This window comes from Melozone crissalis, unplaced genomic scaffold (genome assembly GCF_028551555.1).
Source record: "Melozone crissalis strain CALT ecotype California unplaced genomic scaffold, PUWL_Pcris_2 ptg000068l_1, whole genome shotgun sequence".
Classification (NCBI taxonomy): Eukaryota; Metazoa; Chordata; class Aves; order Passeriformes; family Passerellidae; genus Melozone; species Melozone crissalis.
Genome location: NW_026535846.1, coordinates 22,898,969 through 23,042,804, shown reverse-complemented (window position 1 = coordinate 23,042,804; position 143,836 = coordinate 22,898,969). Strand labels below are relative to the sequence as shown.

The window sequence follows — 143,836 nt, the reverse complement described above, 5'->3', positions numbered from 1 at the left end:
CCCTAACCCTAACCCTAACCCTAACCCTAACCCTAACCCTAACCCTAACCCTAACCCTAACCCTAACCCTAACCCTAACCCTAACCCTAACCCTAACCCTAACCCTAACCCTAACCCTAACCCTAACCCTAACCCTAACCCTAACCCTAACCCTAACCCTAACCCTAACCCTAACCCTAACCCTAACCCTAACCCTAACCCTAACCCTAACCCTAACCCTAACCCTAACCCTAACCCTAACCCTAACCCTAACCCTAACCCTAACCCTAACCCTAACCCTAACCCTAACCCTAACCCTAACCCTAACCCTAACCCTAACCCTAACCCTAACCCTAACCCTAACCCTAACCCTAACCCTAACCCTAACCCTAACCCTAACCCTAACCCTAACCCTAACCCTAACCCTAACCCTAACCCTAACCCTAACCCTAACCCTAACCCTAACCCTAACCCTAACCCTAACCCTAACCCTAACCCTAACCCTAACCCTAACCCTAACCCTAACCCTAACCCTAACCCTAACCCTAACCCTAACCCTAACCCTAACCCTAACCCTAACCCTAACCCTAACCCTAACCCTAACCCTAACCCTAACCCTAACCCTAACCCTAACCCTAACCCTAACCCTAACCCTAACCCTAACCCTAACCCTAACCCTAACCCTAACCCTAACCCTAACCCTAACCCTAACCCTAACCCTAACCCTAACCCTAACCCTAACCCTAACCCTAACCCTAACCCTAACCCTAACCCTAACCCTAACCCTAACCCTAACCCTAACCCTAACCCTAACCCTAACCCTAACCCTAACCCTAACCCTAACCCTAACCCTAACCCTAACCCTAACCCTAACCCTAACCCTAACCCTAACCCTAACCCTAACCCTAACCCTAACCCTAACCCTAACCCTAACCCTAACCCTAACCCTAACCCTAACCCTAACCCTAACCCTAACCCTAACCCTAACCCTAACCCTAACCCTAACCCTAACCCTAACCCTAACCCTAACCCTAACCCTAACCCTAACCCTAACCCTAACCCTAACCCTAACCCTAACCCTAACCCTAACCCTAACCCTAACCCTAACCCTAACCCTAACCCTAACCCTAACCCTAACCCTAACCCTAACCCTAACCCTAACCCTAACCCTAACCCTAACCCTAACCCTAACCCTAACCCTAACCCTAACCCTAACCCTAACCCTAACCCTAACCCTAACCCTAACCCTAACCCTAACCCTAACCCTAACCCTAACCCTAACCCTAACCCTAACCCTAACCCTAACCCTAACCCTAACCCTAACCCTAACCCTAACCCTAACCCTAACCCTAACCCTAACCCTAACCCTAACCCTAACCCTAACCCTAACCCTAACCCTAACCCTAACCCTAACCCTAACCCTAACCCTAACCCTAACCCTAACCCTAACCCTAACCCTAACCCTAACCCTAACCCTAACCCTAACCCTAACCCTAACCCTAACCCTAACCCTAACCCTAACCCTAACCCTAACCCTAACCCTAACCCTAACCCTAACCCTAACCCTAACCCTAACCCTAACCCTAACCCTAACCCTAACCCTAACCCTAACCCTAACCCTAACCCTAACCCTAACCCTAACCCTAACCCTAACCCTAACCCTAACCCTAACCCTAACCCTAACCCTAACCCTAACCCTAACCCTAACCCTAACCCTAACCCTAACCCTAACCCTAACCCTAACCCTAACCCTAACCCTAACCCTAACCCTAACCCTAACCCTAACCCTAACCCTAACCCTAACCCTAACCCTAACCCTAACCCTAACCCTAACCCTAACCCTAACCCTAACCCTAACCCTAACCCTAACCCTAACCCTAACCCTAACCCTAACCCTAACCCTAACCCTAACCCTAACCCTAACCCTAACCCTAACCCTAACCCTAACCCTAACCCTAACCCTAACCCTAACCCTAACCCTAACCCTAACCCTAACCCTAACCCTAACCCTAACCCTAACCCTAACCCTAACCCTAACCCTAACCCTAACCCTAACCCTAACCCTAACCCTAACCCTAACCCTAACCCTAACCCTAACCCTAACCCTAACCCTAACCCTAACCCTAACCCTAACCCTAACCCTAACCCTAACCCTAACCCTAACCCTAACCCTAACCCTAACCCTAACCCTAACCCTAACCCTAACCCTAACCCTAACCCTAACCCTAACCCTAACCCTAACCCTAACCCTAACCCTAACCCTAACCCTAACCCTAACCCTAACCCTAACCCTAACCCTAACCCTAACCCTAACCCTAACCCTAACCCTAACCCTAACCCTAACCCTAACCCTAACCCTAACCCTAACCCTAACCCTAACCCTAACCCTAACCCTAACCCTAACCCTAACCCTAACCCTAACCCTAACCCTAACCCTAACCCTAACCCTAACCCTAACCCTAACCCTAACCCTAACCCTAACCCTAACCCTAACCCTAACCCTAACCCTAACCCTAACCCTAACCCTAACCCTAACCCTAACCCTAACCCTAACCCTAACCCTAACCCTAACCCTAACCCTAACCCTAACCCTAACCCTAACCCTAACCCTAACCCTAACCCTAACCCTAACCCTAACCCTAACCCTAACCCTAACCCTAACCCTAACCCTAACCCTAACCCTAACCCTAACCCTAACCCTAACCCTAACCCTAACCCTAACCCTAACCCTAACCCTAACCCTAACCCTAACCCTAACCCTAACCCTAACCCTAACCCTAACCCTAACCCTAACCCTAACCCTAACCCTAACCCTAACCCTAACCCTAACCCTAACCCTAACCCTAACCCTAACCCTAACCCTAACCCTAACCCTAACCCTAACCCTAACCCTAACCCTAACCCTAACCCTAACCCTAACCCTAACCCTAACCCTAACCCTAACCCTAACCCTAACCCTAACCCTAACCCTAACCCTAACCCTAACCCTAACCCTAACCCTAACCCTAACCCTAACCCTAACCCTAACCCTAACCCTAACCCTAACCCTAACCCTAACCCTAACCCTAACCCTAACCCTAACCCTAACCCTAACCCTAACCCTAACCCTAACCCTAACCCTAACCCTAACCCTAACCCTAACCCTAACCCTAACCCTAACCCTAACCCTAACCCTAACCCTAACCCTAACCCTAACCCTAACCCTAACCCTAACCCTAACCCTAACCCTAACCCTAACCCTAACCCTAACCCTAACCCTAACCCTAACCCTAACCCTAACCCTAACCCTAACCCTAACCCTAACCCTAACCCTAACCCTAACCCTAACCCTAACCCTAACCCTAACCCTAACCCTAACCCTAACCCTAACCCTAACCCTAACCCTAACCCTAACCCTAACCCTAACCCTAACCCTAACCCTAACCCTAACCCTAACCCTAACCCTAACCCTAACCCTAACCCTAACCCTAACCCTAACCCTAACCCTAACCCTAACCCTAACCCTAACCCTAACCCTAACCCTAACCCTAACCCTAACCCTAACCCTAACCCTAACCCTAACCCTAACCCTAACCCTAACCCTAACCCTAACCCTAACCCTAACCCTAACCCTAACCCTAACCCTAACCCTAACCCTAACCCTAACCCTAACCCTAACCCTAACCCTAACCCTAACCCTAACCCTAACCCTAACCCTAACCCTAACCCTAACCCTAACCCTAACCCTAACCCTAACCCTAACCCTAACCCTAACCCTAACCCTAACCCTAACCCTAACCCTAACCCTAACCCTAACCCTAACCCTAACCCTAACCCTAACCCTAACCCTAACCCTAACCCTAACCCTAACCCTAACCCTAACCCTAACCCTAACCCTAACCCTAACCCTAACCCTAACCCTAACCCTAACCCTAACCCTAACCCTAACCCTAACCCTAACCCTAACCCTAACCCTAACCCTAACCCTAACCCTAACCCTAACCCTAACCCTAACCCTAACCCTAACCCTAACCCTAACCCTAACCCTAACCCTAACCCTAACCCTAACCCTAACCCTAACCCTAACCCTAACCCTAACCCTAACCCTAACCCTAACCCTAACCCTAACCCTAACCCTAACCCTAACCCTAACCCTAACCCTAACCCTAACCCTAACCCTAACCCTAACCCTAACCCTAACCCTAACCCTAACCCTAACCCTAACCCTAACCCTAACCCTAACCCTAACCCTAACCCTAACCCTAACCCTAACCCTAACCCTAACCCTAACCCTAACCCTAACCCTAACCCTAACCCTAACCCTAACCCTAACCCTAACCCTAACCCTAACCCTAACCCTAACCCTAACCCTAACCCTAACCCTAACCCTAACCCTAACCCTAACCCTAACCCTAACCCTAACCCTAACCCTAACCCTAACCCTAACCCTAACCCTAACCCTAACCCTAACCCTAACCCTAACCCTAACCCTAACCCTAACCCTAACCCTAACCCTAACCCTAACCCTAACCCTAACCCTAACCCTAACCCTAACCCTAACCCTAACCCTAACCCTAACCCTAACCCTAACCCTAACCCTAACCCTAACCCTAACCCTAACCCTAACCCTAACCCTAACCCTAACCCTAACCCTAACCCTAACCCTAACCCTAACCCTAACCCTAACCCTAACCCTAACCCTAACCCTAACCCTAACCCTAACCCTAACCCTAACCCTAACCCTAACCCTAACCCTAACCCTAACCCTAACCCTAACCCTAACCCTAACCCTAACCCTAACCCTAACCCTAACCCTAACCCTAACCCTAACCCTAACCCTAACCCTAACCCTAACCCTAACCCTAACCCTAACCCTAACCCTAACCCTAACCCTAACCCTAACCCTAACCCTAACCCTAACCCTAACCCTAACCCTAACCCTAACCCTAACCCTAACCCTAACCCTAACCCTAACCCTAACCCTAACCCTAACCCTAACCCTAACCCTAACCCTAACCCTAACCCTAACCCTAACCCTAACCCTAACCCTAACCCTAACCCTAACCCTAACCCTAACCCTAACCCTAACCCTAACCCTAACCCTAACCCTAACCCTAACCCTAACCCTAACCCTAACCCTAACCCTAACCCTAACCCTAACCCTAACCCTAACCCTAACCCTAACCCTAACCCTAACCCTAACCCTAACCCTAACCCTAACCCTAACCCTAACCCTAACCCTAACCCTAACCCTAACCCTAACCCTAACCCTAACCCTAACCCTAACCCTAACCCTAACCCTAACCCTAACCCTAACCCTAACCCTAACCCTAACCCTAACCCTAACCCTAACCCTAACCCTAACCCTAACCCTAACCCTAACCCTAACCCTAACCCTAACCCTAACCCTAACCCTAACCCTAACCCTAACCCTAACCCTAACCCTAACCCTAACCCTAACCCTAACCCTAACCCTAACCCTAACCCTAACCCTAACCCTAACCCTAACCCTAACCCTAACCCTAACCCTAACCCTAACCCTAACCCTAACCCTAACCCTAACCCTAACCCTAACCCTAACCCTAACCCTAACCCTAACCCTAACCCTAACCCTAACCCTAACCCTAACCCTAACCCTAACCCTAACCCTAACCCTAACCCTAACCCTAACCCTAACCCTAACCCTAACCCTAACCCTAACCCTAACCCTAACCCTAACCCTAACCCTAACCCTAACCCTAACCCTAACCCTAACCCTAACCCTAACCCTAACCCTAACCCTAACCCTAACCCTAACCCTAACCCTAACCCTAACCCTAACCCTAACCCTAACCCTAACCCTAACCCTAACCCTAACCCTAACCCTAACCCTAACCCTAACCCTAACCCTAACCCTAACCCTAACCCTAACCCTAACCCTAACCCTAACCCTAACCCTAACCCTAACCCTAACCCTAACCCTAACCCTAACCCTAACCCTAACCCTAACCCTAACCCTAACCCTAACCCTAACCCTAACCCTAACCCTAACCCTAACCCTAACCCTAACCCTAACCCTAACCCTAACCCTAACCCTAACCCTAACCCTAACCCTAACCCTAACCCTAACCCTAACCCTAACCCTAACCCTAACCCTAACCCTAACCCTAACCCTAACCCTAACCCTAACCCTAACCCTAACCCTAACCCTAACCCTAACCCTAACCCTAACCCTAACCCTAACCCTAACCCTAACCCTAACCCTAACCCTAACCCTAACCCTAACCCTAACCCTAACCCTAACCCTAACCCTAACCCTAACCCTAACCCTAACCCTAACCCTAACCCTAACCCTAACCCTAACCCTAACCCTAACCCTAACCCTAACCCTAACCCTAACCCTAACCCTAACCCTAACCCTAACCCTAACCCTAACCCTAACCCTAACCCTAACCCTAACCCTAACCCTAACCCTAACCCTAACCCTAACCCTAACCCTAACCCTAACCCTAACCCTAACCCTAACCCTAACCCTAACCCTAACCCTAACCCTAACCCTAACCCTAACCCTAACCCTAACCCTAACCCTAACCCTAACCCTAACCCTAACCCTAACCCTAACCCTAACCCTAACCCTAACCCTAACCCTAACCCTAACCCTAACCCTAACCCTAACCCTAACCCTAACCCTAACCCTAACCCTAACCCTAACCCTAACCCTAACCCTAACCCTAACCCTAACCCTAACCCTAACCCTAACCCTAACCCTAACCCTAACCCTAACCCTAACCCTAACCCTAACCCTAACCCTAACCCTAACCCTAACCCTAACCCTAACCCTAACCCTAACCCTAACCCTAACCCTAACCCTAACCCTAACCCTAACCCTAACCCTAACCCTAACCCTAACCCTAACCCTAACCCTAACCCTAACCCTAACCCTAACCCTAACCCTAACCCTAACCCTAACCCTAACCCTAACCCTAACCCTAACCCTAACCCTAACCCTAACCCTAACCCTAACCCTAACCCTAACCCTAACCCTAACCCTAACCCTAACCCTAACCCTAACCCTAACCCTAACCCTAACCCTAACCCTAACCCTAACCCTAACCCTAACCCTAACCCTAACCCTAACCCTAACCCTAACCCTAACCCTAACCCTAACCCTAACCCTAACCCTAACCCTAACCCTAACCCTAACCCTAACCCTAACCCTAACCCTAACCCTAACCCTAACCCTAACCCTAACCCTAACCCTAACCCTAACCCTAACCCTAACCCTAACCCTAACCCTAACCCTAACCCTAACCCTAACCCTAACCCTAACCCTAACCCGGTACCCCAACCCTAACCTGGTAACCCAACCCTAACCTGGTACCCCAACCCTAACCTGGTAACCCAACCCTAACCTGGTAACCCAACCCTAACCTGGTAACCCAACCCTAACCCTAGTACTCCTGATAAAAGGAGTACTCCTGAAAAACTTAATACTCCCCAAAAAATTAATACTCTTGAAAAAAGCAGTACTCTGGGGAAAAAAAGTACTCCTGGAAAACTAGTACTCCTGAAAAAAAGGGTACTCCTGAGAAAAAGGTACTCCCGAAAAAAAGGTACTCTGGAGAAAATGGTACTCCTGGAAAAATGGTACTCAAGGAAAAGGGGTACTCTGCAAAAAATGGTACTCTTGAAAACCCTAGTACTCTAGGGTTAGGGTTGGGGTTATGGTTAGGGTTAGGGATTGGGGCTAGGGTTAGGGTAGGGGATTTTGGATGGGGTTAGGGTACTAATTAGGGTTAGGGTAGGGAAATGGGCAGGGGGGGTCGCATCAATTTCGGGTCCTAATTAGGGTTAGGATAGGGAATGGGGGATGGGGATAGCTACTCCGAGTACTAATTAGGGTTAGGTAAGGGAAATGGGGTTGGGGATGGAATTAACTAGGGGGTGGACCCCACCCCCTAATTAGTTAGGGGATGGGGTCCACCCCCTAATTAACTGGGGGGTGGGGTCCACCCCCTAGTTAAATGCAACCCTAGTTGTTAAATTTAATCGGTAAAAGTAACCCCGATCCAAGATGGCGGCCTCCATGTCGTCACGTGACGGTTTTCTAAGATGGCGGAGGTCACGTGAGAAGGAGCAACATGGCTGCGCCCATGTTGTCACGTGGGTTCCGGTTGCAAGATGGCCGCGCCCGGGTCTGGTTTCCGGCAACAACATGGCGGCGCCCAGGCGACCACGTGGTGGGGGGGACAAGATGGCGGCGCCCATGCTGTCACGTGGTTTCCGGTGGCAAGATGGCGGCGCCTTGGTGTTGCTTCCGGCAACAACATGGCCGCGCCCGGAAGGTTGCTTCCGGCAACAACAACATGGCGGCGCCCAGGGAATCACGTGGTTTCCGGGGACAAGATGGCGGCGCCCAGGATCAATTACGTCACTTCCGGTAACATGGCGGCCGGCCGGGACCGGGGGGTTTTTTTCGGGGTTTGGGGGATTTTTCGGGGTTTCGGGCGTGCGCGCGGGGCGCGGAACGCTGTTCCGGTTCGGACCCGGTCGGCGCCGTGGCGGGGAGGGCCTTCCGGGGCGCGGGGTGGGTTTCGGGGTTTCGGTCAGGCACTGGGAGGGACGGCTATTGCGCGGGGGGGTCCTTCCTGGGGGTGTGTCGCTCTCGTGACGTCACGGGGTACAGCTCGGGGTGTAGTGTGGCGATGTGGACGGCAGGGGGCGCTGTAATGGGGGGGGGCGCTGTAATTGCAGTACCTGAAGCAGAACAGCAGGGGGCGCTGTAATAATTGCACTACCGTGTGTGCAACAGCAGGGGGCGCTCAAACAGCGGGGCGGGGGGCAACGCGCGGCGGGGGCGGCTCAGCGACCGGGGGCACTGCTTCGGGGTGGGTGCTTGGGTATGGGGGGTGGCAACAGGGGGGTGGCAGCTAGGGGCGGGGGGACAACAGGGGGGCGGGGGGTGCAATACCCCAGGGGGGGATAGGGGCCTGGGTGCACAATGGGGAGGGGGTGCTTGGGTACTGGGGGTGGTGTGTAGGTGTGGCTGATGAGGCTTGAGTGGCAGCACCTGGGTGGGGGTAATAATTAGGAGAGGGTGGGGTTTCTATATACTGTATATAGTAAAAAGAAGAAAAACTATATGTCTGGTGCAGCAGTAGAAAATTTCAGGCTCCCGGGGAGTAAATGCTTTGTTTTATAATTTTTTTTTTTTTTGCTTTACTCCCAGGGAGCCTGAAAGTTTCTACTGCTGCTTTTTTAAACTAAAGCTAGAAAGGAAAACAAAGTTAGAAAAAGAGAGAAGAGAGAAAAGAGAGAGAGAAGAGGAGAGAGAGGGAGAAGACGAGAGAGGGAGAAGAGAGAAGAGAGAGAAGGAGAGAGAAAAGAAAGAGAGACAGAAAAGAAAAAGAGCGAAGAGAGAGAAGACAGGAAAAAAAAAGAGAAGAGACAGAAAATAAGACAGAGGAGAGAGAGACAGAAGAGAGAAAGGAAAGAGAGAGAGAGAGAAGAGGGAGAGAGAAAGAGAGAAGAGAGAGAAAAGAGAAGAGACAGAAAAAAAAGAGAGAAGAGAGACAGAAATGAGAGAGAAGACAGAAAAGAAAGAGAGAAAAGAAAAATAGATACAAGAGAGGGAAAAGAAAGAAAGAAAGGACAAAGAGAAAAGTAAGAGAGAGAAGAGAGACAGAAGAGTAGACAGAGAGAGAAAGAAAAAGAGAGACACAGAAGAGAAGACAGAGACAAAGGAGAAGAAAACACAGACAGAGAAACCAAGACAGAGACAGAAAAGAAAAAGAGTTACAGGGAAAAAAAGTGGTTAGGGTTAGAGTTAAAGTGAAAACTCAGGGGAGAGTGAAAAAGGAAAAGACTAAGAGCAAAAAAAGACAAACTGAGGCAAAGAACACAGAGAGAAAAAGAAGCAAGAAGAGCAAGGGTGAAAGTTTTAAAGGAAAAGAAATAAGGTGCAAAGCAATAGAGAGAAAAATAAAACAGAGTTACAGAAGCAGAAACAAAGGGTTAGAGACAGAGGGAAGTTAAGTGAGAAATAGAAAGCAAAGTGAGGAGCAAAAGGAAGAAATACAGCAGAAAGAAATTACAAAAAAACACAGGAGCCACGGGGGGGGGGGGAGGGGGGGAATAGGGAAGGGCAGGGGTATCTTTATTAGGGGTGATTCAACTTTATTACATGAATGTTCTTAGTTACACATCAGCAAAAGACATAGAAACAGTGTACACAAATGCAAGCACAAATACAATGCATAGACACACTGATAAAATCTACATACAAAGCAATACAAAGCAATACAAAGCAATACAAAGCAATACAAAGCAATACAAAGCAATACAAAGCAATACAAAGCAATACAAAGATTAACACAAACTGATAACCTTTTGCTATTTCCAGTACATTTTAAATTTATGGTTACAGGAAACCCAAAACAACAAAACCACAGAGAAAACAACACTCACCTACCACAGAACACTCCCTTCAAATAGCACACAAACCCACCAGCCCTCTCATCACAACTACTAAATTACACCCCAGCAAGCATTGGTCCTGGGGAACGTGGTTCCCGGGACCCTCCAGAAAAATCCTCCTGCCTGACGAAAACCCCGGTCCCTGGGCGGTCTGCGCCCAAACTTTGGCGATGAACGTCGCCTCGCAGACCGACCGGGACCGAGGAAAAAAAAACCCAGCCGGGGGGAAAAAAAAAAACCCCCCGGCTGGGGATTTTTTATTCTAAATTTAAAAATGAATTGAAAAACCTGAAAAGCAAAACTCATACAAGGATACAACCCTACAGCCCTTCAACACACACACACACACACACACACACACTTCATTCAGCTTACACACAAACCCACACCGATTCACACCTCAACCGCTCTGCTAACGCTCGGCACGCGTTCACGCCGCTCCTCGGGAACGTGGTTCCCGGGAGCCCTCAAAAAAATCCTCCTGCCTGACGAAAACCCCGGTCCCTGGACGGTCCGTGCCCAAACTTTGGCGATGAACGTCGCCTCGCAGACCGACCGGGACCGAGGAAAAAAAAACCCAGCCGGGGGGAAAAAAAAAAAAACCCCCCGGCTGGGGATTTTTTATTCTAAATTTAAAAATGAATTGAAAAACCTGAAAAGCAAAACTCATACAAGGTTACAACCCTACAGCCCTTCAACACACACACACACACACACACTTCATTCAGCTTACACACAAACCCACACCGATTCACACCTCATCCGCTCTGCTAACGCTCGGCACGCGTTCACGCCGCTCCTCGGGAACGTGGTTCCCGGGAGCCCTCAAAAAAATCCTCCTGCCTGACGAAAACCCCGGTCCCTGGACGGTCCGTGCCCAAACTTTGGCGATGAACGTCGCCTCGCGGACCGACCGGGACCGAGGAAAAAAAAACCCAGCCGGGGGGAAAAAAAAAAAAACCCCCCGGCTGGGGATTTTTTATTCTAAATTTAAAAATGAGTTGAAAAACCTGAAAAGCAAAAGCCACACACACAAGGTCAAATCCACTCACCATGTGCTCACACGGTCAGACACAAGCAGACACAGACAGACACAACCACAAGCTGTCACACATGCTCACGCACTCTTCCCGCTTACACGCTCGCTGCGGCCCTTACCTCAGACGCTGAAGATTGTGCTTCAAGACATCTTCTGGCTGCCCCTCTCTGACATCAAATGGTAGATTGGGGAAATCGGGAGCCTCGGGGACCTGTGAGACAACAGGAAGTAGTCAACAAGTGGCTTGCTGACCCAAAACTTGTCCCCACTCTGAATTGATAAATTTTCTACCCAAAATCCCACAAAAGACAGATGAACAGGAAAATTTCTATAACAGTTCTACCTAACTGTGACTACCTGCCAGGGCAGGGCAGCTCCGACCGTAAGTGGTACAACATAAGTACGCACACTATAAGCCACTGCATACGGTGCAAGTACAGACAATATAAGGCAATGCACTTACATACATTATAAGTACATACAGTATAAGGCAACACAGGTACATACAATATAAGCCAACACAGGTACATGCAAGGTAAGTACATACAGTATAAGCCAACATAGGTACATGCAACATAAGCACATACAGTATAAGCTGACGCAGGTACACACAATATAAGCCAAGACAGGTACATGCAACGTAAGTACATACAGTATAATCCGACACAGGTACATACAATATAAGACAACACAAGTACATGCCATGTAATAACATACAGTATACCCCAACATAGATACACACAACATAAGTACATACAGTATAAGCCAACACAGGTACATACAATATAAGCCAAGACAAGTACATGCAGTATAAGCCAACATGGGTACATGCAACATAAGTACATACAGTATAAGCCGACACGGGTACATAAAATATAAGCCAACACAGGTACATGCAACCTAAGTACATACAGTAAAAGCTGACACAAGTACATACAATATAAGCCAACACAGGTACATGCAATGTAACTACATACGGTATAACCCGACACAGGTACATGCAATATAAGCCAACACAGGTACATACAGTATAAGTACATACAATTTAAGCCAACACAGGTACATGCAATATAGGTAGATAGATACAATATAAAACGGGACTTAACATAACTCTGGAAGATGAATTCCTGAGACCTATACCCTTTCAGAAGATGGAACCTATAGAACTACTGCAGTCACGTGAGGAGGGTATAAGACACCGCTCTAGAAGTCCAAGAAAATGTCGTGGGAAAAAAGGCACTACCAAAGCTGGTAGTGAGAAGGAAGACAGATGAGAACATCTTCTGTAATCCTACCTGGCTCCAAGAGTAAAAATATAAAGAGGGCAGAATAAGGAAGATCCAGAAAGGCACATGAGTAGAATATAAGCGATATGGCACAGAATACTGCCGATAAAGCATCGAGATGTAAGAAAGGCCTACGACGTGAAAGACAATGGACACAGACTACGTAACACAGACACGGACAAGGTAACACAGACGCAGATGACCTAACACAAAGACAAGTGGGAACTTTCCCCTTCGAGATCTGAGATTGCTAGCACAAGATGAGCCAGAGGCTGACGATGCCAAAGGAAAGGAAGCCCTATGATGATGGCACGTGATGATGAAATGTAGCTCACGAAAAGAAGTTAGTGTCAAACTAGTTAGGAAGTTAGGAAGACGCTCGAGAGGCTCGGCAAGCCTAGAGAAGGAAGCGGACTGCGGGATGACTGCGGCGATAGATCCGGACCCGAAGGCGAGCCCCTCGGGGGAAAGAGCCGTGACGATGCCGAGTCGAGGAAGGCAGATGACGCAAAGTTCACAAGAATATGGAGATGGGTCGGAACTGCCCTGCCCGGCAAAGGCTCTGATGAGGCTGAGGACAGACCCTCTCTCTTTACTTGCAGAGGGCCTGTCCCGCTACAGACCTCTCCGCTAAGCTGACACGAAACTGCCCCCTGTGATAGTAAAGGCTTTTCCCCTTCTCCCAACCGCTGGCCCCGATACTTAGCTTTTGGAAGACGAGCGGACAAAATCCAGCCTCGGTTGGACGTGGACGTTGAGATGTTCCCAATGTGTGTCCTTCGGTGCTGCCGCTTCCAAGCTGTGGCTACGAGCCTCCTCAGAGTACCTAAGACACAACAGAAAATGTGACTATTGCCCTCAAAAACACTAATCGCCGGGACTCCTCCGCACCGCTGCCTCAGCTCACCTCAAAACTTGATTTGACTCCAGAGGCTGCCCAGAAGACACCTGCAAAAAGAAAATGTACACGCTTAGCATGCTGCTGCATAATGCTAGCCTATGAGTCAGCCTGCCTAAACACCGACTCACCTGCCCTCCTCTGTTCCTTGGTCACGCTTAGGGCAGCAATAGCACCTGCAAAGACACAAAGCAAAAAAGCATGCTGAGATACTATGAAAACACAAGCTCCCTACCATGACAAGTATGCCACACTGATACCTTAAGGTTGCACCAACCTGGCATGGGCATGCTCAGCCAAGATAGATCACAAGTGGACCACCTAAAATAATAATAAAAAAAAAAAAAAAACCACAAGAGGAGATAGTTAGACCTGCACCAGAAACTGAGACCTCAGCAATAAAACTGCTTCTGTACACTACCCAACACTCACCTTGCCCACTGGCCTGGACTGCTGCTCTCTGCCTTGACTTCCTAAAAGCAAAGGCAACAGAGCTGCGACAGCAATCATTTATGCTTCCTCTACCAAAGAAAACAGTGACTGACCTGCTTGTGGGAACCCCCTCATCCAGAATGAGCTACTCTGCCACGAATGCAATGCATCTGCACCTGAAAAAAAGTTACAACATACATCAAACACCTGCACGATAACTCAAAAGCTGTAAATGCCTTATGACAATCTAGGAATAGCATCTAGAGTTCAGCTACACCCCACATTACAAATTCCAAGTCCCTGGGACTTCTCCTACAGCAGCAGGCTATGGAGCAGGGCAGAGCAGCTCCGGCACAAATGTGTGCTGACACCCGTGACACAGGACAGACCAGACGTGACAAACAAAGGGCACAAGACACAGACAGAAATCTCTTAGCAAGGAAAATGGCTGCAAGGACTGAGAGAATGCAAAAGGAGATGACCAAGCTGAGATCGATGGTGAGCTGATGAGGCTCAGAGAACCCTGGAGGAAGAAGACACTAACTGAAAGATTTATTCGACGAACAGCAAAGATGGATGCCTAGGAACCCTACAATCAGAATCCTCTACCTAACCTCATATTATTACAAGTCCTAATCCACCATAATGGATCCAGGTGGGACATAGCAGTCCATACAGCTCAGAACAAGACCTGAAAAGACATCTGACTGGATGCTTCTAAAGAGAGAAGAGAGTCTGATGCCTGTCTGAGCTCCCGAATCAAAAGTTCTATGGCCTGGGTGCCAGGCCAAGGAATGCAGACATCACAGATGCTAACAATGATGCCAGGGTTCCGACAGGCCCCTCAAAGGGCTAAGGTAAAAAACATAACACATAAGGCACAATAGACAAGTGACACGATACACACCGGGACTGCTCTGCCCTGCTGCACACCTCAGCACTGTCATCAAAAGTGAGACTTTGCTTTCATGGGGCCTAAGGGGCCACGTCATGAACACCGGCCACCTCCAATGCGGACTCAAAAACCTCTCCCAGTAATTCCCAAACCAGCACCCTGCCTCCATCCCCTCTGTGGGTCATGGCCCTCAACTTATCTCTCAGACATCGGGGGATGCTGGTCCACGTCAGGTGCAAAAAAAGGCCGCCTCGTCAGCTGGGAAGGTGTCACCTCGTCACCATGCTGGTGTCTCTCAGACAGCTGTATTAAAGAGAAAACAAAACATCAGTGCCTGAGCTTGGCACCGCATCACCCAAAACCCCACCAGTCTGCTACTCACCGTCCTCCTATGAAGGCCCAGCACATCCTAACTCTGACCCTCTGCCACACATGCAATGCATCTGCACCTGAAAGAAAGTGAGAACATATGTCAAACACCACCAGGACAATTCACAAGCTGCAAACACCTTATGTCAACCTAGGAATAGCATCTAGAGCCCAAGTACACCCCACATTACTAATTCCAACTCCCCAGGCTTGTCCTATTGCAGCAGGCCATGCGGCAGGGCAGAGCAGCTCCGGCACAAACGTGTGCAGACACCCGTGACACAGAACGTGACAAACAGGGGGACGTGAAACACGACACACCGTGCTTGATGTGAGGGGTTGGAGGGGGGAAGGCAAAAGGGACCCCAAAGACACACCAGGGAACACGGCACACCGGACAACACCAGAAAGACCAGAGCTGTTCTGCACTGCCTGCCTGAAAGCTGCCATCAAAAGTAGAGCCTCTCCCTTTAGCTGTCCTAACAGGCCCTTGCAGAAGAACGCTTTTCCGTTTGCTAATTTTTAAGTCTGGCCCAAGAACTCCCAACTCCCTACCCTCCCATCATCCCAGCCCCAAGCCATGGCCCCCGACTTATCTTTTGCATGATTGGTGATGGGAATCCACGTTGCACCTGAAATGAGTCTGCCTCAGAGGGCCCCGTGATGGCCTGTGAGCCTCTCGTTCAGCTACAATAAAGAAAACCAAAACCAAAGTATGAGCACAGACTTATGTGGGCCAAATCCCACCAATGCAGCTACTTGCCCTCTCCTGACCTTGCCTGGCTCCTTCAGGCTCCAGCTTCATCCTGATTCCAAGGCTGTGGCCTTTATTAGGAGCGGCACCTGGGTTAGAGAAGGACAAAGCTAAATGGCATTGCTGTGAGTGCAGTGGATGACCTTGTGTGCTGTAAGACATGGCAATGCCTCTGCTAGGCTTCTGAACAGCCTTGTGTGGGGGGAGGTCCTCAAATAAACAAATAAACACCCTTTCTCACCCTGCTGCCTTCAAACCTCCCCCAACCCACAATAACTCCCAACTGGATACCTGCTCACCCTCCCACTCCCAGTCACAATCCTCAACTCACCTGAAGCCTCAACCTCAAACAGCATCCTTGACACTGGGCAGATCCCTCTTGTGACATGATGAACCTGCAGAAAAATTGTTCTGCTTGAGACGTGAGCAATAACAACCACTTCTCTCCACTGCTCACCTTGGCTGCTGGTATCCACATTTACTTCCTAAAAAGAAAGACAAAGAACAGAGCTGTAACACAGTTGCCATAACACTTCTGCCGCAGAGACAAATGGGGCCTCACCTGCTAGGGGCAATCCCCTCACCTGGGATGGGGCCCTCTGGCAGAAATTTAAGCCATCTGAATCTGAAAAGAAAGTTAGGACAACAGTCAAACGCTTGCAGGATAACTTAAGAGCTCCAGAGACCCTATGTCCATCTAAAAATCCCATCTAGATTCCAGCTACACCCCACATTACAAATTCCAAGTCCCTGGGACTTCTCCTATTGCAGCAGGCTATGCGGCAGGGCAGGGCAGAGCAGCTCCGGCACAAATGTGTGCTGACACCCGTGACACAGGACAGGACGTGACAAACAAAGGGCACAAGACACAGACAGAAATCTCTTAGCAAGGAAAACGGCTGCAAGGACTGAGAGGATGCAAAAGGAGATGACCGAGTTGAGACCGATGGTGAGCTGATGAGGCTCAGAGAACCCTGGAAGATGAAGATGCTAAACTGAATGATTCATTCCAAGAACTACAAAGATGGATAACCAGGAATCCTACAGTTAGAAGCCTCTACCTAACCTCACATTCTTACAAGTCCTAACCCGCCACAATGGATCCTGGTGGGCCATAGCGGTCCATACAGCTCAGAACAAGACCTGAAAAGACATCTGACTTGATGCTCCCAAAGAGAGAAGAGAGTCTGATACCTGACTGAGCTCCCGAGTCAAAAGTTCTATGGCCTGGGTGCCAGGCCAAGGAATGCAGACATCACAGATGCTAACAACGGTGCCAGGGTTTCTGACAGGACCCTCAAAGGGCTAAGGCAAAGAACAGGAGACACACAAACAACACATAACGCACAACAGACAAGTGACACGATACACACCGGGACTGCTCTGCCCTGTTGCACACCTCAGCACTGTCATCAAAAGTGAGACTTTGCTTTCATGGGGCCTAAGGGGCCACTTCTTGGACACCCTCCAAACTGGACTCAAAAACCCCTCCCAGTAATTCCCAAACCAGCACTCTGCTTTCATCCCCTCAGTGGGTGGTCATGGCCCACTACTTATCTCTCAGACATCAGGGGATGCTGGTCCACGTCAGGTGCAAAGAAAGGCCATCTCGTCACCTGGGAAGGTCCTGCTGGCACCCGGCTGGTGTCTCTCAGACAGCTGTATTAAAGACAACCAAACATCAGGGCCTGAGCTTGGCACCGCATCGGCCAAAACCCCACCACTCTGCTACTCACCGCGCTCCTAAGAAGGCCCGGCACCTCCTAACCCTGACCCTCTGCCACACATGCAATGCATCTGCACCTGAAAGAAAGTGAGAACATATGCCAAACACCACCAGGACAACTCACAAGCTGCAAACACCTGATGTCAATCTAGGAACAGCATCTAGAGCCCAAGTACAGCCCACATTACTAATTCCAACTCCCCAGGCCTGTCCCCATTGCAGCAGGCCATGCGGCAGGGCAGAACAGCTCCGGCACAAACGTGTGCAGACACCCGTGACACAGAACGTGACAAACAGGGGGACGTGAAACACGACACATCATGCTTGTGGTGAGGGCCTCGAGGGGAGAAGGCAAAAGGGACCCCAAAGACACACCAGGGAACACGGCACACTGGACAACAAGACACAGACCGGAGCTGTTCTGCACTGCCCGCCTGAAAGCTGCCATCAAAAGTAGAGCCTCTCCCTTTAGCTGTCCTAAGAAGCCCTCGGAGCAGATTGCTTTTCCCTCTGCTAAATTTTAAATCTGTCGCAAGAACTCCCAACCCTCTACTCTCCCATTATCCCATCTCCAGGCCGTGGCCCCCGACTTATCTTTTGGATGACTGGTGATGTGGATCCACGTTGCACCTGAAATGAGTCTGCCTCGGAGGGCCCCGTGATGGCCTGTGAGCCTCTGGGTCAGCTAAAATAAAGTAAACCAAAACCAAAGTGTGAGTCCAGAGTTATGGGGGCCAAATCCCAGCAAGGCAGCTACTTGCCCTCTCCTGAGTGTGCCTGGCTCCTTCAGCCTCCAGCTTCATCCTGATTCCAAGGCTGTGGCCTTTATTAGGAATGGCACCTGGGTTAGAGAAAGGCAAAGTTAAATGGCATTCCTGTGAGTGCAGTGGATGACCTTGTGTGCTGTAAGACATGGCAATGCCTCTGCTAGGCTTCTGAGAAGCCTTCATGTGGGGGGTCCTCAAATAAACACCCTTTCTCACCCTGCTGCCAGCACATCCCCTCCCAATAACTCCCAACTGGATACCTGCTCACCCTCCCTCCCCCAGTCACAATCCTCAACTCACCTGAAGCCTCAACCTCAAACATCATCCTTCACACTGGGCAGATGCCTCTTGTGACATGATGAACCTGCGGAAAAATTGTTCTGCTTGAGACCTGGGCAATAACAACCACTTCTCTCCACTGCTCACCTTGGCTGCTGGTATCCACATTTACTTCCTAAAAAGAAAGACAAAGAACAGAGCTGTAACACAGTCACCATATACACTTCTGTTGCAGAGACAAATGGGGCCTCACCTGCTCGGGGGAAACCCCTCAGCCGGGATGGGACCCTCTGGCAGAAATTTAAGCCATCTGAATCTGAAAAGAAAGTTAGGACAACAGTCAAACGCTTGCAGGATAACTTAAGAGCTCCAGAGATCCTATGTCCATCTAAAAATCCCATCTAGAGTCCAGCTACACCCCACATTACAAATTCCAAGTCCCTGGGACTTCTCCTATTGCAGCAGGCTATGCGGCAGGGCAGAGCAGCTCCGGCACAAATGTGTGCTGACACCCGTGACACAGGACAGACCGGACGTGACAAACAAAGGACACAAGACACAGACAGAAATCTCTTAGCAAGGAAAACGGCTGCAAGGACTGAGAGAATGCAAAAGGAAATGACCGAGCTGAGACCGATGGTGAGCTGATGAGGCTCAGAGAGCCCTGGAGGAAGAAGATGCTAAACTGAATGATTTTTTCCAAGAACTGCAAAGATGGATGCCTAGGAATCCTACAATCAGAAGCCTCTACCTAACCTCATAGTATTACAAGTCCTAATCCACCATAATGGATCCTAGTGGGGCATAGCTGTCCATACAGCTCAGAACAAGACCTGAAAAGACATCTGACTGGATGCTTCTAAAGAGAGAACTTTTGACTGGGGAGCTCAGACAGGTATCAGAATCGCATCTATGGCCTGGGTGCCAGGCCAAGGAATGCAGACATCACAGATGTTAACAATGGTGCCAAGGTTTCTGACAGGACCCTCAAAGGGCTAAGGAAAAAGACATGAGATACACAAACAACACATAATGCACAATAGACAAGAGACACGAGACACACCGGGACTGCTCTGCCCTGCTGCACACCTCAGCACTGTCATCAAAAGTGAGACTTGGCTTTTACGGGGCCTAAGGGGCCACTTCATGGACACCCCCATCTCCAAGGGGACTCCAAAACCCCTCCCAGTAATTCCCAAACCAGCACTCTGCTTTCATCCCCTCTCTGGGTCATGGCCCTCTACTTATCTCTCAGACATCAGGGGATGCTGGTCTCAGGTACAAAGAAAGGCCACCTCGTCAGCTGGGAAAGTCCTGCTGTCACCGCGCTGGTGTCTCTCAGACAGCTGTATTAAAGAGAAAACTAAACATCAGGGCCTGATCTTGGCACCACATCACCCAAAACCCCACCAGTCTGCTACTCACAGTGCTCCTAACAAGGCCCGGCACCTCCTACTCCTAACCCTGACCCTCTGCCAGGGATGCAAGGCATCTGCACCTGAAAGAAAGTGAGAACATATGTCAAACACCTGCAGGACAACTCACAAGCTGCAAACACCTTATACCAACCTAGGAATAGCATCTAGAGCCCAAGTACAGCCCACATTACTAATTCCAACTCCCCAGGCTTGTCCTATTGCAGCAGGCCATGCGGCAGAGAAGAACAGCTCCGGCACAAACGTGTGCAGACACCCGTGACACAGAACGTGACAAACAGGGGGACGTGAAACACGACACACCGTGCTTGATGTGAGGGGATGGAGGGGGGAAGGCAAAAGGGACCCCAAAGACACACTAGGTAACACGGTACACCGGACAACACGACACACACTGGAGCTGTTCTGCACTGCCCGCCTGAAAGCTGCCATCAAAAGTAGAGCCTCTCCCTTTAGCTGTTCTAAGAGGCCCTTGGAGAAGATTGCTTTTCCCTCTGCTCATTTTTAAATCTGGCCCAAGAACTCTGAACCTGCTACTCTCCCATCATCCCATCTCCAAGCTATAGTCCCCAACTTATCTTTTGGTTGATCGGTGATGTGGATCCGCGTTGCACCTGAAATGAGTCTGCCTCGGAGGGCCTCGTGGTGGCCTGTTAGCTTCTCGGTCAGCTAAAGTAAAGAAAACCAAAACCAAAGTATGAGTCCAGAGTTATGTGGGCCAAATCCCACCAAGGCAGCTACTTGCCCTCTCCTGAGTGTGCCTGGCGCCTTCAGGCTCCAGCTTCACCCTGATTACAAGGCTGTGGCCTTTATGAGGAATGGCACCTGGGTTAGAGAAAGGCAAAGTTGAATGGCATTCCTATGAGTGCAGTAGATAACCTTGTGTGCTGTAGGACATGGGAATACCTCTGCTAGGCTTCTGAGAAGCCTTAGGGGGGTCCTCAAATAAACATCCTTTTTCACCCTGCTGCCTTCAAACCTCCCCCCACCCACAATAATTCCCAACTGTATACCTGCTCACCCTCCCTCTCCTAATCACAATCCTCAAGTCACCTGAAACCTCAATCTCAAACATCATCCTTGACACTGGGCAGATCCCTCTTGTGACATGACGAATCTGCTGAAAAAAGCATTGTACTTGACACAGCCAGGAATCTCTGGAAGCTGCACTCCTTCTAAAAGAAAAAACACAAAACAAAACAAAACAATAACTAAACCAGAAATTACAAATGCACTTTACCACCCCTGAACACAAAACCCAAAATCATGAATCTAAATACTCCCTGTATTCCATGCTGGTTACTTCACAGAATCTTCAAAGCCTCTGTTCTTTAGATGCCCAGAAACACCCACTGAAAAGAAGCTGAGATAAGCTGAAAGTACCTCTTCACTGAAATGAGAGGAGAGCTCTTACCCCAGCACATCCCAGAGAGGGAATGAAGCCCCTCAGCCAAGGCTGGGGTTAATATACCCCTGATTGTGCCCGCCCCTCGTTCCCATGGCACCTGGGAAAAGGGAGGGGGCAACTCCCACCGGGTATAAAAGCCCTCAGAAGAGCTGCAGCTGCTTGGCCCCTCTGACTTGAATTCAAGGGGAGTGAAGGGCTTGTTATAGAAGAAAACTCTTCAGAAAAATAACAGCACTTTCTTTTTTGCAACAACAACTTGGAGCACAAGTGAAGAAAACTGGTAAGAAATAAAACTTTCTGTTTAGGCAGCATAACTAGATAAATTGGGGAATTTGCTGTTAACTTACATAGCTATTCCTTAGTGGCTACTAAGTAGTACTTCCCATGTGATTAAGCTGGGTGGAGAAAAATACTAATGCTATGAATAGTCTAAGTCTCCTTGGGACCTCTAATTTAGGCTATCTACATTATAAGTAAAAATAAGAAAAATAAAAGCCTCCCAGGCAGTGTAAGGGTTAAGTGCATGCCAGGCTCATCCTTCTCTGAGATACTTGGTCCTACGGCACAGAAAGAAGTGCCCTGAAATGGAGTTTTAAACCCTTAAAATGCTGAAAAAGGCACAGCTTCCTTCCAGTGAACTCCTTAAAAAGAGGAAACGGGGCAGTTACCTCTACTGAAGGTAATACAATGGCAAATAAATAGTTTCTGCTGTTCAATTTGCTCTCCTTAAATATTGGGAAAAGAGGGGCTTTCCTCACTTTAAATCTCTCCAGTGAGGAAAGAAGGATTTTTCCCTCAGTTCAAACCCTTAGGATGGAGGGATAGCAGGGCTTCTCCCTCAATTTGGGCCTCAGGACAACAAAAAGGGGGTGGCTACCCTTAATTCAAACCCATAAGAAACATTGTCAAGGTTTTTCCCTTCTATTTAAACTGGAAAATAATAGAAAATGGGCACTCCCTGTCAATTAACACCCCTAACAGCATAGAAAAGGCAGGGATTCTTTCAACTCAGACCATTAAAATTGCAGGGGAAGCAGAGTCCCCCCCCCCAGTTTGAACACAAAAAATAATGGAAAAGGAAGCTTTTTCCATTTATTCTAAGCCCTTTTTCTCCTAATAACCCTTCTCCTTTCTGGGAGTGCTCTGGAGGGTCTGGGGCTTTGGAGAGGGACTGACACAGTAAAAGGGAAAAGTTGAAAGGCCTCTCCTGGAACCCCACATGCTGCCTGGCCTGCTCAGATGCTGCCCCTTGGCAAAAGGGCTCTTCCCTTGGCGTTTTCTCAAAGTGATGCTCTGTGCCCGGGTGGGTCTGGCTGCTCCCTAGTCTGTGCTGGATGCTCCGACCATAGTTCCTGGAGGGACACTTGGGATACCCCTGTTAGCCCCTCTGGCCTAGCAGCTCCCTGTGCAGGTGTGCCCAGGTAACCCTCTGAAAGCAGCTGGTCACACGGGGTCTGCTAGACCTTGGAGTGGGTGTTGAGATGAAGAAAGGTCCTGTCAGGGGCTCCTTCCCCTACACAGCCCTTCATCTGCCCCTTAAACCATGGGGTGCCAGACTTGCCTTTCTAAGGAAATTAACAGCCTTTCCTCTCTGTGTGCCCATGGCAGAAACTGCGATTCGGCCTCCAAAACTGCAGAGAACAATTTCTCACAGTCCGCAGCTGCCAACACCAAGAACTCTGGCTGCCCTTGCAGGGCCACGTGCCTCCTGCGGATGGACGTCGACATGTAGCAGGGGTGAGTTTGGTTTTACAGGGAAGAGGGCCGCCACAGGATTTCTCCAGGAGCAAAGCTGCCCCCACCGAGAACTCGGGCTGCCCTGGCAGTGCCAAGCACCTCCTAGTGCAAACTGGCATCAGGAAACTCAGGGGGTGAGTTTTTCTATGCAGAAATTCTCCCAGACCAAACCTGAGAGCATCTAACCCTAACCACAACAACTTAACTGGGTCTAAAACTTACCACCTTTGGACTGGCAGTGTGGGACCCAACCCGCTGTGCCACCGCTGGCCCCTTTCTAAAGCATTCCACTGCAGTCCTAAAACTCTGCCTTTTCAGAGGGTGTTTCCTCTGATCCTGACCATAATCTTCCAAATATGCTAAAGAATCATAGAATGGCTTTGAAAAAGCCCCAACAATACCCTGAAAAGTCCCTTCCAAAATCTCCTAAATACCTTTAAAAGTCCTAGAAAAAAAACTCAAAAAGACGTGCTCCGTCTCCGAACTCCACCTCTTGCTGTCTAGCCCACAGTCGTCACCCCTACCTTTTTGCAGTGGGTCTGTTGTTCTCTGAGGGTTCTGTCATTGACCTGGTGTGTGAAGGTTGCTGTCTGGTCTCGCTGTTAGGGTTGCTGTGTTGTGCTGCTGCTGTTGGGGGAAAAGGCCGTTTTTAGGGGGGCTGGTTAGGCTGAGGTTAGGGCTGTCTTGGTCTGGCCGCCTGGCCCGCGGCTGCTCCGCTGGCCGTGCCGGGGGGGGGGGGGCGTTCCTGCCGTGTGCACCGTGGTCACCGCACGGAGCGGGGTCCCGTCTGTCCTCACTCTGCTCAGCTCCCTCCGCTGCAGCCGGGATCAGTCCCGGCTTTGTCTCTGCCGGATCAGCCGCCGTGAGCCAGGCGGGAGCCATGCACGCTCCACCTCGGTCTGCACCAGGACGGCCCCTCCGCCGATCCCGGCTGCAGATCCCGCGTCTGGAGGACCGAAACCTGAGCTGTGCCGATCCCCTCGGGCCATCCCGGCTGCAGATCCCGCCTTTGGAGGACCGAAACCTGAGCTGTGCCGAGTTCCCCCGTCCCGCCCTGAGCTCCGTTCCCTTGGTAACCACAGCTCCGGCTGCTCAGGGGAACTTTCTAAAGGAATCACCTTATCGAAACACTGCAAGTTCAGTTAAAAGAAAGCCCTCTCCTGCTTCTTCCTAAAAATACGGGAGAAAAGCTATAGAGGATAAAAATCAAAAAAGAATGGGATAAAGGAATTGGTCTATTTCCATTAAAAGAGCTTCCCATAGGAGGGGGCGGACCAGGTAAGCAACACTCAGCCCCCCATGTTCCTTGTTGCGATTTCTGGAGCCATTTGGGACCCTAAAACCAGGCTGACTTTACGGTGGTGGCAGCTTGGGTCAGCGAGGCATCCTGCACAATGGGGAATTTCTGCAGGCTGATGGCCACGAAGGGCCCCTGGGCCCTGACCGTGAACACCAGCCCTTTTCTAAGGTAAGCCTGACTCAGCAGTCCAGGTTCCTGATGGGAGATAGCAGGAGACACGTGCCGAGGCCAAAGCAGCTGGAGTTGGGATAGGTGGCAACTGGGTCTGGGAGGCAGATTGGGAAATGCAGAATTTCAGAAGGCAAACAACGGGCCACTGCCGGCCACAGGCCCCTGAACACTAGTGCTGACCCTTTTCCCAGGTAAAGAAAACTCAGCAACCCCGGTTCCTGATTTCAAATTGCTGGAGGCGCTTGGGAGTCTGAAACCAGCTCGACTCAGCACAAATGGCAACTTGGATGTGGGAGGCATCCTGAGCAATGGGGAATTTCAGGACCTAGCCGTCCACTAAGGGCCCCTGGCCCCTGAACATGGAGGCCAGCCCTTTTCTCAAGAAAGCGTAACTCGGACACCCTGGTTCCTGATGGCAGGTAGCAGGAGACACGTGGCGAGGCAAAAGCAGCTGGAGTGGGAGCTGGTGCCAGCTTGGGTCTGGGAGGCACATTTGGCAATGCAGAAATATCAGCAGGCTGCCAGCCAGTCCAGGCGAGGCCTCCTGAACACCAATGCCAGCCCTTTCCCAGAAGAAGAAAACTCAGGAGCCCCAAGTTCCTGATGGCAGATTGCTGGAGCCCTTTGGGACCCTCAAACCAGCCTGACTATGCAGTGGTGGCAGCTTGGGTCCGCGAGGCATCCTGCGCAATGGAGAACTCCAGCAGGCAGACGGCCGGCTGCTCGGGCCACAGGCCCCTGAACATTAGGGCTGACCTTTTTCCCAGGTAAGCAAAACTCAGCAGCCCAAGTTCCTGGTGGCATATTGCTCAAGGTGCTTGAGACTATCAAATGAGCTCAACTCAGCTGAGGTGGCAGCTTGGGTCTGGGAGGCATCCTGTGCAATGTGGAATTTCAGAAGGCACACAGACAGCCACTCCAGGCCACAGGCTCCTGAAAACTAATGCTGACCCATTCCCCAGGTGAGCAAAACCCAGCGCCGCAGGTTCCTTGTTGCAGATTGCTGGTGGCGCTAGGACTCTCAAACGAGCTCGACTCGGCTGAGGTGGCAGCTTGGATCCAGGAGGCATCCTGCGCAATGAAGAATTTCAGCAGGCAGCCGGCCACGAAGGGCCTCTGGACTCTGAACAGAAATGCTGCCCTTGACACAGGTAAGTGTAACTCACCAGCTCAGGTTCCTGATGGCAGGTTGCTGGACTGATTTGGAACCCTCAAGGCAGCCTGACTCTGCGGTGGTGGGAGCTTGGGTCCGGGAGGCAATGCATAATTTCAGCAGGCAGACAGCTGGCCACTCAGGGCCACAGGCTCCTGAACAATAGTGCTGACCCTTTCCCCAGTTAAGCAAAACTCAGCAGCCCAGGTTCCTGGTAGCATATTGCTTCAGGGGCTTGGGACTCTCAAACAAGCTCGACTCAGCACAGGCAGCAGCTTGGGGCTGGGAGGCATCCTGCACAGTGCAGAATTTCATGAGCCAGCCGTCCACTAAGGGCCCCTGGACACCAATGCCGCCCTTTACACAGGTAAGTGTAACTCACCTGCTCAGGTTCCTGATGGCAGATTGCTGGAGCCCTTTGGGACCCTCAAACCAGCCTGACTTTGCGGTGGTGGCAGCTTGGGTCCAGGAGACATCCTGCGCAATGGAGAATTTAGCAAGCAGCCGGCCACGAAGGGCCCCTGACCTCCGAACAGAAATGCTGCCCTTTACACAGGTAAGTGTAACTCACCAGCTCAGGTTCGTGATGGAATATTGCTGGGGCCATTTGGGACCCTGAAACCAGACAGATCCTGCGGTGGCGGCAGCTTGGGTCTGGGAGGCATCCTGCGCAATGCAGAATTTCAGCAGGCAGCCTGCCACTAAGGGCCCCTGATTCCCGGACAACAAGGCCGCCCTTTACACAGGGAAGTGTAACTCAGCAGCTCAGGTTCCTGATAGCAGATTGCTGGACACATTTGGGGCCCTCAAAGCAGCCTAACTGTGCAGTGCTGGCAGCTTGGGTCTGGGAGGCATCCTGCGCAATGCAGAATTTCAGCAGGCAGCCTGCCACTAAGGGCCCCTGATTCCTGGACACCAAGGCCGCCCTTTACACAGGGAAGTGTAACTCACCAACTCAGGGTCCTGATAGCAGATTGCTGGACACATTTGGGGCCCTCAAAGCAGCCTAACTGTGCAGTGCTGGCAGCTTGGGTCTGGGAGGCATCCTGCGCAATGCGGAATTTCAGCAGGCAGACGGCTGGCCACTCCGGGCCACGGGCTCCTTAACACTGGTGCTGTCCCTTTTCTCAGCTAAGCAAAACTCAGCCGCCCAAGTTCCTGCTGGCATATTGCTCGAGGTGCTTGGGACTCTCAAACGAGCTCGACTCGGCTGAGGTAGCAGCTGGGGTCTGGGAGGCATCCTGCGCAATGCGGAATGTTAGAAGGCAAACAGACAGCCACTCCGGGCCACGTGCTCCTGAAAACTAATGCTGACTCATTCCCCAGGTAAGCAAAACTCAGCCCTCCAGGTTCCTTGTTGCAGGTAGCTGGAGGCGCCTGGGACTCACAAACGAGCCAGACTCGGCAGAGGTAGCAGCTGGGGTCCGGGAGGCATCCTGTGCAATGCAGAATTTCAGATGACCGACAGCCGGCCCCTCTGGACCAGAGGCTCCTAAACACTGGTGCTGTCCCTTTTCCCAGGTAAGCAAAACTCAGCAGTCCAGGTTCCTCATTTCAGATTGCTGGAGGTGCTTGGGAGTCTCAAACAAGATCAACTAGGCACAGGTGGCAGCTTGGGGCTGGGAGGGATCATGAGCAATGCAGAATTTCAGCAGACAGCAGGCCACTACGGGCAACTAAGGGCCCTGGACACCAATGCTGCCCTTTACACAGGTAAGTGTAACTCACCAGCTCCAGTTCCTGATGGCAGATTAATGGGCCCATTTGGGACCCTCAAAGCAGCCTGACTCTGCGGTGGTGAGAGCTTGGGTCTGGGAGGCATCCTGCGCAATGCAGAATTTCAGCAGGCAGCCAGCCACAAAGGGCCCCTGGGCTCTGAACCGAAATGCTGCCCTTTACACATGTAAGTGTAACTCACCAGCTCAGATTCCTGATGGCAGGTGGCTGGAGCCACTTGGGACTCTCAAACCTGCCTGACTTTACAGAGGTGGCAGCTTGGGTCTGGGAGGCATCCTGCACAATGCGAAATTTCTGCAGGCAGCCGTCCACTAAGGGCCCTTGGGCCTGAAGACCAAGGCTAGTCCTTTAAAAAGGTAAGTGTAACTCAGCGGCCCAGGCTCCTGATGGCAGGTAGCAGGGGACACGTGCCGAGGACGAAGCAGCGGGAGTTTGAACTGGTGCCAGCTTGGGCCTGGGAGGCATCCTGCGCAACACAGAATTTCAGCAGGCAGCCAGCCAGTCCAGGCGAGGCCTCCTGAACACCAATGCCAGCCCTTTCCCAGAAGAAGAAAACTCAGTGGCCCCAGGTTCCTGATAGAAGATTGCTGGAGCCCTTTGGGACCCTCAAACCCGCCTGACTCTGCGGTGGTGTGAGCTTGGGTCTGGGAGGCATCCTGCGCAATGCAGAATTTCAGCAGGCAGCCAGCCACAAAGGGCCCCTGGGCTCTGAACCGAAATGCTGCCCTTTACACATGTAAGTGTAACTTACCAGCTCAGATTCCTGATGGCAGGTGGCTGGAGCCACTTGGGACTCTCAAACCTGCCTGACTTTACAGAGGTGGCAGCTTGGGTCTTGGAGGCATCCTGCACAATGCGGAATTTCTGCAGGCAGCCGTCCACTAAGGGCCCTTGGGCCTGAAGACCAAGGCTAGTCCTTTAAAAAGGTAAGTGTAACTCAGCGGCCCAGGCTCCTGATGGCAGGTAGCAGGGGACACGTGCCGAGGACGAAGCAGCGGGAGTTTGAACTGGTGCCAGCTTGGGCCTGGGAGGCATCCTGCGCAACACAGAATTTCAGCAGGCAGCCAGCCAGTCCAGGCGAGGCCTCCTGAACACCAATGCCAGCCCTTTCCCAGAAGAAGAAAACTCAGTGGCCCCAGGTTCCTGATAGAAGATTGCTGGAGCCCTTTGGGACCCTCAAACCAGCCTGACTCTGCGGTGGTGTGAGCTTGGGTCTGGGAGGCATCCTGCGCAATGCAGAATTTCAGCAGGCAGCCAGCCACAAAGGGCCCCTGGGCTCTGAACCGAAATGCTGCCCTTTACACACGTAAGTGTAACTCACCAGCTCAGATTCCTGATGGCAGGTGGCTGGAGCCACTTGGGACTCTCAAACCTGCCTGACTTTACAGAGGTGGCAGCTTGGGTCTTGGAGGCATCCTGCACAATGCGGAATTTCTGCAGGCAGCCGTCCACTAAGGGCCCTTGGGCCTGAAGACCAAGGCTAGTCCTTTAAAAAGGTAAGTGTAACTCAGCGGCCCAGGCTCCTGATGGCAGGTAGCAGGGGACACGTGCCGAGGACGAAGCAGCGGGAGTTTGACCTGGTGCCAGCTTGGGCCTGGGAGGCATCCTGCGCAACACAGAATTTCAGCAGGCAGCCAGCCAGTCCAGGCGAGGCCTCCTGAACACCAATGCCAGCCCTTTCCCAGAAGAAGGAAACTCAGTGGCCCCAGGTTCCTGATAGAAGATTGCTGGAGCCCTTTGGGACCCTCAAACCAGCCTGACTCTGCGGTGGTGTGAGCTTGGGTCTGGGAGGCATCCTGCGCAATGCAGAATTTCAGCAGGCAGCCAGCCACAAAGGGCCCCTGGGCTCTGAACCGAAATGCTGCCCTTTACACACGTAAGTGTAACTCACCAGCTCAGATTCCTGATGGCAGGTGGCTGGAGCCACTTGGGACTCTCAAACCTGCCTGACTTTACAGAGGTGGCAGCTTGGGTCTTGGAGGCATCCTGCACAATGCGGAATTTCTGCAGGCAGCCGTCCACTAAGGGCCCTTGGGCCTGAAGACCAAGGCTAGTCCTTTAAAAAGGTAAGTGTAACTCAGCGGCCCAGGCTCCTGATGGCAGGTAGCAGGGGACACGTGCCGAGGACGAAGCAGCGGGAGTTTGACCTGGTGCCAGCTTGGGCCTGGGAGGCATCCTGCGCAATACAGAATTTCAGCAGGCAGCCAGCCAGTCCAGGCGAGGCCTCCTGAACACCAATGCCAGCCCTTTCCCAGAAGAAGAAAACTCAGTGGCCCCAGGTTCCTGATAGAAGATTGCTGGAGCCCTTTGGGACCCTCAAACCAGCCTGACTTTGCAGTGGTGGCAGCTTGGGTCCGGAAGGCCGCCTGCACAATGCAGAGTTTCAGCAGAGAGCCGGCCGCTCCGGGCCACAGGTTCCTGAACACAAGTGCTGACCCTTTTACCAGGTAAGCAAAACTCAGCCCCCCAGATTCCTTGTTGCAGACTGCTCAACTCAGCTGAGGTGGCAGCTTGGTTCTGGGAGGCATCCTGCACAATGCAGAACTTCAGATGGCAGCCAGCCAGCCCCTCTTGGCCAGAGGCTCCTAAACACTAGTGCTGTCCCTTTTCCCAGGTAAGCAAAACTCAGCAGCCCAAGTTCCTGGTGGCATATTGCTCGAGGCGCTTGGGACTCTCAAACGAGCTCGACTCGGCTGAGGTGGCAGCTTGGATCCGGGAGGCATCCTGCGCAATGGAGAATTTCAGCAGGCAGCCGGCCACTAAGGGCCCCTGGGCTCTGAACAGAAATGCTGCCCTTTACACACGTAAGTGTAACTCACCAGCTCAGGTTCTTGATGGAAGATTGCTGGGGCCATTTGGGACCCTCACAGCAGCCTGACTCTGCGGTGGTGGCAGCTTGGGTCGGGGAGGCATCCTGCGCAATGCAGAATTTGAGCAGGCAGGTGGCCAGTAAGGGCCCCTGGGCCCTGGGCACCAATGCTGCCCATTACACAGGGAAGTGTAACTCAGCAGCTCAGGTTCCTGATGGCAGATGGCAGGGGACACGTGGCGAGGCACAAGCAGCTGGAGTGGGAACTGGTGCCAGCTTGGGTCTGGGAGGCACATTTGGCAATGCAGAAATATCAGCAGGCTGCCAGCCAGTCCAGGCGAGGCCTCCTGAACACCAATGCCAGCCCTTTCCCAGAAGAAGAAAACTCAGTGGCCCCAGGTTCCTGATGGCAGATTGCTGGAGCCCTTTGGGACCCTCAAACCAGCCTGACTTTGCACTGGTGGCAGCTTGGGTCCGCGAGGCATCCTGCGCAATGGAGAACTCCAGCAGGCAGACGGCCGGCTGCTCGGGCCACAGGCCCCTGAACATTAGGGCTGACCTTTTTCCCAGGTAAGCAAAACTCAGCAGCCCAAGTTCTTGGTGGCATATTGCTCAAGGCGCTTGGGACTCTCAAACGAGCTCGACTCGGCTGAGGTGGCAGCTGGGGTCTGGGAGGCATCCTGCGGAATTTCACCAGGCAGCCTGCCACGAAGGGCCCCTATGTCCTGAAAACCAATGCTGCCCTTTCCCAGAAGAAGAAAACTCAGCATCCCAGGTTCCTGATGGGAGATTGCTGGACACATTTGAGGGCCCTCAAACCAGCCTGACTCTGCGGTGCCGGCAGCTTGGGTCTGGGAGGCATCCTGCGCAATGCAGAATTTCAGCAGGCAGCCTGACAGTAAGGGCCCCTGATTCCTGGACACCAATGCCGCCCTTTGCACAGGGAAGTGTAACTCACCAGCTCAGGGTCCTGATGGCAGATTGCTGGACAGATTTGGGACCCTCAAAGCAGCCTGACTCTGCGGTGGTGGGAGCTTGGGTCCGGGAGGCATCCTGCGCAATGCCTAATTTCAGCAGGCAGACAGCTGGCCACTCAGGGCCACAGGCTCCTGAACACTAGTGCTGACCCTTTCCCCACTTAAGCAAAACTCAGCATCCCAGGTTCCTGGTGGCATATTGCTTCAGGGGCTTGGGACTCTCAAACGAGCTCGACTCGGCACAAGCAGCAGCTTGGGTCTGGGAGGCATCCTGCACAGTGCAGAATCTCATGAGCCAGCCGTCCACTAAGGGCCCCTGGACACCAATGCCGCCCTTTACACAGGTAAGTGTAACTCACCAGTTCAGGTTCCTGATGGCATATTGACAGGGCCATTTGGGACCTTCAAACCAGCCTGACTTTGCGGTGGTGGCAGCTTGGGTCCGGGAGACATCCTGCGCAATGGAGAATTTAGCAGGCAGCCGGCCACGAAGGGCCCCTGACCTCCGAACAGAAATGCTGCCCTTTACACAGGTAAGTGTAACTCACCAGCTCAGGATCGTGATGGAATATTGCTGGGGCAATTTGGGACCCTGAAACCAGACAGATCCCGCGGTGGCGGCAGCTTGGGTCTGGGAGGCATCCTGCGCAATGCAGAATTTCAGCAGGCAGCCTGCCACTAAGGGCCCCTGATTCCTGGACACCAAGGCCGCCATTTACACAGGGAAGTGTAACTCACCAGCTCAGGGTCCTGATAGCAGATTGCTGGACACATTTGGGGCCCTCAAAGCAGCCTAACTGTGCAGTGCTGGCAGCTTGGGTCTGGGAGGCATCCTGCGCAATGCAGAATTTCAGCAGGCAGACGGCTGGCCACTCCGGGCCACAGGCTCCTGAACACTAGTGCTGTCCCTTTTCTCAGCTAAGCAAAACTCAGCCGCCCAAGTTCGTGGTGGCATATTGCTCGAGGTGCTTGGGACTCTCAAACGAGCTCGACTCGGCTGAGGTAGCAGCTGGGGTCTGGGAGGCATCCTGCGCAATGCGGAATGTTAGAAGGCAAACAGACAGCCACTCCGGGCCACGTGCTCCTGAAAACTAATGCTGACCCATTCCCCAGGTAAGCAAAACTCAGCCCCCCAGGTTCCTTGTTGCAGATAGCTGGAGGCGCCTGGGACTCACAAACGAGCCAGACTCGGCAGAGGTGGCAGCTGGGGTCCAGGAGGCATCCTGTGCAATGCAGAATTTCAGATGACCGACAGCCGGCCCCTCTGGACCAGAGGCTCCTAAACACTAGTGCTGTCCCTTTTCCCAGGTAAGCAAAACTCAGCAGCCCAGGTTCCTCATTTCAGATTGCTGGAGGTGCTTGGGAGTCTCAAACAAGATCAACTAGGCACAGGTGGCAGCTTGGGGCCGGGAGGGATCATGAGCAATGCAGAATTTCAGCAGACAGCAGGCCACTACGGGCCACTAAGGGCCCTGGACACCAATGCTGCCCATTACACAGGTAAGTGTAACTCACCAGCTCCAGTTCCTGATGGCAGATTAATGGGCCCATTTGGGACCCTCAAAGCAGCCTGACTCTGCGGTGGTGTGAGCTTGGGTCTGGGAGGCATCCTGCGCAATGCAGAATTTCAGCAGGCAGCCAGCCACAAAGGGCCCCTGGGCTCTGAACCGAAATGCTGCCCTTTACACATGTAAGTGTAACTCACCAGCTCAGATTCCTGATGGCAGGTGGCTGGAGCCACTTGGGACTCTCAAACCTGCCTGACTTTACAGAGGTGGCAGCTTGGGTCTTGGAGGCATCCTGCACAATGCGGAATTTCTGCAGGCAGCCGTCCACTAAGGGCCCTTGGGCCTGAAGACCAAGGCTAGTCCTTTAAAAAGGTAAGTGTAACTCAGCGGCCCAGGCTCCTGATGGCAGGTAGCAGGGGACACGTGCCGAGGACGAAGCAGCGGGAGTTTGAACTGGTGCCAGCTTGGGCCTGGGAGGCATCCTGCACAACACAGAATTTCAGCAGGCAGCCAGCCAGTCCAGGCGAGGCCTCCTGAACACCAATGCCAGCCCTTTCCCAGAAGAAGAAAACTCAGTGGCCCCAGGTTCCTGATAGAAGATTGCTGGAGCCCTTTGGGACCCTCAAACCAGCCTGACTCTGCGGTGGTGTGAGCTTGGGTCTGGGAGGCATCCTGCGCAATGCAGAATTTCAGCAGGCAGCCAGCCACAAAGGGCCCCTGGGCTCTGAACCGAAATGATGCCCTTTACACATGTAAGTGTAACTCACCAGCTCAGATTCCTGATGGCAGGTGGCTGGAGCCACTTGGGACTCTCAAACCTGCCTGACTTTACAGAGGTGGCAGCTTGGGTCTTGGAGGCATCCTGCACAATGCGGAATTTCTGCAGGCAGCCGTCCACTAAGGGCCACAGCTTGGGTCCGGGAGGCATCCTGCGCAGTGCACAATTTCAGGGCACAGCCGGCCACTACGGGCCCCTAGGCCCTGGACACAAATGCCGCCCATTACGCAGGGAAGTGTAACTCGGCCACCCAGGCTCCTGATGGCAGATGGCAGGAGACACGTGCCAAGGCAAAAGCAGCTGCAGTTGCAACTGTGCCAGCTTGGGTCTGGGAGGCACATTTCGTGCTGCAGAAATATCAGCAGGCAGCCAGCCACTCCAGGCGAGGCCTCCTGAACACCAATGCTAGTCCTTTAAAAAGGTAAGTGTAACTCAGCTGCCCAGGTTCCTGATGGCAGGTAGCAGGAGACACGGCCCGAGGACAAAGCACTGGGAGTTGGAACTGGTGCCAGCTTGGGCCCGGGAGGCATCCTGCGCAATACAGAATTTCAGCAGGTAGCCAGCCACTCCAGGCGAGGCCTCCTGAACACCAGTGCCAGCCATTTCCCAGAAGAAGAAAACTCAGGAGCCCAGGTTCCTGATGGAAGATTGCTGGCGCCCTTTGGGACCCTCAAAGCGTCCTGATTCAGCGGCGGTAGGAGCTCGGGTCCGCGAGGCATCCTGCCCAATGCAGAGTTTCAGCAGGCAGACGGCTGGCCACTCGGGGCCACAGGCTCCTGAACACTAGCGCTGACCCTTTCCCCAGGTAAGCAAAACTCAGCCCCCCGGGTTCTTTTTTGCAGATTGCTGGAGGTGCTTGGAATCACAAACAAGCTAGCCTCGGCACAGGCACCAGCTTGGGTCTGGGAGGCATCCTGTGCAAAGGAGAATTTCAGCAGACAGCCGGCCAGTAAGGGCACCTGACCTCTGAACAGAAGTGCGGCCCTTTACACAGGTAAGTGTAACTCACCAGCTCAGGTTCTTGATGGAAGATTGCTGGGACCATTTGGGACCCTGAAACCACACAGACTCTGTGGTGGTGGCAGCTTGGGTCCGGGAGGCATCCTGCGCAATGCAGAATTTCAGCAGGCAGCCTGACAGTAAGGGCCCCTGATTCCTGGACACCAATGCCGCCCTTTGCACAGGGAAGTGTAACTCACCAGCTCAGGGTCCTGATGGCAGACTGCTGGACAGATTTGGGACCCTCAAAGCAGCCTGACTCTGCGGTGGTGGGAGCTTGGGTCCGGGAGGCATCCTGCGCAATGCCTAATTTCAGCAGGCAGACAGCTGGCCACTCAGGGCCACAGGCTCCTGAACACTAGTGCTGACCCTTTCCCCACTTAAGCAAAACTCAGCATCCCAGGTTCCTGGTGGCATATTGCTTCAGGGGCTTGGGACTCTCAAACGAGCTCGACTCGGCACAAGCAGCAGCTTGGGTCTGGGAGGCATCCTGCACAGTGCAGAATCTCATGAGCCAGCCGTCCACTAAGGGCCCCTGGACACCAATGCCGCCCTTTACACAGGTAAGTGTAACTCACCAGTTCAGGTTCCTGATGGCATATTGACAGGGCCATTTGGGACCTTCAAACCAGCCTGACTTTGCGGTGGTGGCAGCTTGGGTCCGGGAGACATCCTGCGCAATGGAGAATTTAGCAGGCAGCCGGCCACGAAGGGCCCCTGACCTCCGAACAGAAATACTGCCCTTTACACAGGTAAGTGTAACTCACCAGCTCAGGATCGTGATGGAATATTGCTGGGGCCATTTGGGACCCTGAAACCAGACAGATCCCGCGGTGGCGGCAGCTTGGGTCTGGGAGGCATCCTGCGCAATGCAGAATTTCAGCAGGCAGCCTGCCACTAAGGGCCCCTGATTCCTGGACACCAAGGCCGCCATTTACACAGGGAAGTGTAACTCACCAGCTCAGGGTCCTGATAGCAGATTGCTGGACACATTTGGGGCCCTCAAAGCAGCCTAACTGTGCAGTGCTGGCAGCTTGAGTCTGGGAGGCATCCTGCGCAATGCAGAATTTCAGCAGGCAGACGGCTGGCCACTCCGGGCCACAGGCTCCTTAACACTGGTGCTGTCCCTTTTCTCAGCTAAGCAAAACTCAGCCGCCCAAGTTCGTGGTGGCATATTGCTCGAGGTGCTTGGGACTCTCAAACGAGCTCGACTCGGCTGAGGTAGCAGCTGGGGTCTGGGAGGCATCCTGCGCAATGCGGAATGTTAGAAGGCAAACAGACAGCCACTCCGGGCCACGTGCTCCTGAAAACTAATGCTGACCCATTCCCCAGGTAAGCAAAACTCAGCCCCCCAGGTTCCTTGTTGCAGATAGCTGGAGGCGCCTGGGACTCACAAACGAGGCAGACTCGGCAGAGGTGGCAGCTGGGGTCCGGGAGGCATCCTGTGCAATGCAGAATTTCAGATGACCGACAGCCGGCCCCTCTGGACCAGAGGCTCCTAAACACTGGTGCTGTCCCTTTTCCCAGGTAAGCAAAACTCAGCAGCCCAGGTTCCTCATTTCAGATTGCTGGAGGTGCTTGGGAGTCTCAAACAAGATCAACTAGGCACAGGTGGCAGCTTGGGGCCGGGAGGGATCATGAGCAATGCAGAATTTCAGCAGACAGCAGGCCACTACGGGCAACTAAGGACCCTGGACACCAATGCTGCCCTTTACACAGGTAAGTGTAACTCACCAGCTCCAGTTCCTGATGGCAGATTAATGGGCCCATTTGGGACCCTCAAAGCAGCCTGACTCTGCGGTGGTGTGAGCTTGGGTCTGGGAGGCATCCTGCGCAATGCAGAATTTCAGCAGGCAGCCAGCCACAAAGGGCCCCTGGGCTCTGAACCGAAATGCTGCCCTTTACACATGTAAGTGTAACTCACCAGCTCAGATTCCTGATGGCAGGTGGCTGGAGCCACTTGGGACTCTCAAACCTGCCTGACTTTACAGAGGTGGCAGCTTGGGTCTTGGAGGCATCCTGCACAATGCGGAATTTCTGCAGGCAGCCGTCCACTAAGGGCCCTTGGGCCTGAAGACCAAGGCTAGTCCTTTAAAAAGGTAAGTGTAACTCAGCGGCCCAGGCTCCTGATGGCAGGTAGCAGGGGACACGTGCCGAGGACGAAGCAGCGGGAGTTTGACCTGGTGCCAGCTTGGGCCTGGGAGGCATCCTGCGCAACACAGAATTTCAGCAGGCAGCCAGCCAGTCCAGGCGAGGCCTCCTGAACACCAATGCCAGCCCTTTCCCAGAAGAAGGAAACTCAGTGGCCCCAGGTTCCTGATAGAAGATTGCTGGAGCCCTTTGGGACCCTCAAACCAGCCTGACTCTGCGGTGGTGTGAGCTTGGGTCTGGGAGGCATCCTGCGCAATGCAGAATTTCAGCAGGCAGCCAGCCACAAAGGGCCCCTGGGCTCTGAACCGAAATGCTGCCCTTTACACACGTAAGTGTAACTCACCAGCTCAGATTCCTGATGGCAGGTGGCTGGAGCCACTTGGGACTCTCAAACCTGCCTGACTTTACAGAGGTGGCAGCTTGGGTCTTGGAGGCATCCTGCACAATGCGGAATTTCTGCAGGCAGCCGTCCACTAAGGGCCCTTGGGCCTGAAGACCAAGGCTAGTCCTTTAAAAAGGTAAGTGTAACTCAGCGGCCCAGGCTCCTGATGGCAGGTAGCAGGGGACACGTGCCGAGGACGAAGCAGCGGGAGTTTGACCTGGTGCCAGCTTGGGCCTGGGAGGCATCCTGCGCAATACAGAATTTCAGCAGGCAGCCAGCCAGTCCAGGCGAGGCCTCCTGAACACCAATGCCAGCCCTTTCCCAGAAGAAGAAAACTCAGTGGCCCCAGGTTCCTGATAGAAGATTGCTGGAGCCCTTTGGGACCCTCAAACCAGCCTGACTTTGCAGTGGTGGCAGCTTGGGTCCGGAAGGCCTCCTGCACAATGCAGAGTTTCAGCAGAGAGCCGGCCGCTCCGGGCCACAGGTTCCTGAACACAAGTGCTGACCCTTTTACCAGGTAAGCAAAACTCAGCCCCCCAGATTCCTTGTTGCAGACTGCTCAACTCAGCTGAGGTGGCAGCTTGGTTCTGGGAGGCATCCTGCACAATGCAGAACTTCAGATGGCAGCCAGCCAGCCCCTCTTGGCCAGAGGCTCCTAAACACTAGTGCTGTCCCTTTTCCCAGGTAAGCAAAACTCAGCAGCCCAAGTTCCTGGTGGCATATTGCTCGAGGCGCTTGGGACTCTCAAACGAGCTCGACTCGGCTGAGGTGGCAGCTTGGATCCGGGAGGCATCCTGCGCAATGGAGAATTTCAGCAGGCAGCCGGCCACTAAGGGCCCCTGGGCTCTGAACAGAAATGCTGCCCTTTACACACGTAAGTGTAACTCACCAGCTCAGGTTCTTGATGGAAGATTGCTGGGGCCATTTGGGACCCTCACAGCAGCCTGACTCTGCGGTGGTGGCAGCTTGGGTCGGGGAGGCATCCTGCGCAATGCAGAATTTGAGCAGGCAGGTGGCCAGTAAGGGCCCCTGGGCCCTGGGCACCAATGCTGCCCATTACACAGGGAAGTGTAACTCAGCAGCTCAGGTTCCTGATGGCAGATGGCAGGGGACACGTGGCGAGGCACAAGCAGCTGGAGTGGGAACTGGTGCCAGCTTGGGTCTGGGAGGCACATTTGGCAATGCAGAAATATCAGCAGGCTGCCAGCCAGTCCAGGCGAGGCCTCCTGAACACCAATGCCAGCCCTTTCCCAGAAGAAGAAAACTCAGTGGCCCCAGGTTCCTGATGGCAGATTGCTGGAGCCCTTTGGGACCCTCAAACCAGCCTGACTTTGCACTGGTGGCAGCTTGGGTCCGCGAGGCATCCTGCGCAATGGAGAACTCCAGCAGGCAGACGGCCGGCTGCTCGGGCCACAGGCCCCTGAACATTAGGGCTGACCTTTTTCCCAGGTAAGCAAAACTCAGCAGCCCAAGTTCTTGGTGGCATATTGCTCAAGGCGCTTGGGACTCTCAAACGAGCTCGACTCGGCTGAGGTGGCAGCTGGGGTCTGGGAGGCATCCTGCGGAATTTCACCAGGCAGCCTGCCACGAAGGGCCCCTATGTCCTGAAAACCAATGCTGCCCTTTCCCAGAAGAAGAAAACTCAGCATCCCAGGTTCCTGATGGGAGATTGCTGGACACATTTGAGGGCCCTCAAACCAGCCTGACTCTGCGGTGCCGGCAGCTTGGGTCTGGGAGGCATCCTGCGCAATGCAGAATTTCAGCAGGCAGCCTGACAGTAAGGGCCCCTGATTCCTGGACACCAATGCCGCCCTTTGCACAGGGAAGTGTAACTCACCAGCTCAGGTTCTTGATGGAAGATTGCTGGGGCCATTTGGGACCCTCAAACCAGCCTGACTTTGCAGTGGTGGCAGCTTGGGTCCGGAAGGCCGCCTGCACAATGCAGAGTTTCAGCAGAGAGCCGGCCGCTCCGGGCCACAGTTTCCTGAACACTAGTGCTGACCCTTTTACCAGGTAAGCAAAACTCAGCCCCCCAGATTCCTTGTTGCAGATTGCTTGACTCTGCGGTGGTGGCAGCTTGGGTCCGGGAGGCATCCTGCGCAATGCAGAATTTCAGCAGGCAGCCTGACAGTAAGGGCCCCTGATTCCTGGACACCAATGCCGCCCTTTGCACAGGGAAGTGTAACTCACCAGCTCAGGGCCCTGATGGCAGATTGCTGGACAGATTTGGGACCCTCAAAGCAGCCTGACTCTGCGGTGGTGGGAGCTTGGGTCCGGGAGGCATCCTGCGCAATGCCTAATTTCAGCAGGCAGACAGCTGGCCACTCAGGGCCACAGGCTCCTGAACACTAGTGCTGACCCTTTCCCCACTTAAGCAAAACTCAGCAGCCCAGGTTCCTGGTGGCATATTGCTTCAGGGGCTTGGGACTCTCAAACGAGCTCGACTCGGCACAAGCAGCAGCTTGGGTCTGGGAGGCATCCTGCACAGTGCAGAATTTCATGAGCCAGCCGTCCACTAAGGGCCCCTGGACCCTGGACACCAATGCTGCCCTTTACACAGGTAAGTGTAACTCACCAGCTCAGGTTCCTGATGGCAGATTGACAGGGCCAATTGGGACCTTCAAACCACCCTGACTTTGCGGTGGTGGCAGCTTGGGTCCGGGAGGCATCCTGCGCAGTGCACAATTTCAGGGCACAGCCGGCCACTACGGGCCCCTAGGCCCTGGACACAAATGCCGCCCATTACGCAGGGAAGTGTAACTCGGCCACCCAGGCTCCTGATGGCAGATGGCAGGAGACACGTGCCAAGGCAAAAGCAGCTGCAGTTGCAACTGTGCCAGCTTGGGTCTGGGAGGCACATTTCGTGCTGCAGAAATATCAGCAGGCAGCCAGCCACTCCAGGCGAGGCCTCCTGAACACCAATGCTAGTCCTTTAAAAAGGTAAGTGTAACTCAGCTGCCCAGGTTCATGATGGAAGATTGCTGGCGCCCTTTGGGACCCTCAAAGCGTCCTGACTCAGCGGCGGTAGGAGCTCGGGTCCGCGAGGCATCCTGCGTAATGCAGTATTTCAGCAGGCAGACAACCAGCCCCTCTTGGCCAGAGGTTCCTGAACACTAGTGCTGATGCTTTCCCCAGGTAAGCAAAACTCAGCCCCCCAGATTCCTTGTTGCAGATTGCTCGACTCTGCTGAGGTGGCAGCTTGGGCCTGGGAGGCATCCTGCGCAATGCAGAATTTCAGCAGGCTGCCGTCCACTAAGGGCCCCTGCGCCCTGGACACAAATACCGCCCATTACCCCAGGTAAGTGTAACTCACCAGCTCAGGTTCCTGATGGCAGATTGCTGGGGACATTTGGGACCTTCAAACCAGCCTGACTTTGCGGTGGTGGCAGCGTGGGTCCGGGAGGCATCCTGCGCAATGCAGAATGGGGCAAAGGGAGCGAGAGAAGGCGAATACGGGGAGAAGGAAGGAGGGCTAGGGAGATGGGCAGGCGTGGAAGCCTCATTCAGCCACTCCCAAGGTGGAGTCTTCCCACTGCAGAGCTGCAGTACCACCCTCTGCCCACAAGGTGCCAGCAATGCCGCCCGCCCTAGCCGGGGGCGCAGGCAGGGAAGGCGGCAAAAAAGAACAGGGAGACCCCCGCCAAAAACTCCTCTGAAATAAATGCCCCAAAACAACCAGTTAGAAGAAAAAAGACCTTCCTGCCTCTAACCTAATAGGATAAAAAAGTAAAACAAAACCAAAACCGAGTAATTTCTTTAAAATATTTAAATATTCCTTAAGAAAATATTTTTTCATAATACTCACCTTTTATTTATAATGTGTATTGATGTATACTGCCTATTTATACATTTTATTTTTAAATGAAATGATATTCTATATTACATCTCTCCCTAATATTTAAATTTATTGATATATTTTTATACATCGTTTTACATAGTAAGTATATATTTCTGTTAGGAGTTTTATTTCTGTAAAACTTACATTATTTAAAATAATTCCTCTGCCTCTACCCATATAAAAGCCAAAAAGAACCCCTGTAATTTACGTGTATTTAAATGTTTTTAAAAATTATGTTTATCATATTTATATCCAAATTTATATTCAAAATGTATATTGGTGTATAAGGTTTAATATTTCATTTTTAATATCCGAGTAATTTATATATTTAATATAAGGAATACGAACAGATGTAAAATAGAATATAAATTTATAAAGATATTAATAAAAATATAGAAATAATTATTTATTTGTGTTAGGATTTTTCTTTTGTAACGCTTATATTATTTTAAAATAATCCTGCCTCCACCCAAATTAAAGCCAAAAAGAACCCTTTCTTTAAACTGTATTTAAATTTTTTTTAAATGTATTTTTCAAATTCATATTCACATTTCCATTTAAAATGTATACTAATCTGCACTGTTATTTGTATTCTATATTACATTTCTTCCTGCTATTATATTTACTTATAAATATACATATAAATATAAAATATATCTTGATTATATATCTCAATATTTAGAAATATATAACAGTAATATCCATATTCATATTATTTAAAATAAAAACCCTGCCTCTAACCCAGTAAGAACCAAAAAAAACCCCAACCCTTTCTTCTAAAAAATATGTAAATATATATCCTTATGTTTTCATATTTATATTCACATTAATATACATTATAAATATAAATGTATATTGCTTACTTATACATTTATCTTTAACAACGTCAATTTATAAATAAATTTATGTTCTATATTATATCTACTCCAAGCACTTATTTATATATTTTATACATATTTTTATATATTGATTATATATTCCCCTGTCAAGATTTTTACTTCTGTAACACTTCTGAATATAAATATAAAAATATGTAAATATATTTCAAAGGAAAGGGAATTTTTTGGCTTTTATTTAGGTAGAGGCAGATGTTATTTAAAATAAAACCTATTTATAATTTATATTGCCATATAATGTTATTTATATTCTATATTACAAATCTGACTTTTACTTACTTATGTTTATATTTAAATTTATATTCATAGTTTAGCAATTTCTCTTTATATAATAATTATATAATTTCTATCTTAAGATTCACATTTTTATAATACTTATATTTAAAATAAAACTCCTGCCTCTAACCAAATAAAAACCGAGGACACCCCTTGATTGAAATAATAGTTAAAATCCTATTCACATCTACATTTATAATTTTTATTTATTATATTTACAGATATATATTAGAGAGAATACCTTTTATTATAATAATAGATCTATTATTTTTATATTATGTATTTCTTTTACTTATATAATTTATATACTGATATCTATAAATATTTAAGATCAATAAATATATTTGTATATCTGGATTTCTACTTTTATATTATTTCTATTTATATTATTTATTAAAAAAAAAGGCCTATAACTTAAAAAAACAAAAAAATCTCCAATTTATTTTAACATTTTTATATTTACATTCTATATTTATATATATTTCTTAATATATATAAATTATAGTTTACTCTATATATAATGTTACAATTATATACCATATATTATATTTTATGTATGTATCTGTTATCTACATTTATGTTTACCACTCTAATTTTATATTTATTTTTAAATTTATATTTATTTCTATTTTCATGTATATATTAGACCATATAAGTTCATTAACCCGACACATCAGAACCACAACAATACTGTACCTTTGTGAGCACCTGTACGCAGCCCGCGCTCATTGCATCGCAGCACATCAAAACAAAACCTATTTCTATTACTAACGGAACAAACATGCCACAACACTGAACCCTAATAAAAACTCAAATAAACCTAACTGTAAATAAATTTTAAATCCCACTATAAGCAGCCCAAAGCCTCCGTACATTCTCATCATAAACTTCCTCCTAAACCAATATCTCCAACACCCAAAAAACTCAAATACACCTTGAAAATGACACAACTGCTAATAAAAACAAACACCCATTAAAAATTAAATCAAACCAACTCGCTAGACTCAAAACTGTACAACTGACCCTAAACAGCACTAACAAAAAAAAGCTCTACGTTTATGTACAAATAATAACCAATAATCTGGAAAAGTTATTTGAAAAAATTTTACAAATTAAGTAAAAGCATGAAAATAAAAAATCTAAACTATTAAAATACTAAAAAATATCACTAACTAAATTTAAAAAATATTGCCTATAAAAACCCACCATATAAATGCCCCTGTCCCCCCAAAAAAAAACTAAAAAAAACTATCGAACCGGAAAGAAATCAGAACTTAGGAACACTAAAACCATAGCGTTCAAGAAGTCACACCACATCCCTTATCATACACCAACTACAAACAACAGAAAACAATACAATGAATTCTTAAAAACCACCTTAAAACCACTACAATGAAAAACATTTCAAAAATTAAAAATTGCATTTAACAAAAGCCATCTAATAAATTCACACCCAAAACTCCAGCAGCCCAGCTGGCCCTACCAAATCTGTATGTTTATACATACAGTAAACAAAACCAAAATCCCAGTAATACCGATCAGAAGTCTATGAAAGAAACCTCTTGAAATTAATCCTACCTCAAATGCAAACCAACCCATCCAGAAAGTCATCTTCACTCAAAAAACAACTTACACAGAGTTAGTAATACCAACAAATAAAACAACACACCATATATCACCAATGAATATAATAGTGAAGGAAAAAAAATACTCCACATTTTTTTTCTTTTTTTTATTCAAACTAACTTCTTTTATTAGCTAGAACAAAAGCTTTTGCCAGGACTGTAACAACAACTTCTTTTTCTTCTTCTCCTTCTAAAATGTCCCTTCTCACTCCCAAATTCCTTTCAACTCCTGAGTTTAAATCCAAGCAAAAAGCAAAATTCGTGCACTTGTGCGTTCGATGCTCCTGCCAGATTCTCTGTTTCCCTCCACACCTTCTTACACTTTCAGTCTTCAGGCTGTCCTGCCGTGATGAATTTGACGGAAGAATTGGTAAAGGTAAAGAGAGGATTTCCCTGCCTGCCTCCCCAGAGCTGGTTTCCTCAGCCATTTCACTCAATCCCAAGCCGGCAATGACGCACGCTCACCTGAAGCAGGGGAATAAATCTCTAAGTGTCACTAAATACATAAAATGTACATAAATAAAAATACATAAATGTCACTAAATACATAAAAGCGCATCCCCATTGTTCCAACACTCAGCAGCCCATGCGGCCAAGGTCAGAACTCTCTGCCCCCCGAGGACACGGCAACCAGCAGGGCCCTTTGTCCCACTCTCCAGCACGGACCTGTGAAGCCAGAGAGGAGTTTACAGAGACCGGGAGGCGGCGGGACGGGGCGGGCGCCCGGCCCGACCTTCCAAAGCTGGCGGCAGCGAGGGCGGGGAGCGCCACGGCCCCGCTCCGCCGCCTGCCCGCCGCCCCGGGGCCGCCCCGCCGGGATTGTCCGGCCCGCGGTCGCTCCCAGCGCCTGGAGCGGGGCGGGCGCGGGCTCGGGGGCTGCCGCCCTGTTCCGACGCCGCTCGCCCGCCCCCGCCCGCTGCCCCGGCCCGCGGAGCGCTGCGACAGCGCCTCCGCCGCCCGCCGAAACCGGCCCCGCCCGGCCGCCCCCGCCGCGGCCGTTCTTCTCGGCCATCGCGTCCCTTTGCATGACCGAATGTCCTTCACCCGTCCCCGCCATTTACAGACCCTGGCCCGACCGCCGCTGGCTCCCGCCCCTCGCCCTTCCCTCGCTCGGCAGCCGCGTCCTTGCCCCGCCCCCGGCACTCAGCGGCGAGGGGCAGGGCGCTGGCTCGGGGGGTGCGGTCCCGCTCTGTGGCCACAGGGGGAGGGGATTTATCGGGGTGTGCGATTTCCCCGCCCATTTCCCCGCCATCTTGAGAAGGTCAAAAAAAGTCCGCGACATTTGCAACGCGCCCTTCCCTAGATGGCAGCCGAGGAGGCCCCTCGGAAGAAATAGGGGTTGACGCAGATGCCTCTCAGCAACCCGCCTAAATATGCCCGCCCACGGCGCCGCTGACCACATAGTCCGTGTCTTATACACTTAAAATGCTACATAAAAATCCATTGGGGCCGCCATGGCGTCGGTGTTTCATGCAGGCAGTCGATTAGACCGAGGCGGGCCCTCGACTTCCCCGCCCTTCTCGCTGCCGTGTTGAGAAGGTCAAGGAAAAGTCCGCGACACCCGCGACTCGCCACTCCCAAGATGGCGGCCTCGCGGCTGCCGGTAGCGACAGAGCTGCAGTACCGCGCTCTGCCCACAAGGCGGCAGCACTGCCGCCCGCCCCGGCCGGGGGTGCAGCGCGCCTCGGGGCTGCGGGCAGGGAAGGCGGCAAAAAAGAACAGGGGCGACCCCCGCCGAAAACTGCTCTGAAATAAATGCCAAAAACCTGCCTCTTACCCCACCAGAACCAAACAAGCCCCCTTGATTTAAAGCCATGTTTAAATAAATTTTTTATTTCTATTTTTTGTATTTATATTCACATGCATATCTGTAGTGGACAGTGATGTAGCATGTAATTTATATAATATATTCTGTCTATTTCAATTATTTATATTTACTTATATTTTGTGCTTTTATAAATATCTTTCTATATTGATTGTATATTTCTATGTTTAAAATTACATTTCTACCATGCTTTCATTATTTAAAATAAAAATCCCATCCTAACTAAATAAATACAAAAAAGCTCTATTCTTTTAAACTATATTGAAATATTTTTATATTTATAGCTCGCATGACTATATTCACATTTATATTTATAGTTTATATTTAAGCATTATATTAATCATTATATATAATATGTATCCTATTCAAATAATAGAGATAAATTATTTTTTAATTATGTACCATATCTACTGCTACAACTTATTTTTTCTTATATTTTTAATTTTTATATTAACCTTTAGCTATTTATGATCTATTTCTATTCTTAGATTTCTACCTTTATATTATTTGCATTTATAATTTTTATACTAAAACACCTGCTTTTGCCAAATAAAAACCAAAACTCCCCTTTATTTTAAACTACTTAAAAAAACCTAGAGTATATCAATATGGTGTAACATATAACAAACAATAGATATGATAGATGTAAAATTGATATAAATATTGTAGTGTATTATAGGAAATAAACATAAATCAATACGATCCATAATACAAGTAATACTGTATATATCTTATATAAAGAATTGTTAAATTATTTAAAATATAAAATAATATAAATATATCTGCATATACTTGAAAAACATTTCTATATTTATACTTTGGTTGCGATTTTTTTCTGGGTGTTTTCTGAGTCTTTTCTTGCCCTTCTTGGAATTTTTTTCTGGGTTATTTCTTGTCCATCTTGGGGTTTTTTTCCGGGTTTTTTCTTGCTCATCTTCAAACTTTTTTTCTGAGTTTTTCCTTGCCCATCTCAGGGTTTTTTTTTGGGGTTTTTTCTGGGTTTTTTTCTTGCCCATCTTGGATTATTTTCTGGGGTTTTTTTCTCATTTCTTTCTTGCCCATCCTGGGCTTTTTCTGGGTTTTTTCTTGTCCATCATGGGGTTTTTTTCTGGTTTTTTCCTGCTCATCTTCGTCTGTTTTTCTGGGTTTTAAGCCAACATAGGTACATACCATGTCAGTTCATGCAATACAACCCGGCTGGGGATTTTTTATTCTACATTTAACAAGGAGTCACAAAACCTGGAAAGCAAAAGTCACACACAGAAGGTTAAATCCAGTCAGCAAGCGCTCACACACGCAGAGACGAGCAGACACAGAAAGACACAGTCACGTGCTCTCCCACACGCTCACACACTCTTTCCACTTACATGCTCACTGCGGCCCTTACTCGAGACGCTGAAGAACGTGCTGTGACACATCTTCTGGCTGCTGCTCCCTGAGGTCAAATGGTAGATTCTGGGGAAATCAGCAGCCTCGGGGACCTGTGAGACAACAGGAAGGGTCAACGAGTGGCTATCTGACAGCTAGGACTTGTCCCCACTCTGGACTGATAAATTTTCTACCCAAAATCCAATAGAAAACAGATGTATAGGTACATACAACATAAGCCACCATAGGCAGATACAATACAAGCCAGGACTTGCAATAATTCCATGGAAGATGAATTCTTGAGCCCTATTCCCTTTGAGAAGAAGGAACCCAAAGAACTACTGCAGTCATCTGAGGAGGTGCATCTGAAAAAAAAGTTAGGACAAGAGTCAGACTGTTGCATGATAACGGAAGAGCTCCAGATACCCTGTGTCCATCTACAAATCCCATCTAGAGTCCAACTACACCCCACATTACACATTCCAAGTCCCCGGGCCCTCTCCTATTGCAGCAGGCTATGCGGCAGGGCAGAGCAGACCCGGCACAAATGTGTGCAGACACCCGTGACACAGGACAGACAGGACAGGACAGACAATGGGGACACAACAGGAACAGAAATCTCTTGCAAGGAAAATGGCTGCAAAGACTGAGAGAATGCAAAAGGAGATGACTGAGTTCAAACAGAGGGTGAGCTGATGAGGCTCAGAGAACCCTGGTGGAAGAAGATGATAACTGAAGGATTTATTCCAAGGAGAGCAAAGACGGATGCCTAGGAATGCTATGGTCAGAATCCTCTACCTAACCTCATATTATTACAAGTCCTAATCCACCACAATGGATCCAGGTGGGGCATAGCTGTCCATACAGCTCAGAACAAGACCTGACAAGACATCTGACTGGATGCTTCCAAAGAGAGAAGAGAGTCTGATGCCCGTCTGAACTCCCAAGTCAAAAGTTCTGTGGCCTGGGTGCCAGGCCAAGGAATGCAGAGATCACAGATGCTAAGGTAAAAGACATGGGATACACAAACAACACATAATGCACAACAGACAACAGACACGAGACACACCGGGACTGCTCTGCCCTGCGCACCTTAGCACTGTGATCAAAAGTGAGACTCGGCTTTAATGGGGCCTAAGGGGCCACTTCATGAACACCCCCCACCTCAAAATTGGACTCAAAACCCCCTCCCAGTAATTCCCAAACCAGTACCCACTTCCATCCCCTCTGTGGGTCGTAGCCCTCTACTTATCTCTCAGACATCAGGGGATGCTGGTCCCTGTCAGGTGCAAAGAAAGGCCACCTGGTCAGCTGGGAAGGTCCTGCTGGCACCCAGCTGGTGTCTCTCAGACAGCTAGATTAAAGAAACCAAACATCAGTGCCTGATCTTGGCACCGCATCGGCCAAAACCCCACCACTCTGCTACTCACCGCGCTCCTAAGAAGGCCCAGAACCTCCTAACCCTGGCCCTCTGCCACACATGGAATGCATCTGCACCTGAAAGAAAGTTAGAACATATGTCAAACACCACCAGGATAACTCACAAGCTGCAAACACCTTATGTCAACCTAGGAATAGCTTCTAGAGCCCAAGTACAGCCCACATTACTAATTTCAACTCCCCAGGCTTCTCCCATTGCAGCAGGCCATGCGGCAGGGCAGAACAGCTCCGGCACCAACGTGTGCAGACACCCGTGACACAGAATGTGACAAACAGGGGGACATTAAACACGACACATCATGCTTGTGGTGAGGGCCTGTCCTGGTTTAGGGCAAATTTGTTAAAGAATCTGGAAAGGAGGGCCCCTCCAGAAAGCAAAACCCACACGGCCCCTCCCCTCAACCGGTTCGGGAAAAAATTCCTTGGAGAGAGGTGGAAAGAACCTGTTTATTTGACTGGCACAGCACCCCCCGCACACTAAATGAACAATACCAGCTGACACCGCTCTGAGAAAGATGACAAAATCAGAAAGTCTCTTTCAGGGGTGGCTGCTCTGTTCTCAGTCCCTCCGGTGCTGGGCAGCTGCTGCAGCCGAACGGTGTTCTCGGGTCCCAGTCCGGAGCAGGTTCGAGATGGTCACAGGAACAGGAGAGGAGAAACAGTCCGGGAAGGAATTTGGACTGTTTAGCTAAACTAGCTAATAAGCAGAAGCAAAAGCGAGAGCAGAAACAAGAGCAGAAAAGCAAGCAAGCAAAGCAGCAACCTGCAAGCTAGAAGTGAAAAACAGCCCTATGTACTGCTCATTTCTGTGTCCCTGATAAGGGAAACCCAAACAAAATTTCCACTCTTCAGAGTCGGTCTTAAAGGCACAGAACAGATAAATGGAGATACAAGCATCATAACGTCACCCCAGGACAGGGCCTCCAGGGCAGAAGGCAAAAGGGACCCCAAAGACACACTAGGGAACACGGTAAACCGGACAACACGACACAGACCAGAGCTGTTCTGCACTGCCCGCCTGAAAGCTGCCATCAAAAGTAGAGCCTCTCCCTTTAGCTGCCCTAAGAGGCCCTTGCAGAAGATTGCTTTTCCCTCTGCTCATTTTTAAATCTGGCCCAAGAACTCCCAACCCGCTACTCTCCCATCTCCAGGCTGTGGCCCCCGACTTATCTTTTGGATAATCGGTGACAGGAATCCACATTGCACCTGAAATGAGTCTGCCTCGGAGGGCCCTGTGATGGCCTGTGAGACTCTCGGTCAACTACAATAAAGAAAACCAAAACCAAAGTATGAGTACAGAGTTATGTGGACCAAATCCCCGCCAGTCAGCTACTGGCCCTTTCCTGAGTGTACCAGGCTCCTTCAGGCTCCAGCTTCATCCTAATTCCAAGGCTGTGGCCTTTATTAAGGGTGGGACCTGGGTTAACAGAAAGGCAAAATTAAATGGAATTCCTGTGAGTGCAGTGGATGACCTTGTGTGCTGTAAGACAAGGCAATGCCTCTGCTAGGCTTCTGAACAGCCTTGTGTCGGGTGGGGCCTCAAATAAACAAATAAACACCCTTTCTCACCCTGCTGCCTGCAAACCCCCTCCCAATAACTCCTAACTGGATACCTGCTCACCCTCCCTCTCCCACTTACAATCCTCAACTCACCTGAAGCCTCAATCTCAAACATCATCTTGGACACTGGACAGATCCCTCTTGTGATATGATGAATCTGCTGAAAAAAATGTTGTGCTTGACACAGCTTGGAATTTCAGGAAGTTGCACTCCTCAATTTAAAAAAAAAAAAAAAAAAAAAAAAACCCAAAAAAGCAAAACCAATCCCAAAAACAAAAAAGAAAAACAAGCAAACAAAAAAACCCCACAAAAACAACAACAAAAACACCCCAAAAACACAGAAATCCCCACAAAAACAAAAAAACCCCACAGAAACCACCAAAAAATCCAAAAAACCAACTAAAACCAACCAAAAACCCCAAAAAAACCCCAAAAAACCAGAAATTCTTTACGGCACCTTTTACGACAGTCGCGCTTTACGGCCCCTTTTACGACAGTCGCGCTTTACGACACCTTTTACGACAGTCGCGCTTTACGGCCCCTTTTACGACAGTCGCGCTTTACGGCACCTTTTACGACAGTCGCGCTTTACGGCCTGCTTTACGACAGTCGCGCTTTACGGCTGGTTTTACGACAGTCGCGCTTTACGGCTGGTTTTACGACAGTCGCGCTTTACGGCACCTTTTACGACAGTCGCGCTTTACGGCACCTTTTACGACAGTCGAGCTTTACGGCCTGCTTTACGACAGTCGCGCTTTACGGCTGGTTTTACGACAGTCGCGCTTTACGGCACCTTTTACGACAGTCGCGCTTTACGACAACTTTTACGACAGTCGCGCTTTACGGCCTGCTTTACGACAGTCGCGCTTTACGGCACCTTTTACGACAGTCGCGCTTTACGACACCTTTTACGACAGTCGCGCTTTACGGCTGGTTTTACGACACTCGCGCTTTACGGCACCTTTTACGACAGTCGCGCTTTACGGCCCCTTTTACGACAGTCGCGCTTTACGGCTGGCTTTACGACAGTCGCGCTTTACGGCACCTTTTACGACAGCCGCGCTTTACGGCTGGTTTTACGACAGTCGCGCTTTACGGCACCTTTTACGACAGTCGCGCTTTACGGCACCTTTTACGACAGTCGCGCTTTACGGCCTGCTTTACGACAGTCGCGCTTTACGGCTGGTTTTACGACAGTCGCGCTTTACGGCACCTTTTACGACAGTCGCGCTTTACGACACCTTTTACGACAGTCGCGCTTTACGGCACCTTTTACGACAGTCGCGCTTTACGGCTGGCTTTACGACAGTCGCGCTTTACGGCTGGTTTTACGACACTCGCGCTTTACGGCACCTTTTACGACAGTCGCGCTTTACGGCACCTTTTACGACAGTCGCGCTTTACGGCCTGCTTTACGACAGTCGCGCTTTACGGCTGGTTTTACGACAGTCGCGCTTTACGACACCTTTTACGACAGTCGCGCTTTACGGCCTGCTTTACGACAGTCGCGCTTTACGGCACCTTTTACGACAGTCGCGCTTTACGGCCCCTTTTACGACAGTCGCGCTTTACGGCTGGCTTTACGACAGTCACGCTTTACGGCACCTTTTACGACAGTCGCGCTTTACGGCTGGCTTTACGACAGTCGCGCTTTACGGCTGGTTTTACGACAGTCGCGCTTTACGGCACCTTTTACGACAGTCGCGCTTTACGGCACCTTTTACGACAGTCGCGCTTTACGGCCGGTTTTACGACAGTCGCGCTTTACGGCACCTTTTACGACAGTCGCGCTTTACGGCCCCTTTTACGACAGTCGCGCTTTACGGCCCCTTTTACGGCAGTCGCGCTTTACGGCACCTTTTACGACAGTTGCGCTTTACGGCACCTTTTACGACAGTCGCGCTTTACGGCTGGCTTTACGGCAGTCGCGCTTTACGGCACCTTTTACGACAGTCGCGCTTTACGGCACCTTTTACGACAGTCGCGCTTTACGGCCTGCTTTACGACAGTCGCGCTTTACGGCACCTTTTACGACAAATGCGATTTACGGCACCTTTTACGACAGTTGCGCTTTACGGCACCTTTTACGACAGTCGCGCTTTACGGCCCCTTTTACGGCAGTCGCGCTTTACGGCACCTTTTACGACAGTCGGGCTTTACGGCTGGTTTTACGACAGTCGCGCTTTACGGCCTGCTTTACGACAGTCGCGCTTTACGGCACCTTTTACGACAGTCGCGCTTTACGGCACCTTTTACGACAGAGTCGCTTTACAGCCGGTTTTATGACAGTCGCGCTTTACGGCACCTTTTACGACAGTCGCGCTTTACGGCTGGCTTTACGACAGTCGCGCTTTACGGCACCTTTTTACGACAGTCGCGATTTACCGCTGGATTTACGACAGTCGCGCTTTACGACACCTAGAACGTACCTAGAACGTACCTAGGACGTGATCTAGAACATGCCTAGAACTTGATCTAGAACGTGATCTAGAACGTACCTAAACCTAATCTAGAACGTCCCTAGAACGTGGTCTAGAATATGCCTGGAACATGGTCTAGAACGTACCTAGAACCTGATCTAGAACAGTGTCTAGAACGTGCCTTGAACCACACCTAGAACCTTTTACAACAGTGGCGCTTTACAGCTCCTTTTACAGCAGTCGCGCTTTACGGCACCTTTTACAACAGTCGCGCTTTACGGCAACTTTTACGACAGATTTTTCCTGCCCATCTTAGAGTTTTTCCTTGTTTTTTTCTTGCCAGTCTTGGGGGGGTTTTGTCCGGGTTTATTCTTGCCCATCTTGAGATTTTTCCCTGTGTTTTTTTTTTCTGGGTTTTTTCTTGCCCATCTTGGGGTTTTCTTTCTGAGTTTTTTTCTGGATTTTTCTTGCCCATCTTTGAGGTTTTTTCCAGGTTTTTTTTCCCTGTTTTTTGTTTTTCTTGCTTTTTTCTGGTTTTTTTCTGGTCCATCTTGGGGTTTTTTCCTGGGATTTTTCTCACCCATCTTGGGTTTTGTTTCTGGGTTTTTTTCTAGGTTTTCCTTGCCGATCCTGGGGGTTTTTTCCAGTTTTTTTTTTCCTGTTTTCTTTTCTGGGTTTTTTTCTTGTCTATCTTGGGTATTTTTTCTGGGATTTTTCTCACCCATCTTGGGGTTTTTTCTAGGTTTTCTGGGGTTTTTCTTATCTATCTTGGGGTTTTTTTCTGTGATGTTTCTGGGTTTTTTGTTGATCTTTTTCTTGCCCATCTTGGTTTTTTTCCTGGGTCTTTTTCTTGCCCATCTTTTTTTTTTTTTTTTTTTCCTGGGTTTTCTTGCCCATGCTGGGGTTTCATTCTTGGGTTTTTTCTGGGTTTTTCTTGCCCATCTTGGGGTTTTTTAGCTTTTTTTCCTGGGTTTGCTCTTGCCCCTCTTGAGTTTTTTCCCCGGGATTGTTCTGGCTTTTTTCTTGATTTTTTCTTGCCCATCTTGAAGTTTTTTTCCTGAGTTTTTGTGGTATTTTGTTGTTGCCCATCTTGGGGGTTTTTCTGCTTTTTTTCTCAGTTTTTCTTGCCCATCTTGGGTTTTTTGGGTCTTTTCTAGCCTATCTTGGAGTATTTTTCTGGGTTCTTACTCGGCTGGGACAAAAAAAAACCAAAAACCAGCCAGGGTGGAAGGCGGCTGGGGATTTTTTATTCTCAATTTACAATGAGTTGCAAAACCTGAAAAGCAAAAGTCATATACACAACGTTAAATCCAGTCAGCATGCGCTCACACACGCAGAGATGAGCAGATAGACACAGCCACGTGCTCTCACACACCCTCACACACTCCTTCCACTTACATGCTCGCTGCGGCCCTTACCTGAGATGCTGAAGAAGGTGCTTTGACACATCTTCTGGCTGCCGCTCCTTGAGGTAAATGGCAGATCCTGGGGAAATCAGCAGCCTCAGGGACCTGTGAGACGACAGGAAGAGGTCAACAAGTGGCTATCTGACAGCTAGGACTTGTCCCCACTCTGCACTGATAACTTTTCTACCCACAATCCCATAAAACACAGATGAACAGTAAAGTTGTTATAACTGTTCTACCTAACTGTGACTATAGGCCAGGGCAGGGCAGCTCCAATCATAAGTGGTACAGTGTAAGTACACACAAGATAAGCTGACGCATACAGTGCAAGTGTACATAGAGTGTACACACAATATAAGGCGACATGCTTACATACAGTGTAAGTACAGACAATATAAGGTGACGCACTTACATACAGTATAAGTACATACAGTATAAGCCAGCATAGGTACATGCAATGTAAGTACATACAGTATAAGCCAACATAGGAACACAGAATATAAACCACGACTTAAGATAACTCTCTGGAAGATTACTTATTGAGCCCTATACCCTTGGAGAAGATGGAACCTATAGAACTACTGCAGTCACGTGAGGAGGGTGTAAGATGCTCCCTCTGGAAGTCCAAGAAAATGGAAAAAAAGGCACTACCAAAGCTGATAGTGAGAAGGAAGATGGATGAGAACATCTTGTCCCTGTGAGACATTCCTGTCTCAACGAGTAAAAATGTAAAGATGCTGGAATAAGGGATATCCGGAAAGGAATGTGAGTAGAACACGGCCTATATGGCACAGAAGAGAGCCGATAAAGCATCGAGATGTAACAAAGGCCTGTGACGTGGAAGACAATGGACACACACTACATAACACAGACACCATAACATAGACACAGATGACATAACACAGAGACAAGTTGCAACTGCTTGGCACTTTCCCTTTAGGGACCCGAGAGTCCTAGCACAAGACGAGCCAGAGGCCGATGAGGCCAAGGGAAAGGAAGCCCTATGACAACAGCACGTGATGATGAAATGTAACTCATTAAAGGAACTTAGGGCCAAAGCAGTCAGGAGGATGCTCGAGAGGCTCAGCAAGTCTAGAGAAGGAAGCAGACTGCCAGGTGACTGTGGCTACAGCTCTGGCCCTGAAGGCGAGCTCCTCGGGGGAAAGAGCCGTGATGACGTCAAGTCGAGGAAGGCAGATAACGCAAAGTTCACAAGAATGTGGAGATGGGTCGGAACTGCCCTGCCCGGCAAAGGCTCTGGTGAGGCTGAAGAGAAACCCTCTCCCTTTACTTCCAGGGAGCCCGTCCCACTACAGACCTCTCTGCTAAGCTGACATCAGATTGCCTCCTGTGATAGTAAAGGATTTTCCCCTTCTCCCAACCAAGCAGCCCCGACACTTAGCTTTTGGAAGACAAGCGGACAAAATCCATCCTCGGTCAGACGTGGACGTTGAGATGTTCTCAATGTGTGTGCTTCGGTGCTGCCGCTTCCAAGCTGTGGCTACAAGCCTCCTCAGGGTACCTAAAGCAAAACAGAAAAGGTGACTATTGCCCTCAAAAACAGTAATCCCCAGGACTCCTCCGCACCCCTGCCCCAGCTCACCTCAAGTCCTGATTTGACTCCAGAGGCCGCCCGGAAGATACCTGCAAAAAGAAAATGTACACACTTAGCAGGCTGCTGCATAATGCTCACCTAGGAATCAGCCTGCCTAAACCCCGAGTCACCTGCCCTCCTCTCTTCCTCGGCATGCCTAGGGCAGCAACAGCACCTGCAAAGAAACAAAGCAGAAAAGCATGCTAAGATACTGTGAAAACACAACCTCCCAACCCTGACAAGTATGCCACACTGATACCTTAAGCTTGAACCCACCTGGCATGGGCATGCTGGGCTAGGATAGATGGCAAGCAGTCCATCTAAAATAAAAAGAGGAATAATACATACTTCGAGCTGCACTAGAAACTGAGACCTCAGCAATACCACCTGCTTTGGTACCCTACTCAATGCTCACCTTGCCCACTCAGTCTTGACAGTTGCTCTCTGCCTTGACTTCCTAAAAGTAAAGAAAGAGCAGAGCTGTAGCAGCCACCATCTATGCTCCCTCTGCAGAGACAAACAGTGACTGACCTTCACAGGGGAATCCCCTCACCGGGAATGGATGGTTCTGCCCAGGATTTATCATTCTGCAACTAAAAGAAAGTTAGGATGCAAGTCAAAGGCCTGCAGGATAACTTATGGGCTCCAGGTATCCTGTGTCCACCTACAAATCCCATCTAGAATCCAACTACACCCCACATTACAAATTCCAAGTCCCCGGGACTTCTCCTATTGCACCAGGCTATGCGGCAGGGCAGAGCAGCAGCTCCGGCAGAAATGTGTGCTGACACCCGTGACACAGGACAGACAGGACGTGACAAACAAAGGGCACAAGACACAGACAGCAATCTCTTAGCAAGGAAAATGGCTGCAAGGACTGAGAGAATGCAAAAGCAGATGACTGAGCTGAGACTGATGGTGAGCTGATGAGGCTCAGAGAACCCTGGAGGAAGAAGATGCTAAACTGAATGATTTATTCCAAAAACTGCAAAGATGGATGCCCGAGAATCCTACAGTCACAATCCTCTCCCTAACCTCACATCCTTACAAGTCCTAATCTGCTGTAATGGATCATTGCGGAGCATGGCTGTCTGTACAGCTCAGATCAAGACCTGACAAGACATCTGACTGGATGCTTCTAAAGAGAGATGCATTTCTGATGCCTGTGTGAGCTCCCAGGCCAAAAGTTCTATGGCATGGGTGCCAGGGCAAGGAACGCTGAGATCACGCATGCTAGGAAAGGTTTCTGACAGGCCCCTCACAGAGCTAGGAGACATGAGGTATCCAGAAAACACATAATACACAAAAGACAAGTGACAGGAGACACACCGGGACTGCTCTGCCCTGCTGCGCACCTCAGCACTGTGATCAAAAGGGAGACTTTGCTTTTATGGGGCCTAAGGGGCCGCCTCATGGACACCCCCCCACCTCCAAAGCAGACTCAAAACCCCCTCCCAGTAATTCCCAACCCAGCACCCTGCTTTCATCCCCACTACTGTGTCGTAGCCCACTACTTATCTCTCAGACATCAGGGGATGCCAGTCTCAGATGCAATGAAAGGCCACCTCATCAGCTGGGAAGGTCCTGCTGGCATTGGGCTGGTGTCTCTCAGACAGCTGTAGTAAAGAAAAGCAAACATCAGTGCCCGATCTTGGCACCGCATCGGCCAAAACCCCACAAGTCTCCTACTCACCGCGCTCCTAAGAAGGCCCAGAACCTCCTAACCCTGACTCTCTGCCACACATGCAATGCATCTGCACCTGAAAGAAAGTCAGAACATATGTCAAACACCACCAGGATAACTCACAAGCTGCAAACACCTTATGTCAATCTAGGAATAGCATCTAGAGCCCAAGTACAGTCCACATTACAAATTCCAACTCCCCATGGTTTGTCCTACTGCAGCAGGCCTTGCAGCAGGGCAGAACAGCTCCGGCACAAATGTGTGCAGACACCCGTGACACAGAACGTGACAAACAGGGGGACATTAAACACGACACATCATGCTTGTGGTGAGGGCCTCGAGGGGAAAAGGCAAAAGGGACCCCAAAGACACACTAGGTAACACAGGACACCAGACAACACAACACAGACCAGAGCTGTTCTGCACTGCCCGCCTGAAAGCTGCCATCAAAAATAGAGCCTCTCCCTTTAGCTGTCCTAAGAGGCCCTTGGAGAAGGTTGCTTTTCCCTCTGCTAATTTTTAAACCCGTCCCAAGAACTCCCAACCCACTACTCTCCCATCTGCAGGCCGTGGCCCCCGACTTATCTTTTGGATGAACAGTGATGGGAATCTGTTGGGGGATGGGTAGATATAAGTTTAATTGTGTTAGGAACTCACGTCTTAAAAAAGGAACTCACTAGGCCGCGGCAAAATGTCTAGTATGGACAACATTGTAAACAGACCAGTGAAGAGATTTTTGCTTTTATTTCTAGCACATCAGTCTCAGAATACAAAAAGGAGACATGACAGCTCACTGATTTACTCCAAAATGTCTCCTCCAGGAGGGCTCATACAGCAATACATAAAATCATCTCAATCTAGAGTTCAGCCAATCACACACAGAAAACACATATTGACAAGCATTCTATCCAATCTCACAAAGTATACGTAATCGTAGCTAAAACAAAGACTGGTTCATAAGAGACAATGAACAGAGCTCTATTCATGCTAACTTTCTAAAGATATACATTAAATAACCTTGTTGCCATCCTAAAACCAATTCTACAGAGACCTATTGTTATTTGGGAAACTTTTCTGCTTGCATGGGAAACTTTTCTGCTTGCATTTGCAATGCTAACAAAACTTCAGTCTGAGGCCTATACTTTTTTAACCATTTCCTAAAAACCCACTAAGCTTATGGATTCCAACATTTCCCCCTCTCTGTTTGACTTAGAAGCTTTCATTTTTTTGTCGCTTACTACTTGCGTTTCATAGTTCTATTGCAAAATTTCTGCTTATTATCTGTTGAAGACTTATTTTCACTAAACTGAAGTATTGCTATATTACGGCACAGCAACTTAATGTTGTGAAAACTTAATTCTTGAAAGAGATATGATTTACGTTCGGCAACAGTTACAAGTTATTGTTCGAAAAACTGGTCGATTTTAAGGCTTTAATTTAAAACTTTCGTTTATGTCAATACTCTCATCTACTGCTTTCGTGAGATTTTGTACACTCTCTGTGCTTCTACCTTTTAATTCTCTTGCTTGAATGACAAAAACTTTTCGGAGTGTTTTGTTCATCATTCGCTGAATACAACAGAGTATACAAGGTACTTCTATCAATATCAGTATTAGAACACTTAATACGTAAAGACTTATCTTGCAAAGTTGCTTTAGCTAAGGTGCAAAATTCTAACTTTGAAACAAATCATCTAACTAGGAACTTCTATCTTCTTTAATTTGGGCTGTTAGATTTTTTAATTTTGGAATGCTTTTGTGAATGGATTTAGAATGATCAGACAAATTCATACAACACAATCTTTCAAATTCTTCACAACTATGTCTTTGTGCTAGTAAAAGAAAATCAATGGCTGCTCTGTTTTGAAGAGTAGCATGTCTAATACTATCAACATCGGTTAACATATCACTGATTGCAGAGGATGTGGCATTAGCTTGTTTGCTCAGCTAATATCTAACTCGATCTAATTGTCTCAATGCTACTGCTGAAGCTAATTGGGGTAAAAATATACTTGCTGAAACTTTTCTGGCGGCATTCTAAGGCATAAAATCACTCTGACAGTTCTCATCATAATGAGGAACAGCTCTCGTTCTCCTTTGTTTCTTTTTCATCACTGCTTTTGCAGTAGGGGCAATTATAGTGAGCATACTAATGCTACAAGGGTTACCTTCAAGGTGAGCTGGAATGCTTTGCTAAGCTCTGTCTCTGCAAATGAACTAATACTCTTTCGGCAATTGCTGTGGATATTGATCTGTTTTTGGAACCACATCTTAACTGTTGGAAACATTACACTAAAAATTCAAATTTTTATATGCAAAATAATGAGGAGTAACACTGAACTTTGGGGGATCACTTTTTCACCAGGCACTAGTCATGAAAGAAAGTAAAACAAAAATTTATGGTCAAAGAACTAAGGATTTCCAATTCTTGAGATTCAGATGCTGTCTTAAGGAGTTTTTTGGACTAAATGTTTTAATTAAAGGAAGGACTGTTTCCATTGTCAATTCTACTTAGTTTACTATTAGATTGTTTTTTGATCAAAGGCAACTCTTTTACTGGCACACTAACGAGACAGGTTGAAAAAGGCTTTTCTGGTTCTGAATTAGACAGACATATAGTATCTGATCTGGCAGCTTTGGCTAAGGTCACTCAAACATTCGTCTTTGGTTGATCTACAGGTAAATCTGCACGACAAAAAACTATTAAAATCAAACAAAACAAGTATACTCTCTTCCAAGAACTCCATCTCCATCTCTTTCAAGAACTAAGTTTTGGCAGAATTCTTTCTAAACAAAAACAATAACTTAAGTTTTTTCCAAAAATTAGCTTTTTTAAACAAACATTCAGCATTCAATTAGCATACTCATAAATGACATTGGTACAAAATCAGAGTTCATGGGTTCTACCGATGCACAAAGAACGTCAGGCACAAGAGGCATCAGGCGAGACCCGGGATCCTTCGATTTGGTTCACGTCTGCGTACTTGCTTCTTCGGTTCTGGGCTCGACAACAGGTTCTGAAGTGCGATATGGTTTGACGTTTTTGGCAGGAACTCACTTAATTCCAGCACCTGTGGAGACAAAAGCATACTCTTTCTCTAAATTATTAATCAAAATGGACCTTCACTTGAAAAACGTACATAGCCTTACTCAGTCTCATCTGTGGGGTGCTCTCCGTTCCCCCTCTCTGTTGATCTAATATGCGTTTTAGGGTTTGATGTGTTCTTTCAATGATTGCTTGGCTTGTGGGAGAGTGGGGAATACCAAAAATGTGTCAAACACCTTATTCATTTAAAAATGTGGCCAATTTTTGAGATATGTATGTGGGACTGTTGTCAGTTTTTACTTCTTGGGGTATACTCAATGAAGCAAAAGCTTGCAGGAAATGATGACAGGCATGGCTGCTAGTTTTACCTGTGTGAAGGGAAGCAAAAACTGCACCAGAGAATGTGTCTATGGAAACATGAATATTTTTAAATTTACTAAAAGAAGGATATTTAGTAACATCTGTTTGCTACAACTGTAGGCTTTGTAAGCCTCGGGGGTTGATTGCTCTTGTAGAAACAGGAGGTTGTACTAATTGACAGTCAGGGCAAGTATGAATGATAGCTTTAGCTTGACTTTTAGTGATTTGGAACATTCGCATGAGTGCTTGTGCATTTTGGTGGAAAAAGGCATGACTCAATTTTGCTTGTTCAAAAATGTTTGGCAATCAGTTAGAAATGACCATTGTCAACTTGTCTGCTATTGCATTTCCTTCCACTAAAAATCTAGAAATTAGGGAAGAATGCGCTCTAATGTGAGAAACAAAATATGGATTAGTTCTATATTGCAAAGTTGTAAAAAGACATGAAAGCTAACGATGTAAAGTTTCATTACTAACATCCTTTAAAACTGAACTAGCAACATAAGCAAAGTCTGTGACTAAATTAAGAGGTTGATGGAAAAGCTGAAAACTCAAAGTGATGAGGTTGTCTTCTTTGAAGAGTTGATAGTCTTCTTTGAAGAGATGATGTCTCAGCCAATTTTTTTTTCTCTGTATCTATAGATTGACAAACAACAGAAGAACTATGTTTTTGCTTAACTGAAAAAGAGTTCTCTGGAACTACAATTTTTTGAGTGGAAGTAGCTACTTCAGCTTCTACTTCAGGCTTAACAGAATCTCATTCAGGTTTCAGTGTCTTTGCACAAACCATTTTAGGAAGTACAATCACTTTTTCATTTTCATCTTTTACACATTTTGTCTCATCTCTTTTACAATAGTCACATATTTTTACATTAACAGAACAACACGAAGAAAAGTCTGAAAGAGTCTCATTTTTTCTTAGAGAGAGAGAAGGAGGATTTTTTTCAACAGAGTTCAAAGCAATAGTGTCACTATTTCAAACAACACTTGTTACATTCTCTGATACACACACAGTCTCTGGTTTACTGGAATTTAAAGAGACAGAGCCAGAAGCTTTGTTATCTGAGTCTAAGTTGATCTTATTATTATCAGTTTGTTTAAAACACTTTAACAGAGCTCTACAAATTGGCATAAGTTCTCTTAAGCTTTCATCTTTTTTGAGAGAGACTAGATTATAGATTCTCCAGTTTATCTGATCTCAAAAATGAAAAGTAAAAGTAGACTGCAAATTTAAATCTTGCGTATTCGCCTTAACCCAGATAAGTAAGTTTTTAAGCTCAAATTTTAAAATTTCAGAGTGACCTTTTTTTTGTTACATTGTCTCTAATTGATGAAAAACATCCCATTCAACTTTTGATAAATTCGTTCTCATTTTTGTGTTCTTTTAATAATTTTCTTTTTCTCTGTATTTCTTCACAACGTCACTCAAGCGCGCTCCTGAGATAAGTTACAATTTTCTTGGCTTCGGCGGGAGAGATGATATAGTGTCCTCCTGGTTAACACTTGGGTCTCTGCGGCTGGTACATCCACGATTTTTCTTTTTTCTTCTTCTATTCTACGTCCTCAAACGGGGCACCATTTGTTGGGGGATGGGTAGATATAAGTCTAATTGTGTCAGAAACCCACGTCTTAAAAAAGGAACCCACTAGGCCGCGGCAAAATGTCCAGTATGGACAACATTGTAAACAGACCAGTGAAGAGATTTTTGCTTTTATTATTAGCACATCAGTCTCAGAATACAAAAAGGAGACATGACAGCTCACTGATTTACTCCAAAATGTCTCCTCCAGGAGGGCTCATACAGCAATACATAAAATCATCTCAATCTAGAGTTCAGCCAATCACACACAGAAAACACATATTGACAAGTATTCTATCCAATCTCACAAAGTATACGTAATCGTAGCTAAAACAAAGACTGGTTCATAAGAGACAATGAACAGAGCTCTATTCATGCTAACTTTCTAAAGATATACATTAAATAACCTTGTTGCCATCCTAAAACCAATTCTACAGAGACCTATTGTTATTTGGGAAACTTTTCTGCTTGCATGGGAAACTTTTCTGCTTGCATTTGCAATGCTAACAAAACTTCAGTCTGAGGCCTATACTTTTTTAACCATTTCCTAAAAATCCACTAACCTTATGGATTCCAACAGGAATCCACATTGCACCTGAAATGAGTCTACCTCAGAGGGCCTTGTGATCGCCTGGGAGCCTCTCGGTCAGCTACAATAAAGAAAACCAAAACCAAAGTATGAGTCCAGAGTTACGCGGGCCAAATCCCAGCAAGGCAGCTACTTGCCCTCTCCTGGGTGTGCCTGGCTCCTTCAGGCTCCAGCTTCATCCTGATTCCAAGGCTGAGGCCTTTATTAGGAGTAGCACCTGGGTTAGAGAAAGGCAAAGTTAAATGGCAGTGCAGTGGATGACCTTGTGTGCTGTAAGACATGGGAATGCCTCTGCTAGGCTTCTGAAAGCCTTGGGGGCGGGGGTCCTCAAATAAACACCCTTTCTCACCCTGCTGTCTGCAAACCTCCCCCCACCCACAATAACTCCTAACTGGATACCTGCTCACCCTCCCTCTCCTAATCACAACCCTCAACTCACCTGAAGTCTCAATCTCAAACATCATCCTTCACACTGGGCAGATGCCTCTTGTTACATGATGAATCGGCTGAAAAATTGTTGTGCTTGAGAGCTGAGCAATAACAACTACTTCTCTGCACTGCTCACCTTGACTGCTGGTATCCAGAGTTACTTCCTAAAAAGTAAGACAAAGAACAGAGCTGTAACAGAGTCACCACATACACTTCTGCTGCAGAGACAAATGGGGCCTCACCTGCTTAGGGGGAATCCCCTCACCTGGGTTGCGGACCTCTGGCACAGATTTAATCCATCTGAATCTGAAAAACAAGTTAGGACAAGAGTCACACTGTTGCAGGATAACTTAAGAGCTCCAGATATCTTGTGTCCATCTACAAATCCCATCTAGAGTCCAACTGCACCCCACATTACAAATTCCAAGTCCCCGGGACTTCTCCTATTGCACCAGGCTATGCGGCAGGGCACAGCAGCTCCGGCACAAATGTGTGCTGACACCCGTGACACAGGACAGACAGGATGTGACAAACAAAGGGCACAAGACACAGACAGCAATCTCTTAGCAAGGAAAATGGCTGCAAGGACTGAGAGAATGCAAAAGGAGATGACTGAGCTGAGACCGATGGTGAGCTGATGAGGCTCAGAGAACCCTGGAGGAAGAAGATGCTAAACTGAATGATTTGTTCCAAGAACAGCAAAGATGGATGCCCAAGAATCCTATGGTCAGAATCCTCTACCTAACCTCCTATTATTACAAGCCCTAATCCGCCATAATGGATCCTGGTGGGGCATAGCTGTCCATACAGCTCAGAACAAGATGTGAAAAGACATCTGACTGGATGCTTCCAAAGAGAGCTTTTGACTGGGGAGCTCAGACAGGTATCAGAATCGCATCTATGGCCTGGGTGCCAGGCCAAGGAATGCAGAGATCACAGATGCTAAGAAGGATGCCTAGGTTTCTGACAGGCCTCTCAAAGGCCTAAGGTAAAAGACATGAGCTACCCAAACAACACATTATGCACAATTGACAAGTGACACAAAACACACCGGGACTGCTCTGCCCTGCTGCACACCTCAGCACTGTGCTCAAAAGTGAGACTTTGCTTTTATGGGGCCTAAGGGGCCACTTCATGAACACCCTCCACCTCCAAAGCTGAATCAAAAACCCCTCCCAGTAATTCCCAAACCAGCACCCAGTTTTCATCCCCTCTGTGGGTCTTAGCCCTCTACTTATCTCTCAGATATCTGGGGATGCAGGTCCACATCATGTACAATAGATGGTGGCCTCTACATCTCAGAAGTTCCTGCTGGCACTGTTGTTGAACAACAACTCCTGTTGTTTCGTAGTCAGCTACATTAAAGAAAACCAAATATCAATGCATGACCTCAGCAGCACACTGGCCAAAACCCAACAATTCTGCTACTCACCATTGTCCTAAGAATGCCCAGCACAGAAATAGGAACAGATGCTTAGTGTTGCAGCAGAGAGACTTGAGCAATAACAACTGCTTCTGTAAGCTACTCAATGCTCACCTTGCCCATCTCACCTTCACTGCTGATATCCAGCTTTACTTCCTAAAAAGGAAAAGAACAGCGCTGTAACAGAGTCACACTTTACACTCCCCCTGCAGAGACAAACAGTGACTGACCTGCTCTGGGGAAGCTCCTCACCTGGCATGGGTGGATGGATTTTACCCTGGATTTTATCCTCTGCATCTGAAAGTGAGGACAAAAGTCAAAGGGCTGCAGGATTACTTCCCAGCTCCAAACATGTGTCTATCTAGGAATATCATCTAGAGTCCAGTGACACCCCACAAACTGCAAGTCCCCAGGACTTATCCTATTGCAGCAGACTATGTGGCAGGGCAGGACAGCTCTGGCACAAATGTGTGCAGACACCCGTGACACAGAACGTGACAAACAGGGGGACATTAAACACGATACATCATGCCTGTGGTGAGGGCCTCGAGGGGAGAAGGTGAAAGGGACCCCAAAGACACACTAGGTAACACAGCACACCAGACAACACAACACAGACCAGAGCTGTTCTGCACTACCCACCTGAAAGCTGCCATCAAAAGTAGAGCCTCTCCCTTTAGCTGTCCTAAGAGGCCCTTGGAGAAGATTGCTTTTCCCTCCGCTCATTTTTAAATCTGCCCCAAGAACTCCCAACCCGCTACTGTCCCATCATCCCATCTCCAAGCTATGGCCCCCAACTTATCTTTTGGTTGATCGGTGATGTGGATCCACGTTGCACCTGAAATGAGTCTGCCTTGGAGGGCCTCGTGGTGGCCTGTTAGCTTCTTGGTCAGCTACAATAAAGAAAACCAAAACCAAAGTATGAGTCCAGAGTTATGTGGGCCAAATCCCAGCAAGGCAACTACTTGCCCTCTCCTGGGTGTGCCTGGCTCTTCAGGCTCCAGCTTCATCCTGATTCCAAGGCTGTAGCCTTTATTAGGAGTGGCACCTGGGTTAGAGAAAGGCAAAGTTAAATGGCATTCCTGGGAGTGCAGTGGATGACCTTGTGTGCTGTAACACATGGGAATGCCTCTGCTAGGCTTCTGAGAAGCCTTGGGGGGGGGGGGCTCAAATAAACACCATTTTTCACCCTGCTGCCTTCAAAACCCCGCAGAAAAACTTCCTAACCAGATACCTGCTCACCATCCCTCTCCTAGTCACAATCCTCACCTCATCTAAACCCTCAGTCGAAAACATTATCTTCACCACTCTTTTGTGACATGATAAAACTGCTGAAAAATCTCAAGTGTTGCACTTGGCACAACCTGGAATTTCAGGAAGCTCTGCACTCTTCCAAAGAAAAACAAAACCAACAACAAAAATCCCAAAACCAAAACAAGTCAAAAAAACCCACAAAAGCAAAACCAGGAATTACCAAAGCACCTTACCACCGCTAAACACACAACCCAAAAATCATGAGCTTAAATATTCCTTGTGTTCATTGCTGTTTTTTTCACAGTGCCTTCAGGCCTCTGTTGCTTTAGATATCTAAAAGCACCTGCTAAAAGCAAGATGAGATAAGCTGAAAGAGCCTCTTCACTGAAATGAGAGGAGAGCTCTTACCCCAGCACATCCCAGAGAGAGAATGAAGCCCCTCACCAAAGGCTGGGGTTAATATACCCCTGATTGTGCCCACCTCTCATTTCCATGGCACCCAGGAAAAGGGAGGGGGCAAATCCCACTGGGTATAAAAAGCCCTCAGAGCAGCTGCAGCTATTTGGCCCCTCTGACTTGAATTCAAGGGGACTAAAGGGCTTGATATAGGAGAAAACTCTTCAGGGAAATGGCAGCACTCTCTGTTTTGCTACAGCTACTTGGAACAAAAGGGCAGAAAACAGGTACGAAATAAAACCTTGTATTTAAGCATCATAGCTTGGTAATTTGGGCAATTTATGTAAGTTAACAGCAACCTATCAAGTTGCTGCTAACTTACATAATTATTCTTCAGTGACTGCTAAGTAGTACTTCATGTGTGACTAAGTAGAGTGGAGAAAAATACTAATGATATGAGTAGTCAAAGTCTCCTTAGAACCTCTAATTGGGGCTATCTACATTATAAATAAAAATAAGAAAAATAATAGACTTCCACGTGGTATTAGGATTACATATGTGCACACATGCTGGCCTTGCTCCCATCCAAAATATTTGATACCAGGATGTGGGTAGAAGTGCCCTGAAATGCAGTTTTAAACCCCTAAAAAGCTAGAAAAGGTAAAGTTTGCTTCAAGTGCACCCCTTAAAATGAGGAAATAGGTCAGTTACCTCCACTTAGACTAATACGGTGGCAAATAAATGGCTTCTCCCCTTTAATTTAATCCCCTAAAATATTAGGCAAAGAGGAGCATTCCTCAGCTTAAATCTCTCCAGTGATGGAAAACGGGGGATTTTTCCATCAATTCAAACCCTTAAAAAGGAGGAACAGTTCGGCTTCCCTCTCCATTTAAGCCTTATTATGATGAAAAGGGCAGAGCTACCCTTAATTCAAACTCATAAAAAAGCATCATCAAGGTTTTCCCCTTCCATTTAAACTGCAAAATAATGAAAGATGGGGACTCTCTATCAATTAAAACCCGTAACGGCATGGAAAAGGCAGGGTTTCCTTCGATTGAGACCACTGAAGTTGCAGGGGAAGCAGATTCCTCTTCAATTTGAATGCGGACAATTGTGGGAAAGGAAGCTTTTCCCCTCAATGAAACCCCCTTTCTCCTAGCAATCCCTCCCTTTTCTGGGGGCACTGGGGAGGGACTGATAAAAGCTGAAAGCCCTCCAGGACCCCGCATGCTGCCCCACCTGCTCAGGCGCTGCCCCTTGGCACGAGGGCTCCTCCCTCGGCATTTTCTCCGAGCGGGGCTCCGTGCCCGGGCGCAGCCGCCTGCTCCGCAGCCCCTGCCGGATGCCTCCACCGCCGTTCCCCGAGGGGCATTCGGGATACTTCCGTTTCCTTCTCTGGGCTGGCAGTTCCCTGTGCAGGTGTGCCCGGGTAACTCTCCGAAAGCAGCCTTTGGCAGGAGCTGCCCCCTCGTCATTCTCACTGGTCACACCTGGAGCTGCTGCACCTTGGAGTGGGAGGATTTTAGCCAGATTTCTGGAATGCTTGCTGCAGCACTCAGTAACTCAGGGCCAAAAAGATTTTCTCCAAGCTGTGAAATTTAAAAAAAAAAAAAAAAAAAAAAAAAAACAACTAAGTCAATCTTGTACTTAAAGCAATTTGTAATCTGGAAGTTTGTATGTACTAACTGTCAACTCTCAGGAAAATAAACACCCTGCTGTCTTATCTTGCCCCTACATAGTGAAGCAATCTAATAATTTACAATAAAATTTACTGGCTTTTAGTTAATGAACTATTAATGGTATTTGTTATGATTTTATGATGCTGTTTACAGGTCAGCGTTCTGAGGGTAGTTCCAGCCCTCCCTTGGCCCACTGTCCTCTGCAACCAGGCCCCTGTGCTGTGTGGCTGTAAATGGCAGCTGATGCATCTGTTTTGAAGAAAAACAGTGAGAATTGTGTGTTGAAACTTAGTACCGGTTCCCTGTGCTGTTCAGTATTTTACACTGAATCAAAGAATATGTGTTCTGGGCTTTAATTCTTTTTTAATGGTGCCTTATCTCAGGGGAGCTGGGCAGAACTGGGTAAGTCTGATGACCAGAGAGCGTGAATAATATTTGCACAGCTTTCTCTGTTTTCAGTGCTCAGTCAATGACAACTAACATAAATTGCAAAAGCTGAGGAAATGCAAGAATGCTCCTGTTATTGTGCGCTTTTTAGTTTAGGTACCAAAGTGAAATGTGCAGTGATTTGAAGAAAGCTCAGCCCAACTGGAGCTAAACATCCTTTAATTAACCTTTGCAGGATAGTTTAAAAGTTATTCAAGAAGGTCTTGGAACATGGCAGCCAGAAATGCCTGAAGAGTTCACAGAAACTGCAAGCACCTGTTAAAAGCACAAGAATATGGATCTTTTTGTTTTAGAATAAAAATGGCTGGTTAACAAACATCCTGAAGAGTCAGCCACCCACATTCTTCCTCCAAAGAATTGCAGATTCTTAGCTCCTGGATTCTAAGATGTAATTACAGTATGAGGAGGTTTGGGAGAGCTGAAAAGTCACCATAGCAACCTCCTGGCAAAAATCTTTGCTCATCCAACCTAAAGCAAAATTTATTTTTATCTGAATGGCCTTAGTGAGCCTGAATGTGTTCTGTGTTCTGGCTCTCTGCTTCATTTCATTGTACTCCTCAGACACGGTCTTTTCCTGCTCTAAGTCCTAAAGGCCATCTTCTAAATCTTCTAAATGAAAGTTTTGACTAGAAATGGATGCAGGATGCTGGCTGTTAAATCGGGGTCTGCCTCTGAGTTAAGAAAGAGGTGCCCTCTCGTGGCATTCCAGACCCTTTGCCATCAGCTCTAGTGAAGCTGATAAAAAACCTGTGCTGAATAATTTTAAGCATTGAAGTGAACTGAAAAATGTGGAAACAGATAAAAGAAGATGAAGGAAATAAAAATCATGGAAAGTCCTGTGCAGTCCCTGTTCAGAAGAAAGAAAGGCTCTGCATGCAAGAGTTTATGCATGTTCTAGAAGCTAGGAGAAGCTATGCAGCATGGACTTGGTGAGACGCAGTGCTTGCCAAGCAATTTTCATGGATGTGATTTGCCCATGATAGGAGACTGAGACCTGCTGGTCAAAGTTGCTGGATGGCAGGAGGGTGCTCAGCTGCAGCTATTTGACTGTAAGAGAGTCTGTGCGGGTGCACAGGGGGAAGGCAAAGCAGGAGAAGAGCTGCTGAGATATAAAACAGTTTGGTTAAGGGGTGCTCTCAGTTTTGTGAGGAAAAACTTGAAGTCTGCGGTGTTTAAATGGGGGTAACCAAGAGGAGGAGACAGATTTGTGAGCAATAAGGTGACGATGGATGGGTAGGTTATGTAGGAAAGCTGAAGGAAGGGATGCTTCTATTACTTTTGGAGCCTAGAGTACCTGGACTAGCAGGGTGCGCTGCTCAGCAGCCTTGGGAGGTTCAGGCTTTCTCTGGTTCCTCTTACATCCCTCTCAGACCCAGTAAGGGGAGTGAACAACCAGGAGCTGCTGTCAGAACATTTAAGATCATGCTCCTGCAGGAGACGGCCTCCAGGGCTGATTTTGTCCCTCTGGAGCTAACTCACAAAATTCAGGAGTTGATCTCTGGCTGACCAAAGTGACAGGCACACAGGGGTGTCCTTCTCAGGGGCCACTCTCTCTGAGACCTCACTCATGAAATCTTTCTCAGCAGCAAGCAACAATTAGTATTTTTGGAACTTGGCAATGACTAATTAATTATCTTGCAGGAAGGAAGAAAGAAGCTGGTGTTCGTCTTTATACTACACAAATATGGGCTAGCTATTGGGGGTAATTTTCAACTAGTGTTCTTCAGTGCAGTCACTTTTGAAACAGAAATGAGGGGATCTCTTCAGTTGTTTCTGTCTAATTTGTGTTTTACAGTGCTGTATACTCTGGACTTTGCTCTGGACAAAACCTGGGCGATCCTGTGACGTACCATAGGCTGGGAGGGTAATGATTTGTTTCTTAAATATTATTGCAAAAGTCAACAAATCATTTCTGGAGTAATAAAAGAGAAGTTTGAGAGCAGAGATTTGTTATTGTAGCAGATTTTCCAGGACCTTAGAAATGTGGTTTCAAAACAGAACAACTTGCTCTTCATTTCCTGACCCACCGAAAACATTGCAATGTCCCATCTGATTTCCTCTTCATATTTTCTTCACTGGTCTTTTGGCATCTGACAGAGGAAACAGTGTGGAGCAAAAATCTACCTGAGCCACGCTACACAGGGAGGTGAGTTTTTGAGCAGAGCCTTTAAATAACTATGGTGTTCTTAGAAGAAAGTATGAAAATATATTTACGTGCCACAGGCTGGGAGCACAATGTTTTATTCCTTAAATGTTACTGCAAAATCAGCGCAAAATTGCCAGAGTAATAGCATTGAAAGCTAGGAGATTTGTTGTCACAGCAGTAAATGGAAAACTGGGTGCCATCTCCTAACATTGTAAATTTTGTAAAGTGCAATTTTTAAAGGAAATGGATGGAGTTTTTATTAGCTCAGAGGTTTTTATAATTTTCTAGTGTCCGAACACAAAGGGACAGCTTCCATTTTGCCAGTGGGCAGGATGCCATAACCCTATGTGGAGAGCCCCAGGTGAGGGCTGTGTCTGATGTGAAGCCAGGTGACTCCATGGAATGGAGCGTGGCCACCTTAGACGATCTGAGGATCTAGTTCATCCCTCACAGTCATTTTATGTAACTCCTGAATAAGTGAAGATTTAATCCAGTTTGGTCCTGAACCAAGATTAAGTCCTTCCTTTGATGCCTGGTGAAGTGAGTAGAGGAAGCAGAGTGGCACAAGTGGAGTTGCAGGGCACAGGGACCGAGGCGATGTCTGGGGCTCTCAGACATCGAGGCTGCCTGTCCACTTTTTGTTGAGCCGGTTTAACTGTAGTCATTTTGCAAGCAACTTTAGTCAAACTGAAGCACAAAACAGAATAAAGCCCTTTCTGTTTAGACTGGCATATTTGGATTTAAGTGTTCAGTATATGCTTATACCCTGGAACTAGCCCTGTCTCAATTGTAAACATGTTCCCAAGGCTGAATTACACTGATGAAAATTTGCTTGTAGTCACAGCCCAGGACTGAGAACAAATACTTTTACTGGCTGTGCTGTCAGTGAGAAGTGTCCTGTTTCTCCCTTTGCCCTGTCTGCTGCTGTGTGGTTTACCATCCGACCAAAGTCTGTAGGATATAACTGCGGGTCAGCACAGCCAGCTTAGAGGCACTGGTAGGGCTTTTTCTTCTCATGTTCCCCTATGTTTTTAGGAACTTCACCACTTTGTCAAAGCAGACTGGAAGGTGGTTACAGGCCTACAGAGTTGTGACAGGTGACCGAAACGCGTTCAGTGTCATTGTATGAGCTTCATCTCTTTTAGAAACCAGCAGAATCCAGAGGGTTTCTGTAGCTGTGACCTTTACAGAGATGGCTGATCTAGCAACTCAGCGCCATCACACGGAACGAGGACTTCTGGGCCTCTGTGCTGTCAGTGCCATTCCAGCGGATTGCAGGAGCAGTTTGAATTTCTCAGCCAAGTGGGAAGGGGGTGCTCACCAACATCTCTTTTTCAGAACATGCCTAGAAAATGAAGAGGTTCCTGCGTTGGCCTGAACAGCGCTCTGCTGATAAGGTCTTTTGCATCTTGGTGACTGCTGCTTGTCTTTTTCTCCTGACAGGTACAGTAATTCTGCTCAGGACTAATTACATGAATGGTGCTTCCAGCAGGCTCTGGGCATCCCCCAGCCCAGAGAGTGTCTGATGGTGTCTTGATTTGTGCACACACAGTTTATCCCTACAGGAGCCCACTTTCCTTGTGTTCTGCCCCAGAGCAGCAGCTCTTATTCTGGCCCTTTGCCTTTAGCCATTATGAGGGTCCCTGAAGCACACTGGCCAAGTCTGGACATAATTCATACCCTTTCCTGGGATGCTGGCTCAGTCTGGACTGCAGATGAGCCAGTACTAATAAGAAAATGCATCAAGGAGTGAAATGTCAGGTTTTGATGACATCACAACCGTCATCCATGTTTGGAGGTGAAAAGGCTTGTGTTTTGTCATTATTCACCTCTTTCCCTACTGTATTTCTGCATAGTCTTTTTCTAGTTTTACTTTGGTCACTGTAAAATAGGAGCTGTCCGGTTGCTCCTCGGTATCCTGGGAAATGCAGAAAACTGCAGACCAAGCCAGGTTCTGCAGTAATGATTCAGGCCTTGAGTTCTGCATGGTAAGCTGTGCGTCGTGAACACGGTCAGCATCCTTTCACTCTAACATAAATCCCAGCAAAACAATAACTAGTTCTATGCTGGTTTTTGTATTCCTTTCTTTCACTTCTCTTCAAGAACAATGCAGGGCACAGAGATAATTTGTGCTTCTAAAATTCACCCTGCAGGACTGGGGTCACTTCCAGCCCACTGGCCCGTTGAGGAAAACTCAGACTCTTCCCAAAGAAAACCTTCATAATAAAAAGACTGAGTTAATATCTAGCTCCTGCCAAATCTATCAACTTTCTCTCAGCCTTGGATGAGAAAGTCAAACACCCAACCTGGTACTGGACCACATGGACCCTAGATCTGAACTATGTATTGTTTCCTATTTGACATGTCTTGAGGACTTTTGTTTTCTGTTGCGGAGTTAAACTTGTCTTTTTACTGGTAGCTTGGGCAGTCTCAAATTTCAAAGGTAGCATAAACAAGAAATAGAATAAGCTTTTAAATTTTTAATCATAATGCGCGGAGGTACTCAAATGAGGATGTAGGGCAGCTTTTTCTTTGGAAGCGACACTTTATTTCCCTTTTTTTACTCTCTTTCCCAATGTGGTTTGCTTACAGAAGAAGGCTCTCTGCATGGAGAACTCCTGGATTTACTGGGAAGGAATGATAAATATGTGTCCAAGTGTGTGTTCTCATCCTCTCACTGACTCAGTCTGCATCTCTTCCTCCCTCTGCCTCACCCACTCACTGCTTTCTGGTTTTCTTCTTAATTTTAAATAATCTGAGAGAGGGATGAATATTCAGTATCTGAAAATGACTGCTAATAATATAGAAATATATTTATTGCAATCCTCTTATTGGTTAGCCTCATTTTTGATGCTCACCTATTGGAAACTGTACATATTTACAGGATGCCAAATAGACCATTTATTAATGCTTGAATCAAAATCCTTGAGTTGGACTTTAAAAAGTCAGTGGTACAGTAGTCTCATGGCTTCAGACCTTGTCTGCCATCACATCTCAGTCCTCTTTTCACAAGCATAATCACATCACCTGTGAGGCAATGGTTTTTGAAACATTACACTGATAACAACAGGAATAGAGTGGAGCCTGTGATCGCCCTCTGCAGATTCAATTCTACCTGGAGAGAATCTGCAGCACTGGAATGTGCAGGGAGACTAGTCGAGCCCCAGGTGTTCTAATAGTTTGGAATGTGGCTCAATGGATCATATCCTAATATCATGTCTATATTTCTGTAGGATGAAAAACATATTTATTCCAGTGATACGGCATGCCTGATGACTCAGAGCTGGATTTTAGTCGCTTCATTGTCCACTTGCTCCAGTTTGACTCTGTGCTGACTTCACAGCCTGTGGCTTAGTGCAAAGGGAAAAATCAAATCTGTGCCTAGCACGCAGAAACTTAGGTACTGTAGCATGCCTGCTGTCCTTTGATTTCAGCTGTCCTTTGAACTTCAGAAGACAATTTAGAAGTTGTTTAGGATAAAAATAGGAGACTTCAAGTTATTACCAGCCCCTGTTTCTGTTATTGTCCATGGATGAATTGTCATTGATTTGAGTGAGTCAGACTGTTTTATTTTGAGCATGGATGAGTGTCCTTAACTTGAACTACAGTAGAGAGAACAATGTTTTGTGTATGAAGCATGGTCTAACCCTGCTTCTTTCTGACCATGCTCCTTATTCATAGATATTTGGTTTTGTATTCATATGTTGAATTTATTTCTCATAGCCAGAGCTGCAATGGCAAATCTCTCACAGTCACATCAGAGGGTGAACTAAAAAATACCAATTACCAGCCTCGCAAGGAAATGGCACTTCTGGGGCAAAATTTTGTGATCCTGTTTTTCTTTCAGCACCCAGGCCTGTAATGCAACAGGGTGATTCAGTTCACTGTGATTTTCTGTTGTACATGTGTGCAAAAATATTCACAGTGCAGAGGTTTGCATCCAAAAAGGAGATAGAGGAGGCCTGTAACTTTATTCAAATAAAGGGAGAGGCCGTGGGGTATTTCCCCCAGGGTCTCTCAAATTGTTGGAGGACACAGCGTCCTTTTAATCCTATTTTCCTGGCCATATCATCCTCTCTCTTTCTCCGTTGGCTGAGGTACTTGAGTGGTACAGACTTACCGAATCACCTGCCACATGATCCCCCTAATATGCAACCCTCCCCCCCACCTCCCCCCCCATTCTGTATCTCTGTTCTGTCAATTAGTACTATTCCTCTGAATTTTTATGGTTCCTTTCTCTTACTATCTTGTCTATCAATCTCTGATCTTACCTACAAGCTGGCTCAAACACACTATTTGTAAAGACACACTCATTCCTTTCACAGGTGACAAGCATCATCCATTTTCTCCCTGTCTGCGTGGTGATGTGGCAGATACATGCAAAATGCAAAAGTCATATCTGCTTTGACAAGGGGATTCTCTTCAAGGAAAATTAGCTATGAATGAATGCCTGGAATTTTTTACTTTGAAAACAACAGGCAGGATGGCGAGCGTTTAAAATGGGAATTGTTATGCCAGGTTATCATTAAGCCTCAGACGATGAATATCAATGTTCCTTTCACAGACGTTACAAATGCCTTTCCCTGAAGGCTGGCACATCTTACACGGGCAAGAAGGGAACACAGATAACTGTCCTCCAACACAAGAAATGAAAAAGGATAAAAGTGCATAAGCTCTGTTTTTGCCTGTGATCTAAATCCTGTATTTTCCCTTGCTATGCTGTGTTAACCTCTCTATAAAGAAAAACACCCAGTGTGGATGTATTTTGCCCTTTGCCTTCACCCTGCTGAAGTCTGAGGAGCCACAGCAGGTCCTTGTAACAATGACCTTCACAGAAGTACTCAAACCTTTCTCTCACATGAACTGTGCTTTCCCTCACACTTTTGCTAGTGTGGATTCTCAGGCCTTTTATGGTTCTTTCCAGCAGCCTTCAGTCAAGCATCCTCAACAAGGGCCCCTATGCTGTCCCCGGTATTTCCAGTCAGTACCAATGGTACCATGCCACGTAAGTGCTCGGGGGGCTGTCTTAAAGGTTGATGTGGTTGTCATTGACACTAACAAACACTGTAGATGTGACAAGTGAAGTCACGTGTTTAAGCCCTTGCTGCTTAGCAAGGTGTCCCATGTCAGCAAATCCTCCTGTCTCTGCCTGTGCATTCTCAGCAGGCAGTAAAAACTGTGACGGTGCCCCTCAGGTATGAACCACATTGTTGACGTGTGATAATGTAACTGTTTGGGTCCTTGAGGTATTTACAAAAATTCCTATCGATGCAGCAGTAACATAGACTTGGACACTACGGTCTGGGGTTTCCCAAAGACACTCGGCGCTGTAGGAATGGGAACACAGCCGTGGTCCTACAGGAGAGTGAGGAGAAGAGAAGGGGAGCAGCTTGCCTTCTGTGCAAGCTGCAGAATGTGTCTCACCTCTGTCCTCTCCTTACAGTCGGATTCTTTAATGTGCACATGAACCTCTCTCTTCTCTATAAAATGGAGAGGGCACCAGATTGCTGTGATGCAAGGAGGCTTCTTGAACACTGGGTGAGTAGCTTCCTTTTCTCATTCTGATATGTTTCTAGCAAGTATCACATGAGGACAGCTGGTAGGATCGTAGAATACTTTGTGTTGGAATAGAATGGGTTGGAAGGGACCTCTATAAGTCATCTAGTCCCATACCCAATGTACAGAATGCAAACTGTCGGGACAACACAGAAATGAGCATCCATGTAACAATTGTGGTGTTCCAGACTCACATTATTCGATGTATAACAGGACAAAATGAAATTTTGAAGGAAGGAAAAAGCTTAAAATTTTTGCAAAAATTCTTAGCCGCTTTCATTGGGATTTAGGACTGATGAAAATTCTAATTTTACAAGCAGGTCTAGAAAAAGTATTGGTATATCATGTTAATAAAAATGTTACTGTTTTCTTTCCAGTTTAATATCATACTTACTGGACAAGGGTTTGTTGTGACAAATTTTGAAGTCAGGTAAGGTTCTGGCTGTGTGGTGGTGTCACCTTGACCCTCTGTGCTTTAAGCAGTCACGTTCCAGATACCCATTTCCCAACTGACCGGTCTGTTTGGGGGTTACAGAGGGGAACAAGGCTCACAGACCCTGGGGACTGGCTCTCGTGTGGCACTGTCTAATGAAAGGATGTTATAGCTTGAAAGCGCTGCTAGAAACAATGGTTTCTTGCACCAGATTCCCCTATTTTGTTCCTTTTAGGCCAATCCACTGTATTACCATCCAAACTGTGAGAAGTGGAGAGGGATATTTTAGCAATTTGTAAACATGTCACATGCATGGATGCAGAATTTTGTCATTTTATATCTATTTTGACTTCCTGCTTCCTTCTCTGACTTCCGCAGGTACTGCTTGTTTTATAGATGATAATACAGTAACACACTGCAATATTCACATGGGATGAATCCCATCCATAAAACATTAAGGGAAGGTTCTTCCCATTTTGGAAGAATTATTTTTTTGCCAGCATGCATATCAATTATAGTACTCGGTTCTGGTGACTTCTGTAGATATACCTGTGCTGAATTCAAGATGACTTCCAAGCTGTAAAGTCTAGCTTATTGTGGTCACAAGATCTTGTTTTTAGGTGGTAGCAGAATTGGGCATGTTACAGTTACATGCTACCATGAAATAATTGTTCTATTCTCTTTTGTTTTCAGGGATAATTATCCATACCACAGTGCCTATAGGAGGACTCACGTATGTAATTAGCTATTTTCTGATTCCTCTTATTGACAGATATATTTTTCTTACCTCTGCATAGAAAATATAGTAGCTAAAGGGTCTAAATGTCAATGCTCTTGTGTTTTGTTGAAATTGTTTAATTATCCGGATGAACCCCTGACAGTACTGTGAAACAAAGGCTTCTCCCAGTAACATTTAAAGCAACAGACCCTAATTTAAAGAGCACACTGAGTTTCTGCTAATTGCTTTCCTTAAAAAACAATTTGTGCCTGTCGATTCTAACCATTTTCTAACTTTCTGTGTCCTTCCATGTGAACTGAAGGGGAAGGTAAAGCAGATATCACAAAGGTAAGACCCGGGGTTATGAATTGGATTTACATAGTTTGCACTGATTTCGTTTCTAGGAGGGGGAGAAATTATATCCATCCGTGTCTCTTTGAGTTTCAGGGTGACCAGAAAAGTACACATGGAAGTCAGAAGCACAGGAATGCTTGACTTGGGGGAAATGTATTTGGGCATCCAAGGTTTTCTTCTCATATCCCAGGTCTTTGGGAGTGATTCCATGGCAAGCTGTGAGGTTTATGCTTCCCTGTAAGAGCCTACCCTGAGCAGGGTCCTTCGCTGGGGCCAGAAGCAGTGAGTAGACAGTGCCCAAGAGGGATACCAGGATGAATCCTGCAACTCTTCTGTTGGAAATCCTATTTGCCTTCTGACCCCAGGCCAGGAGGAGGAGGAGGTGAATTCCCATCACCTCCAAGGGGCTATGAATGGTTTAGAAAGACCATGATAAGTGGTGGATAACTGTGTGAATGGAAAAAGCTTGAAATATCCCAGCCCTAAGGAACTCTCACTCATTAGCCCTCCGTTAAATAACAGGTCCATGAGGCGATCCATCCATGGGTTCTTCTGACATTATGAGTGGCTTCAGGCATTTTTCTGACATGCCTGAAGACATTCATACAGTCTTTCCCAACCTTCCAGAGTTCGCGACCATAATTACTTCAAGCAAAAGCTGTTCTGAGGAGAACTGGGATCCACCAGAGACACTGAAAGTGGTTGGTTAAATCCCGGTTTTCCAGAGACCCTTGGAGTCACAGGGTCACAAGCACCTCGCTGTTTTTATGAGTGGCTCTCTCCGAACTTTGAATGCTGAAAAACCCTTACTTGTGACAGGGGTGTTCCTTTGCTGAGATAACGTTATTAGGAAACCTTTAGAGGCATATACCATGGAACTATAGAGCGATTCTTGCACCTGTATTCCTAATATTTTCTACTTTAGAAAATATTTCCTCAATGCTGCACTTACAGTGAGAGAAACACATACATTATCCAATTCAGTGTAATTATCTGAGTTACTCCTTAATTTTTTAACCACTTATATTCGTGAAATGTTACCAACATGGCAGCCTCGTTTTTGTATTCTCTTTGTAGCTATGTCTGTAAGGCCGCTGTAAAGACCACATCCCTGGAAATACCAGAAGTCCTGAGTCTCAAGATCAAAGAGTTGCTGAATGACACTTACAAAGAGGGACCATTTTCCCTGTATGTGAAACCTGAAGATGTGGTTGTGAAGTCAATAGGTAAAACTTGACTTAAGCCTCATTGGAAATAATGTACTTTGCAGTTCTGTCTATCAGTCATTTTTGTCAAATTCAATTTCTGTGAAGAGGTTAGGCTAGAAAACATCCTTACAAGTAACCAGACCAACCTCATGTGATGTACAATCTGTAGAAGATCATGCAGTGACAGCGATATCAGAAACGTGGGTTCCCTACGAATGGAGACCAGTTCAAACATGAATCCCAGAGCCCAGGCAGGTCTGAACACCTTTGCAACAAAGGCAGAGTATAGCTGATGCAGCTACAAATCCAGGAGCTCCCGGTTGTGGCAAATACCCCAGGGAGACTGAAACCAAACAACCGAAGCAAATCTACCTGCCAGCATTTTCTCAATGCCTCTGCACATTGGAACAATCCTCAGATGGCAAATAAGTATTTTGCTGGTTTGGTTACTGTTTCTGTTCTTCCTTAAAAAACAGGAGTAAACCAGAGATAAGAGCTAACAGATACACCTGAGATTCAAAACCCTTTTTATAGCAATAATTTACAAAATATAAGTTGCAGATGATAAAACAAGTCTGGAGGGAAGACATTGATGGGTTAATAAGGGGCAATGTAAAGCACTTTCTGATAGATTAGAGAAGCCTGGAGGGTGTTCTGTCATTGAATACGGTTTGTGATGCTGGAAACTCTCTACCTGAGAACTGAACTTGTCAAACAAAGGAGAAAAAAATGTAGAAGAAGAGATGAAATATTTAAATAAAATGTTTTCTTATAGACAGTAAACCTCAGTAAAATGCTCTTACCCGGTCTGCAAATTAGAACTCATTCCCATCAGGAACCCAGATCCACAGGGCAGCTGACCCAGCTGGTGTGGGGGCGGTGCCTTGTTTTTGACTATTGAGTCTTTGTAAAGAGCTTTTATTTATTTCCTCCTCAGCACTAGTGGGTTGTCCAGAAAGCTTTTTCCTCACAAGGTACAATGGGAATTATTCCTGGCCTGTAACAAGTCCAGCCTCTGAGACAGAGGTCAGCTGCAGGAAAAACCCTCTGCAGTCTGCTCAGAGGAGCTGGTGAGTGATGAGACATCTTGTATTGATCCTTCCATGGAAGAACAGCAGGTTTTGTAATGGCAAATTAGATGGTGCTCTGCCATGGCACACCGCAGTGCCATGCCAATGAATATGCAAAGAAATCCAGGGCTTTTCCTGCTGCAGGAAAAGGGCGTGGCATCATTCCCATCACCTGTAGGCAGAACCTGCTGTCACTGCAGGGACCCGACTTTCTGCTTGGGCAGGAAGGGGAAATCGTGCCCCTTAGCATTTTGTGCCTCCTCTCAATGGCTCCTCTGAAACCTCAAGGCATGTTTCACGTGGCTCTGGCATTTGGGCTCTGCCACCATTCTGCTGGATGAGTGCTAAGTCATATCTGACTTGAAAGTCCATTTTAAGTTAGGTTATTAAATTGCATTCTTGGCTACCTACGTGGGAAATATGAAGAACATCATGAGTACCTGTGTTTTCTAGTAACAATGTGCTTTGTTTTCATTTTTCAGTGAAATTACTATTGAACTTAAGCAAGCTTTTTGGAAGAAACCAAACATGACTAAATGCAAATTACTGGAAAAACTTCCAAATAATATTCTAGACCTCCAAGATATCAAGCTAACAGAAGGTATGACACCAGATACTTCAGTGACACAGTGAATCACAGTAAAAATAGTTGTAGTTAGATAATGCTCACGCTGCACATCTGAAGAAGTGATAAGGTTGTTTTTGTGCATCCTGCACATCTGGTCATCTTAACAGTTTTTATTGTTGATGGATTTTGCAGGAGCTTCCAAATTCTCTATTGAATCATCTAGTCTCAAAGTCTGCACTTAAATTTATAGCTAGGTAGGTAACCAGTGAATAATGTGGCAGGCTTTGCCTGTCTATATGCTCTGTTAACACATCAAAGCAGTTCAGCAGCAGTTCAGTATGTCATGGAAAGAAGCACTAATCAGTGTCTGGAGTTAAAAAGTTGCTGCTGTAATTCATGTAAACTATGAGATGAACTCTCCCACCTGTTTATACTTTTCTTAAGCTGTGCCTAACAGTGAGAATAGTTGGAATGGCAAACAAACCCAGTACTAGAGCCTATCCTTATCCTCAGCAGCGCATCAAATAATAGGTCACAGAAAGATATCTGCAGTTGCACACAGTCTGTCTGACTCCCAGGGTGTAAAATCTGCTTCTATAAAAAAATTATAGAAGGATGACGAGATGATGAACGACAAATACAAAATACCATTCAGAATTTGCTTTTGCTGCTGTACCAGGTAAGCAGCATAAGGAACAGGGGCAGATCTTTTGCAATTTGTAGTTCACAAATTCTTGTAAACAACCAAAGTTAGAACTAAATATTATTTGCAGATAGTCTTTACCAATCAAAAAGCAGGTGACGGTATTCTTTTGAAAAGTATGTTATTTTCTTCCTTTAAAATACAATCTGGGGTATGCAGATTTTACTTAGAAGTTTGTGCCAGTCTCATTGACATGTCGAGACCTTTTTAACTTATCCTTAGGACATAAGCTTGTAATAGATCAGGAGCACTCGAGAGAGACATGTAGCTGTATGGCCAGACAGATAGCTATGCCACATAAATCATGTGCGCTTCCTTTTTTTTTTCCAGAAAATGCACAAGATGTTGTACAGCATATTTTATACCTCTTACCTGATGCGACACTGCATGCGGAAGAGCTAGAAATCATTGCAAGTAAAATTTCCGATATTGTAGAGCTTGCAGATGTGAGTGTGACACTTGCAGAGAATGTTATTGGCTATACTAGACTATATTCTGCTGCAAGAAATAGAAGATGAGAACTTAAGAAAAATAACCAATAGGTGAGTAAGATAACTTGCTCAGAAGAGGCTCCCTAGGCTGAAATGGCATTATGGCATAATTTATTCAGTCTATTGAAATATTATCACTGGAGCTAGGAATTTCTGTACTTCAATCTTAAACATATTTGAGGTTTTTACCAGCAGAAATTGGTTATTGTGTTGTCAAGATGCCTTTGGCAGAGCCAGTTCTGCAGAAGTCTGTTCCCTATGGGCATCCCAGCCTGGAGGCAGCTCAGGGACTGCCCAGCTGTCATTTCCTGTCACAAGGATTTTGTGTCTCAGCAGTGAGGGCTGTGGGCAGGTCAGCCTGGAGACATAACTCTCTTCCACCCTCTACCCTTGCTGATAAAGACTTTTTAAACACAGCTATGAAAAGTTAGTCTTCAAAATCTGTGTTTAGGATGCTGCATCAATAATGTAATTTTCACACATGCTAAGATTGAGGTTCTTAGCTTTAAAAACACCTCTCTTCTCTAAGGTCTTAAAGGGAACTCGGCTGCCTGGTTTGGAATGTTTGAGCAGTGCAGCTGGCCTTGGCAAGGACAAATACAAAGACACAAAGTTTGCCCAGTTAGAGCTTTGCTGGACAAGCCCCTGAGCAATAGCTCTGTCTTCAGAACATATTCTGCCTGAGGTGGTGAGGATTTGGAGGATGGACTTCCAGAGGTTCCTACCAGACTAAATTCTTCCGGCTCCAGTGTTTCATCTCCTGGTACAATTAGATGATTGAAAAAATCCAATGAGTAGATTTTACAAGTTACTGCCTTCCAGATGACGTGCAGTTTTTGACTGGGTGTGGATTTTGACTTAAGTCTTCTCAGAACCATGTTCTGTGGTCCCCACAGGGAGAGTATCTTCCACCTGCCAGAGGCCACTGAATCATGCTAACTCAACTGCTTGCCATCACCTGAGCCTGTGCAGACAAATTGCCATCTACCCCAAAATGGACCCATTCTGCTCCAGTGGTTGCTCCTAGTGATCATAAATCAGAGCAAAGGCTCTTAGTCTCTTGGGTGTGCATTATGAAACCAGCACTAGATTTCAAGAGTTCTATTTTTTTTTTTTTCTTTCTGTTGCTCTTGTTGAAGTATCCTGAAGATGACTGAGGAAATGGGCTATAAGGTTACCCACACAGAGAGAAATATGTCAGTCATAACCACATCCTTGGCCCTCTTGGTGTTGCGTCCAGATCCCGGCCTATTTGGAGGACTGGCCTTTGGCATTGCCTCTTACAACAGAGGTGTGGATCTCAAGGTGAGAGCCAAGTATCACCTCAGGGACCACTGACTAAACCAGACAATTCTCCCACTCTTTTGCCTCAGTTTGAATTTGACCTGAGCATGTGGCACCTCTGAGCATATCATCTTTCTCCTGCAGATCAGTGTACAAGAAAACCCTTTCAGAAAGGTTTTGGCCTCTGTGTTTTTGCCAAAATCCCTGAAGAACTTCCTAGGCATCGAGTACTCTGACCCAGACAAGCGTTCAAAGATCCAGTTCAAGTTTTTTGGCACTACTTCACTTTTTCTGGTAACTATGACTCCCAGCAAACCCTAACACAGCAGGAATGGGCTCAGCTGTTCTCAGTGCCTACAAAAAGAAATCCCAATTGCAGCATCATCTGTTCTGGGCATATTAGCATCAGACTGATGGAGGCATGTGCAGGCAAAATGTACTCGGGCAGCAAAACCTTCTCTGACGTGAGGATGCTCTGAGAAGTGCCTGTAGACCTCAGACTTTTTTTCATTTTCTGCAACTGATGTTATTCTAGTCTTCTTGTACTGCAGGAAAAGAACATGCCCCCTAACCTTGTCTGATCATAAGGATGATGCTTAGCATATGCCGAGTATGCCGAGTACCACAAAAATAATTTCAAGCCTTATATCTCTATTAAAATAATATAGCAGCAGGATGTGCAGGATTTACGACTATTCTAGTACTTACTTTTCTTAAGGACAGGTGGGTATAACTTAGAAAGGGAGACGTTTCTTTGAAATGATGGCTCGTACAGTGCACCGAACAATGCTTTGCACAACGAAGGAGCATTTACAGTTGTGTCTCCTGTCTAATGAGCTTAGTGATGTACAACCAAGTGCTTAAATGTACTGAAACAATTACAGCTTTCTCAATCCAGCTGGTGCATCGGAAACTCAGTTCCACTTCATGTTGACACTGCCCCTGAGCTGCAGCTAACCTCGTGTTTTAATGATGTAGCAAGTAGCTAAATTACATCGGTCATCCCATGGAGTTTAGCTGATCACCATATCCAAGGAATACAGTTAAAAAAAAAATAGGGCAGGCCAGAGCTTGGATTCATTTTGCATGTGTGTGCTTTCCCCCTGCAGGATGACAGTTTAACGATGGAGAGATTGAACACTTATGTTGTGAGTGCCAGCATTGAAAATGCATCAATTCAGAACCTTAACGAGCCCGTGACTGTCACTCTCCACCACATAGACCAGAACAGGGTAGGATGTGTTCATTTCTCAGTGATGGCATTAGACAAAGCTGACTTCACATTTTCAATAAACTGGAACAGGACAAATAAACTTAAAACACCTTGCTGCCTGACCTCTCCATGATGCATGGACCCAAGCATTGACTGACCACACACATCTCAGTGTTTAATAATTCCTTGCAGGTCACTAATGCTTGTGTCTGCACTCTAAATCCATACTTAGCAACAAGGGACATTTTTATTGTTTCCTTGTTCTGATCTAGGCAATTTTTTTTTCAAAGAGTAGTTTATTTGCCAGAAAATAGTGGGCCTTGGATTGGACTGAAATGATTTATCCTTGATCTGAATTTGGGAAATAGGTCAGGTCATCAAAAGAGAGGAACTTTAAAAAAACCCCAAAACCTTGCGAAGATGTTTTAAAAATCAAATTTCTTTGTTTTGTTTAAGTCTATTTTAAATTTAAGTTTAGACTTTAACCTAAAGTCTAAGCTTAGTCTAAAGTCTAAACAGACTTTAGGTTAAAGTCTATTTTTAAGTGGGCATGGGTCAAACTTGTTGATTGAATTCCTCAGAATTTTTGTGCTGCCAATGTTTAAGGTCCAGCCTCCACCTTATATATATACTTATGTATATACTCAATATATGAGTATATTACAAACCCAAGGCAGAAGAAAATCATTCAATAAGATGAACTTGGTTAGAGTTTGAGTTAATGAGGACTTTTAATTGCTGTTTTCGTGGCAAAATGCTCTTTCCATCCGGCAAATATATACCCAGAAATTTCACCCAGATATCCCCTCTCTTCTGTCATTTTTACTCTACCAGACCATCTGGCACCTTTCAGATTTTTTTCCTTGACCTTTTAAAATTATCTTGATTAAATATTTAATGAGTTATCATCCAAACCTACATCTTTGGCTCTGTGCCTAATTATATTTGACAGCCTACAAATCACACATCTTAACAGCTTATCTGTTAGGCTGGCTTCCTGTAAACTCTGTGCATTATTAAACTTTATTAATGATATAATAATAGTAAAAGTAAATGAATCTGTGCCTTGGAAAAATTTGCAGCATTATGAGTAACAAACTGAGTCTCCAAGAGAAATTATTGCATTGAATATCCATTTACATCTGTTCAGTTCTCACTTGTCTTTCCTGACTGATTTCCGAGAGGGGGAATTGCTGAAATTCTAAAGTAAAGGTTTCTTGTAGAGGTTTTTTTTTCAAATGTATAAAATCTCAGGTTGTTATTGCAGGTCTTAGTCATAACTTTTGAATTTCACCAGTAATTTGGTGTGACATCTCAGGCACCGCATGGACCCAATAAGATTAGACACGGGAAGTGGTCTAAGGTGAACGATTTGTCAGATTTGCTGCTGTCCTTAAAAGACTACAAGGTATTGAAAAATACAGGTAAAACTGGGAAAATCACTTACTCGCAGGATTTCCCTTGGTAAAGGGGAAGGCAAAAAGTGGGGCTCTGCTGGTTTAGTGCCATGGGTGAGATGGCCAATATCCTGGCTGGCTCCTCAAGCCCAAGTGTCTGGCTGCCCAGTATCTCGTGGTGTCTCCACTCACACGCAGACGCCCTCTGCAGCACCGCACACAAATAATCGCAGACATAAGTGGGCTTTGCTGCCAAGCAGTGCAGGGGTAATCAAATCCAAGTGCCTTGGTTATACACCCCAATTCGAGGTGAGATACACCATCTGCAACTGCAGACGGAGTGCATATGTCCTGAAGAAATGTCACATCCTCCTTTCTTCTGTTTCCAGGGCAATGCAGCAGTGCACTGCGTCTTTTGGGACTTTGGGAAAAACAGTAAGTGTTACTTGCCGAGCTGGCTCTGTCCCCAGAGGCTTTGGTTTCTTGACATTGCACCTTGAAACCTGAGCGTGTGCTGCTGCTTTGTGTTGATATCAACACCTCGGTACTCAGTGTTATCCCCACGGACATGGGTATGGCAGTGTGCAATGCTGCATCTGCACAAATAAGAAGACTTTGCTAAAGAAAAAGGCAGAAATTCAATGAAATATCAGATGAACTCGTACCGTGACTTCAGGGAATACAGTAGGGGCTTTGCTGGGATTAGGTCTTTAAAATGGCTAAGACAGTCACCAGAGAGGGATAACTGTGAATTGGGTTAACTCGGAGCACGTGAGAGAGGTTTCCTCTGCAATCACTAGAAGTAGAAAATATTTGCTTGTTTTTGATCAGCATCTTAGCTTCTGAATTTGTGACGCAGACCACAAAAATAGGGTCATAACATTAGGTCTTACCAGGGAAGATCTGGCTGTTTCAGTGCTGCCTAAACAAACTCTCTGCCCTGTGTGTGTTTCTTTTCTTCTGTTTCCACATCCTCCCGCACAATCTCCCCCAGCACTAGGTTCTTTAGCTTCTTTCTATGTGTGCAGATATGTAAATGACTTTAAATATTTCTTCATTCCACTAAAAGCTTTCATCCAAATTTTGAGGTTCTCAGGCAACTACAGAAGATGTGTTTCAGTGTGAAATCTCACTTGTGTGCTGCTAAATGACCCTGCAATCTGTACTAACTTGAGCTTGTCTTCACACACCCTGCATGCTGCAGAGCTATAAATGATGGAGGATGACTAACTCTGCTTAAAAATCCTTTTTCTTTATTACACAGATGGACTGGGTGGTTGGAATACATCGGGGTGTGAAATGGAATATACAGATATGAATTATACAATCTGTTTCTGTAACCATCTTACCCATTTTGGAGTCCTACTGGTGAGTACACCATGAATCATCTCCCAGAAAGTCCCGTGGTACTAAACAAAGTCATCTCTAGCTTTGGAGAAGAGATGAGAGATTCATATCTATACAAGCTCTTAGATATCTGCAATGTTGCCAAAATCAGCAATACAAAGAAAACAGTTATAATAATTTAATGGTGTAAAGTCCTTTAAACTGCTTTGAGGCAATTTTGTTTTACAGATGTAGTTTGTACTTTGCAGTGTAATTTAATCAACCTTAATATGTGTTGGAAATACTGTGTTAAATTTATTAACTGCCAGCAACAACTAATGACATTACACATTCTTGAAAGCTTTATCTATGCTCCATCAGAAAGTGAAGTTTAGTATAAATATGGGAGATGTTATTATCTAGCACCTCTTATTTCTCTGTAATATAGAGAAAACTGCCTCTAAAAGCAAAATGTCAAAAGCTGGGACAACTGCCTGAGAATGGGCTGCACAAAAGGCAAAGAGACAGGCAGGTTCTAAGCAAATCAGGTAGATTAAATTGTCTATTCCTGGTAGGACATAGCCCACAGGATGGGGTGAGGCCCCACCTTTGCCTTTGGATGCTTCCCCTGTCAGCATGACCCTGCTCCAGAGGCAAAAGCTCTCCTAGGAATAAAATTGTGGCTTTACAGAAAGGAATTGAGATGGTTCCGATTCCAGACACTTGCTTACATTTTTGTTCAAGCAAGAAGAATTCAGTCTGATTTTCAGATCACACCTTGCACTTTGACTTTGGTAATCAGCACAGCTACAGGTCTTCAGCAGCATCATCCCTGGGACATTGGAGATGCAGGTTACTAGTCAAAATAGAAGAGAAGCTGTGTCAGGGAACAACAAAATCCTCTCAGTGTTCCTCCTGGCAGCAGCTGTGGAGAATCAGGGCCCAGCCTCCTGTCTGATTTTGCAGTGGCGCTTCCTGGACAGGGAGGATCTACCATGGTCTAAGGCATTTAGCAGGTTTGTGCAGTTCCCAAGCATGGCAGCTGCCACTGAAACAAAGTAGTTTCTCCTACAAAGCGAGCTCCCGGTGAAATAATTTTGGTAAGATCTTGGAATCCATATTCAATTTGTGGTTTCTGAAGAACAGCCTTTCTAGCTTCACAACTTATTGCCAGATACTTTAAATACTGCAGGCTAATTTGCCATTTACTAGTTTGAATATTCTGTGGGACTATACGATAAAAAACACATAAATATATTAATGGAAAATCTCCAAAAGTAGCAGTAAGCAGAACAGTAATTTCACTATGTGAAAGGAATTTTCTAAATGTGTCTTGGCAAACAACTGTGTTTCTTTATCTTGTAACACAGGACTTGGCCCGGACAGAAATAGATGTCACACATGATCATATATTAACTTTGATAAGCTATGCAGGATGTGGTGCTTCTTCACTTTTTTTGGGAATAACGCTCATGACATACCTAACCCTTGAGTAAGTATGATCCTTTTTCTTACACTGATTGTAATATTTTGGCAATAAGGAATTTGCAGCAATGATCAGAATGTTTGCTAGTATTTGATGCTGTGATGCATAAAAGGGAAGACTGAGAGTATAAATATTGCTTTATTTTGATGTCTGTCTGCTGCAAAATTAGAGAGATTTGAATACTTCTACTTCAATACAAGCACCTATCTTTACTGTTCAGCAATTTTTATGTTCCTAAATTTCACAAAATCATTGAATGCTTTGGATTGGAAGGGATTACTAAAAGGTCCTCTAGTTTCAGCACCTTGCCATTGGTAGGGACGCTTTCCACTAGACCACGTTGCTCCAAGCCCCGTCCAACATGGCCTTGAACACTTCCAGGGACAGAGCAGCCACAGCTTCTCTGGGCAACCTGTGCCAGGGCCTCACCGCTCTCCCAGTAAAATGTCTGTAAAGAGTAAAAATTCCTGTCATTTCAAAAATTTACCCCTGGACATGGGTGAGTTATTACATCAAGAATCTGGAATATTCCTGTGCATAGGGTTAGACTGCAAACATGCTCCTGTAGGGAGTAAATAGTCTGTAAATTGGATGATGCAGTGATAATCTTCCGGACTTTCCCCTTTCTTTTAGGAAGGTGCGGAGAGACAGCCCCTCAAAAATCCTGCTCAACCTTTGTGCTGCGCTGCTGATGCTGAACGTTGTCTTCCTCACCAACTCCTGGCAGACCTCGTTCAACCAGCCAGGCCTCTGCATCACCATGGCCATGCTCCTCCACTATTTCCTTCTTGCAGCATTCACGTGGATGTGCCTGGAGTCTGTTCACTTTTATTTGGCTCTTGTCAAAGTTTTCAATGTTTATGTCCCAAAGTACATCCTAAAATGCTGCATTGCTGGCTGGGGTAAATAGATTAGTTCCTCTCCACTTCTGTGCTTGTCAGCTTCCCTAAGATTGGGGCATTTTTACAGAAATAAGGGAAGACACTGAGCTCCCAGAAATGCGATGCACACCCTGCGCTGTGAGGATGGATCTCTTCCCCTAGGCTGTTCAGCTTAAATTTCTTCTGTCCTGGGAGACATTAGCAGAGTGCTTGTTGGTCCCTGCACAGTCATATGCAACTGAAAGTGGGTGTGAGGCACTGCTTTCTTACTCCTCTTTACAGGATGATTTATCAGAGTACCTCACATGAGTGGCAGTAATGCTGCCCACAGGCTTCACCCCTGTGTGAGGATGATCAGAGGTGATTTTAATTCCTTTTCTGAGCCTTGTGTCCATTTTTGGCATTCTCTAACCAATTCCCATGCACAGAGTGGATTTGGCTTTCATTCATTGCTCTCCCAAGGAATTCCCTTGACAAGTATCAGAGACCTGTTTTGGGAGAAATGTACCAAAAAGAACCCAAATTCTGGTTCACCTGTTAGAAAAGGTGTTACCAGAGGCACTGACATAGAGCAGAATTTGGGCTGTATTATTTGGGCCACCATTAGATATCTTTTTAAGGGGTTGGTTTTTTTTTTTGATCTTGAATAGTGTGCAGCATATTATCATCCCTATCCTCAGATCTGATGTCCCACACAATTGTTCTTAGGGGCAGCCATCCTTGATTGTGCTGTTGGCAGCAGCTGTTCTCTACAGAAAAGCCAGAACTGAAAAAAATCTGGGAAATGTGTGAAAGGGAAGACTGATAAAGCACTGCCTGGGAAACATGTGTCTCTATGAGCTCTTAAAACAAAATGCTGTGGTCTGCTTATCCTTTGACACTCAGCTTTTGTAATAATCATTTGGTTTTATTTTACCAGATTGGATCCCTTCTGGAGATGTTTGAAGGCTCAGAAACATTTTGCAAACACAGATATTTTTATGCCTACTCATTTGTAATTTGCATAAATAAGGAGATCAAACCTGCTGTGCTACATATTTAATTACAGTTGTTTCACAAGGAGCTCTGGGGGTAGAATTTGATCCAAAGATGCACATGTCTGCTGTAATTACATCTCAGAGATTATGTGACATCTTTCCATACTCTTAATTTTTTCTTTTGAATCAAACTATTTATTTTTCTTTTGCTTTCCACATTAGGAATACCAGCTATTGTGATTACTCTTGTGCTCATTATAAATAAAGACTTCTATGGCAATGGGTCACTCTCCAAGAGCCATCCTTACAGCAATTTGTAAGTATAATACTTGAAGCTTTTTGATGGTCACCAGAATATCTGAAAAATACAAGGGATAACCAGAAATAACTCACTTTTGTCTCCGCTCTTTCATCTTTACCCTCTCCTTTCAGTGGTTCTGGTTCATAGGAACATTTTGAATGCATGGCTACTACATGGAGTAGTTTTCACATCGGTGAACTTGGTTTGAGGACAGCGAGGGTTTCTGCCAGTCAACTCCATTTTTAGTTTCTGTTCTTTCATTGCATTAATGCAGTCTAATGGGATATTTGTATGTGCTTCTGCATGTTCTGGGTTTCTGGTAAAAATCTAAAGGCACAATGATTGTTCCAGTATTTTGCACATTTCCTTCTGTGGTTTTTGTTTTTTTTACATGTCAAATCACATCATTGTCTCATCATAATTTCAAGTAGTTTTGCTTCAGTAGTCTCAACCTCTTCCCTTTTCCAGTGGGAAAACACTGCCTTCTTTCATCCTTTTTTAAAATGCTTTTGTAGCAAAGAATGCTTTCATTTTTCCACCTGCTTCTTGTTTAGCACAATCACTTGTTGGTGAAGATTACCTGCAGTATTTGAGTTTTCTCTCATCAGAGAGGCTACACACCTGTGACACCTCAGAGGGAAAGTTGGTCCCCATCTTTAACAAAAAAGACACAAAGAAAAAAAGAAGTAAAATTCACTAATTTATGCCTAAGGAAAAGCTATGCAGTGGTATGCTATTATTAGGACCCCTAGTTAAGTCATATTCAACCTGGTTTTCCTAAGGCAGCATGTCTTTGTGTTTATACGATTTTAGGTTGTGAAACAATCATCAAGTTTATCTGAATTTGGCAGAAATATCCATGTCTTAGAGGTACCAAATTTCCGTAACATCCATAAAAAAAGACAAGTGCAGGCATTCTATGAATGTCCTCACTGGGGGAAAATAACAAGTGCAAGGGAATGCCCCTAACTAGGCATTGGATAACCATACAGAATGCTTATTTGGGGAACCAGCTTCCCGAATTTCCCCCTCACAAAACTTCTTATTGAATACTTACCTCCCTTTCTTGCAGTTGCTGGATCCAGGACAACACTGTGTTCTACATCTCTGTTGTGGCCTATTTCTTCTTACTATTTTTGATGAATACAGCTATGTTCATCACTGTTCTCCTTCAAATCCACTCTGTGAAAACGAGGACACAAAAGACATCCAGATTCTGGAAACGGGGTGCTCTCCAAGACCTCAAAAGTGCTTTCAGCCTGATGTTTCTTTTGGGGTTAACGTGGGGCTTTGCCTTTTTTGCCTGGGGAGCAGTGAGGATATTTTTTTTGTATCTCTTCAGCATTTTTAACACCTTGCAAGGTAATTTCAGAATGGAGTAGTGCTATAAACACAAGGGTTTAGGAATGTGAAATAACAATACATCTGTAATATCATGTCAAGCATGGGGGAAGAGGAGAACTGATATTGCTTTTGTATTGGAGGCTTTAGCTATTTTAAAAGGAAAGTTCTGTTACAGTGGGATGACAGTGTTTAGATAAGTTGCTGTGATATGTAGACTACTAAAGATATAAATTCATGCCTTGGAAACACAGGTCCTGATAAATGTGCCTTGTCAGGAACTGGCATGATCCTTTTCATCTGGCCATAAAAACGGCCGATAGAATCAAGTTGCAGATTATTCTTAAACCAAATCTGCAGAAAACTCTTCCTATTACCTTCATGTGCACGAAGAAGTCAGTGCAACTCTTGGCCAACATGATTATGAAATAGTAGCGTGGCTTGGGTTAGAAGAGATCTTAAAGATCCTGATGTTGGGCCAGGAACACTTTGCCCACACAGAACACATTGATATCAGTGGCATGACAGAAGTTTAGAAAAGGGGCAACAGATAGGAGAGATTCACGAGTTTTCATGCGTGTTCTCCATTCTTCTTTAGGGTTCTTTATCTTTGTGTTTCACTGCCTAATGAAGGATGAAGTAGTGAAGCAGTGCCGAGTACACTTCTGCTGGGGAAGATTTGGTCTGAGTAGTTATTCTGGTAAGCACTGAAGGGATTTGTTCAGTTGACTCATAAATCTTCGTCTGCTACTGGTGTCACATTTGTTCTGCATTAAGAAATAAGGCTCCTCTCAACAGCCCTTCTGCATTGCATTGGATAACTGTTCTTTAATAGGTCTTTATCCTCTTGCATTAACTGCTTGTGATATGATGACAGGGTGACAGCATGCAGTGAAAACTGCAGATTTCCAAAACGTATTTCAGCTCGGTCTCTTAATTCTGTTCTCACATGCCATTCAGTGCTCCCTTATGTGAGCCATATTTTTGGTGGCTTTCCAGTCTTCATATAGCTGAGATTCTGAAATTTATGCAGAATATTGGGCATACAAGTTGCCAATTTTTATGTGCAGTCGCTGAATTTGCTCAGGCTGGGAAGAAGGGAGATGTCTTGCTGTCTTTGGCTATCTGAGGGGCAGTTACAGAAAAGAGATGGAATTTCAGAGGTCCAGAGCAAGAAGACAAGAGGCAATGGACCCAAGCCACAAGTGATGGAAATTCACATTATTTATAAATAAACTCTCTTTTTTCGCTAGTTGGGTGGCAGTGGCCCAGAGAGATGGTGCGGGAGAGTCATAATTTAGTTGGACAGATGCCAGACCCACTTGATCCAACTCTGGGCAGGAGGTTGAAGCAAAGACCTCCAATGTTCCCTTCCAATCTAAATTATTCTAACATTCTTTTATTTGCTAGCTCAGCAAGGAGATAGCATGGGCTTATTCTTCTGGTCTACTCCAATGATGTTGATTTTTTTACTGAAATGGGGAAGAATTTAATAACTCTGTGTGTCTATCAAAATTAAATGATGGTATGAATGGGTATAACGAAGGAGAAGCTTAACTAGTTGGTTTTCAGGAAACCAGACTAAAAATCCTGTTTTAATACCTGTGTCTTGTGACCAGCATCCCATGCACCTTGTGCTGCTGAGGAAGAGGCAGCTTTCCATTTGCAGAGGGAGAATTCAGCACAAGTGCCCTCAGTAGCAACCAGACTGTTCCCCCTTTAGCAGGAGCCAGCTCAGTGTTGTGTGATGCAATAAGGATAAGGCTGCGATTCCTACACTTCGTGTGACTCCTGCCTCCTCCTGTGTGACCTTATCAAATTAGTACTCCTAGACTGGGTCCTCAAGGGGAAATAGAAGACGGAAATGCTAGTGTATAACCTCACCTGCACAAGCGTAATGGAGCTAATGTAAAAATTAAATCGGGAATTGTGCACTGTGTGGCACAGAGACCCCCAGCCACTAGGCAGGAATAAGGATGTCACAGAAAGCAAGCACAGACCATTCTCCTTTCTGCTCTCTGGTACTTTGAGATGTGGCACGTGTACATAATTTTATCTCTGTACCTCCCACTCTCTGATTTCAGACTGGAGTGGGTCAGGTGCAACTGCTGGATCTTCACCAAAGCATTTAAACCACAGATCACCATCCCAGGCTTTGTGGAGTCTACATCCTATTGGAACAAGTTCAACTTTCAATGCAGATTTGCTTCCCATGACTTCTCCAGATGCAAATTTTAAGATTGGTAAGCAAAACTGCATACACTGCATAGACTATAATGGATATGTACCACAATAAACTCCATATGGTGACAGTCAAATCCTAACTAATGGAAAGAAAAAGGAAACTTTACACTGCTTTATCTATGCCAGGCTTCCGTTTGGGGATTAATGGCACCAGTACAGATGGCTTTTGCTGTACTAGGGAAAATAAGAAAGCTCTTAAAATGCTGGGATGGCTCTTCCACAAAAGGACAGGAACTCCCTGCTCAGCTGCCACCTCAGGCACCTAAGGAATATTCTACCCTCTGCCAGCTGGCTGACACTCACATGGGACCTATTCCCAGTTGGGGAGCACCGTTGTCTTGAGATAGACTATGGTGCTCTCTAACTGGAGTTGCATTCCCAAAAGAGCAAAGATCTTGGGGATTACAGAAAGCTAAACAGGTCATGTTGTGAGCCTTTTTAAACCAGTAGAATCCCAGCAGAATGGCTTTGCCTTCAAAGATAGAGAAATTGTTGCAGGGGCTGTATTCTGAAAAAGGAATAGCACCAAACATTCCTAATTGTTTTCTGAAAAAAATGCTGATTTCTATTATTTCCCCAAGGATATTAAAACTTCATAGGCAAGTTCTTTCTGAACACATTAAACCAAGTTATTATAATGCAAAAATATTCCAAATTCTTTCCCACAGCTGAAAACCATTGCAACCTCAGTGCTGTATCTCCAGATGATGAGACCTACCATCCTTTTTCACGAAGAATACTATCCATGGATACAGGGTTGCACTATCCACAGAAAGTAGGATTTTTACACTGATAATGAATTTGTTTTCCTCTGCTTATCTAATGGTGGTTCCTTTTGAGATTTGTAGAAACAAACATAGTTCTAAGGAATTACATCTAATGTACAGTTATCACTCTGGACACAATTATAGAGCTAAACATCCCATGACTCAGCTTTAGGCTTCTTTAGGAGTAGCAGTGACCACAAGAGGACTTGGTCCCACTGTGTTTCCCAGATTAGTCCTCATATTAAACAGAAAATTGAAACAGTCCTTGTCGTGAGCCGCATTCATAGTTCGTCCTCCTTTTTTTCTGCCTTTCCACTGTCCCAATAGCCCTCTGTTTCCATCTTCATCTGATACTTATCTCAGAATTCAATACCTGTAATACTGAGTTACAAGTGACATTTTTGAAACTGTTGGTTGACTGTCCCAGGCATGGATATCGACCAGTATCTTTCCTTACTTTTCTGAAATGGACTTGGACCAACTTATACTTGAAGAAATTGGATGCAGATTTCCAAGATGTTCCTCTCAGTTGTATGTTATTTTCACACATACTGTCATGGGTGACTTCACCTTTGATTCCTAAAGAGACGTAGACACATGTCTACATCTGAAATGTTTGAAAATATTGCCCAGTATTTTCAAATGGAATGTGGAAACAATAAAAACTGAAATTCCCACCTTCAAGGGGTGTCCATATGTATGATATAGGCTTCAGATTACCTCTCCTGAAAAAACTCCAGAACTAAACCCAAACAGAACAATAGCAGATAAACCCCTACTATCATTAGAGCTGGAAATAAGGATGTTTTCCCTTTAGTGTCGCTTTACTTTGATACTGCCGGTTGTAAACTCCATTTCATGATATCACAAGAGAGACTTAACTTTCCTCGTCTGCTGAGGAGAGGGTTTCTTTCAGCAAATGTGTTCAAACTGGTAATTTGCCTGCTCAGCCGAGTCCTAGTTTCTGTTTTGAATGCCTTTCTCTGTATCACTCAATTAAAGATTCTTAAATGATTGTTAATATAGTGGAACACTAAGCTGTACCCATGATAGAGGAGTAAAATAATATAATGAAGTGATGTCTTAGAACTGGTATGTATGATACAAAATACAAAAGGTTCTTTCAGTCAGTGAATAACTCCCACATAGCAATTAGTGGAAAAAGGTTAATATTTTAAGGTACAGTACCTACAGCCAATCTACTTGAAATCAGACAGATGCCCTTCAGTTCCTATATGGAGAAAATGGAGCTTTTTTTTTTTTTTTTTATGGAGCTTTGTGGGAGAAATCTTGGCACTAAAAACAGGCAAACAAGTTCCACCCCGTACCCACATGTTTCTAACTTGAAATTGCTTTCAAGGGGAATGAAATTCAATAACAAAGGTAGTTCATTATGTTGGCCATGAGTTATTGGATTTTTTTATTTTCTATAGTAAACTCTTTATTCCACAATCTGCTGCTGAATACAAGTTTTCCCTGCTTTCCAGTGTGAAGCACAACACACTGCTGTGGTGCTAAAGCCGTGCCAAACCCCCCTGTTCCCCTAACCTGGCTGCTGCACAGCCCAGGGGGATCCTGAGAGACTGGTGAAGGAGGCTCTGTTGTTCTTTGGGGGAACTGGAGTTTTAGTCCTCCCCTGAGCCCCTTTGAGACCAGTTTGTCTCCACTACATCAATAAGATCAGGTGGGTAGATAGTCTGATGTGTCTCCATCAACCTGCACTTTCTCCTTCCTGCAGTAATTCTTTTTACATTCAGTTCAGAGGACAGAGAAGAATTGGCTTACATTTCAAATAGACATTAGGTAACAATTTCTATTTTCAAGGAATAAGAGGCCTAGAGAGTACATGGAATTGCCATCACCGCAGGTCTTAAAAAACACTCAGGGTGATAAGACAAATATCTGCCAGAATTGGTATAGATTGATTTTCCCTTAGAGCAAGTCCTCCCAAATGTATTTTCTATGACTCTAATTTAAAATAAAAAGACAGCAGAAGAGGGCAAAACATGAGAACAACATAAGACTGGCCTTGTCTCCTGCATGCTGTAATTATTTTTTTACATTCTTGATAAAAGTTGAAACGCACCTTGACTTTCTAAACTTTTTGCTACATGCCCTCGTAAAGGATTAGGAGCAGCAAAGATTCAGGTAAAAGCTGGACAAACAGCAAGAAAAGTGCTGCAATAAAAAAGACTTCTCAGGCTGCCAAGAAAAGTTTGGAAATGCCATTTCTTGGGCAGATCCATCAGCATGCTTCACAGTTTGGAGGTGTACCAGTGGGAAGAAGGGCAAACTGTACAGGTGGAGGTCTCCATTCTTCCTACTGATTCTTTTTTTTTTGTTGTTGTTGTTTTTTTAAAAAGCAAAATCTGAAAGTCAATTTTTAAAACCCTGTCAAGTTACTCACATTAAATGCAAAGCGCTATTTGTTCTGGGAAGGCGGTTATCTCACTTCCACTCTCTGTCACATGCCTAATGGCTTTTCCAGCTAAACAGTCTATCATTTATGTTTCAAGCATGGCATTGTGTAGGTTGTCAGCTGGAATGAAGATGTGTAATTTTCCTCGGGCTGAAATAATATCTTCCACACCAGCACTGTAGCATTTGCTCTTCTCCAGCATATCTGTGCTGACATTCTGTCACAGAATTGTGCATTGATGGTTTTAACAGGGAGAGGACACGCACAGAAACAAATCTCATGAAATTTCTAAGCGCTGATAATTGTAAATGATGGGAGCAGCTTCTGCAGCTCTGGCTGGAGCTGTGACCAGTGTGTGACCAAGACGAGTGCATCCTCCTCCTCCCCATTTGGATTCTATCAGTTGACTTCTGCCCATGGCAGAAGGCTGAAACGAGATGATCTGAAGGTCCCTTTCAACCCAAACCATTCCATGATTCTGTGACTCAATGTAAAAGCAACTTTGATTTCTAAGTTGTTCTCAATTTACTCCCAGATTATTTTTAGTGATACATACACTAGGAGATGTGTGCTCTATTTTAAAGCCTGTGGAGAGACAGAAGGATGCATCAGCCAGCAATAAACAGATGGTGAAACTGCTAGGAGAGGCAATCAAAGGGTTTAAAATGAGATTGAGACGTAAAAGAAGAGTTAAGACTACTAAATAAATTTGTATCATTCAGAAATGATACAAATAACAACCAAAAAAAATGAGTTCAAATTATCTTAGGTTTAATGAAATGATCTTAACCAGGCCGGCTAATATAGCTGTGGTTTAGTACGTATCAGTTTTGTGCTCCTAGCACTTTAGCTGCAAGGCATTCTGACATATTTTTATAAATAATGATCAATGCAGCATGACCAATGCACCTTGAAATACCAAAAATAAGCAACAAAAAAATTTAATACTTTGAAAAATAATTTTCTTTATGAGTGAGTTAAGATTTTGGCTGTTTTCAAAAAGGATTTCAAAAGGAGCATTTATTTTCTGTGAAGCTTGAGTCTGAAAAACTAGCCAGAATTACTTTAACTGCTTTTCACACCAGGAGGCAAAACTCTAAAATAATGCCTTAGAATACTTTACAGTTTGGAATAACAATGCCATTCTCTTCCTTTACAGCTAGATTTGAAAAACAGAAAACTATCAGAAATAGCTGAAATTCTGCTATTGTAAACAAATTGCAGATGTGGTTTGCTATCTGTCCTTCAGATTTTCGTTGGGTGTAGACAGTTATTTTGTGTACTTTTTGAAAATAGTGGTTTTCACCTCCTATTGATCCACTAAGACAGTATTTTAGGCTCCATAAAGAGAGAAGCTGGACAACTACCTAAAACCTCCAGTAATAAAAGGACTGAGGAAAGAACTGTGAGAAATTATAAAACTTCCTGCTGCCACATTCTTCCAGGGAGGCAAAAAGATGGGAAAAAAGCAGTTTCTCAGTGGAAAGAAAAAATCAAGTAGAATTTCATGTTGCTTTGAGCAGGGTTAGACATGGGTACTGTGCCCTGTTAGAGAGAGAGACCAGGAAAAATGAGTCTGTGTTTCCAGATAGTGGGGAGTTCTAAAGCGTGATGCATGAGAATGGGCATTCATGTCTGGATACACAAACTCTGGTCCAGTTTGCGATGAACAGCACATGAAGTACCAGGAATAAAGAGAATTTTAAGCTTTTGCCACTTTCTGGAGTTGCTTGCAGCTGTGACACACGTTGATATCCTCAGGAGGCTTTAATATGGGTTGGGAGGTCTGTCTGCTTTCCCTTCATACCTGAATCACCCCCCAAACCAACTGCTTGGAGCAACTAACAGCTCAAGAATCCTGTCCTGTGGATTTTGAGTTGCTCAGAGGGATACCAGTTCAGGTCCTTCATCCCAGCATACAAAATGCTCAAGTGACAGAACTACCAAACCTCAGAGTCCGTGTTGCCAGCCCAAATCTCTTGAACAGCTCTGGAAGCTCAGGGACTGTAAGAGTTGGTTGGGATCTCTGCTGCTGGCCAAGCTTTGGTGCACCAACCAACCTCTAGTGCAATTCAAGACAAGCAATGAGCTTCTTCCAGCTCAATTCCAGTTTCAGCTAAACACCTGATGCATCGTTCAGATGCCACCCTTGAGTACTCAACACTTGGTGGAGTACAATTAGTTCCCAATGTTTGGTGACACCCTGAATCTCCCATACAGGAAAATGAAACATTTATGTAAGTATCTGACATTAAGTTGTCACAATCTGCTACAATTACTGAACTCTGTATTAAATGTAATGTATGGTACTACGCCAGTGTGGGTGGACAACATAATCAGGATCCTCAAAGGTACCTTAATCTGTGAGCAACATACATACTGCACCTGCATGAAAGGACATATTCTGGTTGATGATGAAAAGAGCTTCTCTTCTGAAAGCACTTTCAAAAAGCATAATTGGTACTTTTAACCCATGAATCCTCTTTCCATTAGTAACGCCTCCTCCCACCATGACACAGCACAGATCTTTCATTTGATGTACATTCTACCACTTGGTCTTTCACCACCTGATATATATGGCATGGTTGTATTTGAAAGGATTGGGACCGCAGGAGGAAAAGAATAAGGCTTTTCATGCATAGTACTTAGAGAATTTTTTTTTGAGTAAATGAAACAAGCTTGATTTTGTGTATCAGAATATGTGCAGCTAAAGGGACTATAAGGCTGCTTTTGTGATTTGAGCAGGATACCTTCTCCACTCCAATGTCACAGCTCAAGAACAATCTGAAGGAAAAATACTCCAGTGACTGATCTTAATTTTCAAGGCATAAGGCTTCAGGCCTTTGATCTCTTTTCCACTCCCACTATTTAAAATTAGATCTTGGCTTTCTTAATTTTAGGAGATTTAGCTCACTGCACCACGTTTCTTGTATCTTAGTTTACCGAAAAGTTAAGCAGGAGTTCATCAAAGTAAGATGAATTGAGCACATTATGAGATTATTAGTTGACTTATCTAAAGATAAGAAAACCCATACTAATACTTACATGTCTGATTGAGAAAGCATCAGGAAATCAGGAATCTTCTCTCAGAAGATTTGACTCACCAGTTGTACCATTCAAAGCCAATATGTACATGGATTATTGCAAGATAACGGGTATCTATCCAGCAACTACCTGTAAACTTCTTCATACTTTTGGCATAAATTGAAAGAGTGGGACTGTTTCAAGGGAAAAAACCTAAGTGTTACCAGTACCGTGGCCATAAATTTTGGGTTTATATTGCCTTTTGGAATGTCACTGCATTTCTGTGATAGAAAGGCTAATCAGAGCATGCGGAATGCTCTGACTCCTCCCCCTCAGGGAAGACTCTATCATAGAGTTTTCCCCACCCAGGGTTATAGAGAAGACTTAACCCATGATGCTCTGCAGCACTACTGTCAATCTACATCAGATTGCCTCGCCCATTGGCCAGGTGACACTGCCCACCCCAATTATTCATCCCTCATCCCCCTGCAGGTTGCTGCCCTTGCTCCTGCCCTTTGCCCTCACCTGTGCCCTCAGGTCATTGGTCACTGACCCCACACTTCAGTCGTGCACACCACATGGTTTGGTCTTTTGTCTCTGGTCCCTTTGCCATGGTGAATGCAATAAATCCCTTGCTGGAATATATCATGCAAAGATCCTCTCTACCTTTCCTCTGCTGAGGTATCTGTGGCATGCACATGGACTCGAAATGGCTGTTCTTGTGGCCTTACTCTGAGTGGCTTCTGAAGGAGGTGTTTCAAAGAAGGTTGCAGCATTTCTACCACCCTGTCACGCTGCAACAAGAGCATAGTCTGTTTCTATTGCTTTGTCAGAAAATATTAACTATATTCTGATATATTTTATCTGCCATGAATGTGTACTGAAGAGTTTTGTGTTTAGTATATTCTGTGCTTAGCCATACTATTGAGAAAACTATTTCAGGTTTTCATTATATTCTTATTTTAGAAATTTTTGAACAACAGTAATAAATGTTTGCTATGTAATACACAAACCCTAATGTTATAGTTTTGATACAATATGATATTTACTTATCATAAGTATATCTGCAGTAAAAATCCCACCTCATTTCAACTAATGTATTTAAAGGAACTCTGTTTCTCTTTTCCTCCTCCCTCTCTTTCCACTAGCTGAAAAGCCAATAAAAAAATTCTCCTCCTATCCAGTTCAGAACAAGACCTATGTGCATTTCTCCTAGGCATGTTTTGAGATACAGAAGGGAGTGAAAGTATTTAATGTGCAACAGGAATCTGTTTTTCAGACACAAGCTTCTACCTTTCCATTGACCCTGCTGACATGCTGCAAGCTAAATATTAAACATTTTTTTTATCAATTGAAGTCCAGCCTGGGGAGAAGAGACAGTTAAAGAAATGTCTCAATTATACTTGCAATCAGCTAATCAGACTTTGTGTGCATCTGTGGAATCAAGCTCTGAAAATGAAAGCACGAATGAAAAATGGACCGAAGACTCCTTTCCAGGATTAGAAATATTGTGCACAATTTATGTTACATACGCTGTGATCATTTCAGTGGGTCTCCTTGGAAATGCAATACTCATCAAAGTTTTTTTCAAGATTAAATCAATGCAGACGGTTCCCAACATCTTCATCACCAGCCTGGCATTCGGAGACCTGCTGCTTTTACTAACGTGTGTGCCTATAGATGCAACACGTTACATTGTGGATACCTGGCTCTTCGGAAGAATTGGGTGCAAGCTGCTGTCTTTTATCCAGTTAACATCAGTTGGAGTATCAGTGTTTACCCTGACTGTTCTCAGTGCTGACAGGTGGGTCTGTGCAACTGATTTGCCAGGAGACGCTGCAGGTTTGAAATTAGAAATTAATAAAATAGCAGATATCATAATTTTGCACAGTCTTAAACAGCACATTGCAATAGATTAAAAATCCCAACATACCAGTCCCCCATGTAATTTTAAAATGTGTGATAGTAAAATTGTAGCACTTCTTTTTAAGGCAGTGAGGTGAGGAAAACTCTTTAACTCTTCTGACCTTTTATTAGTTTGAGGTACAGTACAAGGGTTTTTCCTCAATTGCACAGAAAAAGGAAATGGCTAAAGTTGGGAAAAGACAGTATATTGGTGCTATCTAGTGGTACAGTGAAGTAGTCAAGGAAGATGAAAAACAAAACTGATTATGAGTGAAAATTCTTTAACCTATGTACTCAGGGATGCTTTAAAATCCTGGAACATAAAAGACTGACATGGAATCAAAAAGCCAAACGAAAACACAGAACAGACTGGGGGACAAAAGAATGACTCTTGTGATTGGATGGCTAATGTAATTTTCACCTTGAGAAGTGTATATATATATAATTCTTTTTCTTTTGCAGTTCTTCTGTCTTTTACAGAAATATTTTAGCCCAGGGGTCATGAAATTAAACTCAGGTTGTAATGACAGCATTACTAGGAGGGATCAGTGTTCTGACTGCTGTCAGTAAGTGCTGAATCTGTTTTCTGCGTACTTCTTTCTTGAATGAACAAAACTAAGAGGAGATTTCAGTTCAATCAGCAGGAGCACTGAGGAGTAGAAAAACAAAAAATTAAATTTAGTATTGAGAGAGAAAAAAGGTCCTCTTGTCTGCCAGCGATTGTGGATTGTATGTAATAGCAAATTGTTCATGTGTCCAGAATTTTACCAGTGGTACAGTTACTGTACTCCAAAATAATCAGCCAGCACAGGAATGGCTGCATAGGGTCAAATCAAGGATCCATGTAGACCAATATTAGCCTCCAGCAGTGGTAGGATAAGGACAAGAAAAGACATGTAGGAAGAATAAAAAACCTCTACTGAACTACATTTTTAACCCTATACCTTCAGATGACACTGAACAGATGTTGTTTCTGTCTATTTATTATAACCTCAAAGAATTTCTCTTTTGGATACTTGTTCAACTTTTTCTTGAACTTGCTTAGCAATGGCTTTCACTGCCTGTACAAAGTAACTCCTTTTATTTCTGCACTGCACATGGCTTCATTTGATGGTGCTGGCACTTGTGTTGGGAGACAGTGATCTCTCTTCATGTCTCCAGGCTATTCATGTCGTAATCCATCCTTAGGTTGTGTTTCTTCTAGTTAAGGTGTGCAGAGCAACACACGATAATAAAAAGTTGCATGAATCAGGGATACAGGTAATTGTACAATTGTCTCTTTTGTTCTCCATTTTTTTCCTAATACTACCTAACATTTTGCTTTTTTGTTGTTGTTTTGGTTTGGGTTTATGTTAGAGTTTTTTAACTACTGCTGAAAATAAACTAATGTTTATGTTGAACTATCTATTGTAGCTCCAAGGTCTTGGTCCTGTAAGATGTCAATTCAGAATTGACCATGACTAGATGACCTTTAAAGATCCCTTCCAACCCCAACTCTCCTCTGACTGTATGGTTTAGACACTTGTTTCTGTGTTTAATTCTTCATGGTAGCTGTTATATAAATACTCTGCACTACATTCTCACAGAGTAACTACATCATAAACTTTTTACAGAGCAAGCTCAGGTCAGTCATGGGCTTAATGCCAGACTGTTGTGTTCCAATATGCTAGAAGAGCTCAAAGTGAATAAAAATGGTATTTATTTGATAAATAGCAAGCCAGCTTCCAGCTTTCTATTTAAATTTGCCTAGAGGAGAAAAAGACCAGATCCTCAGCTTGTGCAAAATGATACAACTAAGCTTTCTTATCCTCTGGGTCCTTTTTCACCGCCTTTCTTTTCACGCCAGCCTTGTGCTCCCCTGGAGGGGTTGCTTCTTTCTGCATTATCAAGACTCCCTGGTCCTTTAGGAGCAGGGTATATTGTTTCTTGTGCTTCATCTGCCTTCATGGAAATTGGTCTATGTCCCAATTCCACACAGATTATCACACATCTATAGATTAATCCAGATTCTTCTTGTATGCCTGACTCAGTCCATATGCTGCAGAATCACAGGCATGAATCAAAAGCAGTGCCCTCTCCTGCTTTATAAATAAGAATGAATCCTGGAGTATTATTTTGAGTCAGATCACTGCACTCAGCAGGGGTCTCAGGAAGACAGAAGAAAGGAGGGGCGAACATGCATGGTTTCATCTATTTATAAAATAGTTAACCTGTTTTGTACCTTCATCAATGTTGCATACAAATTCCCTCATATATCTTTCAAGGCAGTGTCATAAAATTAGGAGTGATGATTGCCCTTAGGGATTCCAATCCAAACTTTAGAAGTCATCTTTACATAGGAAGGTTTTAATGGCAACTCCTGCCTGTCAATCCATTAAAATACATGCCTGAAATTAATTTTTACATTTTGATTTTAATTCCAAAGAGCTGGTGTCTGCTTTCATTTCCAAGAGAATTCCAGCACCCTTTGTTTAGCGAGAACAGTAATGGCTTTAGCCTCAAGAATTTTGCAGTATGTGCTCACATTATTTCTGTGTTTATTCTGACAGCAATGTTGGTCATTCTAGGTACAGAGCCATTGTTAAACCCTTGGAACTGAAGACTTCAGATGCGCACCTGAAGACCTGCTGTAAAGCGGGCTGTGTTTGGATTGTCTCCATGATATTTGCTATCCCAGAGGCTGTTTTTTCAGATTTGTATTCTTTCAGCAATCCTGAGAAAAATATAACTTTTGAGGCGTGTGCCCCCTATCCTGTATCTGAGAAGATCCTGCAGGAAGCTCACTCCCTGGTTTGCTTCTTAGTGTTCTATATTGTGCCCTTAGCTGTCATTTCGGTCTACTACTTTCTTATTGCCAGAACTTTATATAAAAGTACATCCAACATGCCAGCAGAAGAACACTCTCATGCCCGTAAGCAGGTAAGCTCTGATCAAGCACTAAACTCTCCAGTTTTCTAAAGTCTATTGAGTTGATTAAATACTAATTCTTAAGTACAGAACTTTACCTCATAATGGAGTAAAAAGCTCCACAAACTTAGCCTGTACCAAATTTGAATCCAAACTCATCTGTGCACTTAGGCATATGCTCATGACTCATCATTTGTGAGTGTCCACTCTTTCCTAAAGAGAGATGAGTCTGTGTTTTATCGTGACCCTGTAAACTCAAGAGTTAAAACATTGAATTCTAAACACTGGGACCTCATCCATGTGAGCTGACACATTAATTACCGTATTTTTAAGTCCTAGTCTAGATGAGAGTGTCATATGATGTATAATGGAAAAGAAATGTGCTCTTGACTGGGAATGCTTTGTTAAAAAATATGAAATAGATTTATTTTCTGGTTTAGGTCTTCTGGTTTGGGGTTTTATTTGTTCATTTTATTTTTACTTTTTGCTTTTTTGGTTATTCAAGCATTTAGACTTTTACACTGCTTTGCAAATCAGCACCAACAACAAAAATATTTTACTAATTACTATTACTACCATCTATGCATTTCTTTCTTGTAGATTGAATCCCGCAAGAGAGTTGCAAAGACAGTGCTGGTGCTTGTGGCTCTGTTTGCCTTCTGCTGGTTGCCCAACCACATCCTCTACCTGTACCGCTCTTTCACATACCACACTTCTGTCAATGCTTCTACCTTTCATCTGATAGCAACTATTTTTTCCCGTGCCTTGGCCTTCAGCAATTCCTGCGTCAACCCTTTTGCTCTTTATTGGCTGAGCAAAAGTTTCCGGCAACATTTTAGAAAGCAAGTCTCATGCTGCAAGGCAGCATTCTGTGCAAAGCCTCCCAGTGCTCCCCAGAGCAGTTCTCCTACCAGAGCTCTGTCAGTCACAGGCAGCATGCGTGGCTCAGAAATCAGTGTTACACTGCTAACAGATTATAGCATCACGAAAGAAGAGGAAAGTGTTTAGTCCATGTGGGAAGAAGAAGGACAGAAACTGAGTCATTGCTATCAAGTCCCTGCTACTGGTATCCTGGAACGAGGTGCCATGGCTTGCCCTATCTGTGAAAGTGTGTTCATCAGGAGTTCCTCATCTTTCAAAATATAGAATAAAGAAATCAAATTGTGTGGGGGAAGAAGCTGCAACAGCTGAGCTTTCCAGCACAAGCTCAAAGGGATTACTCATGTTTCCAGGAATGAACACAGATTCCTAGCTGGAATTCTTGTACTGGGCAGGAAGGGACTTAGCAGAGTTGGTGCAAGAATTGGCTGTAAGGATAGTTTTGTTCTTGGTGACTTGCTTTTTGAGTCATGACTGTGAGCTCCCTCTGACAACTGCTTGCATCCGCAGCAAGCAAGCAAAGCCACTTGGTCATAACACGATCAACCAGGCACATTTTTTATTTATTTATTTTCTTGTCCTGAATGTTAAAAATGAGTAAACACACAAGAAAGAATGCTAAAATGAAAGAAGGCTAAGATTTGTAGCACTGTAAAGTAAAAAAAGAAAAAGCAATATGGGCCAGATCCACGGTAGCTGTTGCTCTGTCAGTGACACAGAAATTCTGGGTAAGAGCTGACTGCTTTGTAGTGAGATGGATGTTCCTAAGAAGTCAAGGGAATGAGCAGGTGATAATTTCTCTGAGAATGTTATAATCACCTTTAACCACACTTGTAAAATTCCTTGTGATATATGGGTAAAACATCTTGATAGTGCAGAGTTTTTTATTGTTACAGTGAATTAATATCAATAAATTGGGGTGGATCTGTATCAAGGGTTCTATTTGGGATTTAAGTGCTCAAATATCCCCTTCTGCCTTACTTCATATCCCAAAGTGGTCTTGAGTGCACAACCTGGATTTCCCTAAGATGGAACTGTGTGTCCAATCCATCAAACCAGACTAGAGTGAGTTTGAAGTGAAAAATGTACAGTATGGAGAGGCAGACTGACCCTTTACCTGCACAGATCCACTCCTGCTGTAGTGTATGTGGTTGTATCTAAGTGGCTTACACATCTTCAAGCACACTGGGAGAGCTGGATTTTTTCTGCTACATTAATTTTCTATTCTTCAAGTTGCATCCCTTTTTAACATTAAGATAGGCTGTCTTAATGCCATAGGCCTTCTGATCTCAAATCCACTGATTTTATGACTGGGCTTGCAGAGGCAAATCAGGACAGCCTGTCCATGCACAGCAGCACTGCTGGCAGGGACTGCCTTCCCATCAGGAAGTACAGGAGGCAAGTCTTCCTTTCCCATGTTACAAAATATTTGTGTGACACTTATTTTTATGAATTTTATGTTCCCTGAACCAAAATTTTGTTCTGTGGAAGCTGGTGATAGAAAACACAATAGATTTTCCATTGTTTAAATGAAGGGACTTCTATTCCAAGAAAGAATCTGTGTGTTAAAATATAGAACAGAAGTTGCAACATATGAGCTAAAATAATTCTGTCAGTCACAGAACTTTCAATTTTAGCTAACCCTTGAAGGTATAGCCCTCCTTCAACTGCACAGAGCCCCTTAGCAACATATGGCTGGAGACCCATCCACTCATGCATCATTAACTAAGTCGATTATAAGATGAGAAAATGTATTTATAGACTCTCTCTCTTGCCTGCTCTAATCAGAAAAATAAAGCCAAAGTGTAAATCCCAGGGGCATTGCAATACAACCTCAGTCATCATCATAAACCAGTTAATGACAGACCAGTTTAATCCCATCCGACATGGCCTTGTTTTACTATGGTCCTCATGTTACAGGCTGCAAGGCTACATGCACTACTTTTCAAATGGATTCCTCCTTTTATTGTACCAATTGCAAACCAGGATAGGATCACTGAAATAAATGGAAATCCAATAGTACAGAAATACAATTTATTGCAAAGCAGACTCCAGAGACCTCATTTTACTCTCCTTGTCTCAATGTAACACATCGCCTGGAAGAGAGCCATGTACAAATATGAACATGTTGCACTGCTGTTTTCTTCTTCTCTCTTTCCTTCATGGAGCTGCAGGGTGAGACTGAAATAAGTAGATAAGCCTACACACTTATGAACGTACATTTATCTTCCCGGATCTTACTACAGGAAATTCTAAACCAAGGAAATATCCACCAACAATACCGTTGCTTACAGTCTTTTTTATTTTAGCTTAGTAATGCCTTTGGGAAACAGATCTACATGTTTCTGGACTTCACAGTTTGTCTCTGTCAGAGACCAAATTTCCCACAGCAAAATCTTTGGCTAACCCTTAAAACCCAGTTTCCTAATTCACCGTTTCTCTTCATTTGCATGCAGCTACTTTTTGCTTGTGTAACTTCTCCTCTAACTGGATTGTCTTTCTACTGTGAATATATCTTGTTACAAAACTGATGTTTTTGCTATATTCTGTACATGTTCTGTTTAAAGACTGGCAATATTTCAAGCCACAATTTAATTATTCTATGTACTTTATGCATTGATAATTCTGTACATTCAAATCTTCATGGCATGATGTATTTGAGTGATATATGGGTCGACATATATTTTTATCTAACCAATCTGATATTATTTATTGCATCTACTCCCCACAATATCATTATGCATAAAAGGTCTCCACATTACTATAACTGGATTTAGGGGAAAAGGGTTGCTTCTTTTGCAATCTTTTCTCAGTGTTCCAAAACCAGATTCTTTCATCCCTAAGTAATACAGGTGTAATTCTATAAAACCATATGGAAATACCATCTATTTACATAAGTACTGAGTATTATCTAGCAAATAAAAGGGATGAATAATTAGGGGTTAACTATTTATGTCCGCAGCGTAAGAATAGGTAGGAAAAAAGGCACAAAGTACTTGAAGACTGACTCCCTCAAAGGTTTTGTCCATATGGAGTCATACTGAGAAAGTAAATACAGTTTCTAGGACACACTGGTTTTTTTTTAGTTTGTTTTGTGAATGAAATGTAGACATTTCACGTGCGCATTAGCAACAGTTTCAATATCAGTAGTTAATCCCCAAAATCCACAAAAATTAAGAAACCTATGTCAAAACACTGCTAAAGTGAGAGTGACTGGGATATAAAAGTTAGTTACACAATTACAGCCATTTTAAAGCTCCCGTTCCTGTTCCCATAAAAATTGTTTTGTTTTATTTTACATGGGCTGCCTGTTGACATTCCTGTGCTTCTGCTAAGAATATTACAATTAAAGAATAAGAATAACCCAAAGGTACACACAGCTACAGTACTTACACGTTTCAATCAGTGTTACTTTAAAAATATAATATGGGTTTTAATCAGCATTTAGTTGTTGGCTCTGCTACAGATGGTCCCCCCAGTGCAAGGTGAACTATGACGTGGGATTTCCATGCACGGGACACGATATTGAATTTTTAGTACATCTGTACTCATTCTGTAATTTTTCCTACCATTAAGACTCCTCATCACTCTCAGTAACCTGTGTAACAGATACAGGCTCCAGACCCTTGAAAAGCTCAGAGGAGTAGCCTGTCTGTACTTAGTCATTAGTTACTGCCTTCACTTAACATAACAAAGAAGCTCAGGAAAATAGTGCCTACCAAATTAAGGATTAGCCAGCAAATTGCTGGTTCCCTTATTAAAAGAAGCAAAACACTTCAGGAAAACCAATTTATCTATACTTTTAGTAGGTGGTACCTCTAGAACAACATTCAGGTAGTACCTTTAGGACATCAATCAGCTCTGATGAGCCAAAATGGGCTTGTATCATACAGACACAGATACAGAATCATCATGCTAATGCCTCCTTTTAATATTTGCTTTGAGACATTTTGCCAGAATTTAAAACATCATTTCTTGACAACTTGGACTGATCCCAGCTTTGGAACGCTTGTGCCCTTTGCGCCCTCCTCAGAAGATGCAGCTTGCAGCAGCAGTGCTTTGTGCAGCCATGATCTGTGTATTTTCAAGCATGAGATTGAGAGGAAAGTTGTATTGACACCACAAAATGATGAGTTTCCAGCTGAGTTGTCTCCCTGGACTGTTCACTGTGTCTTTACCAAGGATGAGGTAACAGATGGCAGTGACACCACTGGAGGCTGCACCACAGCAGTGCTGTCACACATTCTGTTATGCAAAGGAAGTGTGAGGGAACTTGAGGCAGTTTGTCCTCATAACTACATCAAAGTGTGCAGAGCAGTTTTATTGAGCATTACCCCTGCTGCACAGAAGCACTCTTTCACTCCCATTGGACTGAGAATAAACTTGGATTTCCTGCTCTGCAGGACTAACCTAGTGCCCTGCTGTAGGCAGATCTGCACAGCAGGGAAAGCTGTACAGACTTCACTGCAAACACTCAGGTAATAAACATTAAAAGCCCTGCAAAAATAAAACAAGCAATTTAAGACTTAAATTATATTTTTCTTACAAGTTTAAGGCTATCATTGTCTGATTTCCAAATATATACCCAATTCCAAATTTTATAAGCAACCAACAGTTTATGTCAAGCCTCTTATGCTCCACTCCAAAATCTAATAACTGTTTGAAAGTGTAGACAAATGTCCTTAGGTGGTAAGTTTATAAGGGATCACAAAGCAATCTTTGGACAACTACCATAATAGACCTGCCTAGAGAAAATTCTTGAAGCATCAAAGATGTCATTAAGTAGGCTGGATGTTCTTTGTGCAACAGCAAAGGTTACTAGAACTCTATATCCTCAGCAATTTTGTCTGACAGCCTGGTGCCCAGTCAGGGAGCTGATGTTCATCTCTCCCTGCAGGGCTTCACAATCACGTCTTTGATTTTATTACCATTCCAGTCTGTATATTTGTTCCTGGTATACTGATTTCCAGAAAACTTCTGTTTATTATTTTTATTTCTGAGTGGAAAGATCTTTTTGCCCCTGGCAACCAGCCACTGCTGGCTTTGCTGGGGCTGTTCAGCTCAGTTTTCATCTATAACGTGTACACTGATACACTGGGTTTTATAACTCCAGGTTAAGGTTTGCCAAAGAAAACATGAAGAGTGTGCTGCTTCATCCTCTAAATAGAAATACTTTAAAATACAATAGCAATTAAAATTCTGTTTTCAAGTAATGCTGTCTGGGCTACACCATAAAAACCACCAGATGGCATTAGATGAAGGGCTTTTAAAAGAACTGGGTGAAATTTGTATTTAAAATATTTAAGTATCCACAGACAGAGTAGTAATTGCAGACATCATCAACGCAAAAGGAATTGAGTGTTTTGAAGCCAAGCTTCATCCCACTAATACGACGTACGAACCCTTTCCTATGGGAACACAACCGATGGACACTCTCAGCCAAGAGGGCAGAGAGAAGCAATATGATTCCTTGACATTTAGACTGCCATTTCAATCTAATTTTTCTATTATTGGCTCTACCTTTGCCTCTAGTAGGACATGCGTACACTTCCAGTGCCGAACGGCAGCCAGCCTTGCACAGCACCACTGGCAGCAAGCCGCTTCACTGTCCAGTGTTGTCGTAGGCGTAATAGGGAAACAGATGCAGCAGGGAGGACTTTCTGTGCTCTAAACTTTTATTTCTCATGTAAGTAAAGCTGCAGTAGACTCCATGCAAAGCCGATCAAGGTACAGCTTCTCGCCCAGAGCAGTCTGGTGCGCCAGAGGCAGCTGCCCCCACGCAGACTTCCTGCCTGTGTATGCTGAAACACAGCTGCAGCCTGAGGGCGAAGGGAAAGGAAAAAAACCAAGGTAAGAGAAAAAGGGGCAGGGCCGCTGTGGCAACGGCCCCCGTCCCACGACGGACGCACTGACACCAGAGGCCCGCCCAGGCCCCGGCCCGGCCCCGGCCCGGCCCCGGCCCGGCCCCGGCCCGGCCCCGCCCAGGCCCCGCCCAGGCCCCGCCCCCTGCGTCCGCCCTCCCCAGGAAGGACTTCTCCCTCCGCTTCCCATTGGCTCTGCCGCTCTCCGCATGACCCAACACCGCTCGTTTCATTGGCTACAGCTCGGGGTAAAGAGGCGGGGCGGGCAGAAGGTATGGCGGCGGGTGGGGTATTTCCGGTTTTGTGCGGGCGCGCGCGCCAGCGCCCGGAACGGTCGTGGCGGCCGCGCGAGGTGTGGAGTTGTCCGCGCGCGCTCCCGCCACCGAAAGGGGCGGAGCGGGCCTGCCTGCCTCAGACAGCGGCGGAAGGAGCGCTGGTGTCCGAGGCCCAGTGAACGCGGCAGCATGAGCGGCGAGGATGGAAACGAGGAATTCTACCGGCAGCTGCAGCTCCAGCAGCAGTACGAGGCCAAGCCAGCCGAGGGCGAAGGCGAGGGCGAGTCCGACCCCTTTACCTACGTGGACCCGGCGGACGGGGCTGCCTACGAGTGGGACTTGGAGAAGAAGGCCTGGTTCCCCAAGGTAGGTACGGGGGAGCCCCGAGGAAGGGGGAGAAGAAGGAGCGGTTGATGCCGGATCTCGTCGCTACGCAGGCGTCTGCATTCACCCACATCGTGTCTGCTGCGAGTCTCAGCAGCACCAAAACATACCTTTTTTAAAAGCAAAACCACGGAGTCGTTTCCGTCTTTGACCGGCTGCGCTGTCGTGAGGAGCTGCGTGTTGGCTATTTGCCTGGGCGGAGAATCTGTAGAATTGTTCGGGCCTGAGATGAAGTCACGGTTATATTTGTGCATGTTGATCAGAGGTGCCTGGGATGTGCTTAGGTCTCTGTAGCTCACCACTGTAGTCTCACCACAGTAGCTGTGGTGATCTCTTTGTGGGCAGTGTAGAAATTAATTAGTATGTTATGAAGTCTAGATAGAAACAGAGTAGTACTATGTCTCTTTTATTGTTATCTGAGAATTATGTCAAGTAAGAGATGTGTTTTTCCATCTCTTCCAGCTTTAGAAGTACATTTGAAAAATAAGTGTATTTGTCTTAGTGGCATTCCACAGCATGGAAATACATTACAGTTTTTAGTTTTTTAAAATTTTGTTAAATGTTTTAACTATGAAATATGGTCTTGCTGTAATAACATGGCTCCTCAACGGGCAAGTGGACATAGATTTAATATGTTGAGCCAATCTACTGATTTGCGAGTGAAATAGTAGTTTCCTTATATAGCAATGAATGAGAGCAATTACTTAATTTAATATTAAGACGTTTTATGGCATCTACTTGATGGATGTAATGTGCCAATTCTAGTTTGTGACTGTGAATTCATTGCAGTCTAGAGAATCTGAGTGAGAGTAAAACCTGTAGTGCCAAGTTTGAATAAACCTAGGAAGGTGTCTGTGGAGCAGATGGCTTATGGAGGGGTAAAAATGTGAAAAATCCAGACTCAGAAAGTGGAGCAATGGAGAAATGAGTATTTCTGGCTTCCTGTGGGATGCTATATCCAGGAACGACAGTAATTTGTAAGAGGGTTCTTCTTGTTTTGCTCCCATTTCTTCCCCTTCTTCTTGCCTCTTTTGGAATGTGTCTCTTCTCAGTAGCATTTGTGCTTCCTAAGTGCTTTTTTTTGTCTGTTCCGTCTTGGAGAGGAGATAGCATTAAGGGTTGGATAGGTTGAATAGGAGCAGAAAAGTTCATTAGTGAATATGATGTATAATAGAAGTTGGTGACCTATCCATGACCCACAGTGCTGCACAAAGATTCTTTACCCAGCTGGATGCCATGGAGTTTTTCTGATGATTACTAACAGAATTTTTTATCTAGATAAACTGAGGAGACTGTTGTAACCAGAAGCTGTACTTCTTTCTCCTTGGGCAGTAATGAAATTTTTAATCTGTTTCTTCACAAAAGATACTCTGACTGGTCTAAGTAATTTTTATCCATAGACTGGGATTGCACTGCCGCTCTGCTTTGGGAACACAGTGTCTGCTGAACTTCCACTAAGGCAAATTTCAAAGCAGTGCAAAAAGTGAATGATATTATCTGCCAGCATTCCCTAGAAAAATTTGGAGACAGTAAATTATTTAATAGAAGCAATTGCAACCTTGTTTATTATTTAATTATTTTAATTTCAATGGTACTGTATAGATGAATGCCAACTTTTTTAGTGTTTCACAGACATAGCACAAAATAACATGTGAAATTCATCTTCTGCTTGCATCACTTGCTGTGAAAATACAGACGTTGGCTGTCATCTGCAAGCACAGGGTATCTGTTCTTCGTTTGGTTATTCTATTCCTTTCCATTTCAGTGGCACCAGCAGTTAATTACATGCTCACATGTTCTGTAGTATTGTGTTTCTTTTTCTATAAGCTTAATCACCCTAAACAGTGTGACTGTGTGCGTGTGTAGGTAGGACTGATCTCTGTGATGTGCTCCACCAGAACTGGATTGAAGTTCCTAGTAAGTGGTTCTGTGACTACTTGTTTCTAGTGCTGTCAGGTATGACAGGAGTTCCAATGAAAGCCTTTATATGTGTATAAACTGCTTGTAAAAAGACATTTTAAGGTGAAGTAGTGGTAATGGCCATATGGTAGGATGGTAGTGTTTTATGCAAAAAACATCTTTGTTATGGAGTGACAAAATTTTATAGTCTGTGGTAGATAATTTGCTAAAAGTAAATGGAGGTTTACACTGAGTACAGTTCCCCCAGAAGCTGAAAAATAATGCTTTTGCAGGTTTAATCACTAATTTACTAATAGGTTCTCTGATGAAAGTTAATAATGCTGTTCACCAGCAAGTACAGAGACTTCTTAATTCTCTGGATCTCATCAACTGTGGCACTAAGGATTCGCTAAGATAGCTAATGTCAAAGATAATGTACCTGATTAGAGCAGTGTCTTCCTTTTTTCACTAAATGTGGATGTACTTTCTCTTGATGCTGTGTTACATCATACCTGTAAGAGCAGCCATTTACGTTCTTCATTGAGGTGTGCGGCAAATCTTGCTTAGCCTAAGAGTTATTTTGTGTTCACCTTTAAAGTTATGGGACTCCGTGGCATCTTGCATTATTCCTGACAAGCCTGTTACTGTCAATTTTGCATTTCTGATTTGTCATAATGAAATTTTACAGCTCAAACATCAAGCTTCAAATTACTGTGGAAGATAAGAGATTACATTTTCATCACTGACACTTGAAATTGCTCTCTTATAATAGCTTAGTGGCGCATAGTTTTGTTTCCTTTTGAATACAAATGAAGCAAGTGCAGCAAAGGTCAGAGTCAGATAAGATTTTTCAAAGGTTAAGGCTCAGTTTTGAGAAAAAATATTTCAGAGTGTGCAACTTTAGAAATTACTTCATAATGTGGAGATGCTAACAAAAGCAGCTATGATGTATCTCTTTGCCTGAGATTGCGAGTGGCTGGAAATACTGTGTATAATTTGCGGTTTTTTTCTTTTGTTTTGGTCCCTAAAGCATAGGCATTGGCGAGTCTTATATTTTATCCAAATATAGTCGCTCTATCTATTTGTAGGATATAATGTAAAGCCTATTGCCTTGGAAGCAACGTGTTAACATCTCTAGTTAAGTGTAATATTTACTGCCTGTCAACACAAATACATGACATCTCTGGAAATTATTCCATGTAAAGGTAGATGCCTGCAAATGTCAGTCATTCATCATCATATGTGGATAAATTGTTGGCTTACTATCAGTATCACTTTAACACTTCACCACGGCCAGGAGCACTTGATTTCTGTCCTTCAGGCAGATCCAACTCACATGGAAAGCAGAAAGCTTTGTTTGAAAAATGGCAGAACCTGTGAAGTGTTTGTGTAAAAACTACATATGCATATGCATGGAATTTGTGTTTTCGTCTAGTTCAGGTAATGCCTGAACTGATTGTTCTTGTTGTGTGTATGGCTTTGCAAAGATCGTTTTAAAATATTGTTATTTTCTATGTTGCCAGATCAGAAAATGACCGTCACCTAACTAACTTTAAAATACAAACCTGTATTGAACCTTCTTTGAAATTTTATATTAATTTTCCTAATTTCTTTTCAGATAACAGAAGATTTCCTGGCAACCTATCATGCCAACTATGGTTTCCATGCAGATGAGACAGATACTTCATCTGCTTCTGGTACAGCCACTGAAAGTAAGCAACCAGTAAGTTCTAAGAAATCAGGAACACAACCATCAGCCAATGAGACAAGACAAAAACAAACAGATCCAAAACAAAAATTGGAAAAAAGGAAGCTAGAGCCAGGTAAGTGACCAAGCACTTCCCTCTGCGTAGGCTGTGACCTGTATTGTACTGATGAAAAACTGGCAGTTAATTGTTGTGATCTGGTACAGCAAAGATAAGGTTGTGCTGGTAATTTGCAGAATGGTTCTAAAATTGTGAGGTGCTTCATAAGTATTCTCTGGAATCTGTATATAAAAAGAAAAAAAAGGAAGACATGTTCAGAACTTCTTTGTGAGCAAGCAAAAATTCTCATAAATCTGTTGGAATATAAATGTTTATGCTCCTGTGTTTAATGCATTAGCATGACTGAATTAGATTCTTGTATTTAGGGTGGTTTCACGTTGAAGAAGATAGGAACACAAATGTTTATGTGACAGGTAAGAGTGCTTATTTATATACTTTGAGCTAAAGATGGTAAAAGAGTCATAAATGTCTCTAATATTATCTATTCAATCTGTCACTGCAAGCTGCTTAATGTTATATTTATGACTGAGTAATGTCTTTGTGACCTTTAAATTGCAGATATGGGAAAGAAGTAGAATGGACAGATTCCATGCTTTTATCTGTTAAATGGGGTATTCTCTGAGCTGTGTCAGCCAAGTGACTAATTTATTCTTCTGTAGGAAAAACAGTTTCTGCAGGCTTTTAAGGGATAAGATAATGACAAGTTTATGATGAGACAGCGGATCAACTACATGCATCACTTAATCTATAGTTTTTATTTGCTCTAATAAATAATTATAAGGTAAGAAGGAGTAAACAGTAAAAAATGTTGGGAAGAGAATGAGAAAGTAACATGAAAGCTCAAATGAAATTATCTGTGCACTTACTTATTACAGTGTTTTTCTAGTTCTTTTGGATGGCGGGGTGCTTTCTTTAGATGCATATACTTAGGTACACTTGGTGGTTGTGAGCAGTCACAGGAGTGCACATACTTGCATCTTCACAATCATTTTCAAAAAGATTCAAAAATCTTAATGCAAGCCAAACTAGCATGGGACATCCACATAATTTTCTCATCTGTTCTGGTTTTTTCTTATCCTCAATTCAGAGTTCAGTTCTTAAAATCTTAATACATTATCAGCTACTCTTTTTATTCAGTTTGTGAGTGAAGAAAACAGTTGTCTGTTTATAGGTTGTGTTCTTATGTGGTTTTTTTTGTCTCTGATACCTAGAAGTGCAGTGGGACTTGAAGCTTGGGTAGGAGAGTTACATTTGCAGAGGTCTTGTGTCCGCTGCCGTGTGGATGATGTCTGACAAGAAATCTCTAGGTGTGCGTGTTAGGGAGCACAGAGATTTTTCTGTGCATTACACCTTTTATAAAGTACAAGGATTTGCAGAATACTAGTATGAAGTAATGCTTAGAAGGTAAGGCCGAAGGGCAGTGGTTTCTTGTAGTGTATGTAAATAATTGTCCTTTTTGATATCTTTAGTTTAAATAAATGCTACAGGAAGATTTGTTCTAATGAGGCTTTTTTAAAAATAGACCATCCTTAAGCCTTCTGTTTGAATTTATTTTGCAGGTTTACCTCCAGACATTACGAAAGATGAATTTGTACAAGTCATGTCAAAATGTGGTATCATCATGCGAGATCCTCAGACAGAAGAACACAAGATCAAACTGTACAAAGATAAGGAAGGAAATCTTAAAGGAGATGGCCTCTGTTGTTATCTGAAGGTCAGGGTGCACTGAAATGAAGTTGTCCATCACGCTGAAGGCACATATGGCCATTATATCAGAATCACATTCAGAAGACTCTTGATAATCTAAAGCACAGTTTAGAATATAGGTGTCTGGTTTAAAGATTTACACAGAAATGCCCATTAAGCTCATTTGTTTCCTCTTACCCAACCTCATCCTTGGCCTGGAAATGGCCATAGTACCTGCTGAACATGTCTCTACATGCTCCTGTCTTGGGTGCCAGAGATGATGGACTGAAATGGGAGGATTTTCACCTTTTACTTTGAAAATATGCCACTGTGTAACCAAAAATAGAGAAATAATGAGCCAGGAAGAAACATACTGTAGTCCTGTATTTACAACTTTTAATTGAGAACTGGCTTGGTTCAGAACTGTGCTTTCATTCTTTATTAAGCCTTCAAAGTTTAGGCTGCAGTACTATTTCCTTATGTGCTGCACTTGTGAATAATTTGGAAAACTGGTGATTGCAAGTGCAGCTGGCTTTAGTTCTGCAAGAAGTACAAGGCAGTACTAAATCAAATGGCTTGTAGTCTGTACTGTTTTTGCAATTGTAGTAGTTAGGACCGTGGAGTGCACAAGCATAAATGCTGTCTTCACTCTTAAGGACTTTTAGGAAAACATTAAAAATTACTTAAGAGTCTCAACATCTGCTGTTCTTGGAAAAGTGATACAAGTTTTATAGGAAATCAATTCCCTGAAGCCTTTTTATTCTTGCTTTTAAGTTCATCAGCTTGCTTAGATATTGCAGATTCATGTCTATGACGTATTTGAATGAAATATGCAGCTGTTTTTTGAAGTATTAATCAGTTATAACAGGAGTGAAGAAATACTGGGTTTTGATCAAGAAAACAGTGCCAGCTGTGTGTCAGAAGACAGCATAATGGTTTTCAGTGACAGGGACTTGATTCTTAGCACAGTATACTTAATGACAACTTTTTGGAATACAGTTTGATTTTGCCATGTGCTTTAACGTTTGTACTGTGCTTTCTCTTCAAATAGAGAGAATCAGTTCAACTTGCTTTGAGGCTTCTGGATGAAGCAGAAATCCGAGGCTATAAATTGCATGTGGAAGTTGCAAAGTTCCAACTGAAGGGGGAGTATGATGCAAGCAAAAAGAAGAAGAAATGTAAAGACTACAAGAAGAAGTTGTCACAGCAGCAGAAGTTTGTATTTTTTATTTCAGTAAAATATTGCTAGACTTCTAAGTGCTATTAGTAAAGCGATGCTTTCGTTCAAATACAGTGCTAAGTTTTGCAAAGGTTAAAGTCTTGTCTGACAATGAAATAGCTTAACTATTGCACGTTTGAAGGGGGCTAACTCCTAAATTAAGTGTTTATAAGATGAACTTCTTGGCGATTCACGCATTAAATTAATACACAGGGAGCAATGATGCCTTCAGATGTAGAAGAAAATACTGCAACTCTGAGGAAGTAAGAGTCTCTTCCTCTTCAGTGGATGAGAGTGGCAAGTCCTGCCACAATATCTGGGCTTACTGTTGGAAGGTTATAACACTCTGGCTGCTCACATATATTTAGTGCCATACTGTAGTAGTTGCAAAGGGCAAGAAATGCCTGCTGTTAGGAGGAAATACTAAATTATCTCTGTAAGTTTCCCTAGATGTCTCTCTCTGTTACAAAATATACTGGGTTTTGAGTTGTACCTTGATTCATTTTGTCTCTTAAAAATTGTTCTTCTGCCTTTTGGAACCAAGAAGATGCAGATTAAAGAAGAAAATAGTTTGAATATGTTTGGTATTTCAATGAAACCGACAGTCACTAAGCATTGTAAATAGTAATGCAGAAATAGTTAAGGGGAGCAAGGCTGCTTGATATCTCATCAGTTAAAGCCAGAAATATATCTGCCCCAAAAATACACTGATGATTCTTGCTGTAAGAAGTCTCCAGTGTGTAGGCAGGTGTATGAAAATTATGAATTTGCATTTGACAGCAATTTGTGTGAATAAAAGGACTGTGTTCCTTTTGAGTTGAATTTACTGGTATAACTACTCATTGGGAATCCAAGTTTCCTTCAGCTAAAGTAGCAGGTACAAGAAGAAACTTAAGATTTCCCCACCCCAGTGTATGATCTTGAGATTTAAAAGTGTAAGTAAATGTGTGGGGGTTTTTGTAATAGGATATGAAGTAGGCATTTCTACAAGAAGTAAGATTTGCTGTGAGAAGGCAAAGTCCTAGAACAGATGTGCTGGGTTATGTGACTAGTTTGTGTTAGTGGATCTATACTGGGGAACAAAATGCATCTTCTGGTAATACCAGTGTAAGAGTTGATGTGTTCTTACATGTTCTTTTAAATAAAAGCAGTTAGATTTTACCTAGGGGAATAGTGGATCTCCTTTTTTCCAGAATAAGTTAGGAAAAAATGGTAAAATACCGACATTTTAATTGCACTTGAAAACAGCTGGTTCCTTTATCTGAGTTGATATTAGGAAGGAATTAATACTTCATAAATATTTTCTCAGTGTTTTAAAAAATACTTTCAAAAATTATTTGTATTTCTTCTGTGAGCCTTTAAGTACCTTACAACCTCAAATGCTTTGTAGCACTAGTAAACCTGGGTAATTACTGTATTTTTTAGAAGAATAACTTAACTCTTCGTCAAAATATATGTTAATATAGCACAAGAAATGCAGAATTAATGAATTTTTTTTTTCAACAAATACTTGTAGAAGCTGAAGAGAGCCGCAACAATATCTTCTTACTGTTGCTTCATTTCATTAGACAGCTGGATTGGAGGCCGGAGAAGAAAGATGGGGCAACTCGAATGCGGCATGAACGCATCGTTATTATCAGGAATATGTTTCACCCCAAGGACTTTGAGGTAGGAAGATGCAGTTTGCTTCTGTAAATTGTGCTGTTAGAAGTTAACATGTCTCAACTTTCTGCCATACAAATTGTAGCAAAATTCTAAGTGGATGAAAACAAAATTAAGCAAAGTTAAATTGCTGTTTGGGAAGGATGTTCTCCTGTGCCAAACATCTGCTTTAAATTCATTCATCTCTCTCCAAAAGCAAGGAGAAAATGTTGATAAGAATGTATTTTTCAAGTCGGGGTTTTTCACTGTCTGAAAAACCTGTATATCTGACAATACTCTTTTCTGGGATGGAAAGAGGAGTAAACAACAGTAATAGTTAGAATGGAGAAATGAGCACAGAATAGCTTTATTTACAAGTAGTATTTATTAAATGCAAATGAGAGCTGTCTGCCAACTCCTAAGTAGCTTTGAAAATGTAGCATAATAGCACTTAATTTATGGACTTTTAACAGATCAACACGTGTACCACTGTGATGGATCTAAAATAGAGCTGAGGGAAGTGAATGCTTGTGTTTAATTAAAGCTGTGTAATTGCTTTGTAGGAGGACCCTCTAGTGCTAAATGAGATAAGAGAAGATCTGCGGACGGAGTGTGAAAAGTTTGGTCAAGTAAAGAAGGTTCTCATATTTGATGTAGGTGTTTTTATATGTTGCATTGGCAGAATTGATGTAATGTGCAAAGATGCAAAATGTTTAGGCTGCTGTAAATATGAGTGGAGCATTCATTTGGGTGTGTTTACTTCATGGAAACTTGACTTAATCTTTTAGTACTTTAAAACTTTTAGAACTTAATGTCTAAGCACCTGTATATTTCAGCCTTTGTAAAGGCAGCTAGCTCTTCCTAGGAGCTTGGATATATGTTACAAGTTTGAAAGTGTATGGACACATTATTTGTAGCTAAGCTAGCTGAAATAACTTTTGTTTTGTGTTCAAAAATTACGTTGTTCTACTGGCACACACAACACATGGTAACTTGAAAACTGAACTTTTCAAACATGATTATGTGTGATCAGAATGGAGCTATATTCTGATGGATTTTATAAGACAATATAAAGGGTATTGGAATGAATGCATTAGTTAGAATATTATTAAATGCAAGTTGCCTGTCCTTACAGAGGCACCCTGATGGTGTTGCTTCTGTGTCATTTAAAGAAGCAACAGAAGCTGATTTGTGCAAGCTGACTCTAAATGGAAGGTGGTTTGGTGGCCGTCAGCTCAGTGCTGAAACATGGGACGGTGTAACGGATTATCAGGTAGCTTTTTGTGGTTCCATTTTATCCAATATGTCTTCCAAACAGTAAACCTCCTTGAATTCTAGGAGTCCTTGGCATTCCTGTCCCCATACCCTTCCCCTGCCTGCGTTATCTTGCTTTTCTGCAAAAGCTGTAGAATGTCTCCAAAAATCATTCTCAATTATTCAACTTAGCAAAAAATTAGAGGACCTGTTTGAGTACTGGAAATGTCATCTTAGAGGATTAGCCACTGGATATACAGATCATTAGTTCACAGTCAGCATGGAGATATTTCTGTAATATAAATATTTGTTTATTTTCATCTGTGTAAATACTCATTTTAACAAGTGTGACTCTAATGATGTGTATAAACACTTCTTTAACAGGTGGAGGAGACTGCAAGAGAAAGGGAAGAAAGGCTCAAGGTGTGGGAGTCATTTTTAGGGGATCCTGATGCAAAGGAGCAGCAAACTACATCTGATTCGCATTCTGCATCAAGTAGTGTTACACTGCCTGAAGAGAAACAGCCTCCAGAGGTTAATGACACACCTAAGGAGGATGCAAATGATGAAACTCATAAAAGGGAGAATAATGGTGGGGGTATTAATGAAGATGGAGCTCCATCCACAGACAGCAGCCTTGCAGGCAGTGATGGAGAGGCTGATACATAACATCTTTAATACTTTATGAAAGCATGATTTTTAGGGTGATGTTTGAGTGTATCCCTTTCTTCAGGGTGACTTCAGGCAATATTCCTATGAATATAGGTGTACTAGAATGTCATCAACTGTATGCTTTGAAGTTTTCATTTAATGGGGTTCTAAAATTTTGTATTAATTGGCTGTTCAGGTGAAGTAACTCAAGTTTTCAAGAGCACAGTAAAACTCATCAGACTTCTTTTGTTCTAACTATGCTTGTCAGTGTTTCATGATGTGAGTGTGAAATATGTTCCAGCCTTTAAGTTTATGTAACTATATGTAACTTATGTAATACAAAGCTTTCACAAGATTTGTGGATTGCACTGTTAATTTTTCTGTTAAGTTCCCTTGGAACTCAGTATTTCAATAACTTGTGTCCTGGTATGTTGGATAATTTTATGGAACATGTGCCATGATCCAGATAGAGTGAATGCATTGGATGTGTTGCTATGTATTAGGCGGCAGACGAGTAGTCTCGTGTCATAAGCTTAAAGAAAGTGGCAGACAGTGTTGCCACAGCAACCCTAAGGCAAATTGAGTGAAGAGAGGTTATTAAATCAGAGCATTCAACAAATGAAGTTTTCCTTCCCCTGTTCAGATCTTCTGCTGATGTTAGAGGCTGGAATTATCTCAAGGAGACTAGAAGTGCATGAACACACACATTCTGGGACATAATAACATTGTTTTTACACTCTTCATGGTCTGTATGTAGTAGGTATCAAAATAGGCTTTTGATTTTTTGGTGGCTTTATTAGTTCTTTTATATTAGTGTAAGGGTTTTTTGTAAACTACATTAGCATGTTGAATGTGAGTTCTCCTCAACATTTTCATTTAGCTCTGTTTGCTCTTCACATCTTTCATAAAATTTAAATGCTTTGGCAGCTCAAACTGCAGTTTATTGTGCAACAGTTAGAATACTTTAAAATATGCTTTCAAATAATGCTCTTATATGGAAAAACCAAGTGGTACTCCACTTCAAAATATTTCCAAAAGCAAGGACTTAGAAAATCTTCTAACTTAAGATATTTTAGTAAGTGGCAGACTTTCAAAAATAACGGGGGGGGGGGAACTGTTTTGGGCATAGTCATTCTTTATTTAGAATTCCACTGTTTTGATAAGTACGGATAGAAGAACATGATTTAGGCACTAAACAATTCAAAATTCATAGCATGCTGTTTATAGGGATGATCACCAGTACATATTTGCAAGGAGGATTTTTAAATTCATATTGGATTGCAAGAAACTATAGATGCTGTGTTTCCATCATGAGGTAATCAGAATACTCTGAAAATGTTATTTTCAAGCCTTGTGCTCATAGATTGCATACAGATTTTTTTCCTGAATTCTAGATGGTTGTCTAAGTTTATTTTGTTGGGGTTTTTTTAATATATAGTCAGTATGTGTGGGTGGCTATGCCAACAAGAACATCTAAGTTAACACTGCCATTGTGGTTATAAGTTACTTCTTGTGTGACAAAAATAGCTGTCATAATTGAATTTAGGGGTTAAAAGTCCGGGGGCTCATCATATGCTGATATGACAAATTTCCCATTTTGAATTCATTATAAAGAAGAGATGTAGCTCTTGCCAGCTAAAAGAAGTCAGTTTTCTCATCTTTCCAAGTGTGTGGATTGTGTGTTTGAGTAAAGCAGGTGTTTGAAGAATTCAGGGAATCTGGAACACTGCCTGGTTAGTAGCTGCACATAGTGGTGTATTCAGACACATTCCTGGGTTGTGTTGGTTCTGCCTTAGTTATTTTTATTGGTAAGAAGCACCACAGACCTTTGAGAGCTGGAAGTGTTTGCATATGAGGAGTGTAGTTTAGTGTGGTGAGTATTGCTTTCAGTGCTCCTTTTCTCTTCCGGCTTCTGGACTCCAGGCTTTAGATCTCTTTCTCTTGTGTTTTGTTTGCTTTTTTTTTTTAAGGGAGCCCAGTTGTGTAACACTACATGGTTAAATCACTTGTTTTACAGTGGAATTACAGCTGATACAAGGAAACTTGTGGAAATATGTGTAATTGTAAAGTTCTATGAAGTCTTATCATGGTATCAGATATGGAGAACAAGGATAATTTTAGTATTTGAAATAAGATGTTGAAAAATAAGGAAGTGCTGTATGTTCCTCTCTCCAATTGATGTGCAAATTTGACTGGCTTGGTGCAGAAGTTCAATGTGCTCTTAGTCCTTTCATCTTCTCCTTTAGACCTCACACTAAAGTAGAGCACCAACAAAGACTGAGACCAAATGCTTTACTGGCTTTCCTATTAACTAGGATTCTTAGGTAATAAAAGCTCTTTTTCCATGCAAATATGTTGTTCTCAAGTGTGGAATTATACTCAAACTTGTGTTTTCCTTTTGTCTACCTCCATTTTCCCCAGTAAAATGTAAAAATATATTTTTATAAACTATTCATGAAGTTATTGAGGCATTTAGTAGTCCAGGGAGAGGTTAATGCAGCTGTGACTCTTTTCAGCAGATTTTCATTAAAACCAAATTCTTTAGATATTTTCCTTTTTGAAATTATTTATGAAGATATTTTGAATTTATGAAATTTGTATAAATCAGTCTGAACAAAAGAATTTTCACAGAAGTTAAAATTGCTATTTTGAGCTATGATTATGAAGTTCTTAGAGTATAGAGTAGTAATGTTTAATCAGAAATTTTAACAAATCTGAACAAGTGGAGTTCCTTTTTAAACTTACATATTTTTCTTAATAATCAGCATCATACATAAATTTGTAAGAAATTAAAACCCTAAAGGAATTCTCACTTTATTTTTTCTTTAATTAAAAGTGTTTTCTTTTTACTTTCCTTGCTTATTAGAAGTGAAACAACCATTTTGCTCAGTTTCTCAGGTTATTTTTTTAGGTCCCATTCCAGTGTATACTGCATGTTCCTCCATCCCTGTGCTTTTGGTGAGAGGTTCATTTTAAGAGAATCTGTCTCCTTTTCTCTGTATATGATAGAAACAATAACTAGCAGCAGACTGAAACAATTTGTAGATAATTATTTTTGCTCAGTTTTGAACTAGAGGAATAGATGTTTCTACCAGTTTTCAGTGTAATAATATGGATGTAAAGCCACTTAAATACAATATGACAGAGTATTAATTAATCCTTCACCATCATTTTGCAGAATCACTTTCTGAGCCATCCAAAATAATTGCTGAGCTTCAGGATAAATTGGTAGTTTGCTTTAAAATCAAATGCTGTTCAGTGGTTTGCAGGAAGGAGTTTTTATGGAGTTACAGGTATTCACCAGACATGACGTGGCTGGAGGAGCATGGCCAATGTAGACACCTGGAGCCAAAAGGCCTCAAAATAAAAAGCTTTTTAGAAGGTTATCTCTTTTTTTGCAAGTTCTCAAGTGTTTGTATACTGGTGTAAATAGAGAATTAGTTTCATATTGCATCAAAATGTTTATCTGTTTCTCCTGCTGGCTTTTAAAATTTTTTTAATTGAATTTCAGTCCCTTGTACAGCTTAGGTTTTGTATAAGGATTGCAATTCATTTAAAATCTTTAATATGTTAAATGCAGTGCATTTTAGCTAAAACACATCCTACACATTATTCAGTTAAGGTTAACCTATTAACAGTTAAAAATAATTATCTTCATTCACTTAAGAAAATTGAAGGTGTTGGATACTTCATAGAAACTCAAACTTGTCTTTCATCAATATTCATACCTGGAATTCTTGAAACAAAACCAAACCAAATTTGAAAAAAACCCCATGTATTCCTACGGATTTTAACTGGATTTTAAAATTCTTATTTTTATTTCTGCATTTGAGAAAACATACTGCAGTATGGTAAATGAATTCTGTGAGTTGTGTATTTGTGTTGATTTGATTTGTGTGTATTGTAGTGCTCATTATAGTTTGACATCTTACTGTCAGAATACTCTGAAAGTTCTGTAAAATATTTATAGAATTATGAAATCTTTTGCAGCAAGCTGGTTTTTTGCTCATTCTGTAATATGAAAAGTATATTGTTAGATTAAACTTTTCAGTAACTAAACTCAGAATTTTTTCTGACAGGTGATTTTCTTTCAATAAATTAATCATTTTCATTTATCCTTTTAAAAAGCAACATTACAAAGCAAAGTGCTATTTGAATGTCTAGACTTGTGACAGCATCTGAGAATACCCTTCGTTTGATTTGTTTCTTAAAGGGGTTGTGTTTTATACTACCTTTTTAATAAACAAACTCATGAATAGAACAAGTCTCTGCTGATTAGTTTCAAGGTAACATATTTGTCTTTTTTTCCTCAGTAAAAGATACCATAGCATTTGGTGTACAGGAGCTTCAGTTTATAAGCCACATATATTAATGTACCAGAGCTTCCAGCTGGACCCACTAGACAAGTTGCTGGAACTTTAAGTGGGAATATGGTATTTGTTCCCTATTTATGGATTTGGTCTCAGCCTTCTTCCTGGCTTGGGATGTTAATGGACCTGCATGGAGAGAAAAGGAGCAGGAGGGATCACTGCAGACGCTGCAGTTAAAATTGAGATTGTGAAGAAGTTTTTAATAAGGACAAGTAGAATTTAAATTTTTATTCTCAAAGGTTTTTAATTTTTTTTCTTCAGTGTTTTGACACTTTGAATGCTTCAAAAGCACTGGAAATCAGTCATTCCATTCCTGTACTGAAGAATAGGGATGAAAATCCCATTTTACCTGGTAGCTCTTTCTAGGAGCTTTAAACTGATGCCATCTTAACCTGAGGAGAGCTTTAACTGTCAGCACGAGAGGAAGATCTCAAATAAGGTCTTGAAAAGCTTTAGCGGAAGGAAATCTCTGCCATACAAGACAGTGTAGAAAAGGGAGTCAGAGAAAGAGCAGTGGAGATGTTGAAGACTCTTGCCCTGCTGGTGGACTGGAATCCAGTCTGTCTCACAATGAAAACGTGTTTGCGCAAACAGTGTGTCAATAAAGACTAAGCACTGTCATGGGAACTCTCCCAGCCTGGTAGTTAAGTTGTTCTGGGAAGGGCACAGGGTGGATTCATACGTATTTAGGCAGAGGGAATTGGATTGTGTTCTCCAGCTTTCTGGGTGAGTAAACAAACTCCTAAGTTACTCTGTAAAAGACATAATGTCACCAGTTTGGTGACTAGTTCCTCAGTGTGTTTTTTCCAGTTGAGACTGGCAAGTTTGACCCTGTTTCAGCATTTCTGGAATGGTTGAAATTTGCTAATTTTGGTAAACTTGCTACAAAAAAACCCTCTTTCCTGCTACAGCCCTTAAAGAACAAGAATGATTTTTTTTTCCTTCCCTGTAGTTACTAAAACAGATCCAGCAAAGAAAAGTGAGAAAATTGATTATGCAGTTTATCTGGATTGGAAACAGGTCTTTTTCTCATAGGTGTTTGTTGTTACCAATTTAAGAGTGAATATTCTGTAACATAGGAAAAATCCTTTATCATCCTGGGCAAGTTTGGTTCATTGCCATATCTTGTTTATCATCTTACTCCAAACTTTTCCAAAGTCCACAGTATCTTCTTTATTGTATACACATTGTCATAAAAAAAAACAAACAAACAAACCTAAACCTACTTACAATCCTATTTTCCTCATTCCTGAAACCTCCTAACCTGGTTGACTCGTTGGAGTGCATTTCATGCATTCTTAGCAGATAGGCTGAAGGAAACGCCTCATTCAGTGCAGCTGGAGGCTAGAAAGTGTGGGGAGTTCATGAAGGTGGCTTGTCTTCTGCAGTCGCTGCGGTGCACACAGCGCTGGCCTGGCCCAGGAAGGATCCCGACCTGCTGGACACAACATGAGTGTCCCTCATCTGGAAAATCTGACTGACAGTGAGTTAAGGTAGGACAATTCACTGACTTCCTCAAATGTTCCCTTAATTATTCCCTTATTTGACAGGGAATGCCTGCTTGTTAAATTGTGGTTTAATACTTGAGAAGTGGGAGTTTTTTGTTTTTAAAACTGTTTTGAGCTACATGAAATCAAGAATGAAGTGTTCCCTGTCAGATGCTCCAGTGCTGCTAAATTAGTACTGCTGGCAAGTGTGGGGAATGTGGAAAATATTGTAAGTATTAGGTCTTGTGGTGGGCTGTCAACAGCCACCACTGTTAAGCCTGTGTTGACCATAGGTCCTTGTCCAGTTGAAGGAGAAATAACTTGCACTATTTTGCCCTTATTAACCCATTCTAAGAGTAGTGAGATATGAGCTGAGTCCCTTTCATCCTGAGTTCCACTTCTACTCTATTTTGGCCAATGGTTTGTGTCAGTCACAAGTTAGAAGGATTTCTGCCATTTGCAGACCTTGTGCTGGGTGATGGAATAATAGGAAGTTCAGGTAGTGAAGACTATAGTGCTGCAAATTCAGGTCCTGTCTCCTGGGACGTTAGAATCCTTATGCCCATACAATCACTGAGAGGACTGAGATGTAACCTATGTTATACCTAGCCTTCCTTTGCCTACTTGTTGGAAAGTGCAAGAGGTTTTTAAGGGAAACACTGGGAAAAAAAGAGATAAATGACCTTTTTGCCTTTAAAATACTTTATTTTTCCAGCATTTTAACTGGTCACAATCACACAAGCTGTTGCACACAAATAAATGATGCTAAAGGAGCCCAGAATAAATGTCAGGAGCTAGTTAAGCATGTTAATAAAGTGGTACAAAGACATAATGGCTTGTACTGAGTGAAGAATGGGAAAAGTGATCCTCTGGGCCAGCACTAATGCTTCGTAAATTGTATGTTGATGTGTAGTGCTGGTGCAGAGTAGGAAAAGCTGCTTTGCTTATTGCTGTCAAGATGACTTCTTGTCCTTTCTCAGGCCATCTGTTTGCTCATGTCTTTGCCAATTCTTGGATTGGAATTTTCAATGGCAAGTGTTGGCCCCTAGCTGAGCAATCGTAAAGTTCCTTAACCCAAATTGCAGGATGCTTTCTAAAACAAGACTGGGAAAAAACAGCATCTCTTCCTGTGCTCGAAGTCCTTCCAGTTGTGTGGCTGGGTTGTGCTAGTTCCTGCTTCCCCTCATGGGCCTTGGAAAGGTGCCTGTAAATTGGGAGGAAGTGTTTCTTAAAGTTTTCTATGTCTGGGAAAGCTGGGTCAGTTTTAAAGTTGTGAAACATTGTCTTCTTGTGAATCAGTGACCTTGCACTCCTTCTCCCACTGCTGTGTTTAGGTGAATCTAGGAGGATGGGGTAAAGCAATAGAAATTTTAAAATAAGGACTAAGGAGCTCCTGAGTTTGGACATGAGTTAGCTGTTGGTGACAGGAGATTAGGCCTGGCTGAGCAAGTGACCATGAGTCAGGGAGAATTGAACAGAGCACATGGTTGTGGGAGATGGAGGTAAACAAGCAAAACTAAACATGGAAGCAAATGATAAACAAGGACAAGAAGTTTTTAGGTGAAGGCTTAAGCATCAGAATGGGGATAGATTATGGCTTGACAACCTTAATCCTCATGTTTCCTAATACTTTCTGAATACTTGTCTTGCAGCCTGAGCAGCTTTTTTCATGTGCAAGAAAATTCTGAGAAACCATTTGAAGGCAGACTTCGCAGGCACTTCAGGGTATCCTTTGAGACGCAGATGAGTGTGGTGTTTATTGGGAAGCTTCTGAGGATTAGGGGATGTATGACTAGGAAAGAAATCAGATGAATGTGTTGAACTGGGTTAAGCAGTGGTGTGTATTACAGAGTTAGTTGGATGGAAACACATATCTAATGATTCATGAGGTTTTATGCAGTACGGCTGGCTATTGGCTAAAGGTTGCCCTGATCTCTGAAAAATAACAGCCTTCCTTTTGCTACCTAAATCAATTACACTATGCAGTGTCACGACCTGACAATGAGACTGGAAAATGGAATAGAAACAACAGGCACTTCACTGCATTTGTAGCCTGAGTCTTGCTAAATATGATTTTGATTGGAGAAGGACTTGTGAGCTCTGGCTGGGAAGTTGCTCCCTTGTGGCCAGAAACTGTAAAAATGCATTAAAATTATACTTCTCCAGGGCAAGTAGTGACATTCCTTGTCCTACTCTTACCATACCTGGCAGCAGAGATGTTTAAAGAGAATAAAAGAGAGCCTCTGTTGACTTCCTGCAAACTATTTTAGTGGCATTCCTGCCTTAAACCTGTTGTCTTACCTTAAATTCTGGATTGTCAACCTAACATTCTGGTTAACCCACCATGTGTGTTTTAGCAGTCTTGCTCCAAAATTTTAAGCAGCTGGCAGAACTACCATGTTCCTAGGTAAATTGTTTCAAACAAGAAAAGGTTATTTGTTTTATTGTCATTTTGTGGTGGTTTTTTACTTGAATTAGCCAGGATTTGAATTTCCAATTATTTAATCAGAATGTTGTTTTTCAACAGGTGAAGCAACTAATTGCTCTTAGAAGTCTTTTTGTTTTGGAGATCTGTGCTGAGAGCGATTAAGGTACTTCAGACTTTACCTTATCTAAAAATTATTAATTTCAGCTCTAATGTAGTATAGTGAGGTTTGGGGTTTTTGTTGCTCCTCTTTTGTTGAGTTTTTTGGTTTTTTTTCACTTTGTCATTGTTTTTTGAACAGCACAAAAACCTAAATTGGACAAAGCATTTTGATAACTTCAGCCCCCAAATTCATTCAGGGATAGTGCCACCTCTGAATTATTTTTTAAGTGTTTCAGTTCTTTCAGAGGGCACATTCGCACAGTACTACATCCTAAGCCCAGACTTACAAAGTCAGGGTGAGAAATGAAAGCTGGTGGGTAGATATGCCAATTCTGCCCAAGTATTTCATTTTAGAAGTATCTAATAGGAAAATCAGTAAAGAGGTGCATGGAAAAAGCAGAAAAACAGAGAATCTACTCCTACTAATGAGTGTTCTTCTGGCCCCTACCATTTTTGGGAGGAAGCTGGGCTCGCCACTCACTAGGCACTTGAAGTTGAATATTGTCTCTTTGCCCTGTCTGGCTTTTTTGGTTTGTGTTTTTGGGTTTTGTTGATTGGTTTTGGGTTTTTTTTTTGGTTTTTTTTTTTTTTTTTTTTTTTTTTTTTGCAGGGACTGTTGGTCATTGAAAATGGAAGAAACAAGGAAGCTTTCCCCAAAGCTGAGTAAAAGCAAAGAGCCTGTGAAAACAGAATGGGGATCTCAGAGCGTGGTGTTCACCTATTTCCAAGGGGACATTAACAGCATGGTAGATGAACATTTTTCTAGAGCTCTCAGCAATGTCAAGAACCCCCAAGACCTGAGCACAAAGCACAGGGGTGAGACTGTTGTCCTGAAAAACGGTGAGCTCCTTTCCCTGTGTGGGCCTGGTGTTGGATGGTATGACTGGCTTTTACTAAGGAATTTAAGATCCCTTGATCTTAAATTTGAAATTGTGTGCAAACAGAAAGCAAGAGACTCATACTTGTAAAGCCCTAGGATATGTAGCTGGGAATTCCTGGATAAATCCCTGTTATTAGTGGAGTGATTCCTAAGCTTTCCATGGTCCTGTTGACAGGACTAGGTCATCATTTTCCAGCCAAGTGTCCCCATCACTGCTGAATGCAATAAGTGCATTATGACTTAAGTTGTCATCTTCACAAAAATATATTTGTCTAAGCTTGCAGCTGTCAAAAACCTGCCTAAGTTGGTGGTTGTGTAGTGCACATACTACAGTATAAATACTTAGTAGAAAGATTGATGGTGGTGGTTTAATCTGCTTTTATTATGAATTTGTGGTTGATTTTTAAGATAAGCAGCATTAAAGTGATTTTGTGTTTCTGTAAAAATGAATATGCAATCTGGCAGCATTCCCTTAGAAGTCCGCTGGAATTTGCCTTGGGAAAAAAGTAAGAAATGATGAGACTTCAGATGCTTTTTTTCTCTTTTTAAGTAGACAACATGTCTCCCCATCAGTGGAATTTCTCTTCGCATTGCTACAAACCATATCCATCATCTTCTTCAACAAGCATGGCAACTTCTGCTCTGAATTTTTCTGCTGCTGGTGTGGTAGGCCAGTGCCAGCCATCGCCTCTGCGGAGTCGTCCAGCTCAACCTGCAGATTTATGGCCCTTCCCTCCAACTGGGACTCCCAGTGTCACTGGTTCAGTGTATCCTCACACCCTCCCTGACCTGCATGCAGCCGATGAGCTGATCTCTGACAGTAAATACAGTTCTCTTCTTGGCCTTCTGCAACAGGAAAGGTGCTTAACATCCATGCAAGAATGCACCATGAAGCAACACTCAAGTTCTGCTTGTATGACTGGACCTGCGAGGTTACAAAATATGAGTCAAAGTTCAGCTCCTGGGGGAGGTAAGAAAATATTATCGCTTTATTCTTTGATGACATCTGATGTAAAGTGACAGAATAATGCCATCTGTTGCTAAGCTTTTCAAGCCGGATCCAACTTCTGGCAAACTCACAGAAATCTTTTACAGTAGATAACCCTGGTATGTACTGTGGTACTTGGAATCAATTAGCCATATGGTATGGGTTAATCAAAAAATGTGCAAAAAAATGTGCCTACTCACACAATATTTCACCTCTGGCTTACATTGGAAAGACATTTTAAGTGACTATAAGCATTATTCATAGTGCTATCTTAATCTCTAATAAGCATGGGTATTAGGTGTGGTGTATATCAGATGCTCCCTCATTGGGACCAGAAAGGGGTGGCCAGTAAAGATCCCTGAGCAGCCTCTCTCACTGTGCAGGCTGTTAATTATGTTCCAAGTACAGGGTGGGAAACTGCAGCCCTTGCCAGCATGGCCAGGGGGTTTTTCTCCCTCCCAGTCCCTGTCTGTAGCTGGAATGGTGAGGGTACAGGGGCTGGTGGACCAGCCTTGCCTTGTCCCCTGGCTAAGAGCTCCTTGCTATGAGGTGCTGCTGCCCTGGCTGCCGAAGGCTATGGCTGCTCTCTGCAGATTTCCCAGAGCTAACGCAATTCACACAGTGGTGATTGTTGCTTATTATCCACAATTACTAGGAATCCCAATCCGAGGTACTACCAGTGCACGGCAGAAAGATGCCTGAAGTTCATTTATGTCCCCACAGCATCTAGATCTGCTGGATAAAATGTTCTCTTGTGAGTAATTCTGCCTTTGAGAAGGTCTCTGGGGTCAGGCTTCCTGGCCAAAGTGCTGATGCCTGTTGGGGTACATCTGCATTGCTGTTCCTGGGCATTCCCCAGTCAGGTAGCTTGACACTGGTCTGCAAGGAAAAGGGTTGTGAAATTGTTTAGGGAGTCTGCTGGAAAAATACAGTGTGTCCTTCCTGGTTCTTCTAAACAAAAAACATTGGGCATGTGAAGAAGCAATCCTGAGGCTTAGGTTTTGAAAAATAAGCAGCTCTGAAATACCTCCTAGTTACCAAGTTTCAAAACTGCATCAGCAGGAATTTAGCAGAATGTGGGCTAAAGACTGCCTGCAGATACAAGCAGGAGTTTATCTACAGTTCCTCTTTTGAGGATACAACAGATCTATGTTGTTATGAGGACCTGACCGTATGTGTTTTGCTAACTCATTACTGCTAGAATGTCTAATGCCCTGTCTGTTCATGTTAAAGGGAGAGTGTCTGTATCTTCAGCTGGAATGCAAACTGTCTGCTTGTGGTACATGAGAAGAGGTTTTCTGTAGGTGTTGCACAGGCACTCACCCTAGACTTTGTGTAGGTAGTGAATGAGAGTTTAATTTCTTTAAAGACACCGTCTGAACTGGGATCTCATTTAAGAACAAGCTAAGGTGCCCTCTTCCCCCAGGGGGGCAATGCAAGCCTATGCCAATTCCTGGGAGCCCCAGGAATTGACTCCTTCAGAAAAAGAGCTATTTCATTAAATTAGTCTTGTGTTGATAACAGGAAAGCACTACTAACAACAGTGGACTTCTTTTCCCAAAAATTCAGAAAGAAAATGAGTGAGGAAAAAATTGAAAATGAAATGAAACAGCCCAGTACTCTCCAACCATTACCAATTAAAGCTGTTTCTTTCAGGATGTATACAGGGCCTTTCTGAATATTTGGGAGCCTCTAAGCACCACACATGTAATTCCATCCTTGTGATTATCAAACAACACAACAAGGATCAATAAGAAATGGCTGATTCGTGTTCACAGGGAGTCTTTGGCAAATCCCTAGGATATGTTCATTTAGTTCAGCTGCAGCAGTCCTTGTTTCCTGGCTCTATCTGTTAAATATACTACTTCTTGCTCTGTGTCATGTTTAAGAACAGCTGATATTTATATTTATGGAAGTGTATGTTGCTGTGCCAGACAGCACAGAGCTCCTCAGCACCTGTGCTATAGGCTGGGCTGCAAAAGCACAAGGTTTCTTTAGTAACTATGGTCTACTTTTAGCTCTGTGCTGAATCTCTGCTCATCCCCAGTAGTTTTTGTTTTGTTTTGTGTTTTTTTTTTAAGAGAGGAAAGGAAGCTCTTACCAAGGCTCAGAAAATCCCAGTGTAAGCCATGCCACTGCAGGTGAGTAAAGAAACCAGCAGGTTTAGAACAAATCAGACAGCAGTCTTGCTTATGCGTGTAGTATTGAAGATCTTCCTTGTTTGCTTTTGTATTTCAAAAGCTCATTTTCCCCGAAGATAGAACCACCACCTCCCATAACTACATTAATAAAGAAGAAAAAACCCCACTACATTATATTAAAATGAGATACATGGGGGTTTTTTTGCCCCTTTCACCTTAGTTTTTGTGCTTATACCTTCAGACTGCCATTTCACAATGCCTGTTTTGCACTCGCTGTCCAAGTTTCAGATCCCAGAATGATAGAACAGCCCTTGTTTTATACCTCAAGCATGCATGTGGTAGCACTGCTGCAGTTTGCACCAACAAACCCACCATACTCTAAGAAATTATTCCCAAAGCATTCAGGCTTTCTTATTTTTATTAGTCTCTTGGTACAACCAACCGTTGTTGGTTCTTTGATGTGCAATGTTTTGGGCATACTTTGAATAGGTCATTCTGGTTATTCTAGTAAGGGTTCTTTTGCACCAAACTCAAAGGTGCAATTTTATTTGCACAACATCTTAAGACATTGCAAGGACTGTGCTGTTTGACTGTCCTGATGCTGCTGTGTCTTTCAGGTATTCAGATTCATGACAGAAGACGAGATTTGTACTTCTAGCAACTGAATGTTTCTACTTTATTCTGAAAGAGAAAGTTATTTCTGTGAACTTTTATTATTTGCAACTGTGAATCAAGAAGAAATTACTACAGCTAGAAGAAAAACTACAGCTATCCTGTGTTTTTTCTCTCAGCTGGAAGAATACATGTACTATTTACTGTTTGGGGAATGACAAAATAATCCTTTTCTATACAGTAATTTTTATACAATGATTTCTAATGTTTGAGGTATTAACCTGGGCAGTATGTTTGTTGTGGCCATATATTGTCTATTTAAGACTTTTCATGTAGTCCTCTTGAAAGGACTCCTACCCTTTTAAATCTTTCTATGTTTATTAATTTACCACTCCTGATAAGAAGAGCAATTCTTATCAATGCAGTTGATAACCCGTAAATGCAGGGATGCAGTTAGCATAATTTCAATGCTGGACCTTCTTAGCTTGATTTGATATCTCCATATTGTTTAAAACAGTCTTAGGCCACTGGCAAGAGACTTCAGCCACAGGCCAGGAAAGCACATTATTTATGCTGCAAAAGTGCTGCAATTTATGACCATATTTGCAATTCCTAGGGATACTCTTCAGAAGTATATAATATACTTATGCCTGAAGGCTCTGTTTTGTCCTCTCACTAATGTATCATCATCCTCCAGAAAGCAGTGAATTCATAGGAGCTCTGAGAGGAAACCTTGGTTCTCATTGGGTGCAATTAAAATACCATTCAGCAAAAATCTGCGGGTTAGGAGTGTTCTATTTTCCCAGCCTCTCTGCAGATGTAAGAGATTCCTTTTGTAAATAAGCTCTGTGGGTTTATCTTTTCCTTCTCCATTGGTTATACATTAATATAATATAATAGAGCATGATTAGCTTTTTCTGACAGCTCTGTGTTGTTGCTGAAGGCAATTTGACCTTTGAGATGGCAGAGCTTGTGATTTTTATAGGACAAATCCTGAACTGGTATAAATGTTTATGACTGTTATATCAGATATCTCTGCTGCCACAGCTCCAGTTATAACACCTTGTGTAATTTTATAAATAATATGAGTTTAACAGCATCAGGAGTTTATGGTACTAATTCACAAACTGAGATTTTTTAAAAGGATTTATTTTTTTAATTTTACAAGTTTGCTCTAGCAGTTACATATTCTACATCAATCTGAGATCACAAGGGGAACTGTTTTAACTAAACTAATAAAAGATACACCAATGTCCTGTCTCGCTATAGATAAGCACTGAAAAAACCCCACTCCTTTTTAATATTCCTACAAAAAATCCCTTTCTTCTCTTTTAAAAATATTTGTCCAAGTAGTTTTGTTATCCCAACTCATTTAATTACCTGATTGTAAGGCTACATGGTAATATAATTTGACTTCCTCTATGAACCATAGCAAAGATTTCCTACCTGTATCATGTAAATCTGTCATACTAGCATATGCTACAATTCTATTGAATTATAATTCTATTAAAAATATTCAATTTTTTTTCCTTCCTCTTCCATCCCTTCCAAAGGACAATGCTTATTTAATTTCCCTGCAAGGTCTGAAAAGATAGTCTATTTAAATGGTCTTAAATGTAGTGCTTCCCTTGGGGGGCTGGGAATATACAAGATTACTTATAAAACCCTTGTTTCTGGTGAATCAGAAAAGTGGAGTTGGACAGTGGCGGAGGGGAAACCCTTGTTTTTAAATGTATGTCCCTTATTGCAAGAACAGGGAGGCATCAATGGCTCTGCCTTGACAGGGTCATGTTGAGCCATTGCTGCAAGGTTTGTGTCCTCATTGTCCAGCTGTCTGGCAGACCTGGGGAAAGGGAACAAGTGTCCAAATAGCCCAAAGGTCCCTGGACCCCTTGCCAGTGCAGGCTCCACACCAGGCACACAGGTGCTTGCTCGCTTCCCTGGCTTTCAGAGGAATGAGGATGGAATAGAGGGCTGCGGCCCAGAGGCTCTGCTACTCTGGCATTTTGTCCAATACCATCACAGCACCATGCACCAGAGTGTGCCCGGGTTTATGGCATCTCACTGCTCTTCTGCAATAAATATAGTTAACCCATCACTGCAATTTGCCTTTAATGATTTAGTATAAGAGAGTTTTGAACATTTCACAGCAGTTTCCTACATCAGGTATGCTTCTCTTAATACATGTATAGATTAAAACCATATAGATACACATACAGGCTCCTCTAGAATATTGTTTGTCTGCAGTGGAGTGTTTCTTGCATTCAGGATGTTCAAGCCCAGCGTGTTGCTGTGTTCCTGTGCTGCCCTGCTGCTGTCATGCTCCAATGACTGTCTTTACTCCCATTCGGCACGTACTCTCCTTACTGGCCAGGACTTGGCAACTGGGATGCTGTATCCAGCAGCTGCCATCTGGTGTAGCATCCCATGAGCTCTCCCCCCTTGGTCAATCCCCTCAGCCTTGGAAACATTAGCCACTTACCGTAGAGTCACCCCTACCAAGGGGAAAAGCAATCTCCCCCATGGACTTGGTGTTCCCACTTCCTCGGGTTTCTCCTTCCCTGTCACTGGCTTGGCATCCCAGGTGGCCACCCCCCTTCCCCTGGAGGCCAGGCCCCTCTGGCCAGCCCTTAGCCCTGCTCCCCACCCCTTCCTCTTCATAAGCTCCTGCTCCACGCAGTTCATCCTCTTTTCCCTGGGTTTGTCCTTTAGCAACTGTGTTACTCTGCTGGAATAAAATCTTGCAGAAGAGCCTTTCTTGCCTCTATGGCTGAGGCAGCTGCGGTGAGTGTTGAGTGGAGGTTTGACTGCATTGCCTGAATGTTAACTCAGCCTGTCTTTCAACAAGAGAGGCTTGCTGGGGACAAGAGATAGGCAGCAGCGCTTACCACTTTAGCACCCGCATTTTTAAGCTGGTGCTTTCCAGTTATCTTTGGTCCCTCCTCTGAATGCAACAGTCCTGGAGGTGATGGGAGGAGGGATGCTGGATGTTCCCCTTTGAACAGCTTCTGATCTCCTGAATGCTAATGGACCTCTGCCAAGACCATTCCTAAGAACAGACAGGGGCCAGGTGTTACATCCTTGTAAGTGTTCAAAAAGTGTGTGGATGGGGCTCTCGGGACTGTGGTTTAATGGTGAACACAGTGATGCTGGTTAATGGTTGGATTTGATGATCTGGGAGGTCTTTCCAACCATAATGATTGTATGATTTTCTATTAATTTACTGACCCTGTGAGAAACCGCTACTTTCCTTGAATTGGGCGTCCTCTAATCCAGGAATAACTTGTTTGCACAGGTAGCTTTTCTCCTGTCTTTTTCTGATGGACAGATGAGATGCCAACTACATGCTTTATGAGCTCTGGTCAGAGATGAATGCATCTCTGAGATGCATTAGTCTCAGAGATTGAAGTCAAGCGCTGGACATACCTGCCCTGTGTGGAGTCTAGGCCTTTTTTTACTCAGCTGCAGGAATGGGTGTGCGTTTTTTCCACCATCTGTGTCCTAGGACACAGACACTTGAGAGGTGCCTTGCTCTGACTCCTCGCATGAGCTGGCTCTGGTCCACCTCTGATGGTCAGAAAAACCTTGTGGGTGGCTGGGAGCAGCAAGCTGGTTTAGCTACTCCACCCTGCTTTAGTCACTCATTAGCAGTGTTAAAAATAGCCCCAGACTGCGGTGACAAACAAGAGAGATTCTTTTGCTGTGAAAGAATAACCTAAAGTGTTACGTATATTTTAAAAAAAATAGGAATACTCATCGCTTTCAAAGGAAACATGAGCTTTCATTTGCTTTCATTTCTGTTCAGGCGTCAATTAATTTGTCTCATCCCAGGTGAGCAAGGGACACCTCATGTACCCATGTGGTATGTAGCTTTTGGCAAGCACTCACTCGTCACTGGAATTTTTTACTGTCTTGTGGTTTTTAATCCCATTTTCTTGCAGGCTTTACCAAGTATGATCCAGAGTAAAGGCATTGTTGCACCACTTTGTTCTGTTTTCCTGCAGTGCCTGGTTTAAAACATTGCATGTTTTGGGCTCAGGGCTCTATTCCACTTAGTCACTGACCCACTGAGAATTTGGTTTGGTACTCCTTTGAGCTAGCATATATCATTACACTTGGAGGATTTCAGCACAAAACTGGTGCAAACAAGGTGGTTTTGGTGCCTTGGTGTCTGGGAGGGGTTTCAGTTATCACAGGCTGTGTCAGAGGACTGTGTGTTATTGGTCTGACAATATAGCTGCACAAGCAGCTGCACTGTGGTCATATGCTACAGATCACAATTTATTTACTGAGGAGGTGCAAAACTAACCTAGTGCTGAGCAGGCGGCAGCTGGGCTGTCCAGGAAAGCACAGAGGATGTTCTCAGGTTCCTGGAGCCATAATGGAGCTGGCTGAGCCAGTGTGAGCCAACTCAGATGTGGTGCTCCCCAAACAGGGTCCAGCAGGAGTGCCCAGGGTCCCCTGTGAGCCACCATGGACCTGGCTGAGCCCAATGCCAGGAGTTCACTGCTGATTCATGCTGTCCGCCAGCCTGGTTTCTAGGTGGGGTCAAGTTGGGCACAGCAAAGCCCTGAGCAAAGTGGCTGCTTCCCTGACCTTCATCCTCACCTCTTGTACTCCCATCTCCTTCCATTGCCCCAGCCCAGAATTTGCAAGCTCTGGATTTGTGTCTGACCAGGGACATTTGTGTTTTCCCCATCTATCTCTCTCTAAAAGGCTAATGCTGGAATCAGCACAGGCTTATAAAAATATTATCAAGCAGCATTTCATTCTGGAATGCAACACTATTACAGCTCTTGCTTATGACCTTTCCACCTGAGATAGGGATAAAATAACAGCTCTTTCCCACACAAAAATAAAACGTTTCTATGCTCAGAATTATAAAGCAATCAATTAGCTCCCAATACCATGTTCTCCCAGAGCAAGGTGTCACTTTAGATAGATTCCTCTGCCAAACAGAAAAACAAATTGAGTGGATGGGAGGAAACTGAATGTACTGAACTCCCAAAGGGCATCTCTAGTGACTGACCACAGCCTAAAATAATCCTGTACCAGCTGTCTGTTGGGCCCTGTCACCCTAGAGAGCAGTGCAGAAGCACCCATGCTGCATGGGCTCCATGCAAACTGCCCAAACATCATCAAGTCTCAAGCATGCGCAGCATAAATTATATATAAGAGAAGTTGCCATGTGCAGCTCCCCAGCCAAGGAACAATGTGTGCAGTCTGGGTGCTGTGCTCGTCCCATTCCAGGGGAAAACACATCAGCTAATTAAAAGTGATGGGCAATGAGGAAAGTCCTCCAGCTGGACTTTTTAATACATAAATTTGTTTGTTTTTTCTTTTCCAAGGTAGACTAAGTTGATTCTAGGGAAAACTTCCTGGCTTTAAACTGTCACCTAACCAAGACATTTGAGGCATGTGATACTATCACAGTTCCACCCCACGTTTTTGGTGCTGGATTTGTGCCACGTTTTAAGAAAAGAATAGCATTAAAACACTCTTTTTTCCCCTCCTTTCCAAGGCTGCACTAATGACTGCTGACTGCAAGTGTGCAAAGGTCAGGCATTATTTTGCTTGCAAATGACAAAGGGACTATGCTAGAAAAACAGCATTAAGGATTGTGGCACTTGTGGGTGCCCAAAACCTGAGTTTGCTGCATAGCACAAAGGTGAGTGTTTTACTCTGAGTAAAAGAGCAGGGGCAGGAGAGGCTGGGCCTGTTTCCACTCTACTCCATGAAGGATTTAAGCACCTTTTTGCTGACATTTGCATTTGCAAGCAGAGCATGAAATGATTACCCAACACCTGCCCTGAACAATTTGGACTGTTTTTCTGGGTTTGTTCAAATCTGTAGAACCAGGATCATGGCTGCACCACTGTTTCCTGCAAAAAAAATGATTACAGAGAATTCGGTTTATTAGACAGGTTTAAGGCATAAAATCCACATGTATCACCACTAAGGTGGTGCATTGAACAGAGTTGGTGTGTGGGACTCCTTCCCCCTGCCCCTCCCCAGGCCAGGGCTGAGCTGCTGATAGGGCATGAGTCAGGACAGGGCTGGAGGATGAGCTGGATCTGAAGAGGAGGCTTCTAAGACTGCCCTTCAAAACGCGCTGCTGTGGAGCTTGTCTTGCAGGAGCACCCGTGGCATGGTGGGACAGTGGGGAAGATCAGGAGGCAGAGTCGCAGTGGAGCTCACAGGCATGAGCAGACAGCGAGTCAGGGATGTGCCTCATCCCTGCAAGGCGTCCTGGCCAGCATCCTCCTGGCACAGGCGCTACCAAGAGCCCCCTGCCTGCACAGAAACCTGTAGTCTGCCCACAGACTGTGGAAGCAAAAAGCAGTTGCATTTGTTTGGGGTTTCTTGTTGTTTTTTTTTCTTGCTTCACAGGAAAGCAGCCTGAAACTACTGATGAGAAATGTCATTTTGGGAAGCAGCTCTGGAATCATCCTGCAGGGTGCTGATGCTGCAGCAGGCTGCCAGGCTGCTCTGATTCCAGGCAGTTTTCCCACACTGACAGGCTGCAGGGCACAAAACAACCGTGTAAGAGTGACTAATGAGAATGGCTGCCTGTTTTTATGAAGAAGCTTGGGAAGGGAGGGGTTTCAGGGAAATGAGAGCCTTCTTTATTGCTCCTCCTTGACTGGGAAAAATGCTTTCTGTGGTTTTACAAACTGGGGAGCACAAGAGCCAGATTTATACCCCTGTGCAAATCCAGCCCCTGATCTCTCATACACACAGCTGCAGCAGACACAAAAATCTGCTTTAATACATACTGAAAAGCCCAGGATCTCCTGGCCTGATTCTGCCTTTTATCCTTATGAGGGCAGACACAGGCTCCCTCAGATGCAGTGGAGTATCAGGAGCTGCAGCTGTGGCAGTCCTGCCCATGCCTCTGACTTTGTTTAAGTCAATAAGAGCAGGAATGTTGCACATCTCTGTAGGAATTATCAAAGGAAGAAATTACTGTCTCTAGTGTCTCTGGCTCAGTTTGTGCATTTCTGGGATTGTGTTCATCTTTTTTAGCAATCTTGAAAGGAGGGAGAGAAATCTATAATTAAATCAATACATATGTAATGAGCATCTGCCACAGGACCATTTTTACTTCTTTGTGTAAAACATGCATTTCTATTGATGCATTACTTGTGACATATTCTTTGTATATAAGGGTGTCACTACATTGGATTTTGGCTTGATTTAAGCAATTAAATGAGTCAAACCATTCTAAGCATTTACAGGAATTTTAAAGCTGTTACATTGGCTCTTGATGTATTGTTGATGCTGTCTCAGCTGACAACTACTTTAGAGATTTATGATTATTCTGAAGTAGGTTTGGATGAATTATTCAGGTAATAACCAGTTTTTGGGTTTTCACTGATCAAATGTGGTTGGATGTAAAACTAAGAGACCTTCTTGCTAGCCTGCATTCAGATCTGGTTTGTTTCTGAACTTCTCTTAAACCCCTTTGGAATCAATGGCTTCACTCACTAATTCCTTGGTGGCTCTAAAATTGAAATGCTCTACTTAATTCATCTAGCATACAGGAAAAATACTGGGAGTGTATAGTCTTTATGCCATGAAAGAAGATACTGTTATTGCCCATTTAGGCAATTAGTCTGGTCTTGCATTTTTTCTGAATGCTCAGTGCTGCTGTGTAACTGAATATTCAGGGATAAATGTGATCCATTATTTTTTGTTTGTTTTCAGAGCTTTGATCTCCCTAAATCTCGCTTCAAAAAATGTGGTGTATTCTTAGCTGGTCTCTTTGGAAAAAATAATAGTATTGGTGATTGTGCTGTCTGTGATTATTTATTCTGCAGGGACACTCTCGGGGTTGCTGGGCTTCTGTGTTGTGCCTGGGTGCTGCTGTCGTGTGGGCAGCAAGGTCAGAGGATGTCAGTACGGCTTAGTCAGGAAGGTTGCTTGATCTCATCCTGTTATTATATGTATTTTTCTGCAACAGGTTTTCACACGTGTGTATAGTCCTCTGTGTCATTGGA

At 44.5% G+C, this 143,836-nt stretch overlaps 4 protein-coding genes and 1 long non-coding RNA gene across 6 annotated transcripts; 4 read left to right on the top strand and 1 right to left on the bottom strand.

The window, feature by feature from the left end:
* Positions 1 to 55,433: 55,433 nt before the first annotated feature.
* On the bottom strand, positions 55,434 to 55,989 carry LOC128945899 (uncharacterized). The gene is made up of 4 exons (XR_008483901.1): positions 55,929 to 55,989; positions 55,784 to 55,827; positions 55,662 to 55,702; positions 55,434 to 55,580 (listed from the first exon to the last, which is right to left on the bottom strand). It is a non-coding gene; the product is annotated as an uncharacterized LOC128945899 (long non-coding RNA).
* A 25,728-nt stretch (positions 55,990 to 81,717) lies between these two features.
* ADGRG4 (adhesion G protein-coupled receptor G4) lies at positions 81,718 to 95,630 on the top strand. The gene is made up of 13 exons (XM_054289807.1): positions 81,718 to 81,835; positions 82,924 to 83,089; positions 83,213 to 83,362; positions 84,178 to 84,300; positions 86,068 to 86,113; positions 86,943 to 87,046; positions 88,375 to 88,496; positions 89,124 to 89,392; positions 90,571 to 90,664; positions 91,722 to 92,011; positions 92,589 to 92,690; positions 94,075 to 94,233; positions 94,903 to 95,630. Exons 1-13 carry the CDS (start codon positions 81,762 to 81,764, stop codon positions 95,025 to 95,027), a joined length of 1,824 nt encoding a protein of 607 aa, XP_054145782.1. The 5' UTR covers positions 81,718 to 81,761; the 3' UTR covers positions 95,028 to 95,630.
* Positions 95,631 to 101,640: 6,010 nt separating this feature from the next.
* Positions 101,641 to 107,082, top strand: BRS3 (bombesin receptor subtype 3). Its single transcript, XM_054289696.1, has 3 exons — positions 101,641 to 102,248; positions 104,917 to 105,268; positions 105,857 to 107,082. Exons 1-3 carry the CDS (start codon positions 101,833 to 101,835, stop codon positions 106,262 to 106,264), a joined length of 1,176 nt encoding a protein of 391 aa, XP_054145671.1. The 5' UTR covers positions 101,641 to 101,832; the 3' UTR covers positions 106,265 to 107,082.
* A 5,244-nt stretch (positions 107,083 to 112,326) lies between these two features.
* HTATSF1 (HIV-1 Tat specific factor 1) lies at positions 112,327 to 126,830 on the top strand. 2 transcript variants are annotated; one of them, XM_054289528.1, is made up of 9 exons: positions 112,327 to 112,637; positions 116,173 to 116,377; positions 116,686 to 116,733; positions 117,880 to 118,034; positions 119,058 to 119,221; positions 120,794 to 120,893; positions 121,430 to 121,519; positions 122,002 to 122,139; positions 122,505 to 126,830. In XM_054289528.1, exons 1-9 carry the CDS (start codon positions 112,461 to 112,463, stop codon positions 122,787 to 122,789), a joined length of 1,362 nt encoding a protein of 453 aa, XP_054145503.1. In that variant the 5' UTR covers positions 112,327 to 112,460; the 3' UTR covers positions 122,790 to 126,830. The 2 variants fall into 2 exon arrangements, with proteins under 2 accessions (XP_054145503.1, XP_054145501.1); XM_054289526.1 differs by lacking the exon at positions 116,686 to 116,733 and having other exon boundaries at positions 112,375 to 112,637.
* A 4,003-nt stretch (positions 126,831 to 130,833) lies between these two features.
* Positions 130,834 to 135,953, top strand: VGLL1 (vestigial like family member 1). The gene is made up of 5 exons (XM_054289794.1): positions 130,834 to 131,219; positions 131,826 to 132,055; positions 132,649 to 133,065; positions 135,165 to 135,224; positions 135,842 to 135,953. Exons 2-5 carry the CDS (start codon positions 131,845 to 131,847, stop codon positions 135,880 to 135,882), a joined length of 729 nt encoding a protein of 242 aa, XP_054145769.1. The 5' UTR covers positions 130,834 to 131,219; positions 131,826 to 131,844; the 3' UTR covers positions 135,883 to 135,953.
* The last annotated feature ends 7,883 nt before the right edge of the window (positions 135,954 to 143,836 follow it).

Bases quoted from the DNA above. Each gene is read 5' to 3' on its own strand.
- BRS3 (XM_054289696.1), top strand. From the start codon at position 101,833: ATGTCTCAATTATACTTGCAATCAGCTAATCAGACTTTGTGTGCATCT. The intron at 102,249-104,916 runs GTGGGTCTGTGC...TGGTCATTCTAG, and splicing joins ACTGTTCTCAGTGCTGACAG to GTACAGAGCCATTGTTAAAC. The intron at 105,269-105,856 runs GTAAGCTCTGAT...TCTTTCTTGTAG, and splicing joins ACTCTCATGCCCGTAAGCAG to ATTGAATCCCGCAAGAGAGT.
- VGLL1 (XM_054289794.1), top strand. From the start codon at position 131,845: ATGGAAGAAACAAGGAAGCTTTCCCCAAAGCTGAGTAAAAGCAAAGAG. The intron at 132,056-132,648 runs GTGAGCTCCTTT...CTTTTTAAGTAG, and splicing joins GACTGTTGTCCTGAAAAACG to ACAACATGTCTCCCCATCAG. The intron at 133,066-135,164 runs GTAAGAAAATAT...TTTTTTTTTAAG, and splicing joins AAGTTCAGCTCCTGGGGGAG to AGAGGAAAGGAAGCTCTTAC.
- HTATSF1 (XM_054289528.1), top strand. From the start codon at position 112,461: ATGAGCGGCGAGGATGGAAACGAGGAATTCTACCGGCAGCTGCAGCTC. The intron at 116,378-116,685 runs GTAAGTGACCAA...TCTTGTATTTAG, and splicing joins AAAAAGGAAGCTAGAGCCAG to GGTGGTTTCACGTTGAAGAA. The intron at 121,520-122,001 runs GTAGGTGTTTTT...CTGTCCTTACAG, and splicing joins AGAAGGTTCTCATATTTGAT to AGGCACCCTGATGGTGTTGC.
- ADGRG4 (XM_054289807.1), top strand. From the start codon at position 81,762: ATGTTATTGGCTATACTAGACTATATTCTGCTGCAAGAAATAGAAGAT. The intron at 88,497-89,123 runs GTAAGTATGATC...CCTTTCTTTTAG, and splicing joins ATGACATACCTAACCCTTGA to GAAGGTGCGGAGAGACAGCC. The intron at 92,012-92,588 runs GTAATTTCAGAA...ATTCTTCTTTAG, and splicing joins CATTTTTAACACCTTGCAAG to GGTTCTTTATCTTTGTGTTT.